Source organism: Hibiscus syriacus, unplaced genomic scaffold (assembly GCF_006381635.1).
Source record: "Hibiscus syriacus cultivar Baekdansim isolate YM2019G1 unplaced genomic scaffold, ASM638163v2 tig00001732_pilon, whole genome shotgun sequence".
Lineage (NCBI taxonomy): Eukaryota > Viridiplantae > Streptophyta > Magnoliopsida > Malvales > Malvaceae > Hibiscus > Hibiscus syriacus.
In genome coordinates, this window is record NW_024061886.1 from 505393 (window position 1) to 649571 (window position 144179).

The 144179-nt window shown below is 33.6% G+C and overlaps 7 protein-coding genes and 1 pseudogene across 7 annotated transcripts; 5 read left to right on the forward strand and 3 right to left on the reverse strand.

Moving 5' to 3' along the window:
* Positions 1-7748: 7748 nt before the first annotated feature.
* LOC120133181 (receptor-like protein kinase FERONIA) lies at positions 7749-8423 on the reverse strand. Its single transcript, XM_039149829.1, has 2 exons — positions 8278-8423; positions 7749-8196 (listed from the first exon to the last, which is right to left on the reverse strand). Exons 1-2 carry the CDS (start codon positions 8421-8423, stop codon positions 7749-7751), a joined length of 594 nt encoding a protein of 197 aa, XP_039005760.1.
* A 6845-nt stretch (positions 8424-15268) lies between these two features.
* LOC120133191 (receptor-like protein kinase ANXUR2) lies at positions 15269-16378 on the forward strand. Its single transcript, XM_039149835.1, has one exon. The coding sequence runs from the start codon at positions 15269-15271 to the stop codon at positions 16376-16378; it is 1110 nt and encodes a 369-aa protein (XP_039005766.1).
* Positions 16379-46873: 30495 nt separating this feature from the next.
* LOC120133200 lies at positions 46874-80193 on the forward strand (annotated as a pseudogene).
* A 736-nt stretch (positions 80194-80929) lies between these two features.
* On the forward strand, positions 80930-82764 carry LOC120133465 (UDP-arabinopyranose mutase 1-like). Its single transcript, XM_039150043.1, has 3 exons — positions 80930-81316; positions 81392-81811; positions 82416-82764. The coding sequence occupies exons 1-3, from the start codon at positions 80975-80977 to the stop codon at positions 82752-82754; spliced, it is 1101 nt and encodes a 366-aa protein (XP_039005974.1). The 5' UTR covers positions 80930-80974; the 3' UTR covers positions 82755-82764.
* Positions 82765-84137: 1373 nt separating this feature from the next.
* On the reverse strand, positions 84138-88606 carry LOC120133455 (probable tRNA (guanine(26)-N(2))-dimethyltransferase 2). Its single transcript, XM_039150036.1, has 12 exons — positions 88496-88606; positions 87598-87891; positions 87408-87495; positions 87086-87207; positions 86592-86731; positions 86438-86510; positions 86057-86145; positions 85868-85973; positions 85347-85559; positions 84858-85052; positions 84607-84684; positions 84138-84426 (listed from the first exon to the last, which is right to left on the reverse strand). The coding sequence occupies exons 1-12, from the start codon at positions 88589-88591 to the stop codon at positions 84178-84180; spliced, it is 1743 nt and encodes a 580-aa protein (XP_039005967.1). The 5' UTR covers positions 88592-88606; the 3' UTR covers positions 84138-84177.
* Positions 85332-92207, reverse strand: LOC120133475 (zinc finger protein WIP2-like). The gene is made up of 4 exons (XM_039150053.1): positions 91664-92207; positions 90429-90884; positions 86283-86285; positions 85332-85346 (listed from the first exon to the last, which is right to left on the reverse strand). Exons 1-2 carry the CDS (start codon positions 92162-92164, stop codon positions 90453-90455), a joined length of 933 nt encoding a protein of 310 aa, XP_039005984.1. The 5' UTR covers positions 92165-92207; the 3' UTR covers positions 85332-85346; positions 86283-86285; positions 90429-90452.
* A 29897-nt stretch (positions 92208-122104) lies between these two features.
* On the forward strand, positions 122105-124834 carry LOC120133486 (protein gamma response 1-like). Its single transcript, XM_039150062.1, has 3 exons — positions 122105-122194; positions 122558-123724; positions 124010-124834. Exons 2-3 carry the CDS (start codon positions 122560-122562, stop codon positions 124705-124707), a joined length of 1863 nt encoding a protein of 620 aa, XP_039005993.1. The 5' UTR covers positions 122105-122194; positions 122558-122559; the 3' UTR covers positions 124708-124834.
* A 494-nt stretch (positions 124835-125328) lies between these two features.
* LOC120133496 (GDSL esterase/lipase 7-like) lies at positions 125329-127092 on the forward strand. Its single transcript, XM_039150072.1, is given in 6 exon segments — positions 125329-125505; positions 125508-125588; positions 125681-125802; positions 125879-126127; positions 126496-126748; positions 126875-127092. Coding segments are annotated over 6 exon segments (1080 nt in total). The 5' UTR covers positions 125329-125345; the 3' UTR covers positions 127090-127092.
* The last annotated feature ends 17087 nt before the right edge of the window (positions 127093-144179 follow it).

A 144179-nucleotide genomic window follows, 5' to 3' on the forward strand; every position in this document is an offset into this window, starting at 1 on the left:
ATTGTTGTCTTTTCTCTCATTCGATTATGTATTTTTCCTTTGACCTTTCTAAAATTCCATATAATGTCACTCATCACGTTAACAGTAACATCCATCTCATCACTCTATATCATAAATCCATCAATTGATTTCTTTTCTCATTTTCTAATTAATTCACCACAATCCAAACTTTTACTCATTCTTTCATCCTTGTCTGTATTACGATACACATAATCTCTTCATATAACCTTACATACTTTTCTTACTTCTAATCAAACTTATAATCTGCACTTCCTTATAACCTTTTATCATATTTAATCTTTCAGTACCAGACCATACTAATTGAGTCTGTCTGACTCTCATCAGATTTGATTCTCTGGCAGAGAATACAACTAATTCATACCTTATCTGAAGTTAAAAACCAAAATCTCTACCTCTCTTTGATGGTACTGAACTTTATGAAGCACCAATTATCTTAATCATATGAGATTTTTTTTATTCTCCAAACTTTTCATTCTGAGCTCTTTCTCTTTAAAGCTTTAACACAATTAACCATTTCTTGAAACGATAACAAATTCAAAACCAATAACACTCTTTTAATTTAAGGTGCAAGTCCTAAACAAAAAATCACATGTATCATTTTCAGTCGGAATTAACTCAGCAGCAATTCTGCTTAGCTTATTAAACTTATAATCATACTCATACAAGGTGTAATTCCCTTGTTTCAAGCTCGTGTATTCCAGTTTCATCTGTCTTATAAACTGGTCATCAATGCACTTATTCTTGAGCTCTTATACAATTCTAATCACATCATTTAATCTTTTAACGTTCTTATGGTGACAATTGTCCACCATACTCTAACTTACCAAAGTAGTAACAAAACTACTCAATTCAACATCTTCACTTTGAAGAAATAAAAACCTTCTATCATATCATTCAACCAAAGGTCTATAACAATAGAACCTTCCTCAAACCCACCCTTGAACTTGGGTGCTCGCAACTTTATCAACTAATTTGATACATTCATTCTATGAGTTAAAGAAGTATAAATTGAAAACACATCAGAACATTCTTCAACATGAAGAATAATTTTCCAAATTTTATACAGGGCAGGGCAGGTGAATGCTATTACCTTCAGGTTTATTACCTTTCACTTCTTTCGAAGCTCTTATTATCATACTTCTATTATCACATAATAATCTATTTTTATTAGCAAGACAACATACTCCTTACACTATCAGATCAGAATTTTTCACTTTGATTTGGCATGTATACTTTTTAAAACACTTCTGACTTCGATTTAAGCCTAGAATCGGCTAAACCGTAGCTCTAATACCATTAAATGTAACACCCCCAACCCGTATCCGACCCGGATACGAGTCCGAAGTGTCACATTGACTTTTCAAACATTTATTCGTATAAAATATTGAGTAATTTAAAAACTTTTATAACATTCAACTTATTCAAAACGTTTACAAAACTATTCAGAGTTTATACAATATATTCTTTTGAATACATGCCAACTAGAACTTTATATATTAAAGTACATATTAATCACCTCTTTTCTGATTTGACATTGAGTAAGGAGAACTGATCTGTCTTACTCCACATCGCTCTTTACTCCTCTCCATACCTACGTGTAAATCACTTACACGCTAAGTCATAGACTTAGTGAGGCATATAAAACATATAATACTTCATATAACATAAAGCATACATAAACATATACCATCATTATCATTAAGAAACACACATAACATCATATGGTTCATGTAACACATTTTAAACCACTTACCTTTGATAACCATTTATAAACCCATCGTATACATATCACATTCAGTATGTTTGTTTGATCTCTTTATTAGCCCATGTACACTATTGAGAACTTAAGGTATGTGAGTACATTGAGGTTGTGCACTAATGCTGTCACCACAGCTCGTATCAATTCCCTCATGGGGCACCGAACCTTAGTTCAATATTCGTCCCGAAGGACCAGTCCATAGATCCCGAAGAACCTAGGTAAACATTCCATATGTTCCGAAGAACATAGGTAAACAGTCCATATGTCCCGAATAACATAGGTAAACAGTCCATATGTCCCGAAGAACATAGGTAAACCCTCGACCCTTGGCATGCCAACTATACCACTAGCTCTCTTATCACATAACATGGGCATTAACATTCATAATAGTTCAATTTACTTATTTATATCCTTTCTCTTATGAACATATATCTTTTCTTTTCAGTCACGTACCAAATGTACGTGTAATCATTGATCTTATAATCACATGTTCATTCTCTTCGGTCACATACCATATGTATGTGTAAACATATATCTAATATCATATAACACGCATCACAAATGCATGTATTCACATAAATCATTTATTATAGCTTTATTCATATCACATATTCATATAAGCTCATATCTTATTTCACATATACTTTCCATATAACTTATATATCTCATAATCACACAAATCATAACATTGATCACCAATCAAATAACATTTTAGGAGTTACTTCTTACCATAGTAACTCCATCACTGGCTCATCGCAAGCCAAATTTTATTCAATAATATAAGTAAAAATTAAATTGCACTCACCTTAGCTTTGCTTTGATTCGATTCTAATCCTTCAGTTGATTCGGAACGGGATCACGTTATATATCTACATAATCATACATAGATCTATATCAGTATCATAACTAATATACTCTGATGGTTCACTCTTCAGACCAAGAGAAAAGTCAATTTCATCTTTTAATGAAGGTATGCATCGATGCACTACTGATGCATCGGTGCATAAAATGTATTCGATGTTGTATTATTACTGGGATGCATCGATGCACTACTTATGCATCGATGCACGAATTGCATTCGATGTTTCATTATTAATGGGATGCATCGATGCACTACTTATGCATCGATGCACGAATTGTATTCGATGTTTCATTATTAATGGGATGCATCGATGCACTACTTATGCATCGATGCACGAATTGCATTCGATGTATTTATTTTAAAAGAGTGCATCGATGCACTACCAATGCATCGATACACCTTCAAACAATTTCTGGGTTTTAACCTTGATGCATCGATGCACAATGAATATGCATTGATGCACTCTACCCAGAATCCTCTTTTTGAACCCAAAAATTCATTCATTTTGAATTAAATCCTTCATGTTTTATCCTCTTTTTCAGTCTTAACTCTAGTACACATACTTAAACCAATCTATATTCATTTATTTCATCTTAAACCTTAAAATCCTATATTCCATATGTAATTCAATAATTACATAAATTTTGCAACATGTTTCTAATCCAATTATATTACTTCATATCTCTTACTTAGATTGATAACAAGTCAAATCCAACTTTCAATTCTTGTTATGAACTTTATTCCAATATTTCATTCAAGAACCTCTAATCTTTAATCTTCTCTATCTCCTTTATCTTTTGATCTTAAGATAACTTAAGCTTTCCTTAAGCTTAGTTATCATCTAATGATCAAAACCCAATCTTAAACTTAACAAATAATTAACTAAGTAGAAGACTCACCTTTGAGCTTGGAGATACGGGAGGAGAAGAAGAAGAAGGAGAAGAAGTTCTGGAGAAATATCTCCCTACATGCTTATCTCTTAATAAAGAGATAAGATAATTATCTTTTAGATAAAAATACCATTTTGCCCTTTAATTCCTTTAATAAAAAGACCAAATTTCTGAAACTTTACCATTTAGTCACTAACCCATAGTTTGGGATGTTACAGGTAAATACAAAAGTCAATTCTTAACCAAATCTTCTAAGGATAAAGGGAAGTTACGAAGTTTAATATGATCTTCAGATACTCCCTGTGGATTCATGCTCGAACAAACCATATGAAATTCGATCAAATGTTTACAAGGATTTTCACTTGACAGCCCATGTAAAGTTGGTAGAAGATGGATCAAACCCATTTTAAGCTTGAATGGTATTTCTTCATTAGAAAATGAGATGCATAATGGTTGTTGAACGACAGGTGCCACAACTAGTTCCAGATTATTCGATAATCCATCTAGATTGGTTGTTTTGGCATAAAATGTGTATCAGCATTGAAAGGTGCTTTGGGATTCATATCCAGTTGTTCCTGACATTGTGCTTCTTGTTGTTACTGTCACTATTGTCTCTTTTATCGAAGCGTTTATGCATGGATTCTACGTGCTCCTGCTTTGATCTCCGGATCACAGTCTACTAGTTTGCCCGGGTACTTTATGGTCATAAATCAAAGCAAAACAATATCATTAATTTGCCAAAGTCTTTGACAACGACTCCAATTTGACAAGCATTATATATTGTCAAATAAATAAGCCTTTTTCTTAGATAAATAAGTTAGAAATTAGTATAAAAGAAAGAGTCGATATGCAGGGACTAAGGAGCTTCTGATGTTGAAAGGTTTTAGTGTTGGTTTAGGCGAAAAAACAAAGAAAATGGTGGGATTTCAATCGAAAGAATGAATTAAAAATAAATGTGAAAATGAAAGTAATTGTGAAAAAATAAATCTAGAAAACTGATAAAAGTAAAATTTTAGAAGAAATTCAATTAAGTAAAACGACCTCAGGCCTCACTTTGCCTAAATTCTAGTTGATCATCAAAGGTGATTTTACTTCATATATATGCCGATTACAATCTACAAGGCCCAACCCTTGTAACTTACTTTTCTCTCCGGTAAACTAACAATCCAAAGTCAATCTTTGGAATTTAGTCCTTATTGGACTAACCACGACTATCGTCGCTAGCACCAATATAGTTTAAGTTTTGGAAAAGTTTGACTCGAGTTACTCAATGAGAATCGAACCTGATCTCAATTTCCCTTAGTGTACTACCGCTAATTGTGTTAAGAGGAAGTCAAATGTGCTATAAGCCGATCCTTCCTCCCAACTTTATACCGGAACAACAACCAAAACAACATCGACTTTTTGAAATAAAAGTGCTGAGATTTTAAAGGAAAGACCGATTGTCAATCCAAGTTTATAGAAAATTGAGAATTATATCAGAAGATATAAGGTGCTTTTCAATTCTCACGATTGAAATTAAGTCATTGTTTTAGCTTTTGGCTTATTGGAAAATTAGTTAAGCATGATAGAAATCATACTTAGCATTTTTAAAGAAAGTAAAATAAAAACTTTAAAGTAAAACGAAAGAGAAGAAAAGAAAAAAAACTTTATAAAAAATAAAAATAACAAAACAAAACTAAATCGAGGTATGTTTCAAGCTTTACCCTGAGAGTGTATTTATAACTTTCTAAAACCCTAAAAATAAAATGAAAATAGCCAAGGATAAATTCCTAAAAATATTTAAATAATAATCCTAAAATAAACAAGTGATGAAGTCATTCGTCCATCCTTCTAGAATGCTAACTGGATCGCTTTTTAGAAGTTGTTGTTGACTGAACTGCTAGAATCTACCACGTTAGGCATTGTCATGACCCAAGTCATGCCCTTTTTTCAAGCCTCGACTCCAGAATAAAAAACCCCCCCGCAGAACTTTGCTTATTTAATGTTGATTTTGGAAATTAAAGTCCTGCATAGAAAACGAATCAAAACACCCCAAATCAGTAATATCAAAGAGATAACAAGAGTAATTAATGGTAAAATAGTAACAAAATAAATCGCTCATCAATGGATAATGGTTGTTGAAGGGCAGGTGTCGCAGCTAGTTCTTGGATAGTTTGATAACCTATTAGAACTGGTTCTTCTGGCGTGAAATGTGTATTGACATTGGAGGGTGCTTTTGGATTCGGATCCGATTGTTCCTATTGTTGTCGCTATTGTTTTTTTTCTCGAAGTGTTTGTGCGTGGATTCTGCAAGCTCGTGCTTCGATCTCCGGATCAGAATCTACTAGTTCGCCGAGATTTCTCCTGGTAATTAAACAAAACAAATTTTAATTGTTAATTTGCCGAAGTCCCTGGCAACGACGCCAATTTGACAAGCGTTGTATATTGTCAAATAAATAAACTTTCTTCTCAAATAAACAAGCTAGAAACATAGTATAGAGAAGAAAGGGTCGATCTGCAGGGACTTTGGAGCTTCTGACGTTGAAAGGTTTTAATTTTGACTTTTTGTGAGAATAATGAGAAAATGAGGTTTTTAATTAAGAAAGTAAAGTAGAAAATAAAGGTAAAATAATAAAAGCGAAAATAAATCTGGAGAAATTAATGAAAGTAAATTTTGAGAAGAAATTTAATTAAATAAAACAACATCAGGCCTCGCTTTGCCTCAATTTCAATTGATCATCGAAGAAGATTTTACTTCTGGATACATGTCAGTTACAATCTACAAGGTTCAACTCTTGTAACTTACTTTTCTCTCCGATAAACCAACAATCCAGAGCCAATCTTTGGAATTTAGTCCGTATTTGGACTAACCACGACTATCGTTGCTAGCACCAATACAGTTTAAGCGTTGAAAAGTTCGACTCGGGTTATTTTTCTCAATGAGAATTGAACCCGATCTCAATTTCCCTTAGCGAACCGTCGCTAAGTGTGTTCATAAGAAGTCGAATGTGCTACAAGCCGATCTTTCCTCCAAACTTAAATCGAAACAACATTCAAACCAATGAGTTCTTTTTCAATTGAAAGTATAGAGATTTTTAAAGGAAATGCCGATTGTCAATCAAAGTTTGCAGAAAATTGAGAAAGATATCCGAAGATATTAAGTGTTTTTCAATTCTCAGTATCAAAATTGAATCATTGCTTAATCCTTTGGCTTATTGCAACTTGATGGCTTTGAACAGGTTTGTCCGTTTAATAACGATGTTAATAATTGGGGTGGTTGGAACTTTGTAAGTGCTAAAATCAATCTAAACTACGACCTTTCTACAACAAGAAACCAATTTATCAAATAATTGTCTCAAGATTTTTTTTTTAAATTTTGCTTTTTAATTCTTAAAATTGATCATTTATCAGTTTTTTTTTATATAAAATTACTGTAGGATAAATAGTTTCTTTCTTTTTGAGTATTTGATAAGTATGTTAGTCGTAATTCTATTGCATCTGCAATTGAAATTTAATTATGGTTATAAATGAGACAAGTCAGATTACGAGTTATTTGAGTTCGACTAGATTAAAAATTGGTCAACACTCGAATTGAATAGATTCTACTAGAGTTCTTAACGAACGCTGAAGCAAACTGTTTGATACTCGACTCGAAAATCTCACGAGTAATTCGAAAAATAATACATTAAATTTTTAGTTTTTTCAAATTAAATTATTAATAACACTAATATTTATATCTTACTTTTTTTTAAATAAAATATAAGGTTAATGTTCAATGTCGAAAGATTGAGAGTACTTTTTGAATAGATATTACCTTATACTTACCCCATATTAATAAAAAAAAGTTTAAATTTGAACTCGAGGTCGAGCTTGAGTTTGAGCTTCAATCGAACAAGTCTAAGAATGTTTAGAGTTTCGGTTTTTTCAAATTCGATTCAAACTTTAATTTTTGATTTCAAATCGAACTTTTAAATTTTAGTCTCGTGAACTATCGAGTCGAACTTTAATTATTGATTCCAAATTCAAGTCGAACTCAATAATACTCAAACTCGACTAAACTTGTTTACATCCCTAAATTAAGTCCTGATTTTGGGTTACTTTGTTTTGGTTCGCATTAGTAGGCAATGTGATATATTCATATTTCAAAAACATTTATACACCACGATTAAAAACCAGGAACACAACTGAAATCACATCTACGAAATAGTTCATGATTTTTGTGCATTTACCATCATCAAAGCAAACAGTTAGATGGTACATAAAAATGATGCTTCTTCTGCAACTCCAACGCAACCTCCAATGTCGCCTCCACCTCACCCATGGTAGGCCTTTTGCTTACCTCAAACTGGACACAACTATAAGCAATCTCCAAGAATTTCTTCAAACACTGTGAAGCTATCTTTGCCTTCAGATACGGATCAATTATACTGTAAATTGTTCCATTCTGAATGCATTTACGTGCCCATGTATATAGAAATTGCTGATCCATCCGCAATTCTGCATCAAATACGCGTCTCCAACACAGAACTTCAAACAGAACAACCCCGAATGAGAAAACATCAGATTTCTTCGATACCCTGCTAGTTATCGCTACCTCCGGAGCCAAGTATGCAATTATGTCCGAGTCTACTTCAGCAGAAACTGAATCACTTGATATGCTAAGAGGCCCCCTCTTGCAGAAACTGAAATTTCAGAGTTTCGAAGTCCATTAGTCGTCCAGAAGGATGTTCTTGCTACTGACTTCACGATGGATTAGTACAAACTTTGCTCCCGTATGAAGACAATGCAAAGCTCGAGCTACACCGATGCATATGTCCAGTCTACGCTTCCATGGGATGGGATCATAATTCTCAGAATCGAGATTATCATTAAGGCTCCCATTGTTTACATATTCATATACATGGATCATCTCTTTTTTCTCCTCGCAGAGACCAATGAGAGATAGAATATTCGGGTGGCGCCAAGTGGCAGAGAATTTCCGCCCCACATCTCAACTCCACGAGCGGTAGGTGTGAATCGCTGGTCGGCATCAAGCATTTGATAGCATAGAACCCACCATTGATCTTCCCTCCATATATAAAACCCGTATCACCTTTGGCTATAATCATGTTTCTGTTGAATTTGTTGGTAGCAGCTTTGATGTTGTCTAGTGAAATTCGATGACATAATTCATCTGGAAGTGATCTGTTACGAGTATTGGATTTTGTTCGTCTGATTTTGGATTTGATCCCCTTCAAAACTTCAGAGAAAGATGGAAAAGAGTGTGAACAATAAACCATTGGCTTGAGTTTTGTTTGTTTAACTGGAAACTTGAAGAAAGAAAGAAAATCACAGGCTCTTTGCAATGTTGTTTATGAGAACTTGATCAAATCCAATCCCGGGGAATGAGGTAATGAACAACCATCGACTTTTCTAACTTTTTTATGTTCTTGCCTTGCTCTTTCTTGCCCTCTTGCATTTTTAGTTCTTTAGTGAGAACAGCAAAGCGACGACCCTTGACTTGATTAATTGGATCTCAATTATTGGTTTCTTTTTTTCATTTATTATTATTATTCTTTTGCAAAATGAATTTCAAAGAGCAGAACTGGATTCAGTGTAGCAAGAACTGATTTCGATCAACTTCACAAGGAGTTTGCAGACCCATGGAATTACAGCAGAAAACATAAAGGAAATGATAATGAAGTTAAATTCATGAAGAAGAATGAAGCCCAGTCATGTTTATCTATGGGATGAGAGTGTTGTAAATCACTGATTATACCCGGATCAATTAATCATAACAATACTGATAATGAATGCAGGCAGTCACAGGAAACAGAACAAGATTGTGCTTCCAAGAACAAACAAGCATGGAAATGATCGACAAGACATTTTTTGAATTCATCGAACCAGGCCCTTAGTGTTTGTTTAAAATCATATAGAGACTCACGTAATCGACATACCAACTACTTTCCATTCAAATCAGTTTGTTCAGACACTAGTGGTTGTTTCATGTAGACTTCTTATATCAAATTCCCATTTAGAAATGCATTATGAACATTGATTTGTCAAAGGATCCAAATTTTAACAAAAGCGATACTTAGAAAACTGGAACCACAAATGCTTTACCTACATGATTATAGGTTTCATGGTAATCGAATCAGCTTGCTGAGAATACCTTTTTGCCACGAGACAAATCGTAATGTACATCCATCAGAATTTCTCTTGATCTTAAAAATCCATTTGTATGAAGAGAAACTAAATCCCAAATACCTTTCTGTTCCAGAACTGAAAGTTCTTTATTTACTGCTTCACGCCTCTTGTGTTCACTCATAACTTCTTGAATATTACATGGCTCGAGATCAAGAAATTTAGTAGAAAATACTTTCGGTTTTAAAAAAATCTTGATTTAGATCTTCTTATAGGGTGACTAACCATGTGACACTTTGGTTGGTAACTTGTTAATTAAGTAAACGACATTATAGAAGGCATCGATCCAGAATTTAAGTGATATGAATGCTTGAGCGATAAGTGTCAAGCCCAACTCAACTATAATCGATGTTTACGTTCTATAGTTCCATTTTGTTATCAATGGTGGGTTTTCCAGATACGGTTTTTTTCACAGCTTGTGGAGAGTTTGGATGTCGATTTTGGCTATTGCATTGCTTGGGGTTTTCGATGAGTGAACAAGTTGCAATCTTTTAGGTGAAGGGTTGTAGATTCTCCGACATTTATATGGAAAATGTGAGTGAAGAACCACTCTTTCGCGATGAAATTATCATCAACGAAAAGGTTGATTTTAGAGTTTGTTTCACGGTGGTTCTTGGATTTAAGGTAGGTAACACTGTGATACAAAGTCATGTTTACTCATCTCCGGTGAGTGTTGTTCTCAAGAAAAGCATATTCAAAAAGGAGATGAATTGAAAATTTATCCTTATTTTGGGTGTAAAAAAATCCATAATTAACATTTTATCTAAAATTCAAGGTTAAAATAAAAATTAAATCATTTTACTAACATATCACATAATCAAACTAACGACATTCAATACTCAATTAAATTTTTTTTGAATAGAAACCGTTAATTTTATTAAAAAGAGAAAATAGTCATAATTAAAATGAAGGTTTACAACGATAGATGTAAAATAAACACATGATTAATATATTTTCCTATAATTATTAACACAAAAACTAATCACTTAAGATCACACAAAAACCATAGAAAATGTTAAAAACCTAATTAAAAACTCGAATAAAAGATATATGAACAAATCTGATCGCATCGACAAACGAATCACAAAAGAGGATTAAACTATTGAAAGAGACCACCAACATTCCACAAATCAAAGTAAAGCGATGTGAAAAACCATCCACAAACACAAATAGCATATCCAAATCAAATCCGGGTGAGCAGAGAAGACCATCATGATAACATATTAGCGTCATGTTTTCCAATCGTGGCGATGTCAAATCTAACTCTATGAAAAAAGATAGGGTAAACTACACGGGTGACCACTAAACTATAACCTCTTTTCATTGTGACCATTGGCATTCCAATTCGATCAATCAGACCACCCAACTATTTAAATGGTTCAATCAAGCCACTGACCATTAATTTTTAACGGAGGTGGTGACACGACAATTAATAAAATTGGCATAATTATATATTTGGTCCTTAATCTTTACACATTCTATCAATTTAGTCACTATTTTAATTTCATTAAATAAATTTAACCCTCCAATCCGGAGGTACCACGTGTCACTATATGATTGGAGGGTGAATTTAATTAATTTTAATATTTTAATGAATTTTTTCCGACCAATCAGGTGGTGACACATGCATATATATATATATATATATGCATGTGTGAAATTACCTCAAACACAATATGTAAAAGATTGTGCAATTTAAAACCAAGTAAATAGTTTAGCCTAGTGACAAGGGCATGCCCAAGGACTAAAGAGGTCCCTAGTTTGAAGCCCCTCAAGCTCCTTTCTCATCTAATATATTTTCCCTTTACATAGGTGGTGACATGTGGCACCTTCAGATTGAAGGGTTAAATTTTTATTTAATTGAATTAAAATAGTGACTAAATTGATAGAATGTGTAAATATTAAGGGTCAACTATATAACTATGCCAATTTTATTAACTGACACATCACCACATCCGTTAAAACTTAACGGGCAATGACTTGATTAAACTATTAAATAATTGGATGATCTGATTGATCCAATCAAAATATCAGTGGTCACCCGTGTAGTTTACCCAAAAAGAAAAACTAAGACAACATCCAAATGATAAAAAACATGTCATAAAGAAAATCGTGTCATAAAAATGTTAGAAAAATAATAATTTAATTGAATAAAATTGATGTTATTTTATAATAAGTCACATCTATTTAATTATACTATTAGCTTTTTAACAAATATTTTTATCAAAAGGTCTTAATTTTTTATTGAAATGTCCTAACCTTTTAATTATTTCTCTCATGGGTAAACTATACAGTAAATCACTTAACTATTTAGTCATTTTATTTTTGTCATTAATCTTTTAATTTTGTCAATCACACCACTTAACTATTTAATTTGTTCAATTAGACTAGTAGCCGTTAATATTTGATTGATTGAAATGTTAACGTTACAGTTAGAAGAACTAGTATATTTATACATTTAGTACTTAATATTTATATATTATCTCAATTTGGTCATAATTTAAATTTAATTTAATATTTTTTCTATTCAATCAAGAGAAAAACAAGTGTCACCACCTTAATTTAATATTTTTTTTATTCAATCAAGAGAAAAACACGTGTCACCACCTTATTGATAGAAAGTAAAAGAACATGAAATTGCACCTAAGGGGAATCGAACCAATGTCCATTAGGGAAATGGTGTCTGCCCCTAACCATTGCACCAAAGGTACCAAATGGTAAATTTACAACAATTTTTTATTTATCCTTTAAAAACCTGTTAATGGTAAAATAAAGTAGAAGTAAAAAGAAATTAGAATTAGAACCCACAGAAATTATAAAATAAAAGCTTTTAAAAAACTGTTGATAATAAAAAATAATTTAAAAATTTTAAACCAAAATTATTAAAAAATAAAAGATAAATCACGATTATTTTAAATCGAGAATATAATTTTTTTATTTAAAGCTTTTAATTTTTAATAATTTTGATTTAAAGCATTGAAATTATCTTTTATAATCAACAATTTATTAAAATCTTTTATTTTATAATTTGTCTAAGTTCTAATTCTAATTTCTTTTTACTTTTACTTTCTTTTACCATAAACAAGCTTTTAAAGGATAAATAAAATTTGTTGTAAATTTAAAAAATTGGGTACCTTTGGTGTAGTGGTTGGGTCACTTTCCATTCCCTTATGGATACTAGTTCGATTACCCTTAGGTGCAATTTCATGTTATTTTATTCTCCATCCAATTGGGTGGTGACACGTGTCATCTTATGATTGGATAGAAAATATTTAATTAAATAAAATAAATAAAATAAAATCCTTCAATCATGTATTGACATGTGTCATGATCATATGCTAACACGTGTTAAATCCGGATTGAATTGTTAATTTATTAAATTAAATTTAAATTAGGACTAAATTGAGATAATATATAAATATTAAGGACTAAATGTATAAACATACTAATTCACTAAATGTATAAACATACCAATTCTTCTAACTACCACATCAACATTTTCGTCAAATATTAACGGCTAGTGATCTAATTGAACAAATTAAATAATTAGGTGGTGTGATTGACAAAATTAAAAGATCGATGACAAAAGTAAAAGAGCTAAATAGTTAAGTGGTCAACTGTATAGTTTACCTTTTCTCTCCTCTATAAATAGAATAGTTAAGACATAAATCTTAGAGACGCAAGTTATAACATGCATGTTTAGAACTTTGGAATAGAAAAACACTTAGAAAATTCTTCCAAATCCATTCTTTCCGGTGATAGAGAAAGACAAGATAGCGTTCGCTTGATCACTATGGTTGTTCTTACTATTGTGATCATTTATTGTTATATCATAGGAGACCGACGTCCAACGTTACTCAAAACACTGAGGAGATGATGAATCTATATTAAGGAAACTGTTCATGCATGCCTCAACAAAACTTCCTCTTTTGTTTATCTGACTCTGCTCAACTAATTTCATGTCAAAATACGAGTAAACATTTCCATTTCTTTACTTTAATTCTTCATTTATTATGCTTCATTCGATTCAATAATAATATATGTTTATTATTATTATTATTATTTTATCTCGAATTAAATTTTGTCTAACAAAAGGCAAGAAAAAACATGTCATAAATGATTCTTATTAAAAAAAACTAAAGAAATAAAAAAGAAAGCAAAAATTTTTCTGAGATATAGTGAGCTAGAGTTTTTTCATGTTTTGTACTCTAATGATCAAAATTTAATAAAATAATAACAAAGTTGGTGGATATATAGCCGTTAACTCCGTTAACTCTTCCTCTTCTTCTTCTGTTAATCAGGACTCTCATTACAGCCGAATATATATATATATATATATATATATACACACACAAAGTAAACCACCGTTTTGATCCATTTCCATTTTAACAAATTATCTCCATATTTCGCTCTTCTTTCTTTTACTGCTCCTAATCTTAACTTGTGCACGATATGGAAACTGCGTCGTTTGTCTCAAGAGCAAGAATCACTCTCTACTCCACAGCTGCCAAAGCCGAGAGATCTCACTGATTTGAAATCCGGTAAATTTCAAAATCTCAATATTGGTTGCAAATATCCGAATGAATTCAAAAATGAATCTCCGACGAGAGAAGGAGTCTAAGGTAAATTTTTGTTGAACTTTGAAACTGAAATGTGGCTTTCTTTATAAGCTGAAATGTAGGATTAGGCTGCTTTAGTTTCGTTATTGTTATTACCATCTGTAGAGGATTCTTGGAACTTTTTTGGCTGCTGAGAAAATGAAGTAAAGTTTAGAGGTATGTTTGACTTATTTGAGTAATAAACTCGAAGAGTTTAATTAGTTTGCTCGGAATTGAAGTGGAGAATTTGCAATTTATATGCTATTTAGTTTCCCTTCACTTTTCCAGCTACCAAACTAGGCTTCAACATTCTGCCGAGTACTTAATATGGTGAATTTTGTTGAGTTTTATTTGCACTCTTTGTTTCCCTGATAATTCATGTAAAATAATAAATTCTTCTTCGACACAAATTTACTTGTTTTAGCATGAACATCTCTGCGGCGTGAAGCAGAGTATTCATGAGTTAAAGCGTTCAAAGTGGATACCTGCAAATTTGGGGATTAGGCAAGAATGGCAGGAAAGATTTAAGAATACACGACTAGGGAGAAAAAGGAGTTGAAGATTAAAGAGAAAGTTGAAAATTCAACAACGACTGTTGCATTCTATGAAGAAGAAGAGGAAGAAGAAGAATTAACTGAGGTAACGTGTCACTTCAGCCCTAACTAACAAAAGGTAACGGCGGGAATTTTACTGAAAATGAACTAAAAGTTTAATGACTATATTGCAAGTTTTAGAAGTTACGTGGCCAAAATGCAAACACCCTAAAAGTTCAGAGACTATTTGTATACTTTACAAACGTATAAATGTCACGAGACAACCAACCATAAAACATAAAGGACCGTCACATTTGTTCTGAATTAAATTTTCGATGACTTTGAATATTCAACTCGCACTGAAAAACCAGTGGTATTGACACACATTTAACTTCACCATATATCATCTCTCAAGCATATTGGTTAAACATAATCCAATGAAGTCTCCTTTGTGTTCTCTTCTAAATTTGTTTGCTACCAAGAAAAAATCCCCTCAATTGGAATATGGTTCAGAACTTCCGGATGGGATATGCCGTCGATTTTCACTAGCAGAGCTCAAAGCCGCTACTAACAACTTCCACCCAGACTCCATCATTCATAATATTCATTCCTGGAGTGCTGTTTATAAAGGGACCATCGATGATGGAACCGTTGTTGCTATCAGATGCAGCTATAACAGTTCAAAATCAAATGAGGTAGATATGCTTTGCCAGTTGCGTCACCCACATCTCGTCTCTCTCATCGGTTTCTGCCTCCTGGAAAAGAAGATTCTTCTGGTGTTAGAATACACGAGCAGAGGGTCACTCGCTGATTTTCTCTATGGGGGCGGGAAGGATTTTGAACCACTATCTTGGAAACACAGGCTGCAGATGTGTATCGGTGCAGCACGTGGATTACATTACCTTCACGCAGGGGCCAAGCGTTCTGTAATCCACCGTGACATCAAGACCTCAAACATACTTATAGATGAGCAATGGTCTTCTAAACTTTCTGATTTTGACTTGTCCAAACTTGGTCCTCATACTCGTAGCATGTCGAAAGCCTTGATAGGAACAGATTCACGCGTGGTGGGAACTTTTGGATATATGGCTCCAGAGTATGCCATGTATGGGGAACTAACAGTAAAATCGGATGTCTTCTCGTTTGGGGTCATTTTGTTCGAAGTTCTTTTTGGCAGAGTAGCGATTGATAGCAGCTTACCGAAGAATCAAAGTTACATACTTGATTGGGCCAAGGAACGCCTAAGGGTAGGAACCATTTATCATGCCATTGATCCATACCTCAAGGGAAGGATAGCTCCGGAATGTTTGAACAAGTATTACGAAATCGCTTCTAGTTGTGTCCACCGTAGGGAAAATGAAAGGCCAATGATGGGCGAGGTGGAGGTCACACTAGAGCTTGCCTTGGAGCTTCAAGACAGAGCAGATGCCGAAATGGAGGCCATCAATCCTTCTGGTGATGGTGAATATCTATATGAAGAAGCATTGTTTTCTGCCTTTGTTAGGAAATTTTCTGGTCTTGATAGAAGTTCTAATTACTATGGCTAAATGCTATATGGGAAAGGATATCATTCCATGTAATAGAAGCATGGTCGTTTTGATGAGGTTAGCTCTTAACTAGATTAAATGCTTTCAATTCTTAATCCAAGTATCTTAGGATTCTGATTTGTTGCATGAGAATGTACTTAATACATGATGTTTAGTTGTATCTGTTAGAATATGCCCAAAGATCAATCATATGATGATTGTAATAATACATATTATTTACCGATTTTATTGAATAAATGCATTGATCTTTGGGCAAAGATGTACAATTTGTTGTACGTTTCTAAAATATATCTAGAGTTAATATATGTATATTTGATATACATATGATTTTAATTATCTCGAATATAGAAAGTAAACATTAAAAGAATGTAATTCTGATTACAACTCTTTTAATGAATATTTAATTTAAAATAATTAAATAAGAGTTTAAATAAACGTTAAATAGTGTAATTAAGATTATAAGTCTTTAATGGATATTTAATTTGAATTAATTAAATAAGAATTTAATTAATTTAAAATAACAAAAAAATCCCTAATATGTTAGGGTAACTCGAATATTTAAAGTGGTGTAAGGTCTAGCAGCCGTTTAATCTTTAGTTGTTTTCTCAAAATCATTTTTGGGAAAAGTAAATTTTGCTCTCAATCAGGTGAATTGAGTAGAGGCCGAGACTTATTTTCGTGGAGACTTACGATTCGAACCGTTCGTAATCACCAGTAGTCGTTGTTGTCTTTGTTTTTTTTCAAGGAACCCATTATAAGTATTCGCATCATTTCCAGCCGATTTCGATTTTTCGTACTTGGATCGTTGGTGAGACCGTTGAGTTTTGTTTCTGCTGCGTCATGGCGCCGACGGTCCCAATAGTGGTATCAGAGCCACTTGTACATCCGGATTCAAGTTAAAATTCTTGGTTGATACGATATATATGAGATGCGAGTTTTGGTTTTAATGTTTTCGACCATTATTTGATATTTATGTGAAATCAATGGTCGATTAAAGTTACGATTAATATGTTAATCTATTAATCTATTTTTACAATTTGTATGTTACTGCAAGGATTTTCCGAAATTTATATGTCAATCGTTGACATGATGATCACTGGGTATGCGATAGCAGATCGCGTTTTGCAGTGGAACAATGGTTGTTCCGATGTAGAAAAACCTTCGGGATTATTTTTCAAACAATGGTTTTTCTATAGACCCCGCAAGGGGCTTCGCCCATTGACCCTTCATGATCAATATAGATTGTAGGCCCATATTAGTATTTTAACAAAGGCGTAACAAACGTGTATATATATATGATGTGTTTGTTTGCACGGTGTTTGACATGCATGGTTATAGCCCTTTTCAATTTATAATGGTTGAATTTTAAAATACGGCCTGCGTGTCGTGCCTTTCTATATTTCAGTTGTATTTCTCTTCTCATCTTATTCCCTCGTATGTAAAATGAGCTTCTTTTAAATGGTAATCCTATTAAGATTCAAAAGGAGCAGAAGAACAGACTGAGTTAAAGGCGAGATGATACCTATAGAGCAGTCTTAGGTTTTAGGGTTGGCTTGGGATGGGCCACCTAAGTTATTGTTTTTGGGCTATAACCATTGCATCTTATTTATTGCTTATATATGTTATGTTTGTAATGCAACAAATGCTAAAATAAGAATGAATATTAATGAGATTAATAAGGGCCTAATATTAAAACAAACAATGATGAGATATTTACACAAATCCCTCTTTATAATCTAAGTTAACTTAACAGTCCAATATTTACCATCGTTAAGGCTTCGATCAATATTGTGTGGGCTTTTCCAAAGCATTGAAACATAAATCTATCTTGGTTAAACGCGAAGAATAAGCAAGTGATATTCACCGGTTGAGATATTGGTAATAACTTAGCTAGATTATTCTAATAGGATTAGAAACCTAGAGGTCAAGTATTTGAATAAGTTGTGAGATGATTTAAACAAGTTGTTCACCAAAAGGAGGAGTAACATAAGATGTAACTAGTAAAGTGTTACTTACCTAAATAATCATTATCCTAAAAGAAAAGCCAAAGTTGATTTCGGAAATTTATGAATTATGGATCCTCATCCACTAGAAAAAATTGCGTTGAATTTTTTCGAAATTAAAACAAAAGGTTTTTTTAATTTTGAATAAAATAGTGGGAGTAATTTGTAAATAAAGACCTATTTATAAATTTTAATTAGTTAAATTTACTTACTTTAATATTTCCATTGTTGTAGATTTAATGGCAAACAACACTTTATCACTGCGATCACTCCTTGAGAAGGAGAAGCTTAATGGCATAAACTTTCTTGACTGGTTTCGTAATTTGATAATTGTTCTCAAACAGGAAAGGAAGGAATATGTTATTGAAGAACCTGTTCCCGATGAACTGGCAGCTAATGCTTCTAGAGCAGACAAAAACAAATTTAAGAAACATATGGATGATATTTTAGACGTTGGATGTCTTATGCTTGCCACCATGACTCCTAAGCTTCAGAAGCAACATGAGGACATGGTCGCATATGAGATGATTCAAATTCTCAAGGAAATATATGAAGGGAAAGAACATCAAGAGAGGTATGAGACCTCTAAAGCTCTATTTCAATGCAAAATGGCATAGGGATCTCCTGCAGAAGCTCATATCATCAAGATGATGGGCTACATCCAAATGTTGAAAAAGTTGGGATTTCCTCTCAAAGATGAATTGGCTACCGATGTTATCCAGAAATCGTTTCCAGTTAGATTTAGTCAATTTGTCCTTAATTTCAACATGAATGAAATTAACAAGACTTTGCCACAGTTACTTGGCATGTTACGAACTGCTGAAAGTAACATGAAAAAGGTTGGACCTAAGCCCATTTTGATGGTCTACAAGGACAAAGGAAAGGGAAAGAAAAAGGTATCGGAAAAGTCTAAGGACAATGGTAGGTCTAAGCCGAAAGGAGAAGATGCATTGAAACCCAAAGAGGGAGTTAGAAAGGAAGGAAAATATTTCTATTGTTATCCCAAACACTAGAAGAGAAACTGCCCTGTTTACCTTCAAGAGGTCAAGAAGGCAAAAGCAAATGGAACATTTGTTTCAGGTATTTATGTTATTGATGTTAATTTTTCAACATATATGTAATACCTCACATTTTGACTAGTGACTAAAATGAAAATTTTGAAAGTTTAGTGGTTAAAGTATAAAGTTTGAAAAATTTAGGGACCGAAAATGTGATTTTGAAAATTTATAGATTTTAGCTCGTAAATGAACAATTTGGCTTAAAACGAGGATTTTTGTGGGAATCAGATTTTCGGTACGGGATTTGTGTTAAAACTATAAAGTGATAAAGTTCGGTATTTAAATCGGATAATTGGATCGAACCGAAATTTTACAAAAAATTGAATGATGTTAGAATATGTTTGGAAATATTATTTTCATATTTTATATCAGAGAAATTTGGCTCAGAACAATGTAATTTTTCAGATTTGACCGAATAGTGGAATTTTAGTGACTAAAATGGAATTTTTGAAAATTTCATGACTAAATTAGAAATTCAAAGCCAAGTTAATTCATCCTTGACCAAGGAATATTTTAATGGGAGATAATGTAATGGCACTTGGTAATTATCAAGTTTCATTAATGGTATTTTTGGGATTTTTGAATTTTATATTATTAAGCCAAGAGTATTAGTTGATAAATACAAGAATAATCAAGAAAATAGCCACATTTTCAGCCATCTTCAAGCTTAGGACCGAATACACCATAGCCAAAAAGGTAAATTTTGTTGTTGTTTTTTTTTAATTTTTGAAGCTATATACTTGATTTTTGGGTGAAGTTATTAGATAGAGAATTAATTTACATGAAATTCTCTATCATTTGGTATAAATATTTCATCGTGAAGATGCTTATATGTTGATATTTAAAGTTAGGGTTTATGTAGGGTTTATGGAGATTGAAGAATTATGACAAATTTTTATGTTTTTGATGTTGGAGATTAATTCTAAAGCATGTATGATGATTAATTTGATGTGTACATGTTTTGGCCTAATTAGTGTTTTTGGAAATGTTTGGATCTTGATGTAATTTTATGTTGTTATGGTTAGAATAACATGAATTTAATATAAGGAAGTTGAATTCATGCTTGAAATTGAATGAAAAAGTTCACCCTAAGTACTTAGTGATATTCGGCTAATTTTGGAAAATTAGTGAAACATATTAAAAAAATTTCCCTATGGTTTAGAATTGATATTAGAAGTGTTATAAGTGACCTGGAGATCAAATTGGATCAATTTGGAACCTTGAAAGTGAAAAAGGGCTAGTTTACAAGTTTTGAGGATTTTGGGACATTATTGTATAAATGGGAGATTTGGAGTATTCAATGATAATATTTAGTATTTAGATGCTGGAAAATTAAGTTGGAAAGTTATTTGGAACCAAATTGAAAATTTGGTAAGAGTTTGGGTTGGAATTCGAAAGGTCCTAAGAAATGGAGACTTGTTTGTAAGTTAATAAATGTAGAAGTATCATTTGGGAAAATTAGGACAATTCTGCAAATTCTGGAAGCTTGCTGAAATTTTTGTTCAATTATTAAGTTTGAATCAAAGTTACAAGTTTACAGAGATTGGAAGTTGAATTGACAAAGTTTAAGAAAGTATAGGATGAATTTGTAAGCTTTTGAATGTTTAAGTATTGATTTGAATACTTTATGGAGGTTCTGGAAATTTTATGTTATTAATGTGAAATAATCATAATGGTGAAGGATCATTATGAAGTTAATAGAAAAGTTAAGGTGAATTTTAGAAAGAATTCATAATTAGTGGTTTGATTGTGTATTTGGCAACAATTGAAGGGTTGATAGTGAAAATAAATATTTATAGGATCGAATAAGTATTTTGAGAAGTTTGAAAGTTATGATGGAAGTACGATTTAGATTTATATCGATTTAAGTATCAGATTTATTTCTATTGAATTTTTATATTTAAGTTTAGATTGTATTAGTTCGATGCTAATATATAGTTTGAATATTTTATGTTATTATATAATGTCATCAGATCAAGGTAAATTTAGTAATTCAAGTAGCTTAAAAGGGAAGGAAAAAGTGTGGGAATCGAGAAGATTATCGTGGAGAAGGATCGATAGCGAAGAAAAGGTGAGTGCATTTAATTCGTGTTTGCGTTATCGTACAAACACTGGCTTGCGATGAGCAAGTGACAGAGTTACCACAGTAAGAAGTGACTCCTAATGTTATGTGAATTGTGATTCTAGCCTAAAAGTTCATTTATTAAGCTTATAGAATAATGAAATTAAGCTAAGAATGCTAATTAAGAAAAGTTGTCTAGAAATTAGAATTAGAACAGCGAGTTTAGAAATTCACCATAAATTATAAAAAATTGATTAGAAGATGATTTCTATACCGTTAGATTCTTATATTAGTCTAGCTTCGTTTAAAATAGACGGTGACTAATTTTGAGGTGTACACAAAAATATATGAATTTTTAATCGGTGATAGGTCAGAAAATTGGGTATCAGATTATGCCGAAACAACTTCTATCAATCAACTTTGAAAATTCATTATAAATTTTACAAGTGGAAATAGATGGAGTGCCTTATATGGTTAGATTTTTATTCGAGTATAGTTTTCATTAGTGCAAACAAAATAATTTTTTAGTATATTAATTAATACATAATAATATTTGTTTGTAGGTAGTACAAACTGCCAGAATATAGAATTTTGATAAATTATATATTAAAAGTAGTGGAAGGTAAAAGATTTAAATCTAAAGCTTAGTGAGGCTTATATTTTGATTTAATAATAATAATAATTAAGTGTTAAAGTGAGTGCAATTTGTTTGTTTGATTATTATAGTCGATGACGACTTACGATAAGTCAACCTCATTTTATTTTCCAGTATGTTTTATAAATTTTAGTATGAAATATTTCTATAAAAATTTTCATCAAGTTTTATGAATAATTTTGGGTATGAACTGCCCAAGTATGATATTTATGATGATGAATTCTAAATATTTTCAGTTATCAGATGATTTACAATTATCAGATAATTACAAATATAATATATTTTACACTTATCAGATACAAATTAATAAATGATTTTATTATGATACATATAAGCCCATTGTATGTTGCACTGAGAGTCGTAGGTACATTTGACATGCCATTAAGTGATTACTTATCAGTTCAGATTTGGTACATTCGTGTATCAATGTTCAGTTATCAGTTATCAGTTCAGCTTTGGTACATTCATATATCAATGTTTAGCACCGTTGGTGCTCATTTAGGTTGTGATTGCACTGAAGTGCATCATATCTCAGTTTCAGTTATGATTCGGCACCGTGTTGTGCCTAGTGCACACCTTAAACTCACGTACCTTATATTCTCTTATATATACATTGGGTTATAACAGTAAATGTGAAAGTTATAATAATATATGAAAGTAAGGAACATAGAATTGAAAAGAAAGTTTTGATACATGTTCGAATAAAAAGAAAAAAAAGTTATTTATGATATTCGAATGTTGACTTACATGATTTTTGATAAAATCACGAGATGATGATTTTTCAGGTTTTCAGAAGGAAAAACGACTTCACTAGCGGAGTTTGAAGTTTTAATTTTTTTTATTTAAATTACAGTTTATTGCTTATATTTTATGGATTTTACGTTTTAGTTATATTTCTGCCTCACTAAGTTTTACTTAGCGTGTGATGATTTTCATGCGTATATTTGAATAAAGTAGAGATCGTGAAGTGAGAAGCTTACCAGCATCGTATACAAAATCAAACCTACTGATAGTATCAGTGAGACATTCTAACTTTGACTTATTAGTGGTATGTACATTATATCTGTTGGGTTGATTTATCAGATTTATTTTTAAAAGGGTTTGTAATAGTAATTATAATTATTTTCTTTAGTTTTGTCTAATTTTAATATTAATCGTATTTATGATTGAATAGTATAAATGTTATATTTTAAATGGTTTAAAATCAAGCGGTATTAGGCAGTTGTATTTGGATATGAACAACACTGAACTGCCTAATTACTGACTGAAATCATATTAGTTTTTAATGATCAAACAATATTTTATAAATTTATATGATTAAAGAAAAAGTTTTTAAAGTAAAAAGGAAAATTATTAAATGAAACAAAAATTTTAAGCATTTAAGTTCAGTAAAAGTCAGTTGAGTTGATGTGACATCTGTAGCTCGTATTACGAGACATATATGAGCTATGGGTGTTATAATATACTTCTTGGGTATTAGATAACGGTTGTGGTTCTCATATTTGTACTTCTGTACAGGGACTGCAAAGAGAATGAATATGGCTAAAGGAGACATAGACCTACGAGTGGGAAATTGAGCAAGAGTTGATGCATTAGCTATAGGGACATATGTTTTATCTTTGCCTAGTGGACTTGATTTAAATTTAGAGGATTGTTATTTTGCGTCTAGTTTGACTAAGAACATTATTTTTATTTCTTTTTTGGACAAGATTGGTTTTGAGATTATTATTAAGAATAATTGTTGTTTTTTTTATCTCGATAATGTTTTTTATGGTTCGACACAATTGGTTAATGGTCTCTATATTTGGGATCAAGAAAACACCATTTATAACATAAATACTAAAAGATCAAAACAAATGACTCGAATCAAACTTATCTTTGGCATTGTCGTTTAGGCCATATAAGTGAGAAACGCATATCAAAACTCCATAAAGATGGATTCTTAGATTTATTTGTTTTCGAACAATATGACGTATGCGAATCTTGCTTGTTGGGAAAAATGACTAAAGCTCCTTTTAATAGTAAAGGTGAGCAAGCAAGTGATTTATTGGGGTTAATACATAGTTATGTATATGGATCAATGAATACACAAGCCAGAGGTGGATTCTATTACTTCATTACTGTCACCGATGACTTCAGTCGGTATGGGTATATGTATCTTATTCGCCATAAATCCGAAGCCCTTGAAAAGTTTAAGGAATTTAAATGAAGTACATAATCAACTAGGAAAGAGTATTAAGGCACTTCAATCAGATCGAGCTGGAGAATACTTAAGCATAGAGTTTGATGAACTCTTAAAAGAATGTGAGATTATCTCACAACTTACACCACCTGGTACACCACAGTGGAATAGAGTTTCTGAGAGGAGGAATCGAACATTACTAGACATGGTTCGATCAATTACGAGTCATAGTGATCTTCCGACTTCTTTTTGAGAACATGCACTGGAAACATCCGCTTTCACACTAAATCGTGTTCCATCTAAATCGGTTCAATAGACACTATATGAGATATGGACTGGAAACATCCTAGTATGTCTTTTATGAAGATTTAGGGTTGTGAAGCTTATTTCAAACATCAGATGTCTACAAATCTTGAACCTAAATCTCATAAGTGTACATTTGTTGGATATCCTAAAGAAACTAAGGGATATTATTTCTTCAACCCTAACAAGAACAAAGTGTTTGTTGCTCGAACGAGAGTTTTTCTCGAAAGAGAATTTCTCTCAAAAAATGGAAGGATAGAAATAATGAACTTGGAGAAGTTCAAGAAAAACATATCAATGAACCTAAATTTGAGCATGTTTCACAAGTTGTTGAGGAACAATCAACAGATTTAGAAGCACAACCACTGCGCAGATCCAGAAAAGAACGCCATGCACCTGAGAGATTTAGATTTCTCATTACCACACATGGATATGTTCTTCTTATGAATCAAGATGATCCTAGAACTTATCAAGAGACAGTGTCTAGCTCAGAATCTGAGAAATGGCTTGAAGCCATGAGATCTGAGATGTATTCCATGTCAGTCAACCAAGTGTGGACTTTGGTTGAACCACCTGAAGGGGTCAAACCTATAGGGTGTAAATGGGTTTTCAAGAAGAAAACCGACATGGATGGTAATTTACAAACATACAAGGGGTGATTAGTTGCTAAAGGTTTTCGATAAGTTCATGGTGTAGACTATGACAAAACCTTTTTTTCATGTAGCTATGTTTAAATACATCTTAATTTTGGTCGCAATAGTTGCATTCAATGATTATGAAATATGGAAAATAGATGTCAAAATCGCTTTCCTTAATGGAAAACTCAAAGAGGATGTGTATATGACACAACCAGAAGGTTTTGTCGCTCCAGGAAATGCTGGAAAGGTTTGTAAGCTACAGAGGTCTATTTATGGACTAAAGCAAGCTTCTCAAAACTGGAATCTTCGTTCCACTGATGCAATCAAAGAATTTGGTTTTATCATAAATGAATATGATCATTGCATTTATAAAAAGGCTAATGGGAGCATTGTTTCTTTCCTAATTTTGTTTGTAGACGACATACTCATCATAGGAAATAATATACCTACTTTACAGTCTGTTAAGACTTGGTTAGGTAGTTGTTTTTCTATGAAAGATTTGGGTGAGTCATCATATATCTTAGGAGTTAAGATCTATAGAGATAGATTAAGACGACTTCTAGGTCTGAGTCAAAGCACATATATACACAAAGTGTTGAAAAGGTTTAGTATGGAAGAATCCAAGAAAGGATTTTTGCCTATGAGACATGGCATTTATCTTTAAAAGGAAATGTGTCCTTCAACTCCACAAGAAAGAGAATGGATGAATAAGATTCCATATGCTTCAGCTATTGGTTCTATCATGTATGCCATGATATGTACTCGACCAGATATAATATATGCTTTAAGCATGACGAGTCGGTATCAGACAAACCCTGGTGAAAATCACTGGGTTGCGGTTAAAAATATCCTTAAGTACTTAAGAAGAACTAAGGATACATTTATTGTCTTTGGTGGTGAGGAAGAGCGTAGTGTAAAAGGTTACACTGATGCCAGCTTCCAAACTACAAGGATGACCCATAATCTCAATCGGGTTTTGTGTTTTATCTTAATGGAGGTATTGTGAGCTGGAAAAGTTTGAAGCAAGACACAATAGTTGATTCTAAAATAGAGTCTGAATACATTGCAGCCAGTGAAGCATCAAAAGAGGTTGTTTGGATCAAGAAGTTTATATTGGAATTAGGGGTTGTTCTGAGCATGTCTGATGTTATAGAACTCCGTTGTGATAATAATGAAGCCATTACACAAGCAAATGAAGCTAGATCTCATCAATGATCCAAACATATTCTTAGACGCTTTCATCTCATTCGAGAGATCATAGATCGAGGAGATGTAGAAATATGTAGAGTACACACGGATGACAACATTGTTGATCCCTTGACGAAGCCTCTCATATAGAAGAGGCATGATCGTCACACTGAGTCACTCGATATTAGATATGTGAGTGATTGGTCTTAGTGCTAGTGGGAGATTGTTAGAGTATGCCCAAAGACCAATCATATGATGATTGTAATGATACATTTTATTTACCGATTTTATTGAAAAAAGGCATTGCACTATTAAAAGATAATAAAGTCCATATAATAACATTATTATTATTATTAAAAGATCCCTAGTCAAGTATTATTGTGGGGGTGGACAATAATAATACGCTTAAGACTAGCATGTTATTGATTGATGACAACGAGTTTTCATTGACATAGAGATGTAAGAATTGAGAATTGATACATGATTATATTGTTGCAGAACAATGTATTGGATTGACCCACCATGAGCATGTGTCTTGGATTATTATGTGACGGTTATACATAAAGATTGTTATGACTATATGTATGATCCTCAGGCTTGAGATCAATATTATCCCAACATATATTGTTGTATGTTTTGATATAGTTAAACATGCCCCGTAACTGGTTGTACTATAAAGATTGTTATTGAATATATCTCGATATATGTAGTGGGGTGTGTATGATTAAGATAAGATTTGTCCTTCTTACATAATAGGAAATATATCACATGCCACTTGATTGAGTGAGACTAGAAATACATGGCCATGCTCGAATAAGTTGATATGAGATATCACAAATTATTCGTTAATTATAGTCTACTCTAGATATCAAGAAACAATGGATGGGCTATACAAGTGTGACTATTCCAAGACTTGTGTCTATTCTAGATATAAAGGACAAAATGATGTAATACATAAAAGAGTTAATCACGAAGATGATATGTCGAAACATAATATCTTGTAACTTAGGTGATAATGATATATTGCTAGATGTCACTCATGTATGTAATATTAGAATTGTTCTAATAATTACTACTAACATCACAAGAACCTATAAGGTCACAACCTAGGATTGAAATGAGCAAAGATGTACAATTTGTTGTACTTTACTAAAATATATCTAGAGTTAATATATGTATATTTGATATAATATGATTTTAATTATCCCTAATATAGAAGGTAAACATTAAAAGAATGTAATTCAGATTACAACTCTTTTAATGGATATTTAATTTGAAATAATTAAATAAGAGTTTATATAAACATTAAAGAGTGTAATTCGGATTATAAGGCTTTAATGGATATTTAATTTGAATTAATTAAATAAGAATTTAATTAATTCAAAATAACCAAAAAATCCCTAATATGTTCCAGTAACTCGGATATTTAAAGTGGTGTATGGTCTAGCAGTTGTTTAATATTCAGCCGTTTCCTCAAAACTATTTTTGGGAAAAGTAAATTTTGCTCTCAATTGGGTGAACTGAGTAGAGGCCGAGACGTATTTTCATAGAAGCTTACGATTCGAACCGTTCGTGATCACCATTAGCCGTTGCTCTTTGTTGTTTTTCATGGAACCCACTGTAAGTATTCGCATCCTTTCCCCCCGATTTCGGTTTTTCGTACTTGGATCGCTGGTGAGACTATCGAGTTTTGTTTCCGCTGCGCCATGGGGTGCGCCAACGGTCCCAACATTATCAACCTGGCATCCATGACAATTAAGCATCTTATCCGATAGTTGATGCGACGCCGACAATCATAAATCAAGAGATGTCTTAACAATATAAGCAAACTAGATACTTTTAAACGAAGAATCATTGGAAAGAAACACCGCAAGAACTCCGCATCATCTACCGCCTTTTAGCTTTCAAAGCATCAGTGTCTATATAACAGCATTCCATGCACTCCTGATCATCCCAACACAAAATTCAGTCTAGACTAAACAATAGAATACACCACAGATTTGTTCATTCTGCTGAAAATCGTACATTTTGAAAATTTTAAATTATATTATTGGCAAAAACCATTTAAATTATATAATTGAAGATTAAACACCAAAAAAATGTTAGTTTTTGAGCTTAGAGATGCATCTAAAGTTCTCTTTAAATAAGAGAACACTTTATTTTATATGATTAATCAAAATGCCGTCATTTTTGTGTGACAACCACATCATTTATCGTTAGTCATGCCACTATGTCGTTAGCGGTTTAACGACAGAGTGACATAATTGAAGCGGAAATCAAAATTCAGTATTATAATTGATAAAATTGGAAATTCAATGGATAAACGAGTTAATGCTCAAAGTCGAATGGTATCTAGAGTAAGTTTCCCCTTTTGATATTTGTAATATCTTACCATTATAATTAATATATACTATGATAATTACTTTTTATGTAAATCTCTTTATTTAGTACTACATTAATAATAATATACATATTTCATATTTAAATACATCATATTAATTATTACAACTATAGTAATTATTTTTACTATGTATATCTTTTTTCATTACTATAGTATGACATACATACATACATACATATATATATATATATTTAAATATTAAATGTGATTTTTTTAATTATTTTTTTATAGAAAATTATATTAAATAATTTAAATCTAAGATAAACTAATGGATCATTCTTTAAAATTTTTACTCGGATTACTAATTTTTAATATTAAAGCATTTTTAATTGATTTTGTACCGATTTCAAACATTGTGGGAGTACTCATTATTCCTCACACCTAATCAACCCCAAACCCTTTCAAGTAAACCTCTCATAAAATGTAGATATGTTGAAAAGGTAATATTTAGGTATTAGACCATACCTAACTCAAATGATGAGTAACAACTTCAAAAAGGTAAATTCTTCGCTTCAAAAAGGTAGTGAAAGATGACTGATGACATGCAGTGGTTGGTTGTTGACCGCGGTAAAAAAATTATAATGCTAAAAAGTAAACTATTTAAAAAATCAATGCGTAAAAGACATCATTTTGACTTCCAATAATCGCATCAAAACAACTTTGTTTTGTCCACATCATCACACCATTTGGATTTTAGCATTTTGATGATATAATTGAAGTTAAAACTAAAATTTAATGTTATAATTAAAGAAATTAAAAGTTTAGTGGTATAGATGATATATCACCTAAAGTTTAGTGATATAAATGATATGTCATCTAAAGTTTAATGGTATCCATTATAGTTTATCCAAAACATATAAAGAGACAACCAACCATAAGAGGACTTCACATTTTCCTGTCCTAAAATAATTTGTCGATGACTTTGAAATTGTTAGAAGTATAACTATCTGAGACGATAACATAAAATGAAAATCTTATTTAAATAATTGATTCAAACAAGTTGCGATAATATTTAATTTCACAGCAAGATCTCATCGCAAAATTCATGTACATGAAACAAGAATAAAATAAAAGGATTAATAACATGGAGCATTTATTCTATTAAATAATCGAAAAGAACATAAAATAGAAATAAATACACGATTAGAGATGGAACAACTGATTAGAAACAAGTTGAGCCCTACAACTACACAGTTTTCTTAAGACATATTTTCGGCCACTCCTTGGTGCTTGAGATCTATGGTCGTCTGCCTCCCAGGATACAACAACGAGATTATCAACGCACAGCAGTACAAGTGCCGAGATCACGAACTATTTCTTGCCTTCGTCTATCACCGAAAAATTAGAGGAGATAAAACTTTTAAATAGTTTTTGAGTTTTTTTAAATTGTGTTTAACCTAGTAGGTTTACAAGGTATTTATAGGGATTTCACATTGTGAACAATTGAAAATTTTTGACCTAATGGAACATTAATGAGAATCAAGTAACCAAGCAATTTCCAAAATTATTGTTTTAATTAAAGGAACTTTTTAATATTTATCCTTTTAATTCTAAAATAAAATTTGAAAAGATATGCTCTATTTGAGGAAAAGATTTCACATTTGAGTTAAAATATTGGTAAGCCCACAAAGAGCCTAATTGGTTCGGACATTAACATTACCCACATCGTTCACGTCTGCACATGTACGAACCAACAATTGGTTCCACATTTTTCTTCAACAACGTTTGGATCAATTTCTCATTCAAAACTACAAAATTATTGAATTTTTCCAACAATCCCCCACATGAATGAAATTGATCATTTTATCAAAACCATTTTGACTCAATGTGGTGATAGACTCAACGATCGATAATTGCATAGGATAGGTAGGTTTCCTCCTTTGAACATTCCCTTATGATAGCATATTTACTTTACTAGCGACCAATATACATGATGTCCTTGAACTGTTATGTCGTTTGTGTAAACGATAATATACTTCACACAACTACCCATCTGACAAGAATTTTAGTTCTCATGGGTATGTCCTTAAAGCCATGGGCATCGCTTGTATCTACAAGAGTTTAAAAAAACCATGCCCAATAATCTCCTTGAAGCGGCCCCACTTCACTCTCACATGGGTGACTTATGTTGCTCGACTCATCGAATCACATAATGGTCATTAAAAGCTTTACTTAGCCTATACCAATTTGATCACCGTTTACATCATAGGAGTGGACTTGGGATAATAAACCCCCATATTGATCGCACACGGTTTATGCAATTAGGAAGTCCCTTTGAACCTAAATCTTGGGATCTCCAGTCAATTAGGCAGGGTTTTCCTTCATATAACACCTTTAATTTTCCATGGGCTTCGATATCATTCCTTTATATGTTTTCTCAACTTGATCTCAATTTTAACCCTTCGGTTAGTGGATCAACAACGTTATCCATTAATGTTATAAAATAAATAGAGATAACTCTCTTTGAGATCAGTTCTCTAATGGTATCGTGTTGATGGTGCATATATCTCTACTTACCATTATATATAAAGTTTTGTGCTTTACCAATATATGAATATTGTGGGACATACTTTGGCCATTCAAGAATATCCTCCTATCAATTGTAAAGTCATTTAGCTTATTCTTCAGACTTCTCTAAAGCTACAAACTCATATTCTATTGTGAATCTAGTTATATCCATTTTTTGAGGATTTCTATGACACAACTTATCCTCCCATTGTAAAACATATTCACATATGCCTTTGAGATATTCAACTAGCGTCGGAGTATCCTTATAAGGTAGCATTATCTTAGGATAATACAATCCATACTCTTAAGTATATGAGATATCACAGTTCTCTCATAATTACTTTTTAGAGGTTTGACATAATGAAAATATCTTTGTTACAACCTTTTGTTGAATATATAGACTTATATTTATTGATAGTCTTCGATCATCTTTCTTAGTTTTTTAAGGGAATATATTTTTCAAAGAATGAGATATTCTTTGATTTTGTTATCGTGTTCTTGTGAATCTCAGGGTTCTTTGTTCCATACACAAAATGTCGACATGTCTTGTTATACTCTGCATAGTCAATATAATCCACCAATTTGGGATTTCGTTCCCTTCGATAATGAGATCATTACCTCTACAAGAAAACCCCACATTTTTAAGTAATTGTAGAAAGATTTTCTACATTTACATAACTCATATGGTGTCTTGTAATTTTTTTTCCAGAGAACCTTATTTAAAAGGTAATTAACTAAAAAACCAGCTTCCTCCACGTGTTCTGCGATAACCCCAAAATTTCTTAGCATTATGTTCATCATTTCCTTTTTAAGAATTAATTCTTCCGCTTTGCTACTCCATTTAATTCAGGAGAGTATAATGGTATCACTTCATGAATAATTTATTGAACACCATTATCACCTTTTACCATCTTAATATTTTTATTAAGTTGGTTTTGAACTTCTAGTTTATAGAGAATAAATTTCTCTATAGTTTCGTTTTTGCTCTTTAGAAAATATATAGAAATACTTTTGCTATCATCAATGAAGGTAATAAAATATTTTTTTCTTATTCTTTGTGAAAGTAGATCAAATAAACACATTAAATCGGCATGAATTAAACTCCCAAAATTTAATTTATTTTCAAGACCTCATTTTACAAACATATCGAGATTTCCAAGAAATAAATTTAATGATTTCTTTCTTTCTTTCAAAATAAAATCATACTTGATTCTCAAGAAAATAATTTATTTTCTTTTTTATAGTATAATCATACTTAATTTCCAAGAAAATAAATTCAACGATTTGTTTTCTTTTACAAACCAAGAAAATAAATCCAATGATTTATTTTCATTTACAAAATAGGAAAATAAATCTAACGATTTATTCCTTTTACAACTCAGAATCATATAAGATTATCAAGAAAATAAATTCAACAAGTTATTTCCTTTTCCAAAACAGAAAAATAAATCTAGCAGATTATTTCCTTTTACAAAATAGGAAAATAAATCCAATGATTTATTTCTTTTTTACAAACCATAATAATTTAAGATTCTCATGAAAATAAATTCAACAATTTATTTTCTTTTACAAAATAGTAAAATAAATTCAATAATTTATTTCCTTTTACAAACCAGAATTATTTAAGATTCTTAGTAAAACAATTAATTTTCTTTTACAAAATAGGAAAATAAATCCAACGATTTGTTTTGATTTATTTCCTTTTACAAAATAGGAAACTAAATTTAACGATTTATTTCCTTTTATAAAATAGGAAAATAAATTCACCTATTTATTTCCTTCTACAAAATAGGAAAGAAAATCCAACGATTTATTTCCTTTTACAAAATAGGAAAATAAGTTCACCGATTTATTTCATTTTACAATCATAATCATAATCATATAAGATTCACATGAAAATAAATTTAACGGTTTATTTCCTTTTGCATAACAAGGTCCTTCAAGATTCCTAAGAAAATAAATTAACCAATTTATTTACTTTTACAAAATAAAATCATTTAAAATTCTCAAGGAAATAAATTAAATAATTTATTTTCCTTACTAAGTTAGAATCAACGTAAGATTCTAACGATGAAATAAATCCAGTGATTTATTTCCTTTATATTCTGTTAACCGACGAGATTAGTAACACTAAAACTCGAAATCAAAAGGAATTAATCTTTTAATTTTACCAACCCAATAATCACAAGGAACTAATCCTTTGATTTTAGTTTTCGTAATCTAATAATCAAAAGGAACTAATCCTTTGATTTTTATTTTGGCAACTCAATAATCAAAAGGAACTAATCCTTTGATTTTACTTTTAGCAACCTAATAATTACAAGCATTGGATTAAACTCCGAATCCGTTTGCATCTACAAAATTTCTCAAAAGAAATTATTAGTACGATAATAAAATTTATAGTATTTTCAAAACACAATCAATCAATATCAAAGATATTTTTTTTCATATCATATTTAATATTCCATATTAATAGGCCAAAAGTTATATGGAAATAATACCATAGCAATACTATATGAATAATTTCATTATTAATGCTTACATGCATTTGCCAAATCTTACCGTAATGATATTACCAAATAATATCATAATATAGAACGAATCATATTGATTCTTTAATTGCTCTACATTTATAGGCAATAACAACATATGATTTTTTCCAAAAAAATCACATTTATTCTTTTATTTGCAAAAAGGGCAAATCACCATGCGCTAGTCACCATGCACTAATCACCATGCATTTGTGTATTTGCACAAGTTGGTTCTTACGTTAGTTCAAATCAATCTCGTTTATTTTCGATTTTTATTATTGAGCAGAAACAACGTTTCAAACTTAGTAGCCAACGTTACTTTGACGACAATTTTTATTAAATAGATTTGTCCACTTTGAAATTGAGCAAACCCGTTAAAATGGCCGGATAAATCCCGAAAACGAATTTATTTGCTTATCTCAATTTTTTCCAAGATTTCCTAATCGACTCGGATTAATTTTTCCATAAAGGTAGAAGATAGAATATGTCTTAAGATTGTTAGAAGTATAACAATCTAAGACGATAAAACAAAAGGAAAATCTTATTTAAATAATTGATTCACACAAGTTGCGATAACATTTAATTCCATGGTAGGATCTCATCGCAAAATTCATGTACATGAAACAAGAATAAAATAAAAGGATTAATAACATGGAAAATTTATTCTATTAAATAGTCGAAAGAAACATAAAATAGAAATAAATACACGATTGGAGACGGAATAACCGATTAGAAACAAGTTGAACCCTACAACTACGCAGTTTCCTTAAGATTTCGACCACTCCTTGGTGCTCGAGATCTATGGTCTTCTATCTCCTAGGATACAACAACTAGATGATTAACGCACAGTAGTACAACTGTCGAGATCATGAACTATCTCTTGCCTTCGTATATCATCGAAAAATTAGAGGAGATAAAACTTTTGAATAGTTTTTGAGTTGTTTTGAATTGTGTTTAACCTAGTAGGTTTACATGATATTTATAGGGATTTCACATTGTGGACAATTAGAAATTTTTGACCTAATGAAACATCAATAAGAATAAAGTAACCAAGCAATTTCCAAAATTATTTTTTTAAGTAAAGGAACCTCTTAATTCCAAAACAAAATTTGAAAAGATAAGCTCTATTTGAGGAAAATATTTCACATTTGGGTTAAAATATCCGCAAGCCCACAAAGAGCCTAACCGGTTCGGACATTAACGTTACTCACATCGTGCACGTCTGCACTTGTACGAACCAACAATTGGTTCCACAGTTTTCTTCAACAACGTTTGGATCAATTTCTCAATCAAAGCTCCAAAATTATCGAATTTTACCAACAGAAATTTCAACTCATACTGAAAAATCAGTAGCATTCACACGCATAATCTTATCAAGTAAGTTGCAAATACATTAAACTTTACCACATGTTTCTCATATATCTTCTCTCAAGCATATTGGTTAAATGTAATCCAATGGAGTCTTCTTTATGTTCTTTTCTAAACTTGTTTGTTGCCAAGAAAAAATCCCTTAAACTTGAACAACTTCCGGATGAGATATGTCGTCGATTTTCACTAGCCGAGCTCAAAGCTGCTACTAACAACTTCCACCCAGACTCCGTTATTCATATTATTCCTTCCTTGAGAACTGTTTATAAAGGGACAATTGATGATAGAACAGTTGCTGTTATCAGACGCATCTATAGCAATTCAAAATTTAATGAGGTGAAGATGCTTTGTCAGTTGCGCAACTCACATCTCGTCTCTATAATCGGCTTCTGCCTCCATAAAAAGGAGTTGGTGGTGGTGTTAGAATACATGAGTAAAGGGTCACTCGCTGATTTCATCTATGGGGGTGGGAAGGATTTTATTCAACTAGCTTGAAAACACATACTGCACACGTGTATCGATACAACATGTGGATTACATTAGCTTTACTTCGGGGCCAAGCGTTCTGTAATCCACCGTAACATCAAGAGCTCAAACATACTTATAGATGAGCAATGGTCTTCTAAACTTTCTGAATTTGACATGTCCAAACTAGGTCTTCATAGGATGTCGAAAGCATTGATAAGAATAGATTCACGTGTGGTGGGAACTTTTGGATATTTGGATCCTGAGTATGCCATGTATGGGGAACTCATAGAAAAATATGACGTCTTCTTATTTGGGGTCATTTTTGTCGAATTTATTTTTTGCAGAGCAGCGATTGATATCAGCTTACCATAAAATTAAAGTTATATACTTGATTGCGCCAAGAAACCCCTAAGGGAATGAACCATTTATCATGCGATTGATCCTTACCTCAAGGGAAGGGTCGCTGCGGATTAACTGAACAAGTATTTGGAAATTGCTTCTAGTTGTGTCCACCATATGGGAAACGAAAGGCCAGCGATGGGCAAGGTGGAGGTCACACTAGAGCTTGCCTTGGACCTTCAAGACAGAGCGGATGCTGAAATGTAGGCCATCAATCCTTCTGGTGAATTTCTGTATGAAGAAGCATTGTTTTTTGCCTTTGTTAGGAATTTTTCTGGTCTTGATAGAGACTATGCTTCTTCCATATCAGATTTAGATAGCAATAGTTCCAATTACAAAGGGTGGCAATCTTGAATTTGTCAAAGTATCCCAAATTTTGGGCATATCACAATTCACTCCCTACTGAGAGGTTGAAGAGACTCATGCAGTCAATAAAACTAAAATAATTTTCTTTAAGTCTTTGATTTCTTTAAACCTTAAATCTAAACACAATCACCATTCTTCATATTCTTTATTTTGTTCCAGCTATCGTCTGGCCACCATGCCTGAATTCTCACATGGTATTAAAACTTGTCAATCTTACTGATATTGATATTGATGTTGTTCCTTTCATCCATTCATCGAGCTCTTCTATCACATTTTTTATTTGCAAACCATATCTTCCTCCACCGTCGAGGTACTTTCATTTGCATATTCACCATGAATCTATTTATGGCCTATCATTAAAGTTGTCTATATATGATTCAGTGTTGGTACCATTAATCTCTAATCTGAATTTATTATCGTTGTTGTTGTTTTGGTTGTCATTATCGCTGTGTAAGGTTCTGAGGTCGGCAACTGCTTAAGTGAAGCTTTGTTCACCATCATATTTGGTGGCTGCATTATCAAACTTATTGAGTTCATTAACATGTAAATCTAGTTTGTTATTTTGTTATAGATCCCACTGCATTGTTTTCCAATCTTTATTTCTAGTCACGAATTGAAACATCGATCGGGATGACAAAATATTTTTCTCCTCTGATTGCATGTTTCAATACTATATTAGACTTGAAGATTTGTTGCATACTTCAATCTTTGCAAATACTTCAAGTTGGGTGAGGTCTAAGTCTTTTTCTCATCTATCGTTAGATTTAATCCATTTTATTAAAAATAAACTGAATTACTTCTCTACATCTTCGATTTCTACAAGCCTTCAATCTAAACACAGCTGCCATTCTTCATCTTCTCTGTTCACCTCCAAACAATGTTCGACCACCATGCTTGAATTCTCACATGAAGGTCTTGGACAGGCCACCTTAGCAAAGACATACTATCATGCAGATATAGGAGATTAAGTAACATCATTCAAGCTATAACCATGTATCCATATTCCATGTCAAGCGTTTTTCAACACTAATATCATTAAACCATAATTACACAAGATATGAAGTAAAGCAATGTCGATGATAACCGAATCAAGAGGGAAAGGAAAAATCTAACGAGATTAAGTAAACACCTAGGGAACTTATATTAGGTTGTCACCGTCTTTGCAAGCTGTATGTAGAAGGAAGAACAGAGAACTTGCCTCAAGAAAAGGAATTCCCTTCATCTCACCAAGTTAACTTTATGGGGATCCACTCTTGTTTATATTGTTAAAACTTCTCTTGATTTATGTTTCAGTGTCGCATCAACTATCGGATAAGGTGCTTATTTATCATGGATGCTAGGTTGATACAATTATTCATCATGTATTAAGCATATTCTCATGCAACTAATCAGAATCCTAAGATACTTGGATTAAGAATTGAAAACATTTAATCTAGTTAAGAGCTAACTTCATCAAAACAACATGCTTCTATTACCTGGAATGACCCTTTTGACTGCATGGGTCTCTTCATCCTCTCAGTAGGGAGTGAATTGTGATCTGCTCAAAATTTGGGATTCTAATCTTTTCTGTTCTAACTGCAATGGCCTAACAAAGACAACAAGTATGCAATCTAAGATTTGAATTAAGTAAAGCAAGGACTACAAAGAGAAGGAACGATAGATTGTCATAAATCAATAATTAGTACAATCACAATATGATCAAAATTATTGTCTTCATCCTTCCAATGTTGATCCATCCTCGATGAGCCATGCTACAATGAAAGAGTGCTTGGGAATTTAATTAACAGACTATTTAACCAGATATCGTTATCCTTCCTCACAAACCATTTAACTACTACGAATTAGAACTATTGCTATCTGAATCTAATATGTAATCCAGACCAGAAAAATTCCTAACAAAGACAGAAAACAATGCTTCTTCATAAAAACATTCACCAGAAGGATTGGAGGCTTCCATTTCATCATATGATCTGCCTTGTTTCTCTAAGACAAGCTCTAGTATGATCTCCACCTCGCCCATCGCCGACCTTTCATTTTCCTTACGGTGGACACAACTAGAAGCAATTTCCAAATACTTGTTCAAACATTCCAGAGCTACCCAGTTAGTATCGAAGCTCTCAATCATATCCAATAGCCATATGCTTCCTCAAGTTCTATTCCCCTCGTCCATTCTATAAAAAATGATGATGGGTGTCGTAGCTGACCTTCGGGTGGTCCCGAAATCGAGTTCCAACTTGATTTGATGTGTTGGAGGCACCACCGATCATTTTAATTTGGTCGATTGGATACCATAACTTACCGTTATTGGATCTACGTTTTACCAAAAATTTGTCAGACTCGGGAATTGATTACATTCAGGGAATGATTAATACCCCTGTACTGCCCTATCGGTACCAATTCGATTTCTCGGTTGTCTTAGTTGCGAAAATTAAAACCTAAATTAAATTTTAAAAGTGCAACCGAATTATTTACCCTTGACAAATTTTAAAATTGTCTTTGGTTTAACGGTGATATTTCGACTCTATCATTGGCGGTCGTTCGCTTCTTCGGTGACGTACAACAAAAACTTCCTCTTCGCCCTTGGTTTTTTAGATTTATAATGGATACTTTCTCGGTTTTTTGCTTGATTTTTGTGTTGTTTCTCGATGATGCTTCGTTTATTTTTCGTGGCTTTTTGATGTTGCTTTAATCTTTGTTGTTGTTGTTTTGTGTTTTTCCTCCCTTGTCTCACTTTGATGGTTTTTAGGATTTATATAACCCCTCGATCGGTGGTTGTTTCCGACTAAAACGGGATGGTGCAGTCCCGATTTTGTCGAGATTCTCTTGCATGTTCGGTTATGGCCGATTTTTTGGCATTTTTCTCAGCTTTGGATACTTCGTCGGTGTGTGGCCGTTGTTTAGCCGGTAGGTGCCTTTCGGTTTTCTCGATCTGTCGTTGGATCATTTTGACCAGATCCAACGGTTGTTATTCCTTTACGGTGCTAGTGATAGGGTTAAAACCCTAGTTGTCTTCAATCTGGGTAGTTGATCTGATGCCTTATCTAACAGTTGTGAATCGTGTGGCGACCCTAGATTATTACAAAACCCTAGCTCACTGGATCAGGCGGCTTAGGCCTCCTTTACTGGGTTTGCTGGGTCAGGCTACCCGGTTGGGCTCTTTGTACTTATTGGACCCTTGCTGGACTTGGACCTAAATAAAAATGAAATAAAATAAGTAAATGAATAAATATAATATGAATAATAATATTATTATAATAATATATAACATCATAATATAATATATAATAATATATAATATGTAAAATATACTATCTAATTAGTAATATATATAATATATAAAACATATTATATAGTAGCGTATATTATCCCGGACGAAAATAGGTGTCTACAGCTACCCCTCTTTGCCTATTGTTGTGTACAATAGGCAAAGATTAAAAGACACTATTTTCATCATCCATGAATGGGTCTCTGAGTCTAACACCCACTATTATGGGGGTCAATTCCAATATCATCAAATATCCTCTGTCACATAGTTGAAATTCGATCTGAAAACTCAGGTTATGATCGGTTCATAGCAGTCAATTTGAGCTGAGTTACTGATGACTCATTCGTCGTGAAGTTGAGTCAATCTTTGAGACGTCTTTGAGCACAATATCCTTCGTTATGAAGTATAAATCGTGGTTAACTTGAGCATGATATCCTTCGTCGTGAAATTGAAATCTTGCTCGAAATATGAACTGGGAAGTAGCTCATCGTTGTTGAGCTAAGCTAAATCGCAATTGATTTTGGGTCTTCTTCTAGTCTAATATCCTTCTTCGTGAAGTTGAAATTGGACTTGAAGACTTTGGTTTGAAAATAGCTCCTCATTGTTGAGTTGAGTTATGTTACGGACGACTCATTCGTCATGAAATTAAGTCGATCTCGAGTATTTTGGGCACGATATCATTCGTTATGAAGTGGAAATCGTGGGTGACTCCTTCGTCGTGAAGTTGAATACAAATCGAATGTTCATCCGAGTCAGATATCCTTCACTGTGAAGTTGAAATCCAAATTGTATTGTTTTTCGAGTTCAATATCCTTCATCGCAAAGTTGAAATTGACTCTGGCTGAAATCTGCAAAATTATACCCATGTGTGCAATGCTATGAATGCAATGTTCTTATGGATGCCTAAAATGCATATGCAAAATATGTTATTTTTGGATTTTAGAGAGAAATCTCAATCTCTTGCTGCCAGTCTTGATTTTTCTGACGTTTCTTGATTCTTGCCAATTTTGATCTCTTGGTTCTGGATTCTCTGATCCTCATCAGGCTTTGATCTGATATATTATTTGGGATTTTTGTTTCAAGAGAAATCTTGATTTTCTTCTGTTGATTTTGGTATTTAATCAATGTATTATCTGTCTTTTAGTGTATTTCAAACTAGTATTTATGCCATTTCTCAAGCACTGTGCAAGAACCTCTATCAGCTTCTAAATTCCTATACTTTTCAGGAAATATTTGTGCAACAATACACAATGATTTTTTTCCAAAGCGAATAAATTATTTTTATTTAAATTCAATGTAAAATGCTAAGTAATTGAATTTTTTAGAAAAATGACCATATTTATTAATGAGTAGAAAATAAAATACATGGCAAACAATATGAAAAGAAGAAATATTTTTTAAAAAATACAAATAGGTGCCCTAGATCTTGATAATGTGGACGTCTTTGAAGTGGCACACCGTTAGATGATTTTGAGGGTAGCTTTTGTAAAGAGGATTTCGAAAATTATGAAAACGATTGGAAGAGTGCAAAGTTCCTCCCAAATTATTAAGTCTCCGAAGACTTGGATGTCGTGATGCTTTATTACCTTGATCCGGGATCTCCCCGTGCGTAAACCTCGGATTATTATCCAAGCAGCCCTTTTGGGTTTTCAACTTGGATCCTCCATTGGTTTCAATATGCCATTTGTGGGTTTTCATATTGGACCCACATTTTATTTTTGTTTTTGTTTCTTTCTCTTTTTTTCAATTAAGAGCGTCCTTTCGGGTTTTTACTCTAAACATTTTTTAATCTTGGATTTAAGGCGTCCTTTTGGGTTTTCACCCTAAGCGAAATACCTTTTGACTGCATCCAATTTAATGGGATTGGGTAGTTCTGGCCCGTCCATTTCAGACAAGATTAATGCTCCTCCGGAGAAGGCCTTCTTCACAACATATGTCCCTTCCCAATTCGGCATTTATTTTCCTCTGAAGTTTTTTTGGATTGGCCAAATGTTTTTCAGTACGAGATCTCCTTCATGAAATATTCTTGGGTTCACTTTCTTTTCGTGTACTCGAATCATTCGTTTTTGGTAAAGTCAACCATGGTGAATGGTTTTCAACCTCTTTTCTTCTTTTAAGTTCAGTTGATCATAACGAGTTTGCGCCCATTCTGCATCATCCAGCTTTACCTCTGAAAGAACCCGAAGTGATGGGATTTTTAACTTAATGGGTAACATAACCTCCATCCCATATGCTAATGAAAATGGGGTTGCCCCAGTCGAAGTTTGCACTGAAGTTTGATAAGCAAACAATGCAAGAGACAACTTCTTATGCCAGTCATTGTACGTCTCAGTCATTTTCTCCACTATTTTCTTGATGTTTTTATTTGTTGCCTCTACTATTCCATTCATCTTTGGTCGATAAGCAGTAGAGTTGTGATGTTTTATGTTGAATTGTTCACATGCAGCATCCATCATCTTGTTATTCAGGTTGGTTGCATTATTGGTAATAATCCTTTCGGGTAAACCATATTGACATATGATCTCCTTTTTTCAAGAATTTACAAATAGTGGACTGAGTGACACTAGCATATGATGTAACCTCCACTCATTTGGTAAAGTATTCGATTGCTACAAGGATAAATCGATGACCATTTGAAGCTTTTGGATGGATTTGTCCGATAACGTCCATGCCCCACATAGAAAAAGGCCAGGGAGCCATCATCACGTGAAGAGGACGGGGTGGGACATTTATTTTATCCCCATAGACTTGGCATTTGTGACATCTTCTGGCATAATTGATGTAGTCACTCTCTAATGTGGATCAAAAGTATCCGCATCTCATGACTTGTTTTGCCATCATATGTCCATTTGCATGAGTTTCACATACTCCGTCATGTATTTCTTCCAAAATCATCTTTGCCTCTTCTGTATCCACACATGTTAACAAGACTTGATCATGATTTTTCTTGTATAAGACTTCCCCATCAAAGACATATCTTGTTGCCATTCTTCTTATTGTTCTTTTGTCAGTTTCAGTGGCTTCCTTTGGCTAGCTTTAATTTTTGATGTATTACAGAATGTCGTGATACCATGGTTTTTTATCTATCACTTCTTCAATGTAATAACAATGTGTCGGGTATTTATATGACTGCATGTCGATTGGCATCATGTCAGACTTCCCACCAACCTTGAATACTGCTACCAAGGTAGCTAAAACATCTGCCATCTGATTCTCTTCTCTGGGCACATAATAGAAAGTGACTTCATTAAACTCTTTAAGTAGATCCAAAATGAGCTTTTTGTATTCCACAAGTTTGGTATCTTTTGTTTCCTATTCTCCTCAGAGTTGATAGATCACTAAGGCAGATTCTCCATACACCCTCAAAGTCTTTATTCTCTGTCCAATAGAAGCTCGAATCCCCAAAACACAGGCTTCATATTCCGCCATGTTGTTAGTATAATCAAAGTTAAATCTACTAGTGAATGTGTAATGATTTCATTTGGGAGAGACCAAAATAGCCCCAACACTATGCCCTAACGCATTTTATGCAACATCAAAATGCATTTTCCAGGAATTGCATGTGGAAGTACCTATTTTTTTCTAAAGATATGGCCATCAAATCTTCATCTAGGAAGTCGAAGTCCAACAGTTCATAATTTTTAGAAGTCTTGCATACTAAGAAGTCATATATGTCACTACCTTTAATAGCTTTCTAACTCACGTACTCAATGTTAAATTCAGATAATAGCATCTGCCATCGGGCTAACCTTCGAGAGAGAGCGAGTACACCCATCTGAATTTTAGCAGGCCCAACTTGGAAATTAGCCAAGTGGTATGATATAGAATGTATTTTCGGAGTCTTCGTGTAGCCTAGACTAAAGCATAACAAACCTTCTTAATTGGTGGATATATAACTTAACAATCAGTAAACGTTTTACTAATGTAGTAAATGGCTCTTTCTTTTCTCCCAGATTCATCATGTTGCCCTAGAACGCATCCCATTAAATTCTCAAAGATGGACAGATATAGGAACAAAGGTCTGCCCAGGATATGAGACATTAAAATGAGAGTACAAGAAAAATACTCCTTTATTTTCTCGAATGCGGGCTGGCAATCATCATCTCATGCCCTAGAATTATTATTTCGAAGAAGACGAAAACTCAGATCGCATTTATCCATAAACTGAGATATGAACAAAGCAATGTAATTTGGTCTACCTAAAAAACCTCAAACTTCTTTTTTACGTTTATGGGGGAGGTAGATTCTGGATATCTTTGACTTTGTCTAGATCAACCTCAGTGCCTTTTCTACTAACAACGAAGCCCAATATCTTCTTATATACTACTCTAAAGGTGCACTTGTTCGGATTCAACTTTAATTGAAACTTTCTCAATCTTTAGAAGAGTTTCCTCAGATTTCGATATGTTCATCTTCGGTTTGTTCTTTGAAAATCATATCGTGAACATAGACTTCCATTTACTTATGCATCATGTCATGAAACAAGGTCACTATAACTCTTTGGTATGTTGCCCCAACATTCTTTAACCCGAAGAGCATCACCTTGTAACAAATTATTCCCTATATTATGACAAATGTGGTCTTCTCTATGTCGTTTGGATGCATCTTAATCTGGTTGTATCCTTAGAATCCATCCATGAATGAGAAGAAAGCATTTTCTGCTATATTATCTACTAGAGTATCTATGTATGGCAATGTGAAGTTGTCTTTAGGACTTGCTTTGTTGAGGTCTCGATAGTTAACATACAGGCGTACTTTTCCATCATTCTTTGGCACCGACACTAAGTCAGACACCCACTCTGGATACTTGGCTACTTGAAGAAAACACACATCAAATTTCTTCTTGACTTCTTCTTTTATCTTAAGGAGCATTTATGGCCTCATTCTCCTTAGTTTTTGCTGTACATATTTACATTCTGGCTTGATTGGAAGTTTGTGAACCACCATATCAGTGTCAAGTCCAGGCATGTCTTGGTAAGACCATGAAAACACGTCATTGTACTCTTTAAGTAAGTCTATCAAGCTTTGCCTTGCTTCAGACGAGAATGTTGTGCCAATTTTAAGTTTTTTCTTTTCTTCTTCAGTGCCCAAATTCAAAATTTCAAATTTCTCTTCATGGGGCAAGATTTGTTTGTCTTCACTTTCCAACATTCTTAACAACTCGAGAGGTAAGTTGCACCCTTCTTCATTATCACATTCATCAATTTCCCCGAGAAACTTGAGCTGATCAAAATTGATCTCTGGGTCAAAATCATTATTGTCCTATCATTAATATCCAAAGACCTAAAAGGAAAATAATGGGAAAATATATATATGCGAGAGGAAAATATCCCACATAGAATATAGAAACAAATGTATTATATGGGTAGAAAAAGAAGTGACAGGAAAAAATATTTGCCAGAAAGGAAAATTGCATCTTCCTCCGTTGTTATGGAATTGACATTTAAGTCTTTCAAATCTTCCTCCGGATCAGGTAAGACCATCATTGTTTCTCCCTCAAATACATAGCCTTATTATTTGTTTATGCCTCACTAAGTCTATGACTTAGCGTGTAAGTGGTTTACACGAAGGTACGAGAAAGCCAGAGGATCAACCTTAGGATTTACAGAGCAACATATCTCCACTCATAGATCAGATCAGAAGTAAGTTCACATTATGTATTTTATTGGGTCAACAGTGTTGGCATGTAGAAAAGTGTAATTTACATATGCTCTGATTAATTTTGTAATATTTTGAACTCAATTATGTAAATATAACTTTTGTGTTAATAAAAGTTTAAATTTCATATAGTTTTTATAAATGTACATGCTTTGAAAAGTCAATGTGACACCTCGAATTCATATTCGGGTCGGATACAGGTTGGGGTGTTACATTTAATGGTATCAGAGCTATGGTTTAGTTGATTATCGACATAAACCGGAGTCTAGAGTGTCTTAAAATGTGTACATGCCAGCATGATATTAAGAACTTCTGATCTGATAAGAGTAATAAGTATGATGTTATGCTAATAGAGATATTTGGTTATATCTTATTAGATGTTCAGACAAGATAGCTCCCGAAGTGAAGCGGGAGATAAGAGGCTAGCCAAAAGTAGTAATTCACCTGCTCTGGCTAGGCATGGTGAAGGACAGACACCTTCTAGAATGCTTGTACAAGACCAATACGTCTTCTTCAGGACGTTGGACGCAATCTTGATGTGTTTCCAACCTCCTACCTCTTCAACTCAGAGGATAAATGTAGTTAAGGAGTTAAAAGGACTAGAAGCTCCTGAGTTTAAAGGCGAAGCCGAAGAAAGTCCTGTTGCTTTGGAACTTTGACTCAATGATGTAAAGATTATACTAGATGAACTCCACTGTTCTGATGTGGAGAAGTTAGACGAAGTAGCCTCCTTGCTCCGTGGGCAATCAGAATCTGGTAGACGAATGTCACCTTAAGGATGACCAGTGATCAGGTGACATGGTCTTTGTTTCTTGAAGAGTTTAAACACAAGTACATAGGAGATCAATTTATCAAACAAATGAAGAAAGAATTCCTAAACCTGAAGCATATTAACCGCACTGTGTATGAATATGAGTGCGAGTTCAACAAGTTAAGTCGTTTTACGGCAGAATTGGTGCCTACAGAGAAGGATGTGTGTGAATGGTTTATGGAGGGCTTGTGCCCAAGGCTAAAGGAGATGTTAATCGTGCTAAACTTGTCCTCGTTTTAAGAGGTAGTAAGTTATGCTAAAGTTCTAGAGAGAGCTCAAAATGAATGATTTGGGGGAGCAAAGAGCTCAATCGTCCAAAAGAACTGGAGCTTCATCAAGTTCTGCACCACCTAATAGAGACATATATTCTGTTTTTCGGTATCAAGATAGATCAGAGCCAGTGGCATCCTCTGCTAGAGGATCAGATCAGATGAGAGCTAGGTAGACTCAATCAGTAGGGTCTGGTGATGGAAGAGCATATCAGAGACACTGTCAGACTTGTGGAAGATATCATGGTGGGACATGTAGAGTTAAATCTGGAGCATGTTTTCGATGTGGGGAAATAGGACATTTCATGAGAGATTGTCTATTGGGGATAGGAGAGCCTGTACAGTCAGAGCGATCTGCTTAGATGTCTCAGAAAGGAAGAGGTAGAGGAAGAGGAAGAGGAAGAGGCAGAAGTCAGCCAGAATCCTCTACTCAACAAGAAGTTCACTCCACTGCTCGATTGTATAACCTTAAGACCAATGAAGATTGGGATGATCCAGAGATAATCGCATGTACTTTTCTATTGTATGATAAATGTGTTATTATGTTGATTGATACAGGGTATACATACTCATATATTAGTAGTTAATTTGTGAGAGAATTGGGAATGCAATTAGAAGCTACTAGTAATGATGTGATAGTGACAAATCCGTTAGGGCATAGTGCTCCAGTTAATAGAGTGTGGTGAGGGTGTCCCATACGGATTCAGGGAATTGAATTCCTTGCTAATCTGATGGAATTACCCTTTGACAAATTTGAAGTGATACTGGGAATGGACTGGTTATATCACTATAATGTGAATGTCGATTATAGACTGAAGAGGGTAACGTTAATCAGTTCAGAAGGATAGGAAATGATAGTGTTCAGTGAAAGATAAAATCCATTGGTAAATGTTATTTTGGTGATTTAAGCAAAGAAGCTATTGCTATAGGGATGTCAGAGTTCCATGGCTAATCTAATGGATATTAGAATCAAGGAGAAAGGTTTAGAAGAAATTCCTACAGTCAGAGAGTTCCCTGATGTTTTTTCAGTAGAATTACTGGGGTTACCACCGGATAGAGAAGTGGAATTCCATATTGAGATAATACCTGGAACTGCGCCCATTTCTATGGCACCATACAGAATGGATCCAAAAGAGTTGCAAGAGTTAAAGATACAGTTACAGGAGTTATTTGACAAAAGATTCATAAGACTGAATTTCTCAGCCTGGGAGCCCTAGTGTTGTTGTCAAAATAATAATGGATCAATGCTTCTTTGCATCGACTACAGGCAACTCAATAAAGTAACTATAACGAATAAGTACCTTCTCTTTAGAATTGACGATTTATTCGATCAGTTAAAAGAAGCTTCGGTTTTCTCTAAGATTGATCTGCGATCTGGATATCATCAGTTGAAGTTTCAAGAAAAATATATTCCAAAGACCGTAATTAGAACAATATATGGTCATTATGAGTTCATTGTGATGCCTTTTGGAGTTACGAATGCACCGGCTACCTTAATGGATCTAATGAATAGAATATTTCAACCTTATCTGGACCAATTCATAGTTGTTTTCATCGATGACATATTGGTGTATTCAAAAATGAATAAAGATCATAGTATACACTTGGGAATAGTTTTACAGACTCTACGGGACAAGAAGTTATATACTAAGCTATCCAAATGTGAGTTTTAGTTGAATGAAGTAACATTTCTTGGACATGTGATTTTCGTTGAAGAAATTCGAGTTGATCTTCATAAATAATAGCCATTCTCGAATGGGAGGTTCCCAAGAATGTATCTGAAGTCCGAAGTTTTCTGGGACTTGCCGATTATTATCGAAGGCTCGTTAAGAACTTTTCGATGATAGCTTTACCTTTAAATAAGCTAATGAGAAAAGGTGTGGCATTTTTTTGGAATTCTAAATGTCAAGAAAGTTTTGATATGTTGAAAAAATATTTTGACAGAAGCTCCAGTATTAGTTCAACCAGAGTCTAGCAAGAACTATGTGGTGTACAGTGGCGTATCCCATAAAGGTTTGGGATGTGTATTGATGCAAGAGGGTAAAGTGGTGGCTTATGCGTCGAGAAAATTAAAACCGCATGAAAAGAACTATTCAACCCATGATTTGGAATTGGTTGCAGTAGTGTTCGTTCTCAAGATTTGGCGTCACTAATTATATGGGGAACATTTCTATTTATATACTGATCATAAGGTTTTAAAATATCTGATGACTCAAAAAGAGTTAAATTTAAGACAAAGAATATGGGTGGAATTTCTAAAGGATTATGATGTAGTGATTGATTTTTATCCGGGAAAGGAAAATGTCGTAGCGGATGCCTTAAGCTGAAAAACGTTTGTAGCCTTACGAGGTTTTGATGCTAAGTTGTCATTGGATTGTGATGGTGCATTATGTGCGTAATTAACCCTTCAACCATCATGGCTAGATAGAGTCAATGAATTACAAACCAAAGATGAAAAGTGTTTGAAGAAGTTACAGCAAGTGAATAATGAAGAACTTTATGATTATGAGATTAAATCCGATGGGAACCTATACTACAAGGGAGACTAGTAATTCCAAATGATGATGAGTTAAAGAATAATCTAATAACGAAAGCTCACTGTAGTCCTTTGACAATGCACCCAGGTGGAAACAAGATGTGTATGGATATCAAGAGTCGATATTGGTGGCCTGGAATGAAAAGAAATATTACGGAATTTATATCTAAATGTTTGACTTGTTAGCAATTCAAAGTTGAACATCAAGTTCCATCGGGACTATTGCAACCAATGTCTATTCCTCAATGGAAATGGGAGAATGTGACGATGGATTTTGTGACGGGATTGCCATTGACCCCAAACAAAAAAAAATTCAATATGGGTAATTGTGGATAGATTGACTAAGTCAGCTCATTTCATTATGGTATAAATCGATTTCTTCATGGATAAGTATGTCGGATTGTACATCAGGGAAATTATCAGGTTGCATGGTGTATCGATTTTAATTGTTTCTGATCGAGAACCTAGATTTACATCGAGATTTTGGAAGTCTTTATATGGAACGTTGGGGACTCGATTAAACTTTAGCACATCATTTCATCCTCAGACCGATGGACAGTCCGAGTGGACTATCCAAATTTTGGAGGATATGTTGAGAGCTTGTGTAATAGAGTTCAAAGGATCATGGGAAAAATATCTGCCACTTGTCGAATTTGCCTACAATAATAGCTACTAATCAAGTATCAAAATGGGTCCTTATGAAGCTCTATATGGGAGAAAGTGTCGTACACCTTTGAACTGGTACGAGCTTAAGGATCCAGAAGTCCTTGGTCCTGAATTGATTCAGAAAGTGGAAGAGAAAGTTCATGTGATCCAGAATAATCTGAAAGTGGTCGCTGATAGACAGAAATCATATGTGGATCTGAAGAGGAAAGAAATTGAGTTTCAAGTCAGAGATAAAGTATTTTTAAGGTGTCTCCATAGAATAAAATATTAAGGTTTGGTCGGAAATGAAAACTTAGTCCTCGTTTTATTGGCCCTTGTGAGATCATTCAGAGAGTTGGACCAGTGGCATATCAATTAGCTTTGCCATCAGAAATGGAAAAGATTCATAATGTATTCCATATTTCAATGCTTCAAAGATATAGATCTGATTTCTCCCATATCGTAACACCAAAAGAGATCAAGGTTCAACCTGATTTGACTTATGAGGAAGAATCGGTTCAAATTTTTGCTCACGAGGTAAAACAACTAAAAAAATAAGACTATTCCATTGGTCAAAGTGTTGTGGAGGAATCACAAGATAAAGGAAGCCACGTGGGAGCGTGAAGAGGATATGAGAAATCACTACCCCCACCTCTTTATGCAATAAAAATTCGAGGATGAATTTTCTTAAGGGGGAGATTTGTAACATCCTCAATATTGGGTTAGTGACCAAATTATAAAATTTTAGAATTTATTAGCTAAAGTAGACAAATTGAATAGTGCAGGGACTTATAGTGTAAACTTGGTGTAGGATTAAATACAAAGGAAGGAAGAATTGAAGGGAAAAATAGTCATTTGATAGAAAGATAATTAAATTGAGAGGGATTATATATAAACGTGGGAATGAAGGAGGAAAGAAAAACTTTCTGGAGTTCTCTTTATCTTTTTCTTTCTTCCAGCCACGAATTCAAGCTTGCTAAGGTGAGTTTCCTTGTTAACTAATTATTCATTGAATTTAAGTTCGGTATATGATCCTTAGGTGATACTTACGTTTAAGGAAAGCTTAAGTTAACTTTAAATCAAAGAATAAAAGAGTTAGGAGAGATTAAAGATTAGAAGTTTTTAAATGAAATCTTGGAAAAGAGTTGATAAGTAAAATTGGAAACTAAAATTAACTTGTCAATAGTTGAATTAAGATATATAAAGTGATATAATTAAAATTTAAACATATAGAAAATTTGGTATGATTCTTGATTTCCATTTTGAAGATGAGATTTTGAAGAAAAAGAGGTATTAAATGCATAGGAATTTGTTTGGATATGTATATGTGAGTTAAGGGTATTAAAGGAGTTAAGATATGAAGGATTCAAGTTGATATGAAGTAATTTTTGGGCTTAAAAAGGAAAATATGGGTAATGGGTATCGGTACTGCTTCATCAGGTATGGATACTTTAAGAGTAAAATAGGGAACATATTCAAAGGGTGTTGATACTTGAGAAGGTAGTATTGATACCATAGCATAGGGGTATCGATACCAGGTTAAGAGTATCGATACAAGTAAACATCGAATCTAATTTTGGTACCGATACCTAGTATCGATACCTAGGAAGGGTATCAGTACCCTAGAGTAGGAGTATCGGTACTGTGCTTGTAGTACCGATACCCCTTAAGTTGGAGAAATTGATATTAGCATTTTAGTTAGTTTAAGTTAGTATGAATCATTTTAAGTATTTCAAATTCCGATATTCATTAGATTATATCCGTGTAGATACTGAGCACAAACAACTTCTGGAATAGCTACAGAGTCAGGATCGATCCAAAGAGATAGAATTATAAAAGTGAATTTGGGATTTAAGCAAGACTAAGGTGAGTGCATACTATAAGTTTAGTTCGATGGAAATAAGACTTGTGATAAGTCTATTTCCTATATTAGTTTTCATAATCTAATAATTGTGAACATGCATATGTTATGATCATCATAGACACATGCATGAGTTATAGATGTTTATATGATTTAATGTATGCTATTTGATTCATGTGAATATACTGGCAACACATGTTATATGATATGAAATTGATGATTACACACATATTTGTGATATGTGACAGAAAAGAGAAAACATGTGATCATAATAGAGTTAATATGAATATAGTGCCCATGTTATATGATATGAGAGCTATGGGTATAGTTGGCATGCCAAGCGTCGAGGGTTACCTATGTCCTTCAGGATATATGGACAGGTACCTATGTTCTTCGGAACATATGGATAGGTTATTCGGGACATAGATTTTATATGCCACTTAGTGGAATCTTATACGAGCTGTGGTGACAGCATATGTGTGCACAACCTCAAAGTACTCATATACCTCGAGTTCTCAATAATGTACATGGGCTTATAAAAGATGTAAAGAGTATGTACATGTTTGCATGTTAACATGTTATTATTGTTTATATTGTTTCATATATGGCATTGTGGATTTATGATAAGCATAATTGTGATTAGATAGTTGATTGCATGTTCATATTTATAGAAATTCCTTATTATATGTTTATGCCTCACTAAGACTATGACTTAGCGTGTAAGTGGTTTATACGTAGGTATGGGAAAGCCAGAGGATCAACCTTAGGATTTTCAGAGCAGCATATCTCTATTCAAAGATCATAGCAAAAGTAAATTCACAGTACGTATTTTGTTGGGTCAACAATGTTGGTATGTAGAAAAGTGGAATTTACATTTCCTCTGATCAATTTTGTAATGTTTTGAACTCAATTATGTAAATATAGCTTTTGTGTTAATAAAATTTTAAATTTCATATAGTTTTTATAAATGTACATGCTTTGAAAAGTCAATGTGACACCTCGAATTCGTATCCGGGTCGGATACGGGTTGGGGGTGTTACATTTGACACATGATGTTCTTGCAAACTGTTCCCTTTTTCCTTCTGAGTCTTTTCTGACCATAGTCGACTTTTGCATTCTTTACCTTTTGCATTGTAATATCCCAAAGTCAGGGTTAATGACAAAAATGGAATTTTTGAAACTTTGAAGTATGATTTCAAAAGATTGTAAAATATAGGGACTTATTTGTAAATATTTTTTAGGGATAGTTGATAATTATTAAATGAAGTAAAGGGTAAAATGGTCATTTGACAAGGAAGATTTTTATTTTCCCTTATAAGATAAGGAAACCACGTAGGAAAAGGGAAAAGGAAGTTCCAGAGTTCTCTTTATCTTTCTTCTTTCTCTCCATCGTGAACCAAGGTTGCAAAGGTAAGTCCTCTTGTTAGATAATTTCTTGTTGAATTCAAGGTTTGTTTATGATCATTAGATGATAATTAAGCTTAAAGAAAGCTTAAATCATCTTAAAAGCAAAGGATGGTGGAGTTAGGAGAGATTAAATATTAAGAGTTTTCAAATGAAATATTGGAATAGAGTTCATTACTCAAATTGGAAGATAAATTTGAATTGTCATCAACTTAATTAAGAGATATGAAGTGATAGAATTGAATTAAGAACATATTAAAAAATTGGTATGATTATTGATTTCCATATGGAGAAAGGAATTTTGAGATTTAAAGGGTGATAAAGGAGTAGAAATGAGTTTAAGTATGTATATGAGAGTTAAGAATATGGTAGAGGATGTAATATGAAGTGTTTAAGTAGAATTAGAGTGATGTTGATGCACAGGAAGTGCATCGATGCACCCATTAAAAATGGAAACATCGAATGCAATTAAAGCATCGATGCATAAGGAGTGCATCGATGCACCCCCTTAAAATGAAAACATTGAAGGTGATTGGTGTATCGATGCATGGGTAGTGCATCGATGCACATGTTAAAGAATGCATCGATGCACTGTAGAATGTATCGATGCACTTCAAGGGAAAATAGAATTATACCTTTATTTTGGTCTAAGAAATGATAGATTAGTATATATCAATTGGATACTGATATGTATCAATGTATGATTATATAGATATCGAGCACGAACAAGTTCCAGAACGATTATCAAGTTAAGATTTGATCGCAAGAGAAGAAATTATAAAAGTGGATTAGAACTTAGTGAGGCCAAGGTGAGTGCATATTTGATAGTATATGATGGTTGATGGAAAGGAGACTTGCGACAAGTCTATTTCCTATAGTAAAATGCATGAATTCATTAATATGAGCATATGTTTGATATGTTACATATGTGTTAATGATATGTGTGAATATATGTTTATATGATACAGGTTCAGTATCCATGGTATATGTATACATGATAATATGATATAAGTTAAATTATGTAATATGATACATAACTATAAGATAAGCGAATGAATATATAGATGATAGAGATTATGTATGAGATACATGAGAAGAGGTAGATATGAGTAGGTGGAAAAGAATGTAAACATATATTAAGTCATGTTATATGTGATAAATGAATGATATGAAAAGTGACATGAACTACATGAAAAGAAACTACATGATTATATGTAACTGTGAAAGAAGTTATGAGCTTATATGAATATGTGAGATGAATGTGTATATGTGATACAAGTTATGCAACATAAGCTACGTGATATGTGACAGTAAACTATAAGTTTATATGAATATGTGAAATGATATGATGCTAATGCCCATGTTATGTGACATGAGAGCTAGAGGTATAGTTGGCATGCCAAGAGTCGAGGGTCTACACGGTCCTTCGGGACATAGTGGTCCTTCGAAACATTTCATAGTAGTCATTCGACAAATTTCATAGCCCCTAGTGGGACCCCATACAAGCTGTAGTGACAATATAGTGCACAACCTCAATAGACTCACATATCTACAGTTCTCACATGTGTACATGGGCTAATAAAGAAATAACAACAAATATATTACATGTGACTTGTATGCTTTTGTGCTATGAATGGTATTATATGATTTATATGATGATATGTAGATTGTATGATTAAATGAGTCAAATGTTGGTTAAAATGCTAGGTATAAAAGGATATGTATTAAGTGATATAAACGATAATAATATTGATAATAAAATAAGGCTAATGATGGAAATGATGAGTGATGAGTATATATGTGTGTATATTTTCTTATATGTAATAATATACTGCATATGTGTTATAGGGATTTGTTACATGAATAAGGGTATGAGTGATAGTAGTAATTGTTCATGCATGATTATAAGCTATAGTTTATATTTTATGTTTATTTGCCTCACTAAGTCATAGACTTAGCGTGTGATTGTTTTACACATAGGTTACATAAGTGAGAAGAGTAAAGAGCAAAGTGGAGCAAGATAGGTCAGTTACTTTTTACTGAAGATCAGATCAGAAAAGATGTTTTAAATTAGATGTATTATGTACATTGAAAATAATTGGCATGTAATTAATTTTTTGAGTTGTATATGCTCTGATCGGTTTTTCAAAAACATTTAAGCTTTGAATAGTTCTGGAAATCTTTTGAATAAATTACATGTATAAAAATTTTAAATTACTCACTATTTTATACAAGTAAATGTTTTGAAAAGTCAATGTGACACCTCGGACTCGAATCCGGGTGGGGTACGGGTTAGGGTGTTATATTTAATGGTATCAGAGCTAAGTTTTAGCCGATTCTAGGCTTAAACTGAAGGTAAAAGAGTTTTAAAATGTGTACATGCCAACACAGAGTGAAAAATATCTGATATGATGGTGTAAGGGGTTGTTGTCTTGCTAATAGAATAAGATTAGTTTAATATAGTAGAAATCTAATCGTGATAATTTTAAAGTAAAGTGAAAGGCAATATTCCTGATTGTGATAGAAATTTATCTACCCTGGCCAGGCAGGATGAAGAGCGGACATATCAGAAAATGCCTCGTAAGATCAAAGATTGATTTCAAGAAGTTGAAATCATATTAGAATAATGATAGCAGGTTTTCACAGTTTTGAATCGGAAAAAAAATGAGGTGAAGTATTCTTATTATTTCATGGATAAGATAGAATATGGTGAACAAGTGTCACCATAAGAAAGTTAAAAGATCTAAAGATATGGTTAGAATTTATAGAAGAGTTCAAGAATAAGTGCATTAATGACAAGCATATAAGATATAGAAAGCCAGAGTTTATGACTTGAAACAAAGGAATAGTGTTGTGTATAAGTAAAAGTGTAGATATGATAAGAGGTTGCATTTTAGATGGAAAGAGTTGGAGTTGGTAATCATATTATGTGATGAAAGGTGTATTAGAGTTGAAAGATTTTAAGATATTGACAGGTTAAATTAACCAAATATAAAGTGGATCTGGATACAGTTGTATAGTTGGATCTTAGTAATGTGAGATAGTAAAGGAAGTGGGGATTTGTATATTTGAGTAAAGTTAAAGATTGATAAGAAGAGTTTAAGAATGGATACATCAATGATCATTTTATAAGACAAAAGAAGTCAGAATGTTGAGTTTGAACAGCGAAAATTACATGATATATGAGAATAGAGGTGAATTTGATAAGTTAAGCAAACTAATTTTGAAATAATTTCGATGGGAAAGGATGTATATGATTGGTTGATTAGGACATGTGCCCTAGATTGAACAGTTGTTATTGACTAGCTGTCAGAGAAAATGAGATAGATTTATAAGATTGGAAGAAAAGATAAAGTTGAGTTAATCAATTGTGATGTGGATCTGAATATAGTTGTGTATTTTGATCAGATAACTATGATGTAGATAAGGAGATAAGTATTTGTATGGAGATTTAAGGAAGGAAAATACAAGTATAAGAGATGGTAAAGAATGAGGTTTGTTTAAGTGAAATTGATTATCAAAGTTATGAAAAGGTGATAAAGATCGGTAATCAGAGATGAGTATAAGTGATAGGAAATAGTAGGTGAATGTGAAAGGAAAGATATGATTTATGTATAAGGAGATTTTTATTTTGAATTAATAAATGAATAATGGAATAAGGAAATGAAAAGGATTGAGTTTAAAGGATCAGATACGCTAAAGGTTATATGAAAGTGTAGATGATAAGTTTGATATAGAAGTAAGAGAAGTGTGTAACGAGATGTGAAAAGATTGCTTAATATTGTAAAGTGTATGTTTAATCATATTTAAAGAAGATTTAAGGTTGTGTTCTTGGTCAAATGATGATGGAAAAGAGTTTGGTTATTGTTATAAGGTAATTAGAGATGGATGTTACTATCTACGTGATGAGTGACATTATATGGAATTTTTAAAAGGCCAGAGGAAAATACAGAATCGAATGAGAGAAAATACATGAATAGATTGAGGTTACTAGTTATTGTGTATATGATAAGTGACAGTAAATAAATGTATAAAGGAAAAAAGAAGTTTAAGAATTAAAGGAATGAAAGGTTAAGTAAAGGAGGCAACATGAGAACATTAGAATGTATGTTCTTATTGGTATGTGCAATGAACATTTGAGGACGAATTTTCTTAAAAGGATGGGAGATTTGTAATATCTCAAAGTCAGGGTTAGTGACTAAAATGGAATTTTTGAAACTTTGAAGTATGATTTCAAAAGATTGTAAAATGTAGGGACTTATTTGTAAATATTTTTTAGGGATAGTTGGTAATTATTAAATGAAGTAAAGGGTAAAATGATCATTTGACAAGAAAGATTTTTATTTTCCCTTATAAGATAAGTAAACCACGTGGGAAGAGGGAAAAGGAAGTTCCAGAGTTCTCTTTATCTTTCTTCTTTCTCTCCATCGTGAACCAAGGTTGCAAAGGTAAGTCCTCTTGTCATATAATTTCTTGTTGAATTCAAGGTTTGTTTATGATCATTAGATGATAATTAAGCTTAAAGAAAGCTTAAATCATCTTAAAAGCAAATGATGGTGGAGTTAGGAGAGATTAAATATTAAGAGTTTTCAAATGAAATCTTGGAATAGAGTTCATTACTCAAATTGGAAGATAAATTTGACTTGTCATCAACTTAATTAAGAGATATGAAGTGATAGAATTGAATTAAGAACATATTGAAAAATTGGTATGATTATTGATTTCCATATGGAGAAAGGAATTTTGAGATTTAAATAGTGATAAAGGAGTATAAATGAGTTTAAGTATGTATATGAGAGTTAAGAATATGGTAGAGGATGTAATATGAAGTGTTTAAGTAGAATTGGAGTGATTTTCGGGTTTAAAAATGAATTATGGGCTATATGCATCGATGCACATTCAATGTGTATCGATGCATCAATGGTATTTCCAGAAATTGTTCAGTGTGTATCGATGCACAGGAAGTGCATCAATGCACTCATTAAAAGTGGAAACATTGAATGCAATTAGTACATCGATGCATAAGGAGTGTATCGATGCACCCCCTTAAAATGCAAGAGGGGAAATTATAAAAGTGGATTGGAACTTAGTGAGGCCAAGGTGAGTGCATATTCGATAGTACATGATGGTTGATGGAAAGGATACTTGCGACAAGTCTATTTCCTATAGTAAAATGCATGAATTCATTAATATGAGCATATGTTTAATATGTTACATATGTGTTAATGATATGTGTGAATATATGTTTATATGATACAGGTTCAGCGTCCATGGTATATGTATACATGATAATATGATATAAGTTAAATTGTGTAATATGATACATAACTACAAGATAAACGAATGAATGTATAGATGATAAAGATTATGTATGAGATACATGAGAAGAGGTAGATGTGAGTAGGTGGAAAACAATGTAAACATATATTAAGTCATGTTATATGTGATAAATGAATGATATGAAAAGTGACATGAACTACGTGAAAAGAAGCTACATGATTATATGTAACTGTGAAAGAAGTTATGAGCTTATATGAACATGTGAGATGAATGTGTGTATGTGATACAAGTTATGCAACATAAGCTACGTGATATGTGACAGTAAACTATAAGTTTATATGGATATGTGAAATGATATGATGCTAATGCCCATGTTATATGACATGAGAGCTAGAGGTATAGTTGGCATGCCAAGAGTCGAGGGTTTACGCGGTCATTCGGGATATAGTGGTCCTTCGGGACATTTAATAGTGGTTCTTCGGGACAAATTTCATAGCCCTTAGTGGGACCCCATACGAGCTGTGGTGCAGCATAGTGCACAACCTCAGTAGACTCACATATCTACAGTTCTCACATGTGTACATGGGCTAATAAAGAAATAACAACAAATGTATTACATGTGACTTGTATGCTTTTGTGCTATGAATTGTATTATATGATTTATATGATGATATGTGGATTCTATGATTAAATGAGTCAAATATTGGTTAAAATGCTAGGTATAAGAGGATATGTATTAAGTGATATAAACGATAATAATATTGATAATGAAATAAGGCTAATGATGGAAAAGATGAGTGATGAGTATATGTGTGTGTATATGTTCTTATATGTAAATGATATATTGCATATGTGATATAGGGATTTGTTACATGAATAAGGGTATGAGTGATAGTAGTAATTGCTCATGCATGATTATAAGCTATAGTTTATATTTTATGTTTATTTGCCTCACTAAGTCATAGACTTAACGTGTGATTGTTTCAAACGTAGGTTACAGAAGTGATAATAATAAAGAGCAAAGTGGAGAAAGACAGGTCAGTTACTTCTTACCGAATATCATATCAGAAAAGATGTTTTGAATTAGATGTATTTTGTACATTGAAAATAATTGGCATGTTATTAATGTTTTGAATTGTATATGCTCTGATCGGACTCGGATCCAAGTCGGGTACGGGTTGGAGGTGTTACATGCATTATAACCCCTTTGTCTATTAATGTCAACTATTCGGGTTTAAACGAACACTTTTGTAAATCAACACCTCTTTAAATGATGCATATGATAAAAGATGGAAATAAAACAAAAACGAAAGGAAATAAGTTAGTAAAATAGAAATAAAATTAATAATGAAAATAAAATAAAAATTTCTACCCCACATGCTTTTATTCCTACCCAGACATGATCCCTATCCCACATTTCTTTAACAAATTCTAACCGCATATATTTCTAATTCACATTCTTTGAACATAAAATAAAGCAGTAAATAAATCAAGACATCATAGGCTTTGAAATGGAGTTTAGGGGTGGGCTCTAATTCCTTGCAGCATCACAGTTTGGTTCTAGAAAAGGTACATGAGTTCTCCTTGTTGGTACCCCTTTGGGTCTGCAAGACCCTCAGTCCTAAGCCCATTACAAGATCATGTGGACCAATTTAAACTCGAGAGGATACATTCCCTTATGTTTGTACGGGGAATGCATTCACACGAAAACATAAGGTATATGAATCTTGAAGGTTACTTACTAGGCCTATACGGAGAAAAAATTAACATGAAGGCGTCGCTTTCACCTTCACTTAAAGAAAGGTTTGGAGCTCGGGAATAGAGCATAAGATTGAATTTTGAAAAAAAATGAAATCATTGAAAAAACATCAGTCAACTATTTATTCGAAAAATAATAATCATAGGTAAATAGCAAGGGTCGAAAGGATAAATTATAATTTATACTTATAATTTTCACTTAAGAAAACAACCAGAAATCAATTTTGGCTTGACTCACTTACTTGTCCCTACTGGAGTCGCCAAGCTGTTGTAACCGTCCTTCGGGTTGTCCCGACATCAGATTCCGACTTGATTTGATGTGTTGGAGCCGCCACCGATCATTTTAATTTGGTCGATCGAATACCATAACTTACCATTATCTGATCTACGTTCTACCATAAATTTGTCAGACTCGGGAATTCATTACAATCAAAGAAGGATTAGCACCCTTGTACTACCCTTCCGGTACCAATTCAATTTCTCGGTTGTCTTAATTGCAAATATTAAAAGTTAAATTAAAAAAGTTCGACCGAATTACTTACCCTTGACGAATTTTAAAAATTCCCTTGGTTTAACGGTGATATTTCGACTCTCTCCTTGGCGATCGTTCGCTTCCCCGGTGAGGCACAGCAAAAACTTCCTCTTCACTCTTGAATTTTTAGATTTACAGTGTAACACCCATTCCCCGTATACGTCCCTATACACGAGTCACATATGTCACGTGACTTTTAAAACATTTTAGTACTTGAAAATCATTAAAATTTTATTTCTTTAAATAAACAGTTTAATAATATAGTTTATAAAACGTTCTTCAAATAAATATATATAGATAATAATGTTTAAAATCCATCAAACAGTAGTTTAAGTTCGAATATAATATAATATAATACTATAACTAAGTACCAAGAATCTTATCAGAGCATCACAACATATTTAAGTACATGCCGACTAGTAATATCAAAATAAACATCTAGAGTTGTCATACTGTTACTGATGAGGCAAACCTTGACAGATGATATCAGTTGCACCCCTCACTCCGATCATACGCTATTACCTACGCGTAAAAAGCATCACACGCTAAGTATACACTTAGTGAGGCATAATAAAGTAAGTAAAGCATTTAGAAACATATGTATTTCAATAAAGATCAAATACGATTTGAAATAGTATAATATATTAAAACTCAAAACTGACTTGATAAGCCAAGATTCTTTCAAATAACCTGCGAAACAATATTTAGTATGCCCAGCATACTTACCAATCAGTATTTTCCAAAATAACCATTTATTTCCCAATGTATGCCAAATGAGAATGCAATGTACATAAGTTGCACATAAGTGCTAAACAAAAACATAGGTACTGTGGTGACAACAACACTATACTAATGTAACGAAATGGTAATTCACAAACTCATTATGAATACCATGGGTACACACATAGTGCCGAAATGGTAATTCACAAACTCATTATGAATACCATGGATGCACACATAGTGTCGAAAGTACACAAAGTACTGATACAAAAATGCAACATATGCATTAAACAAAATCGATCGATAACCATCATACACAAAGTATGTCGAAATGCACCTACGATTCTCAATGCTCATATAATAGGCCTTTAAATCAAATTCACATATTAAACATTCATTATGAAACATCGATAATTGTTAAAATCATCCATATATTTTAGAGTAGTTCATACTCTAAAATTATTTATAAAATCATTTTCATAAACTTTATGAAAATATTTCAAAATACGGTAAAACATGCTTTTACAAAAACCATTATTTTTGAATTCTTTTAAAATTCATCCTAACTTTTCCTTTTTATTCATAATGCTCTCTTGTCATAAATTCTTCAATTCAAGTCCAAAAAAGCCCAATAAATTTCCATCATTAAACTTGCAGCTCAATATCTCAACAATACGATAATTACCACTTAAGCCATTTTCTCATTATTCACCATTTTATACTTAAACTTTGCCAACTTTCCAAAATGGCTTAATTTCACATTCTAACTTCAATTTCAGCCCTCAAACAGTAATTTTCAGTAGTGTAAATCATTATTGAGTAATTACATAATCAACCCATAACTTTTCAAAATTACCAAATAGGTCCCCCAACTTTACAAAATTACAGATTAAGCCAAAAAAATTCTAAAGCTTGTAGAACCTTTATAATATCATTTCTAAGCCACATGAAATTTTTCACAATTTTCCCTATCATTTTCCTCAAGGTCTAATGGTTTATGTACCCAATACTAGGGTTTTCATGATTTTACTCGTTTTTTATTCGATTCAAGCATGAATTCAACCTTATACAATCTCTACAATCAAAACCCTAATCAAATTTCATCATAACATAAACTTCCTCCAAGATTAGGTTAGGCCAAAATTACCCAAAGTTTATTCATACATCTATAGTTGATTTTAATCATAAAACATGCTTGGAATTGATTCTACAACCTCAAAAACATCAAAATCTTTCATCAATTTCATAAACCTTAGCGTGAAAATAAACCCTAAAATTTAGGATCTTTGAACACAAGCAAGATTAGTATGCAATATCGGTACCAAATTATAGCATTTTTCGCGTAGAACAATTTTCTATTTCACAGCATAATCCAAAATCCAAAGGAAATTGCTCGAAAATGAAAAAAAAAAATTTATATTGCCTTGGTCATGGGGAGCACGAAATTGGAGCTGAAAAATGGCCTAAGTTTCATGAAATTTCATGTAATTTCATGTTAATTTAACCTTTATTTAAGCTTAAATGAATAAAATATTCATTTAATGGCAAATGTCCATTTTTTCATTAATGAAACTTGATAATTATCTTAATACGAAGCCTCATAACTTTATCATATTTCCAAATTCAAATATGAACAAATTATTTTACCTTTTTTCCAATTTTACCAAGCAACTTTCCAAATATTACAATCTTGTCACTTTAATCCAATGATCCAAATTTCACATGGAAATAAATCTTCAAATCCAATGATCCATATTATTTCCATCATTTTAACATCTGGAAATAATATTTTTAAGCCTAATTTATCATCCTCCAATTTTTCCCAAATTTCTATTCGGTCTGATTTACCGATTTCTTACCGGACTTTAACTCTTTCTAGTTTTAAACATAAATTTCGGATCAAGAATCTGATTTTAATAAAACCCCACTCTCAAGAGTAAACTATCTATTTATGGAATAAAAATTATTTTTGGGAAATTACCACTTAGGTACTTGAACTTTTCTCATATTTATACTTTGGCTACTAAACTTTTAAAACTTACATTTTAGTCACTAACCAAAATTTGGGGTATTACAACTCTTCCCCTTACGAAAAATTTGTCCTCAAATTTTAGTGCGTACCTAATGTGAAGAGAAGCAGATATTGTCTTTTCATGTTCTCTTCCCTTTCTCAGGTAGCTTTCTCGACTATATGATTCCTCTAAAGAACTTTGACTAAAGGAATCGTCTTCTTTCATAATTCTTAGAATCCTCTTGCTAGGATCTCAATTGGTTCCTCTTCATAAGTTAAATATGGTTGAATCTCTATTTCCTTTGTTGTGATAATGTGCGACGAATCTGATCGATACTCCCTAAGCATTGACACATGAAAAACATTATGGATCTTGTCCATTTCGGGAGGCAAGGCTAACTGATAAGCTATTGGTCCCTCTCTTTTCAAAATCTCATAAGGTCCAATAAATCTCGGACTCAACTTTCCTTTGCGTCCAAACCGCAATACTATCTTTCAAGGCGATACCTTGAAAAATACTTTATCACTCACTTGATATTCAATATCTTTTCCCTTTAGGTTTGTATAAGACTTTTGTTGTACGGAAGTTATATTGAGATTATCTTGAATGATCCCCACTTAACTTTCATTTCTTTCATCAAATCAAGACCAACTAGATCTTGATCTTTTAGCTCAAACATATTCAATGGTGTTTGACACTTTCTCCCATAAAGGGCTTTATACGGAGCCATCCTGATGCTCGAATGATAGTTGTTATTATAGGGAAATTCCGCTAAAGGAAAATATCTTTCCCATGATCCTTTGGATTCAATCACACATGCCCTTAGCATATCTTCCAAAACATGAATAGTCTGCTCTGACTGTCCATCTGTCTGCAGATGAAAAGTCGTGATGAATTCAATCGAGTACCCAAGGCCTCGTGCAAAGAATTCCAGAATCTCGAAGTTAACCTTGGATATCTGTCAGAAATATTGATATAGGCACTCCATGCATCCAAACTATCTCTTTTATGTACAACTCAACATATTTATCCATCGAGTAATATGTCTGAACTGGAATAAAGTGAGTCGTCTTGGTCAGTCTATCAACAATTACCCATATTAAGTCTTTCTTGTCGGGTGTCAAAGGTAGCCCTGTAACAAAGTCCATAGTGACTTGTTCCCACTTCCATTCAGGAATGGATATCAGTTGTAGCAATCTGAAAGGTACTTGATGTTCAGCTTTCACCTATTGGAATGTCAAACACTTTGCCACAAATTTCGTGATAGCTTTTTCCATGCTAGGCCACCAAATCGACTCTTTAAATCTTGGTACATCTTGTTTCCACCTGAATGCATAGTCAATGGAATATAATGCCTCAAAAAGAATATATTTCTTTAGTTCTTCATTGTCGAGAATACAAAGTCTCCCACGATAGTACAAACATCCGTTGGACCTAACCTCAAACTCCTTAATCTCGACATTTTCTACTTGTGCAATTCTTACCAAGCAATTTTCATCTTACCTTTGTAATTCTCTTATCCGATCTAAAAGCATCAGCTTTAGCTTTAACTCGACAATCAAAGTGTCACCTTCCTTTAAATACAAACGCGCATCCAAAGCTCTCAAGGCTGTAAAAGTCTTTTGGTTAAGTGCATCAGCCACCATATTAGCCTTTCCTGGATGAAGTCAAAGATCACATCATAATCCTTTAAAAGCTCTATACATCTTTTCTGTATCAGGTTTAGCTCTTTTTGTGTTAACAAGTACTTTAGGCTTTGTGATCCGTATAAATATAACACCGTTCACCATACAAATAATGGCGTCAAATCTTTAAAGCAAACATGACCGCACAATCTTTACCCGACTCAAGTTGTACAAGCACGGGTGCCTCTGTTGAAATCTTTTTTAACATTTCAAAACTCTCTTGGCACTTTTCCGTCCAAATATAAGTCACATATTTCCTTAAAAGCTTGGTTAGCGGTGACGTTATCATCGGAAAGTTCTTCACGAAACTTCGATAGTAACTAGCAAGTCTCATGAAACTCCAAACTTCTGAGACGTTCTTTGGGGTTTCCAATCCACTATAGTATGAATTTTCTTGGGGTCTACTCTTATGTTTTCTGTCAAGACAACATGGCCAAGGAAAGTAACCTCTACTAACCAAAATTCATACTTGGACAGTTTAGCATACAACTTTTTCTCTCTAAGAATCTGAAGAACAATCCGAAGATGAACATCATGCTCCTCTCTCGACTTTGAATACACCAAAATATCATCAATAAATACCACAACAAACTGATCCAGGTAAGGCTGGAATACTCTGTCTAATGAAACCTTGATTAAGCAACTCTTGTAATTGAGCCTTTAGTTTCCTTAACTAACTCATACCCATTTGATACTAAACCATAGAAATAGGCTCAATACCCTGATAGCCATCAACCTTGAATTCCACCTCTCAATATGGAAGTAACCCCTGTAATTCATCTGAAAAGACATCTGGAAATTCCCAAACTGTGGGAATATCATACAATGTCACTTCAGATATTTGAGTATATATCACATTAACTAGAAAAACTATACATCCTTCTGACATCCTTTTCTTCGCAATCATTGTTGATATCATATTGGGCGATGATTTCGCTTTTTCACCAATCACTATAATTTCCAAATCCTTTGTATCTTTATGAAATAATCGCTTCTTGCGATAATTAACCCAACTATAATGCGGAGACAACCAAACCATGCCCAATATGATCTTAAATTCGTCAAATGTTAATTCATTCAGATTCACCAGGAACATAGCCCCTTGAATCTTTATCGGACATTTACAACATGTCCGACTCACACTTGCACCATGATCCATAGGATTTACCGTTATCATATCACTTGAGATCAAGTCGAATAGAATACCTCTATTTTAAAATTCCTTATTTCATTCTTAAGGTAATTTGTGTAACTTTTCCGGATCCATTGAAAATATTCTAAAGCAGTTGAAACATTTTTTATCTCAACTATGAAAGTCTAAATGTCCACATCATTTAATAATAAGACTTGACAACTTTGTAGCAATAACTTCATAGCATTTAATGCTAAAATACACTAGTAAACAAATTTACTCTTTTTCATACCACTACGAACTCGAAAATTTTCAAGTTCTTAAAAATTAACCGCATTCTAAGCAATAATTCATTGTAGCATGGAAGGGGGTAGACAATCCATTCCACAAATTTACCTTCGCAAGGTAACTCTATCAAGCCCATAAAACTTAACAACTACGCTCATTCAAACTCATTTTAAAACCTTTAGAATGATAACATAATTATCATCTGAATCACTAATAACACAGCTTTCTTTAAATTTTTAGCGAACACTTACTTAGAGCTTACTTATTTTCTCTAACTCAAATCAACATTTCTTTAAGCAACTTAATTCTTAACTTAAATATTCCTCAAATTTTTTGAGCTTACCTGTAGAAACCTCAGAGTCATCAATAGATTCAATAATCTATTTTGGATCCTCATCCTATTCAACTTCTCTTGTAATCCATTTAAACTTTTTAATGGATTCATCTAATACAATAACTTCATTAAACGCTGGGCCATTTCTTTCACAAAATGGAGGAAAATCTCTTACAGTCCCAACTCTTCTAAGGCGTGATACTGAAGTCATGTCGGATATTTTTGGGTCAATTTCAATCTCGACCTTCTTTTCAACATTATCAACTTTCTTACATTTATCCTTAATTCTCGACATCTAAAACCACACATAATAACAACTTAAGTTAGTGAAGAGTGACATCAATCATATTACATTGACACCATATAAGTAACTTTGACATCCTAGTGGCATGTACACATTTTTTGCATAAATACACTCATTTTGGACCGAGAATCAGCTAAACATATAGCTCTGATACCAATAAATGTAACAATAATTTCTCGTATATGTCCCTGTACACGAGTCACAAATGTCACATGACTTTTAAAACATTTTAATCCTTGAAAACCAATAAAATTTTATTTCTTTAAATAAATAGTTTAATAATATAGTTTATAAAACGTTCTTCAAATAAATATTTATAGATAATAACATTAAAATCCATCAAACTATAGTTTAAGTTCGAATATAATATAATACTACAACTAAGTACAAAGTATCTTATTAGAGCATCACAACATATCTACGTACATGCTGATTAGTAAAATCAAAATAAACATCTAGAGATGTCATATTGTTACTGATGAGACAATCCTTGACAGATGGTATCAGCTTCACCCCTCACTTTGATCGTACATTATTACCTACAAATGAAAATCATCACATGCTAAGTATACACTTAGTGAGGCATAATAAAGTAAGTAAAGCATTTAGAAACATAGGTATATCAATAAAGATCAAATACGATTTGAAACAGTATAATATATAAAAACTCAAAACTGACTTGATAAGCCAAGTTTCTTTCAAATAACCTGCAAAACAATATTTAGTATGCCCGGCATACCTACCAATCATTATTTTCCAAAATATCCATTTATTGCCCAATGTATGCCAAATGAGAATGCAAGGTACATAAGTTGCACATAAGTGCTAAATGAAAGCATAGGTTATGTGGTGACAACAACACTATATTAATGTAACGAAATGGTAATTCACAAACTCATTATGAATACCATGGGTGCACACATAGTGCTGAAATGGTAATTCACAAACTCGTTATGAATAACATGGATACACACATAGTGCCGAAAGTACACAATACTGATACGAAAATGCAACATATGCATTAACAAAATCGATCGATAATCATCATATACAAAGTATGTCTAAATGCACCTACGATTCTCAATGCACATACAATAGTCATTTAAATCAAATTCGCGTATTAAACATTTATTCTGAAACATCGATAGATGTTAAAATAATATAAAAGTTCATCCATCTATTTTAGAGCAGTTCATACTCTAAAATTATTCGCAAAATCATTTTCATCAACTTTATGAAAATATTTCAAAATACGGTAAAACATGCTTTTATAAAAACATTCGAGGTTGACTCATCGCAAGTCGTCCTCATATCATATAAGTACATAATAAATGCACTCACCTAGTATGCCTTACTATCGAAATCCAATTATTCTTGAATTTTTTCCTTGCCTTTCGCTTTACTCGTATCACGAGTTCGATCACAATCTACACAAGCATCCATACAAAGCATATACAATTATAAAATACAATGTTAGTGTCTCCTTACTAACATTTATACAAAATAATAATACTCAAAAGTACCATTATTTTTTAATTCTTTTAAAATTCATCCTAACTTTTCCTTTTTATTCATAATGGGCCCTTGTCATAAATTCTTCAATTCAAGCCCAAATAAGCCCAATAAGTTTCCATGATTAAACTTACAGCCCAATATCTCAACAATACCATAATTACCACTTAAGCCACAAACTTTCTCAACATTCACCATTTTGTACTTAAACTTTGCCAACTTTCCAAAATGGCTTAATTTCACATTCTAATTTCAATTTCAGCCCTAAAACAATAATTTCCAATAGTGTACATCAATTATTGAGTAACAACACAATCAGCCCATAACTTTTCAAAATTTTCAAATAGGTCCCCCAACCTTTACAAAATTACACATTGGGCCAAAAATTTTCTAAGGCTTGTAAAACCTTTCTAATATCATTTCTAAGCCACATGAAATTTTTCATAATTTTTCCCCATCATTTTCCTCAAGGCCTAATAGTTTATGTACCCAAGACTAGGGTCTTCATGATTTTACTCATTTTTTTATTCGATTCAAGCATAAATTAACCTAGTGTGAACACAAACCCTAAAATTTGGGATCTTTAAACACAAGCAAGATTAGCATGCAATATTGGTACCAAATGATAGCGTTTTTCGCGTAGAACAAATTTCTATTTCACGGCATAATCCAAACTCCAAAGGAAATTGCTCAAAAATAAAAAATAAAATTTCCATTACCTTGGTCGTGGGGAGCACGAAATGGAGCTGAAAAAAGGCCAAAGTTTCATGAAATTTCATGTTAATTTAACCTTTATTTAAGCTTAAATGAATAAAATATTCATTTAATGTCAAATGTTCATTTTGCCATTAATGAAACTTGATAATTATCTTAATACCAAGCCACATAACCTTATCATCTTTCCAAAGTCAAAGATGAAAAAATTATTTTACCCTTTTTCCAATTTTACCAAGCAACTTTTAAAAAAATACAATCTTGCCACTTTAATCCAACAGTCCAAATTTAACATGAAAATAAATCTTCAAATCCAATTATCCATATTATTTTCCATCATTTTAACATGTGGAAATAATATTTTTAAGCCTAATTTATCATCCTCCAATTTTCCCCAAAATTTTTATTCGATCTGATTTACCGATTTCTTACCAAACTTTAACCCTTTCTAGTTTTAAACATAAATTCTAGATCAAGAATTTGATTTCAATAAAACCCAAATCTCAAGATTAAACTATCTATTTATGGAATAAAAAATATTTTTGGGAAAATGACCACTTAGGCCCTTGAACTTTGACCACTTTTATACTTTGACCACTAAACTTTCAAAACTTACATTTTAGTCACTAACCAAAATTTGGGGTATTACATACAGTAGATACTTTCTCGGTTTTTTTGCTTGATTTTCGTGTTGTTTCTTGATGATGCTTCGTTTGTTTTTCGTGGCTTTTTGTTGTTGTTTCAATTTTTGTTGTTGTTTTTGGGGTTTTTCATCTCTTGTCTTGCTTTGATGGTTTTCGAGATTTATATAACCCCTCGATCGGCGGTTGTTTCTGACTAAAATAGGATGGTGCAATCCCAATTTTTTTGAATTCTCTTGCATGTTGGTTATGGCCGATTTTTCGGCATTTTTCTCAGCTTTGGATGCTTCATCGGTGTATGGTCGTTGTTCGTCCAATGGGTGCCTTTCGGTTTTATCGATCTGCCGTTGGATCATTTTGACTAGATCCAACGGTTGTTATTCCCTTACGGCACTGGTTCTAGGGTTGAAACCCTAGTTGTCTTCAATATGGGTCGTTGATCTAGTGCATTATCTAACGTTTGTGAACCGTGCGGCGCCCCTAGTTTATTACAAAACCCTAGCTCGTTGGGTCAGGCGGTTTGGGCCTCCTTTGTTGGGTTCCCACCTGGTTTGCTAGGTCAGGCTACCCGGTTGGGCTCTTTAGACCCGAATTTGGACTTATTGGACCCTTGCTAGACTTGGACGTAAATAAAAATGAAATAAAATAAGTAAATACATAAATATATAATAATAATAATAATATAATATATAACATCATAATATAATATATAATATATGTAATATATACTACTATTATATATAATATACTATATAATATAATATATAATAGTATATAATATATAAAATATACTATATAATAAGTAATATATATAATATACTATAATATATATATATAATATATATAAAATATATATATATAATACTATATAATACTATATAAATAATATAGAATATAATATATATATAATATATATAATATATGATATATAATATATATAATATATAATATATAAAACATATTATATAATAAAGTATACCGGACGGAAATATGTGTCTACAATGGGAACGATTGGATTATCAACTTCATCTGGGTGCCAAGGGAAGCAAACAGACCTGGCGACTTGCTAGCCAAACTTGCTGATCATTCCCGAACTTCCACGACGTTTCTTCAGAATGCTCCTGCTGTTTTAGCTCCTCTGTTGGAAAGAGATTTATTTGGACCTCCTTATCCCAAGGCTAAATTTTAACTAGTCTGTTCACTTTTACATTAAAATATATATATATATATATATATATTAGAATTGATTTGTTAAGTCGTTCGAAGTTTGAACTAAATAGAGTGTATATATATGAAGTTTTAAAATTTAATTATCCTTAGCAATGCATCTAATTTGAAAAAGGAATAATACCAAAATTAGCCTCCAACGTTATTAAAATAGTCATTTTAGTCCCTATTTTTTTTTTTTTGAAGTATTTTGGCTACCAACGTTTCCTTTTAAGAGAAAAATGCCCCTAACATTTAATCGAATAGTCATTTTGATTATTGTTTTTTCCAAAGAATTTTGACCCTCGATGTTTCATTTTTGGATAAAAAGAATCTATATTTTAGAGCGGTAATAGTTTGTCAACTAACAATTTCTATATATAAAAGAGACTTTCGTCTCAAAATGAAACGTTGAGACCAAAATGGTCCAAAATGACCAAAACGTCTCAAATCGATATTTTGATTTCATCAATTAGACTATCCAACTATTTAAATACTTCAATCAAGCCACTAACCGCTAATTTTTAATGGAAGAAGTGATGTGGCAATTACAAAATTAGCTATAATTGTATATTTGGTCATAAATATTTATACATTATATTAATTTGATAATAATTTAATTTAATTAAAATAAATTCAATACTCCCTTTCAATTAGTTCATGATCATGAATAGAAATGCCAACAGTTCCTCACTTCTCAACAGTAAAAGGGGGAAAATGATCCTTTGGAAATCATAGATCCAGTTATTTCCATAATCAACATCCAAGTACAGAACAGTTCCCTCATGGTCCACAAAAATAGCATACAAGAAAAAGGTATACCTCTTGCTGTCTGGGCTATCCACCATCTCCAAAATACCACTTTGCATTTCATTTTTAACCTTCGAAAGTGACGAAAAAAAACTGAGTCATAAAAAGTTGTACAGACGTCATACTTGACTGAACAAAATTCTTTTACCATGAACAAAAAAATGATTCACAAAGTATTGTGTAAAGTTCCTTTCATAATACAAATGATTCTTTACAATCATGATCAGGGTCAACTAAATCCTAATCAAACCATCATGTGAAAGGCAGCATCATGCTTAATTTGCAGAATAGCTGAATGTTTCCAGTTAAATTTATATATTTTGCGACAAAATAGTTTAACATCTACCCAGAAATATTTCTTTTTCTTTGGCTTTTAGGAGATAAATTGCATAGCAACAATTTTCAGGTGTTTTCTTTAGCCAGGAAAATATGGATTTCTTTGTGGAGTTTATAAAGATCTAGGTTCTCCAACCTCAATTATCTAATTGGAGATTTAATTTATTTTAATTGAATTAAATTATGATCAAATTGATAGAATGTACAAATATTGAGGATAAAATATACAATTATACCAAGTTTCTTAACTGTCATGTCACACCTTCTCCTTTAAAAGTTAACGGCTAGAAGCTTGATTGAAACATTTAAATAGTTAGATAGTCCGATTGACGAAATCAAAACATCAATGGTCAAAATAAAAAAGGAGAATAGTTGAGTGGTCATTTGTGTAGTTTGTCCGTCACTCATTTTAAAGAAATGGAGATTTTTTTCATAGTGGGATCATTCTCATCTTATTCTGAAATAATGGTTGATGGACAAATTTTATTTTTCAAATGTCTTATGTAATATGTTTCAAACTTGAGGGGTGGCTTATGTTAGTATACATGATAAATTCTACTAGAAAAATAGGATAAACTACATATTTAGTCATTATATATTCTCACTATTTTAATTTAATCACTTGACTATTTTCTTTTTTAAAATCGTAATGTTCCGTTTTAGTTTTAGTTTCATTTTGGTCATTCATCGTTAAAAAATTAATGATAATGTTGACATTTCACCATAAGATAATATCACATTATTATTAAAAGAAATAAAAGATTGTCACATCATCGATATTTATTTTCTAATAGTGAGTGAATGGAACAAAAACATAAAATTATGTATGATTTAGAAGATATAATTGTATGACCAAAACGAAAACACAAAGATAAATAGATGACTAAATACATAGTTTACTCAAAAGAGTATATTTGGAATGTAAACTCCGACATCCTCAAAATTTACGTTTTATATATCGAAAATTTCTTTCTCCTCCGTTCACAAGAATAACGAGAAAGGATGTTGGTTTGATTCTAAAAAAAAAAAAAATATTTTTTTTACTTTTAGAAAATAATTTTCATTTTTAATTTTTTGAAAATTAAAAAACATATTTAATTAAGGTAAATAAAAACTTGATTTCAAAAATAAAATAATTGAAATATATTTGATATCTATTTTCTTAAAAATATAGATCAACAAATAGATAGGGGTGTAAATGAACCGAGCTTGAACGAACAAGTTTATGTTTGTGTTCATGTTTGTGTTCGGTTTGTGTTCATTTAAATTTTTAATATCGTGTTCATGTTTGTTTATTTATTTTTGAAGGTGTTCGTGTTTGTTTATTTATTGTTCATGAATATGTTCATTTAGTGTTTGTGAATGTGTTCATTTATATGTTCACGAATGTGTTAATTAGAGCTGGGTATACAGGCTACCCGCCCATTTAGCCCGCGGGTTTTGACGGTGCGGGCTTAAACGGAGCGGTTTAAAAAGCCCTCAATCATAAACGGTCTTGAATTCTAAGGCCCGCGGCCCATCCATTTAACCCACAGGCTAAACGGGCTTACCCGCGGCACGTTAAATAACAACAATTTTAAATTCTTTAAATGCAATAAAAAATAATGTTCTAACTCGCTACACCTTTAAAAATAATCCAACAACTAGAAAAGGAAAGTAGCAACAAAAGTTTCAATAAGTCTCAAGATAAACAAGTAAATAAATAACATCATAACACCATTAAGTCTCAATAAGTCTAAAATAAATAACACCATAACACCATTAAGTCTCAATAAGTCTAAAATAAATAACATCATAACACTAATAAGCCTCAATAAGTCTAAATAAAATCAACATCAATAATATTCAATGTTTTTTTGAATCCTTGAATGTAGTTAAATCTTCCATTTTTTTCAATCACCGGAGACTTGTCCACTTCATCTACAATATAAGAAAAATCATAATATATTAGATAGTTTAAATTTTGAAATCAAAAGTAAATTTATAAAGAAATAATTTTACTAAACATTAAGATACCTTCAATTAAGCTATAAATGTTGATAAGTATTTGTCACTGAAAATATCAAGTTTATGCATAACATGTGTTAATATTATATTTTTTATTAATATCTCATTAACCTATATAAGTTTACTTTTCGAGTTTAATGTATTTACAAGTTTTTAATACTCGTAGATTAGTCGAAATTGTATTTAAGGTATTGCAACTTGCAAGTCACTTTTGGAGCATTCGATGTAAATGTTATTGTCTAAACTCCTAGATAGTGATATATATTTTTGTTGCGTAAATATTTTGTAGTTAATCAACTTTTTCTCTTTTCTAACTTTACTGCTTGGATGCATTAGGATATATTTTATAATTAAATTTAAATAAATATTAATTTTGAATCCATTAAATAATCTCAATGGTAAAAATGAATGTTATTCTCTTTAGAAGATTTGGATTCGAATAGCTACATTTATAAGATATATGTGCGTTATATTAGAAAAAATATGAATAACTACTACCTTATAATCATCTCACACTATTTAAATAAAATAAATAAATATTACTTTTATTATTTAGATTTTAATTTAAATTGGGTCAAATTAACTCAAATTTTAACATTTTTATCAAGTCCTGCCCTAGTCAGGTCTTTACCTGATGTGCCCTTGGTGGATTTACTTCCTCCCATGTTTGCATAGAATAATAGGTATTAATTTGAAAACACCCAATTTCATAGTGGCCGGATAATATATATCCATAATAGCCTAGCCTACATCATTCTCCTATGTCGTTTCACTGATTTATTAATTAATAATATTTTACTTTAATATTATAAAAATAAATTAAAAAAATAATTAAATTAAGCGGGCTATTTGCGGGTTTAACGGTCCAGGCTAAAAAGTCCGCAATTTAAATGAACTTTAGTTTTTTAGGCCTGAAGCCCGCACGGGCCGCGGGTTAAACGGATAGCTCGCGGGCCTTAGCCCATATTCCCAGCTCTAGTGTTAATGAACATGTTCGTTTAATGTTCTGAACGTATTCGTTTATACGTTCACGAACTTGTTCTAGAATATGTTCATTTATCATTGTTTTAGTGTTTGTTTATCGTTCGTTTATATATTCAATTTTTAATTTCATTTTGCAAGCTAAAGAAAAATTATAAAACTATCTCACTGGTGCTTAAACTCCTTAAAATTCATAGTTTAAAATGCAACTTTTATCATGTGTTCTATTAAATCCTTATCTTCACCAATATTTAAAATGTCAAAAATATAAAAGAAAAATGAAATCGGGCAAACGAGTTTGTTCATGAACATAAATGAACGAGTTGATAAACAAACTCATAAACGAGCTTGTTCGTGAACATAAACGAACTGAACACACTTCATTTCGTGTTCGTTCATTTAGCTTAACAAATGAACATAAATTTTTTTGTTCATGTTCCTTTATTTAGCTTAACAAACGAACATAAACGAATGTTATACAAATGATTCACAAACAGTTCACCGAACGTTATGTTCATTTACACCCCCTACAAATAGTTATCAAATAATTATACACAAACAGTTCACCGAACGTTCTGTTCATTTACACCCCCTACAAATAGTTATCAAATAATTATATTAAAACATATTTTTTACATAAATTTAATATGTGAATTATGTAAATATAAAATAATAAAGTTGATAAGAAATTTTATAACACAAATTATTTTATTTTATAATAAGAGTATAACGTTAATGCATATTCACATCAATTAAATTAAAAAATACATAAAAAAATTATTATTGTAAACAAGAGAAGAAAGAGTGTTATTAAAATTTAAAAAATATGTTTAGTGGTATTTAAGGCCCTCAAACTTTTGGGGGAAAACTAATATAGCCCTTAAATTTTTTTTACACTCAATATAACCCTTAAATTGAGGGGGGAAATCAATCTAACCCTTTGACTAACTGAATCAAACATTAACTATCACAATACTTACATGACATTTCACAAAGCTTACATGACAATACACAATTTTGATGTGATGGTTCACGATCTTGTTGTGATAGTACATGATGCATGATGACGTGGACATATGGTAGATGAGTTTAATTGACTTTTTGGCTAAGTTTGAGAACCTAATTGATTCTTTTATTATGTTTAAAGACTTAACTAATTTTTTTGAAAAATTAAAAATTATTTAAGTTCAAATTATAAAATATAAACAATTATTAAGATATTTAATAAATTAATTATAAAAATAAAAAATAATTTATTAAAAATATTAGTTTAAGGACCAAATTGAGTGTAAAAAAAATTTAGGGATCATATTATTTTTTACAAAAATTTGAGGGTTTTAGATACTATGAAGTCAAAAAAAATATTGTTAAAATAATTTAAATCATTGCAAGTTAAGTTAAAAATTTAGATATTGTGTTTTTCTATTTTTCAAAATTTCAAAACAACTTTAATTAAAAATACTGAAAACATTTTTTATATTTTTTATATTTTTGTTTTTTTTATTTTCCAGAAATTATTTTCTAATTTTACAACCAAACATGTTTTCTTCAATATTTCTATTTTTTAAGAAAATAAAAAATGAAAATAGTTTATATTTTCTAGAACCAAACAGATTCAATTTTGGGATTTTGGGAGAATGAGAAAATGAATTATTTTTTTAGTTGTTTTCTTGGTTCCTAAGGCTTCTCTTTGATTTATCCGGATCAATCTGGTCTCACACCTGATTTTGATGGGTAAAGTATTCTTACGGTGATTTTTTTACATATACTAAAAACTTACTTAAACGATGTCAAGCTGCGTACCACTTGAACCAACCCTCATTTGCGAGAAAATGAATTCTTTAAATCATTTTATTAAAATTATTTAATTTTTAGTATTTACAGACTGATTTTTTTTATAAAAAAAGCTAAGACTGATTTTTTTTATAAAAAAAAGCTAAAAGTGTTAGAGATTTGTTGAAAAATAAAGTTAGCCAATATAAAAATAAATTATACATAAAAAATAAAATTAATGTGATTGAGGTTTACCTACAAAGAAAAAAAAGCATTATAAACCTACAAATAAAAGAAGTTTCAAATGTATGAAAAATTTTCGCAATCTAAAAATTCAAAATATTTTATAAATTCGATGTATCATCAAAATTCTTCCAACTTTCTTACAAGATGTATATTTCAAAAATTAATTCTAAAAGGATTATATATCTCAAATTGATTTTCTCCTCATAATTATAAATATTAAGACCAATTATACGTGTATAGAATTGAATAATTTATTATAAAAAAAATTATTTTATAAAAAATTGTCTAAATAAACCTAATTACCAAATAATCTTTAATTTTTAAAACTATTTAAAAATTAATTTTAATTATTCATTAGAATTTGACTTAAAAAATGGTGTGGTATGGGATGAAAAATAAATAAATTGAGATGTAGAAATAAAAGTTCCCGCGGTGGGGTGTTTAACTTCTTAATTAGTTAATTAATATCATTGTCTTTAAGTGGATAGCCAACCCTCAATAAATGTCCAGTTTTCTTGTTTGTTTTTTTTATATTCAACTATGTATCTCGTTAAAATTTTCCATAATTTTCTCAGCCAAAAGGCAGAAGAAAAACCCTAATTTAGTTCACAATAAAACCCACTTTGTCTACTAGGAACTAGGATTGCACCTTACAGTCCTTCAGAACACCAACAAAATGAATCTTTTTCAGAATTTGGTTTTGGTCACTTCTATTTCTGTGTTTCTCAGTATTGCTTCAGCTTGCTCTAATGGACAGTGCAAGGTAGGGTTTTCAAATGCATACATATATCTTTTTCTTCCTCAATTTCATATGATTTTATTTGTGGAATTCTTGATGAATGTTCTTCGGACGGAGATTGCGAGGCTGGGCTGTGTTGTTTCGCTTGTTCCAGATGTGTGAGATCAACCATTACAACCCAATTCCAGCTTCTGGTAAGTGAACAAATTCATAAGCTTTTTTCTTCTTCTTCTTTGTTTGAACCTTTCGCTTTCAATTGAGAGTTGGGATTGCTAGAGCTAGACCAGACGTTTATGTCAAGCTTCTAAGAAAGTGGGCCTAAATTCATTCTCACCGGAAAAACTCGAACATCATTATAATTAAGGATAAATACACATATTTGTATTTGACTTAAACATTTAATTAGATGCCTAAATTTTTTTATCTAAGTATGTATTAGGATAAATTTTTATTCGGATGAAAATTGTTAATGGATAAATGGTTAACGTAAGTTGTTAACGTGATATTTTTACATGCGTTTAATTGATGATTTGACACATGTTATATTAATAATTTGAGAGATGTGGCACATAACATATCATTCTAGATGATGTGATATATGTCATGTCATCAATTTGAATAACGTGACACATGTCATGTTATCACTTTGAAAATGTGATATGTGACATATTATTAATTAGCACATATAAAAATATCACATCAACAATAGATATTGATTGTTAGTCAATTAATAATTTTCATCTAATATGGATCTTTTTGACAAAAAATTAAAACGTTAGAAGCTAAAATACTCCAAAAATGACTATTTAGACAAACATTAAATGCGAATGTTATCATTATGCCTTGTTTTTTTATAATTTCAATTATTTTCACCATTGATATTTTATATAATTGAGTTATTCATCTCTAATAATTTAATCCAAGATAAAAAAAATTATGTGAATATAATTCAGTTTATAACTTGTTAATACATACACATATTCTTCTATAAATAAAAAGATCATAAACTATTTTAAAAATTTGGAAAAGAAATTTTATAACTCACAATTACAGTAGTTATTAAGATTACAAAATATGTGTTGATTTCATAATTCAAATTTACATATTTAAAAGTTAAATGATCTATTTGCTTTGATACATTTGATTCAAATTATTATTTATTATATTCATATAATTTGCATGTTCATTCTGTGAGTTTTTACTTTGGTGAATAGAATAATTCTCTTCCTTTCAACAAATACGCATTCTTGACAACCCACAATGCATATGCCATCGATGTGTACCCTTTGCATACCCAATTCCTCGAGTTACCTATACCAATCATGAAGACATGATCACTGCTCAGCTCAACGTATGTTTCTAAACTCACATTTTACAATCTTTAATATCTCTACTTTGAGTTGCAGTTTGGAGCCAGAGGATTGATGCTCGACACTTAGGATTTCGATGGAGATGTGTGGATGTGCCATTCATTTGGAGGACAATGTCATGACATTACTGCATTTGTATGTCCAACTTTCCCTTCTTAATGACTCATGAATATTGTCCCTTTCACATCTTCTTCTTCTTTGGATGGGCCTACCAGGGACCAGCTATAGATTATTTGAAGGAAATCGAAGCATTCTTATCTGCGAACCCGGGGAAATCATCACGTTAATCTTGGAAGATTATGTCGGTCCAAATGGGTTAACCAAGCGTTTACGGATGCCGGGTTGATGAAATACCGGTTTTCGGTGTCGAAATTGCCCCGAAACGGTGGAGACTGGCCTCTGGTAAGTGACATGGTGGCTAATAACCAAAGACTACTCATTTTCACCTCGGTCGAGTCCAAAGAAGCAAGTGAAGGAATTGCTTACCAGTGGAACTACATGGTCGAGAATCAATGTAAATAGTTCCCTTTTTTAAGCTATTCCGAAACCGTGCAACATGTGATTATTGAATGTGGAATTGACAGATGGGGATGGTGGAATGAAAGCTGGAAGTTGTCCAAACAGGGGAGAGTCTTCAAGTCTAGATGACAAGACCAAGTCTTTGGTGTTGGTAAATTACTTTCCTTCGGAGTCAAACAAGGGGGAGGCATGTGAGGACAACTCGGGGGATCTGATTAACATGCTCCATACTTGCTATGCTGCTGCTGGTAACCGATGGGCTAACTTTGTAGCTGTTGATTATTACAATGTCCTTTTTATTAACCCTCTAAATTGCTACTTCTTTCTGGTTGATTAACTTCATTTACTTTGAAACCTGAAAATATTGTAATATGTTGTTTTGATTCGGTTCGATTCGGTTTAGATAGAGGAGTGAAGGAGGAGGATCATTCCAAGCTGTGGACACTTTGAATGGAAAGTTGTTATGTGGATGTGATGATATCCATGCATGTGTGGTATGTGTCTTATTAACATAAATTTATTTCGAGTTTAATATTTTATCCGAATCCTCTCTCAAATATCTGTAGACCTTCAAAATTGGTAAGAAAATGTGAGTTTGTTTTGTGATTGCAGCCTGGATCAACATCTGGGGCATGCACACCGTAAGATTAATTACAGGCAGAGGATGTGGTGAAGACTTGGACTACATTTATGATTCAATGAATTCCCTCTTGTTGTAAGAACATTGGTTGTATACAAATATAAGCATATGATACCATAATATATATATATTCAAATAAAAAATATAAATATATGCTTAGTTTCATATACTTAATAAAATATCTATTTAGTAAAATGATTCTTAATTTTAGCCATATAAATATTGATATTTTAGGTTTGACAAAAAAGTTCGAAGTTTTAAGGCTAAATCACAGGCACTGAAAAAGTCGTGATTACCTCCAAGTTTCTTACACGTGCTCTGGTCTCTCTTCCTTCACTCATGGCGCCTGACTCGTTTCTCACATCTCTCCCTCCATATATACTCCCATACAAACCTCTCCCTTTCATCCACATCTCTCTCAAACACAACAAAAAACAAATATCTCCCTTGTTTTGCTTCTTCTTGATTTCAATCAATAATGGTTGAGCCAGCAACAGCAACCCAGACGGCAGCTCCGGTAATGCCTCAGCTGAAAGACGAGCTAGACATTGTTATACCCACTATAAGAAACTTGGACTTTCTCGAGATGTGGAGGCCATTTTTCCAGCCCTACCATCTCATCATCGTTCAAGATGGTGATCCTTCAAAGACCATCAAGGTCCCTCCTGGCTTCGACTATGAGCTTTATAACAGGAACGATATCAACAAGATTCTTGGTCCCAAGGCTTCCTGCATTTCCTTCAAGGACTCGGCTTGTCGTTGCTTTGGTTACATGGTTTCTAAGAAGAAGTACATTTTTACCATCGATGATGACTGCTTTGTAAGCTTCTTTTCTTGTTTTAATCTTGTTTTGAGATGTTTTGAAATCTGGGTTTTAGTCAATTTCTGTGATTAGGTTGCCAAGGACCCATCGGGGAAAGCGGTGAATGCACTTGAGCAGCACATCAAGAACATTCTATCTCCATCCACTCCCTTCTTTTTCAACACCTTGTATGATCCCTTCCGAGACGGTGCGGATTTCGTCCGTGGATATCCTTTCAGTCTCCGTGAGGGTGTCCCGACCGCTGTTTCTCATGGGCTGTGGCTGAACATTCCGGACTACGATGCACCAACCCAACTGGTGAAGCCTCTCGAGAGGAACAATAGGTTTGTCGACGCGGTTCTCACCATCCCCAAGGGCACATTGTTCCCCATGTGCGGTATGAATCTGGCGTTCGACCGTGACTTGATCGGCCCTGCCATGTACTTTGGACTCATGGGTGATGGTCAGCCAATCGGTCGCTATGACGACATGTGGGCTGGCTGGTGCATCAAGGTACATCGCCGTTGGGGTTTGCTTCTTCTTCTTATGCTTTATGTTCATTTTTGGTCGATGACTAGGGTTAAACTAATCGAGAGTTTGATTATTGCTTAGCTCGTCTCAATTCAAAAAGTTTAAAGTTGAGTTTGACTCGACTTGAAAGCTTACAAATGATTGTTAAATTCGACTCGGAAGCTCGTGAACTTAAAATTGTCAAACTCAACTGAAACTCGAAATAACTTGAACTCAAAACATTGTCAAACACAGTCCAATTGAAACACAAGCTCGATTCAAACTCGAACTCAAACATGAATTTTAAATACATGAAAATCTTATACTGTTTTTCGAGTACCCATGAGATTTTCAAGTCAAGTATTAAGTAGTTCACTTCAGCTAGTGAACCATGTTTATTCTTCTCCAACTATGGAGCTTGTCTAGATTCTTCAATGGGACGTTAGGGGCCTGGATATGATGGGGAAAAAGTTCAGTTAAGTTTGAGCTAAAATTGAATTTATTTAAATTAAATATTAATCGAACTTTGACTAAATCTAAGTTGAATAATTTACTATCTATCTTGTCCAATTTAGATAACTATCGATGATTAATTGATTATGTTTAGGTGATATGTGACCATTTGGGATTGGGGGTGAAAACGGGTCTACCCTACATCTACCACAGCAAAGCCAGCAACCCATTTGTGAACCTAAGGAAGGAATACAAGGGAATTTTCTGGCAGGAAGAGATCATCCCCTTCTTCCAACAGGTTGTTCTTCCAAAAGACTGCACCACTGTTCAAAAGTGCTACATTGAACTGGCTAAGCAGGTGAAAGAGAAGCTTAGCAAAGTTGATCCTTACTTTGACAAGCTGGCTGATGCAATGGTCACTTGGATTAAAGCCTGGGATGAGCTCAACCCACCCACTGCAGGATCTTCTGTTCCCAATGGCAAAGCAGCTTAGAAAATCACATTTGTTATTTATATTCTATTTCACATGCTTTTAACAGTCAGCTGCACCATTATTTCCCTACAGTTTTGAATCAAGTTTAATAATTTTTTGTTTGGTCACTAGATTTTGGTATGTAAACGAGAATAAATGTGTTAGTTGATTTAACAATGCTTTCATTTTACTTTCCAATAAGAGAATTTAAATTTAAAGATAGTCTTATTCAAAGAAATACTTACAAATTTTAAATAAATCTCAAGTTTATCTTTATTGATTTGCAATGCGAGTAGATTTTTTTCTTTCGATAATGACTAAAGAGCTAAGTGAAGGAAATATTATTGTTCATTCATAAAAAAACATGTTATTTTTTTAATCATAGATTTAAATCTATTATTAGAATAACGATCCTTGAATTGTCTGTCCAGTCCAGTTGGTAGAACGCAAGAATTTTAATCTTGTGGTCGTGGGATCGAGTCTCACAGTGGGCAATTCATAATTGTTGGAGATCTTCCACGGAAGTTGCTCTCAACCTAACGTTGGGGGCCAGCCTATTACCCTACCTCCCCCTTATCCCATTATATATGGGAATATGGTCAGCTAATTAGAATAACAATCCTTATATAGTTATAACAGTGTAGTTTGAAATTATTATCATATGATCACACGATATTCACAATGACCACAATAACATCTATTATATCTACAATCACAACAAAACACGACTGCAACTTAAATCCCAGCTTTAAAAAACCTATTTTGTCTTGGTAATTTAATTTTTTTTTCCAGTTTTACACATTTCTATGAAAATAAATAACTAAACTATTTCTTTATTTTATTTCAATAAATATCTTCGTATTTCCTACTATTAATTCCATGCATTCAACTATCCTAAAAAATCTAAAAAGTTAATCAATTTTGATAGCAAATCCTGCCTTTTATAGAGAGAGGGGGTTTAGGATATATATATAATTGCATAACTTTGAACATTAACTTACATTTCTCTGGGTTTGTTTTTATGAAGTAAGATAGGAGACGACTATATATCCTATTTTGTTTCTTCACGTAAAAATGGAGTATTTCTTTCCTTTTTCCCATTCTTCAACCAATCTCCCATCCAAGCACAGGGTGCGTGCTTGGTTTCTTTTGAATGAGAATAAACCGTGTTAACGGATGGAATGTCCTTCCTACTTCCAGTTCCATGACAGATTACAATTCCAAAAAGTAAGCAGAGCATCAAACTTTCCCTCTGGTTTCCAAAACCACAACTTCAATAAATTGCTTCAAAATTTTAATTAGTTGTCAAACAGAAACTACATTTTACAAAAGGGATTATAGTCACAGAACAATGAATTTTAACCAACTAAACCATGACAAATTTTAGGCGATGAGACGGTAACGATTGGGTTTCTACCACCTTGGCTAGGCTACCCTCCTAGATCTATGGTTCTGCAATAGCATCATCATCATCGGACTTCTCGGTCTTTTGACGTTTGGCATCACGCTCACTGTCTTGATCATTGAGGCATCCGTTTACTGCATCCTCACCCAAAAGAGATATGTGCTTGCTGGTGATTTGGCGACCAGCCCTAAGCTTTGGCCCCCAGTGCCTTTCGGGATTTGGCAGGAAGCGAGCAACCTTTTTAGCTTGCGCCTTGCTAAGGGATGCAACAGCTCGAGCAAAATTTGCCTGCCAAATAGATGCACAGGTTGCAGGAAGTTTAAACTTAAAACAGCATTTCCCACTTCTAATCTCATGTTGTACATGTTTATGTTAGAGAACCTACGCGTTTACACATGGAACATGAAACAAGGACAGAGAGTATAGGGGAAGAGCATGCAACTAAAGAAAGTGGCATGGAAGACATACTTGAAGAATCGGTTCTTTGGCAAGTATCACACTTCCAGGCTGATCAGCCGGTTGAGTTTTCACCGGATGATTTTTTACCTATAGAGAAGACAAAAAACTCATGAAAACCATTTCATCACGTCTCGATTAAATTAGTAGAGCTTAGGATGTTTGACAAGTTTGAAATTCCAATAATTTAACAAAGATTCCTTTAGTGTGCACACCCACACAAAAATGCAGAAGATAAAGGAACAACAGGAAGAAGCCCTTACCCAGCAGCGCATTACGTCCCAAATGACATCCATGGGAGCATCTGATTTTAGTCCCAACGGATTTACATGAGTTCCAGAAATTCGATATCCCGCATTGATCACAGCCGAGCGGAAAATAACTGCAGAAGGGGAAGTGCATTTTACTGTGCCACAGAGGTTGTGCAGACTCAAAAAGAGAGGGACATCAGGCAATTCCTGCAAAGAAATAGCAAATCAGCTAATGAACATAAAAATTTCCCTGAAAAGAAAACAGATTTGTTCGTTTAATAGTATTGATCATATATATTTCATGAAGTTTAAACATCCGATAGCTAACACTTTCAAAATAGAAATATTTGTCTAAAAACTAAATAATCATATTGTGCCATAGTTTTCATAGTTTAGCATAGAAAATGAGATGGCTCGCAGTTACTGAAATCCCTAACAGGAACTAATGTTCTAAGGTTGCAAAAGGGTCGCCCAAGAGGTGTCAAGGAAAAAAATACATACCTCTGAAATTGTAGTCAAAACAGCCGAAATGCGTTCGTAGGCAGGATAACAATCCTTCATTGATTTTACATCAGCTAGGATGTTAGTTACCCAATCTTGATCATGGATGGGAGCAGACCATATAGGTCCACCCATGTTAAATTTCTTCCCACAATCACTACACTCTTGAGGGACAATAGGTGCAAAGCCTGGGAGATACCTCACACTGGTATTCTAGAAATAGAAAGGTGGTAAGATCAAACTATTGTGTAATTAAAAAAATTAAGCTGCATCAAGAATGATAGTCACTCATGTAAAAACCACAAATATGTCAATTTGGACTCATTCTAGAAAACCTCCTAGTGGGATGAACATGTCACTAGCAACACTAAGCAATTGAATGCTCAGAGATTCGCATGTTCTCGGAATGAGTTCAGATGTGCACACACATTTAACTCCACTAAGTAGAAGCGCGAATGATGTAAGACACGTGTTAAAAAGAAACAAGAAGCACCATTGGCATGGTAAATCAGGAAGCACACCTTAGAAACAGTTCTCCCAAGAGGCTGTAGATGAAAGGAATCACAACCAGTGCATTGATAGACATATGAGAGCTTAAGGGGAGTATTCTTCATCGCACTTGCGGAACTGCATTGAATTAATTGGCCTTCCATCATCATGTGAGAGCAACATTACTTAATAAAACCGAATTAAAAGAACAGGACACCTACGAGTATACACGAACAAAAACACGGACATAAAAGTCCATCTGGACAGATAGAACAAGAACAATATAACGTTTGTAGCGGTTCGCGTGACTCTGCACTCAATAAAGAAGAAATACCAATTATGGCAAAGAAGATTGTTATTGGTATTTAATTCTAAAAGAAAGGTTTCAGCTATATTGTTTATTCTCTTAAACTTCGAAGACAAGGTGATATAGTTACAACTATGAACTATCTTTTCTAATGTCCATCAATTAGTAGTTGTGCAAGTGAAACAATAAAGAAGTCTTAGTAGCCACATTTCTTGAGTAACAGATCAAGATGTGTTTACTATGTCATGTGTTTCCAAAGCTAAAAGAACTTGCCATCTGAAGGATGTTAAATTACCTCAATGCAGGCTAGGAGGATCCTCAAAGCCATTTCGTGGCAATATTTCCCTTTCAGGGGATATGATCCATATCTGTTTGAATTTGCAGTAATAAGATGAGCCGAAATATTCAAAGCCATAGTTCAAATGAAGGTAAAGGTACAACAATCTTACTTGGAATAGCAAACCTCCCCAGTACCCCCACAAAGGACTGCCATATCAGTTGCAGTGCACATCAGCATGCCCCCATCGACAACAGATTGAACTGCAGAGTCCAGGAACACAGAAGGTGAACCATAAGGATCGAGATCAACCTGATAAACATATTTAGCAATAAAGGGCATAAGCACAGCTCCCCTTCAATTGTGCGACCCACAAACAGCAAAAGTCGCCCGTTAATCATGAAATGTGGAAAATAATTAGCAGCAATAGCCTACAAATTTCTAATACAGTAGCATGCTTCTCTTTTACCAAGTTTAAAGTGGTATATACAAAATGAATGCATAATAAGAACTATTTGTACAGGAAATGGAAATATTCTACAAAACATGATTTAAAGCATTAACTAGATACATATATTACCAAATACTTTTGCAGCAGTTGAACATACATGCAGATTTAATTTGCCTATACAGTTGCTATAAAATATAAAATAACATATCTCGTACCACATCGAATTCTTTTGGGTGGGTAAGCATGTATACTCGAGCATCAGAAAGATGTGATTCCACTTTTGAACATGCTACAGAGCCATTGAACTTTATGTTTCTCCGGCAAGCTTCAACTGCCCCTGCAAGTAGACACACGGTATTGGGAAATATAAGCAGCAAGTAAACCATATAGATATTAGATAAAATCTGTTTGCATAGGTTAGGTAATATAGCATGAAATATGTAGGGGAACCAAAAAGGCAGAAACTAACGTACCTCCTAGGTCCAAAGCAAACCTTCAATATCATAACATCCAGAACATTTGTATACTCTATAATACCTTTATCATTATCTAAGGCAACAACATGGCCAATCCCTTTTACTTCACGAGCATATCTCAGAGCCCTTAATCCAGATGCAGACAAGGCCTACATAATCAACAAGAAAAAGGGCATGCAGAAAATGACATGTAGCAGTGGGAGTAAAAGCATATATATTTACATTGGAAAAAAAGAAGATTGAGGAACAACCTCTAGAACTCTTGGAGGTTTGAGCTCCCCTCGAACTTTTCCCTCTATCTTTACCGGATCTTCTGATGTAGTACATGGGTCATCATTGAATTTCTCTTCAATCCCTTGTTCATTCGATTTTTCAATATTCATATCAGAATCAGCAAGTTTATCTTCTATGTCAGATAAAGGAACTTTCTTATCAAGCGCCGTAGGTGCTGATTTGTTTCTTTTAGACAACAATGCCTCATATTCCTGCTTCCTTCTTGATATAAATGTCCTGAGGACCGCTATGGACATGTCTCTGTTATTAACCTAATTATTATAGTAAACAATTAAAATCCCTACTAGTGAATAAGAACCAAGCATTAAACAACTAACGCCACAATTACACAGAAGCGTAAACAAAATCCCACTCAAAGCATCTAGAAATAGAGTACACATGTTTTCAGCGAAAGCAGTACTTAGAGAATAATTCACAATTCCTTTCTCTTCCCGCCCTTTCTCAACAGCCAATCACGGCGACATTAGTTCACACTACTGACCAAAGAGCTTACAATTTTCATAAGCAACTTAGCTTAGAACACCTGAGTCTTTCTAACAATAAATCATCATTAATATAGAACTCTTTATTCGAATCAAGCTTCCCATTAAATAAAACTAAAACATGAAAGAAAGAAAAATCTAACAAAAACAAAACAATGAAATTCAATCATATTTTCCCCGCCCATCAGTTCATCCGATTAAGCAGAAGTTACAATTTTTTTAATTTAAAAATCCATAATTAGTTCCTCTTAAAACAGAAAATACATCGCAATGAAGAGAATCTTCTAACAAAAAATGCTAACCATCGACTAAAGCCCATGAAAATTCTAATAATGGATTCAATTGAAACCAAAATAAAAATAAAATCTGAAACCTGGGTTTTGTTGAAAAAGACTTCATTTTTAGCATGCATAAGAATCTCCGCTTCTCCTTCCCTGATGATAGTGTAATCATCGAGATCAGTCGACATTGTTTCCCTTTTTACATGCAATAACAAAACGAATCGGGTTCTTTTCCTTTTACTTTTACCCTTTCCTTTTTGTAGCTTATTATACCTTCTTTCAATGGATTTGTAGACAAAATTTAAGTAGCAAATACAATTGTTATTTTTGGCTTCGCAATTGAATTTGACGCTTGAAAGTTTGCGAAAGCATCAAAGTCACGAGGAGGAGGAGTCTTTGTTTAAACGCGTGATTTGAAGTTTGAATACCGGAAGTGGAACTGGGAACCCTATTTTATTCAAGGGTAAACTACATTTCAGGACACTCAATTATTAAGTGAGTTACAAACAGGTCATATTTTTACTAAAACTTATAATTTAATCACTCATTTAAAATATTATTAGAAGCAGGTCAACCCTATTTGAAGTGAAATTTTGCATGGTACCATTTGAAGTGATTTCTAATACCTTGGTTCAGTTAATTTTTTGTTTTGGCATGATTTTATGAAAGCATGTTATAAAATAATAATAATAAACCGCCCCATGATTAATATAATTACTTGCTTAATTTAGTTTTAAAGTATGATTTAAGTTGTTTGTCGACTTTGATGTATGTTTTTATTTTATAATGCTTTCGTTGACGTCTTAATGATAATTTATGTAACAAATAGAGATTTATGATTTTAGGTATAATTTATTCATATCATTTCGATTTCGATAATTAATGTGACATCTGATATTTGAATTAAGTTATCCTGATTAAGTATTAAATGTTACCAAAGTTCAATTAAATTAGACCATAAGCACATTAATATACTTGCCGCATTGATCAAGTCCTACTTAACACAATTAATATCTACTTCCAGTGACCACCCCATTCACGATTTTATACAACTTAATACATCATTAAGACGCATCAACAATACATTAATAGATAATTTTAAAATGGTTAAACTGATTGTTTTTGGAAAAAAATAATTTTCTATTCATTATTTTTGGAAGATTATTTTCGGAATTAGTGTAAAATAAACAAAAAAGTTGATCATATTACAATGACTTCTTGAAGAAGATTGGACAATCCAACGACTTCTGGATATCACAGTTTCTAATTCTTAGAATTTCTACTATTGGAATGTGTGCATTATGGGAAGATATTGTGTCTTCTATGCATCTTCTAAAAAACGTCATGTATTCCGTACGTTTTTCCAAAGACAACATATGATTTGCACAACTTCCTATTAATATTGTAACATTCGCACTGTCTCATTTCCTCTTTATCTCATATGGGTCAATTTTTCTCAAATAATTATCCAACAAAATTGTCATTTTAAATGTTATTAAAATTATATAACTTTAAAAAAGCAACGCATTAACTATAAATCCATACCAAAAAAAAAATTAACATTTTCATGCTATTACATGAACAAGAAAACCATTTATTTACTTATATATAATGAGATGGTAGCAAATACAAGGTAAACTAGTACTTTTAATTGAAAAAAAAATTCCCACACCAAACATAGAAAACAAATATATAGCTTTGCATCATTAATATTGTTCAAAGTGGAAGGATTTACATAACCGAGACAGAACAAAAGAAGAGAAATAAACACACCTGCACAAGAAAGCTATACGTGAATAAGAAAATCATATATATTTTATTTTTATTAGATTAAATGAATATAAGATAGTATTTATTCTAAAATTTCTTAAAAATTTGATAATAAATATACATTTATTTACTGTAGATATCGTGCTTGAACCTCATATCTTAAAAGGTAATAATAATCCCTTAATTGCTGAGCCATTTGGTTTGTGTATAAAGTGATATATTTAAACAACTTAATCATACGGAAAAGAGAAGCACATGATAATAGACTGCTTGCTAATTTCACATTGTCATTGAAGACTCAAATTCTGAACCGGGTCCATCATCTTCGTCGAAAGGAGCGATGCCAACCGCACCATGACCAGGGCCAAAAGCCTTGATATGATCTTTCAAAGACCTTTTGTGCTTGAAGTCCGAGCCACAAATGCAATACCAAATCTTCCCGCAGTTCTTCTCATGGGTTCTCCAGTCTCCTTTGACAGCAAAAGCCTTGTCACACTTCCTGCACATGAAGGGTTTGATTCCATGTTTCCTTTTGTAGTGAGTTTGGAGAGTTCTGAAATCTTTGAGGGCTCTGGCTCTTGGGTGATCGATGTTGTGCCTACAACCCGGTGCACAGCAGTAACATGGAAGCCTTAGCATGCCCGTTGGCTGGGTTCCTCTTAGAGACTCGGGTCCCTTTCTGTACTGAGATCCATGCCCCCACATATGCATCTGCACTTTCATATTATATGGAGTTCAAAAAATTCCATGAGTGAAACATCAACATGAACCTGCCTCCACGTTCTTAATCTCTTAATTAAGATGGCTAGCTAGAAATAATGTCTAAAGGATGGTTCAGATCTAGATGAATAAAAGACCGGTTGTTAGAATTTGATCCGAATTTAATATGACACATTAATTAAGAGATAATTGGAAAAAATAATTTTTTCTTTCTTTTATATAAAAAACCTATTTTAACTTGAGTAGATTTATTCTTTAGAAGTTTTCTTTGAAATCAAACAACTATCTTTATAAATAAATACCAGGCATTATAGTTAGATGTTAGATTATACATAGAGATTCCTCTTGTATTTTTCTTTGTACAATAGTAGTGAATTTTTTCCTCATCTACCTATAGTTTTTCTAAAAGAATTTCTCATGTAAAATATTGACTTTTCTTTTATGGGCAATCATTATACTTGCCGTTATATTTTAACAAATTAATATCAGAATATAAAATTCTGATGTTGGATCACAACATTAGATTCATATTATGGAAGGTGGAGGTATAAATATATTAATTCTCTTATTCTGATGAAATGAGAGAAATATTATCGAGTTTTACATTCTACGGAGTTTAACAATTATAAAAGATTAAGTTATTACTTTTTCTTTCGTGATAAAAGAAGATTTTATATTGAACAAAACAATAGTAGACAAACAGAAATGAGAATGGGGAGAGAAAAAAAGAGAAGTAAAGAAGGAAAAGTTTAGGGATCATGCATGGATACCTGTAGGTTGTTGTATCTGTTGAAGGTCTTGCAACAGACATGACATGAAAACTGTGTAGGACCGACGAGAATCTGAGTAGGGGTAGGGATCCAATACTGTCCATTGCTGCTGTTCAAAGGATACCCAGGAGCTGAAGCACTACCACTGTTCTCTCCCATTTTGTCAGTTGAATCTGAGGATGGGGAGATTCTGTAATCCGAACTAGGGCTAGGTAGGCCTATGTGTAGGGCTACAGTTCGAGCTTCATCATCAACACTGCTCAACTTATCGTCTTCCTCCATGGAACGCCTTGTGGGTTCGTTCAACCCTTGTTGCCTTGTGGAACTTAGATAATTTATGAGAGGCGGAGGCGCCTCTTTGCTAGAAGAAGAAGCATGATGAACACTACTTTCACAGTTGATTGGTTGATTTGGAGCAGTGGGAGTGAAAGAACAATAGTGGTGATGGAGAGGCATGAAGTTGAAGCCTCCAGTGAAAAGATTGGAGAAAGGGTCTGTCATGGTTGAACGATTGGGAACCTTGATAAGACTAGAAAGTGGGATTGCTTGTAGTTGGTAACTAGAAATGAAAAGACACTTGCATTCACACATACAATATTTATATAGATAGATACATACGTACGTACATATATACATATGCATACACGTATGCATGCATAACTGCAGCTCATAGGGTTAAGAGAAAGAAAGGGGTGGATGTATTGCAGAGGAAACATTCTGTTGTTTTCAACGTCCCTTATCTTTAACGTGAACCCCAACACGTTTTGGTTTGAGGCTAGCTAGCTAAGGACCGCTCAAAGTAGCGCAGAAGATAAATCTGTTCTCACATACTTTTATCTTTGAATTAATTCAATAAACACTATCATATTGCATTAATTGGGATTTCAAAATTCAAATCAACATTAAGTTTGAGTATACTTGTAAGGATAATTTTTTATCGTATAGAATAGTTATAAGATAATATTATCATTGAAAAGCAATTATTTAAAAAAAATTACTTCGAATCATTTAAAAGATTTACATCTATTTTTGTTCGATTTCAAATCTACAATAAAAGAAATCTTTGAAACTATTTAAATTTTATATTCCTATTCTCTACCAACATGTCGTCGGCCGAATTGCATATGTATCTATATAAATAAAAACTTAAAACACCTGTTTAGAGCCAATCCCAAGCATTTAGAGACTGTTGGTATTTAAAGTGGATACAGAGAAGAAGAGATAAGGCCAAATCCATGATTGAAACACACTATTCACATTAGCAAATGACGTAATAAAATGAAATAGCTGGAGGTGGCAAAAAGAGAGAAGTCGGTGTGTGGTGGAAAGCGAGGTTGCATGTATTGGGGTTGTATGGGCACTCAACTGTCAACGTCATCAGGTTCAAGTTTGCGAGGTGTTAGGGAACATCAAATTAATCCCCCTAACCTATATTGTCCTATTTGGACAAAAATAGCCACCTCTACGTGGATTATAGCGATTTTTCTCTACCTGCACTGAGTTTCAAGATAAATTTAGCCAATTTGAATAATTTATTGAGATTACTTAAGTAACATTTTAAGTTCGAATTTTTATATATGAAAAAAGAGTCTTATTAAAAGATTCATCTATCAAAGTTAAATGTAGAATGCAGATCGATCTAGATTAATCAGGATGAAACCCTAAAATCGAGAGGACAAAAAAAAATACTTATTCAATAGTCTCAACCATAAAAGAAAATAGGGCAAAGTATATAAATGGTCATTCCATGATGATGTTATTTTGTTGAGTCTTTCAATTATTAAAAATTATAAAATGGTTTACGCTTATAGGACGTTGTTTTATTAAGTTCATCGACTATTAAAAATTACAAAATGTTCATTTGACTATTTATATATTCCAAACTCGTCATTTTATGTTAAAAAACTGATGGTCGTTTAAGTTGCACGTTGATGCAGGGGGATCCGAGACAGATGATGCTGAGCTGTCAGATTGCACCTGGATGGCGCTGAGATACCATGAATTGGCAGATCAGCGCAAAGGCGGGAATTGATTGTGACATGTTCCTCATTGGGGTCGTTTTGAATATGTTTCAGTCTTTTGGCCATAACTTTAGCTACAGGTGTCAGAATCGCGCATAAAACCACAATCCGGAAAGCTCTTTTCGACGCGCACGCTGGCCTTTTTTTCAACCTCAAATTCTGTCGTTTTTCCCTCCGAATCACTAGATTTAGACATTTTTTACTATTTATGGTAATATTTCGTTTGTCAATTAGGAAGTCAATTTAAATCCGATTTAGGCCAGATTTTTTGGAGATTGCTTATTTTATTTCGAATTTCAATTTAGAGTGATTTTTGAGATTTTTCTATTTTTGGCAAAATTCGAATAAAGACGATTTTTGGCTATAACAGTCCGGCTTGTGGACTGATTTTGGATGGTTTTGATTTTATAATATTTTATTAAACCCTAGAGACTTTTTTTATCTGGTTTTTTTGGGCGAATTTTCTCTTGTGAATCATCTGTTGGAGCGCCTGCAGGATAATCATTATTCTGTCCGGCGTCACACGTTAGTCTACTCATTAAGATATGATAAAATTGTATTTTAACGATGTTTTATTGGCACCTTTGTTGCTTTCAAGCAATGGTTCGACGACATAATGTAAAAGAGACTCGACCCACAAAATACAATTTAAACGATTATGAAATCAACCGTTGATTTTTAACAAAAAAAAACGTTGAGTTTGAAACATACGAATAATCAAATGATCATTTTGCAACTTTTAATAGTCGTGGGAGTCAACTAAGCAAGATCATATAATTGAGGGATCCTTTTATGACTTTTAATAGTTGAGAGTCTTAACAAAACAATACCGTATAGTTTGGGTACCGTTTGTATACTTTATGCAAGAAAATATTATCTTACTTAGAAGATTCGAGTTAGAGCAATTACGCTTGCATGATATATATACATTGTTAATAACTCAGAAAGATTATGAACAAATATTATTCTTGTAACAATTCCTATTATTTTAGAAATGAAAAGAAAATATAATTTGATATTAATATTCAACCGTCAGAATTTTCATCATTCTACACAGAGAGCTTAATTATGATATTGTGATCAGCAACAACCTTCATTATATGCAATGTCGTCCCATAAAATTCACCTATCTATGCTTCTTCATCAATATAGAAAAATGAAAAGAGTGACTAAACTTGAAGAGTGACTAAACTTGAAGAGGGGCTCCCCTGCCCGCACATCACGTCACTCATTTGTCTCTTTCCCCAATCCTTCCTCGCCAATGGGGCCTTCATTAAGCCATGGGAATTGACTCAATGAATAGCCCTAACCACATCTCCAACCGTCCAAGGATGCCTCCATTCCTAATTTGCCAACCCCAGCATGTCATTTTTTTGGACCCTACAATTTCTGTCTTCCTCCTTAAAATCAAGGGCAAGGCCTCCAATATTGTATTATTAACCCCTTCATTAATATTATATCTCTGTGACCAGTCTTACGAGTTCCCTACATGGAAAGAAACCTGAATAATTACAAACCAAGGTGTAGTTTAAGTGAACTTGCCATCATTTTAACTTTTACCTATTGGTGTAAATAAACAAAGCGTTCGACGAACTATTCGTGAATCGTTTGTTTATTAAGTTAAATAAGCGAGTATAGACGAAATTTTTATGTTCGTTCAATAAACGAATGAACACAAAGAAACTTGTTTGTTGGCTCATTTATAAGCTCATTTATCGACTCATACTCGGTTCTCCACTTCCTTTTATTTTTTTTATATTTTAAATATTGGTGAACATAAAAACCAAATTGAACATAATATAACTTTAGAGTTCAAACTGTGAAGTCTAAAGAAGTTAAGGATTTTAGTGGCGTAATTGCACCATTTTTCGTTGGCTCGCAAATAAAAGGATTAAAGGTGTTCGCGAACGTTAAATGAACATGTTCGCAAACATTAAACGCACATGTTCGCAAACATCAAGCGAATATGATCGCGAACGCTATCCGAACAAACATAAATACCTTTAAAAATAAATAAATAAACACAAACACGATACATCAAATTTAAAGAAGCACGAACTTAATACAGAAAAATTAAATAAACAAAAATCAAACATGAATACTTCTAAAAACAAACAAACACAAACATAATTTCATTCATTAAACATCGAATCATTTTCGTTACTTTTAACCAACATAAGTGATGGAAGCCAAAATAATTTTACCTGGGCAAAAGACTCCAACAAATGGGACAGTAACTTCAGTCATAAACTAAGCAGACAACAACCGTATTCGAAGGGTTAGCAGGCAATCCGCAAAAGGATAATGTGGCAGAACACAGACCTATTAATGCGGACCAATGAAAAAAGATGAAAGATACAGCTAGCCTCTACCACCTCCAAAAGCTATTTATTATAGCACTTTGTCATCAACCTCAAGCCCATCAAAGGCTTGAAACCCTTTGCTATATCAGCTACATCCAGAAAAGAAACCAATTTGAATAATTAGCAAAAGGAAAAGGAGGTGTTTTGACCTTTACCTAGGCCATTTCAGCTAATTGGCTGGCAGAACTAAGTCGTTGAGCTAATAGGACCATCTTTAAAAGCTCCCAAGCGAGCCAATTTAAAATGTAGGGTAAGTTACACCCATGTCTTTGTATTATAAGAAGTTTACAATTGGGTCATCGTATTTTAAAAAAGTTACAACCAGATTATTTTACTTATAGATTATAACAATCATGCCATTTTTCATTGAATGTGCATGTATTAGATGTTAACATTTTTTGTTACATTCCAGTGATACAATTTTTACATAAAAATAGAGTGATCTAATTATTATAATTAAAGAATAAAATGATTTGATTGTAACTGAAATAATAATGTTCGTTACACGCTTAACAAGAAAGTGATATGATTGTTACAAACGATAAGTAAAATGATCCAATTACGACTTTTTGAAATATAATGACCCAATTATAAACTTTCTCATAATACGACGAGTCGTCATTTAATTTTCCCTAAGTGTAAAACAAAAGCCATAGGTAATGCCTAGGATTAATTTGAATCGATCTGAATTATTTTACTAATCATGATTAAGGTTGTTTGGATGAGATGTTTTTGGGTTTGAGGATAGATTCTTGAGACGGAAATGCAAGGAAAGGAAGGATTTAAGATGAAACACAGAGGGTCAGCATAGAAAAGGAGATCCCGCGAATCAAGGATCCAACACTTGGAAACACGGAGCATGTGATGCGTGAGATAATTAATCAAATGTTGTTGGTACCCCCTAGATTTTTTTATCTAAATGATTTATGAGGCTATCGTATTTTTCTTTAAAAATTAATATTACTTCTGAATTATTTTTCATCCCTAATGTAGCTTTAAGCTTACAACAACAATGTTATTTTTTAAGCAATTAAATTATTGTTAATTATTATAATGTTGATGTGATCAAGATTCATGATATTAATATAGAGGTTCACGTGATTGGTTCAAGTGGTAAGCAACTTGATTTCGTTTAAGCAAAGTCTCATATTCGAGTCTTTGTGTATGCAGAAAATCTCCTTTGGAGGACTCACCCACCAAAACCAGATGTGCGACTCGAGTCAATCTAGATTAATCAATGTTAAACCTTAGAATGAGGACAACCAATATATATAGAGAGGGAGAGGGGGTTCACATGTAAATGATGGTATAATAAAGGAGTTTAATTAATTTCTTAAGAAAAATCAAAGAATTAATTAATTTTTAAATTTTTTAAGTATTTATTTAATATTTAAAAAAATTATGAAATTATTTAAATTTCAAATATTATAAACATAGAAAATCTTCCTTTTAATAAAAAATAAAAAATAAAAGTAGTATTAATTTTTTTAAAATAAATATTATAAAATTTAAAATATACAAGTTATAGAATGGTAAATTATAGATTATTTAAAGAGAAAATAACCTCAGTGACCAAAAATCTCATATAATATACGATTTTAACCAACTTTTTTCGGATTTGCCAAAATGACCAACAAAATCGCAATGCGATCGCTAATTCGCAACGCGATCTCCATTATCGCAAATTCGCGTTGTATTTTCGCAATGCGATAGTTGAAAATCGCGTTGCGATGGTCTACAGTATCATTGCGATTTTCCCAATTCGCAATGCGAATAAGTAAATCGCAACGCGAATTGGGAAAATCGCAATGCGAATAAGTAAATCGCAACGCGAATTGGGAAAATCGCAATGCGATACTTACTATCGCAATGCGATAATACAAAATCGCAACGAGATACTTACTTTCGCAACGCGATACTGACTTTCGCAACGCGATTTACATAATCGCAATGCGATTTTCAAAGCGCCATTAGTATCCTGGCCAAGTATTTTATTTTTAAATTCCAAACATGAATATTAATATATTGGAACACTGAACTGTCCACAGTATATCCCGTAATCGCAACTCATAACCTAAAACCTAAAATCACAACTCAGTCCCATCTCCATCTCTCACTCTCTCACCCATCTCCGACGAAATCCGTCCCCATCTCCGGCGAAATCCGTCTATCTAAATCTCTCAGAGCCACCCTCACAATCAGAAATGGAAAATCAACCAAATCAACCAACGAGGGTTAGTTTTTTTAATTATTTTCTTTTTGAAATTTTTGCATTATTATTAGGTTTTTCATATTGAAATTGATGATAAGTTTACTAGTAATTTCAATAATAGATTAACCATTTCACTTAGATTGCTTATTAAATCAACCAAGAATCGCAACGCGAAATGCAAATCGCAACGCGATTTTAGTTTCGCGTTGCGATTCTCTCGTTGCGATAGTCATTTTCGTGTTGCGATTTTCATTTTCAGAAACTATTCTTCTTCTGCAAATTGAAACTTGAATGAATTACATTACTTCAACCAAAAAACAAAGACAAATACGAAATTCACAGTGTTGCATATTTAAGTTTGAAGAATAAACTACTACTATTTATGTTTATTATTGTTTTTGGTATATCTTCACAGTGTAGTTTTTGGTATATCTAATTTAGTATGTTTATTGTTTTTGTAGAACTTTTATTCGGCTCAATTGACCTTGAGAAATAAAGTCAGCCTGGCCAAAACAATTGCGTCGAAGCTTTCACCTGCACAAAGAAAAATGTTTGAGGATACATGCTTCGGGCCATGGCTGAAAGTACAACATCCCGGTGGAGATGCGATGTTGACACACCTGTTTCTTCAAACCATGACTAGAGATCTACCAGAGACTATACAACGTCGTGATGAAGAGATATGGTTTGATTTTCCACCGGCGTATACGTGTTTTGGGCGGGAGGAGTTTTGCTTAATCACCGGTCTACGCTTCGGACACGATGATGTAGGTCGGTACACTAGACACATTACCCGCCCATCATGGCTATCCCGGGTTTTTCCTGAGCTGGAGAGGCCGAGTCTACACGTAGAAGACCTGACAAGATTTTTAAATAATAAAGATGGTTTTACTCGGATGGATGACATCGACGTTGTCCGAGTATGCCTTCTAATTCTTTTGCATGCCGGCTTTTTAGGCAGAGAGGCCAGACAACCTATTCCAAATGATCTAATCAAATTGGTAGAAGACCTAAATGCGTGGAACCTGTTTCCGTGGGGCTCATATTTATGGAAAGCTACATGGAATAAGTTATCGTCTGCCTTGGATGATCGAAAAAGTTTGCATGGCGATGGTTCCAAATACACTTTAACAGGCTTTATTTGGGCCTTTAAGGTAAGAATTTTTATATAATGTTTCCAAAATTATAAGTAATTATTTAACAATTACTAATGTTTGTTATTATATTGTTTGTAGATTTGGATATTTGAGGCCTTTCCCGCCATGAAGACATATGCAATAAAAACTTCAAATAATATTCCCAGGGCTATTTCCTGGAAGAGGAAACGAACCTTGCAATGGGAAGATTTACTACGGTATACGACAATAAATAATGTAAGTTAACATAAATACTACCATATGTTTATAAACAAGTTATTACTAGTACACATTTAACTTTGTTTGAGCTTTTATATTGTTAGGAGGCCAACACTCCTCTACAGAGGCTGACACCCACGGAAGCTGAGCTTGCCACTGATTGGTGGCAAGCTAGTAAGCGTTTTTTTGATGGAACGGTTGATGAGCAGCCTCCACTTCGGGAGCCATCACCTCGCCCAGAGCTATCACCCCACCCAGAGCCATCATCTGATCGACCCGGCTATACACCTCCACAACGACAGCCATCACATATTCTGTCACATCATCGAGCCTCTTCTCCACCATCACCGCAAGATAGGCGACCGTCAAAGATGCCACGACGTTTATCTCCCTGTTCTCCACCTCAACGGGATGAGTTAGGGGAGTTACGTGATGAGGTCAATGCCTTGCGTGAGGAGGTCGGTACTTTACGCAAAGACGATGGTGCATGACGTGTTGAGGTGTCTACATTACGCGGTGAGGTAGCCGCTCTACGTGAGATGGTAGCATCGTTGCAGAATGAGGTTCATACTCTACGCAACGAGGTAAGTTTAAGATTTTTCATACTCGTAATTCATTCGGTTGCTGCCAATCTGTTTTTGTTAGTATTTGTTTTTGGTTTTGTTTTTGTCTTTTGGTTGAAGTAATGCAATCCATTCAAGTTTCAATTTGCAGAAGAAGAATAGTTTACTTTCACAACACGAAATGACTATCGTAACGCGGAAATGGCTATCGCAATGCGAAATGAAAATCGCAACGACAAAATCGCAACGCGAAATGAAATCGCAACGACAAAATCGCAACGCGAAATTAAAATCGCAATACGATTTGTGTTTCGCGTTGCGATTTTGTCGTTGCGATTTCATTTCGCGTTGCGATTTTGTCGTTGCGATTTTCATTTCGCATTGCGATAGCCATTTCCGCGTTGCGATAGTTATTTCGCGTTGCGATTTTAAGTTTCGTGTTGCGAAAGTAAACTATTCTTCTTCTGGAATGTTTATATATGCTGTCCTTTTAAATGTTTATATAAGTGCTTACTTCTGGAATGTTATCTGAGCATTTTGTGAACTATGATAGAATAATGATTTGGGTGAATACAATGCTAGTTTGAAACATATTTGTCTTTGTTTAATATCATGTCTGTTTATTTACTGATTTATGTATTAATTTTTTTTAGCGGCCCGATAAGGTGGATGCTTTACGTCGGGTTTTCCTTGCACGACGGAGTTCACGCATCAGACGGCGTGGACGTGCTATTACGTCTCCGTTCACCCCAATGGTGCGAAGACTCCGCAAGAAGAAGCTCGACTCACCGGTCATCCCTCAAGAGTCCCCTCCAATCGTTCAAGAGGCCCCTATTCTCACTCAAGATTCCCCCCCCACCGTTCAAGAGGCCACTGTCATCGTTGAAGAGGTCCCTCCCACCATTCCAGAGCCCGATTCACATGGGGTAATATATCGAAGTATTGAGAAACCCCCACCGGTTCCGGACATGATGGATGAGAGTTGGCTCTCGTATGAGTTACCGGCTAGTACCCTTCCGGTATCTGAAGTGGAGAGGAGACAACTACCGGAAACAATTGTGGATAATACCCTTTGGGCTAAGACCGCAGTTGATTTTTATCTACATGAGCGGAGCCAAGGGTGTTACACTGACATCAGCAAACTCAACGATGAAATGTTTTTGTTGCTTGATCGGTCTTAGTGGGGTGTGCTATTAGGGGTTGAAGACAGTGGCTATTTGGATGGGGAGGTAAGACTATATTTGTCTTATATATGATTTTGATTAATTTGTTTAAAAATTAATGTAATTCACTAATATATGTATTTTTTTGTAAAACAGCATATCGATGCGTGGGTGTCACGTCTACTAATAATAAGGAAGCTTAGGAAAAATAAAAAAAATTCGCTATATACAATAATGCCGACGGCTTTTCACGCAGTTCACTTGAAGAATCAACGAGATGAATCATTTTTGTTGGGCAATGGACAAGCTAAACTTTATCCTGCATGGTGGAAGGTCGATAAGGTTAGTGTTTATTTTTTAAATTTTTTAAAGGTGTTAATAAATAAGTGCGCAAATAAATGAATTATTACTTATGATCGCAGGTGTTTATCCCTGTTTTGGAACGTCGTCACTGGCTTCTCGTCCAACTTCAGCTCCCATCCCTGAAGATAATAGTGTATGACAGCATGATCAATTACATATCACTGTCTGATTTGAGAGATATTTTCAAGGGATGGAGCTCTCATTTGGCTAAATTCTTGGATGGGATTAAGTATTGGAGTCATTCTGGACACAAGAAGCCAAAGAAGTTCAATGTCACAGTTGTCAGAGACGAGACCGCGCCACAGCAATCGCCGGGAGCCAGAGGGGATTGTGGTCCTCTCGTATGCCTTTGCTTGGCGCGTTTGACGACGGGAAGCACAGAGTTTTTACCTCCCACCGATAGAGATAAAGCTGCAGTAGGCTTGTGGTTTCGGCATTATATGGCTAGAGCAATATATTCGAGACGCTGCCTACCTGCATCCGCATTATGAAAGTGTCCATTGTTAATTGGTAAGTCAAATGCAAGTTTTGTTAACATATATACTCCTTTTGGTTTGAAAATGTTTGGTTAAGTACCTAGAATTCAATAATTTGCTGTTTGTAGGTTTTAGATGTGTAGGAAGTCTTGTTTGAGCAAATGTTTGGTTTCTGCAGGTTAATCCTTAAGTGAGCTGCGTGAAATGGATGTACGGGGTCACAAAGTTGTTGATTCATTGATTCAATAATTGATGAAGAAATAAGAATAATTATTATTTTTTGATTGTTTAATTGATTTGTAAAAGATGATTTGTAAATCTTGATTTGTTTAATTGATGTGTACATAATTTGTGTTGAAATGTAATAGTTGATTTGTTGATTTTCAATCTGCTTTATGTTGAAGGCAAAACAGACTATCGCAACGCGAAATGGAAATCGCAATGCGAAATGAAAATCGCAATGCGAAATGAAAATCGCAACGAGAAAATCGCAATGCGAAATGAAAATCGCAACGAGAAAATCGCAATGCGATTTTCATTTCGCATTGCGATTTTCTCGTTGCGATAACCATTTTCGCGTTGCGATAGCCATTTTCGCATTGCGATAGTCAAATAAATGTCTAATAAGTGATGACAACTGAACAGATCATAGCAATGTTCAAACTCATGTTACTAATACATGCCTAACTGAAAATGTTAAAAGTGCACACATAATGCAAGTTTTGTTAACATATATACTCCTTTTGGTTTGAAAATGTTTGGTTAAGTACCTAGAATTCAATAATAATTGTTAAAAGTTTATGCATGTTAATCCTCGTTGCCTTTTTCATTTCGCATTGCGATTCTATCGTTGCGATTTGCATTTCGCATTGCGATGGTCAAATGATTGCCTTTCGCAACGCGATTCTGACTTTCGCAACGAGATAATACAGAATCGCAATGCGAGTTTCAAAGTTCGCAACAGGTTTTAGTTTCGCAAGCCAAATTTTGAGTGTATATATATACGCAGCAGCAACAACTCATAACCTAAATCCCTAAATCGCAACTCATTCCATCTCCATCTATCACTCTCTCCGGCGACATTCGTTCAAATATCCAACGACATCCTTCCCCATCCGGCAACAGGTCTTAGTTTCGCATCTCGTTTGTTTAGTTACAACCATGAAATCATCTAATGTTGATCATGTTTGGATAGATTTGTGTTTTGGAGGGTCATGGGAGAATGTCCATGGTGTTTTACAATATATGCCTTTACCCATGAATCTTCAACTAAAACTGTCATTAAAGAAGTTAACTTATGAAACCCTAATGTTACGTGTTTCAAAGAAATTGAATTTAGAGCCCCTAAGTGAATTTAGGCTATCTTATCAGAGAAATGGTAAAGTTTATTTGTTAACCGACAATGAAGATGTTGAACGATTCATTGCTTATATTAATGTTTCAAGTGATGATGTTACATTGTATGTTGTTGAACCTAGAAGTAGTATTGTTGGGTCAGTAGCGGGTAGTAATCAACTAAGTGGGTCAAAAAACCCACAGCCTTTCTCTATTCTAAATCCAAATCAACTTTCAGCACCAAATTCTGGTTTTCGTATTGACCAATTAGACGATGATGAGCCAAGAGAAAAAATTGTGAGTACTAGTCAGTATTCGAAATTTGATCTTGGTCAATACCCGGACTTTGATATTGGTCAATACACGGATTTTGATGATGTTTCAGAAGAAGAAACAGACCCTGCGTGTAATGATTTTGATATTGGTCAATACCCGAATTTTGATGATGAAACACCCGTTGCCGAGGAAGATGTTGTTGATGATAATGAGGAGGAAGTTACGACTGTGAATGAACATGTTGAACATCCATTCTGTAATTCATATAATCCTGAAGAAGAAAAAGTCCCCGAAGAAAAGAAAATGCCACGGGAGTATAACTGGAATATGCCAGAATTACTTCAGTTACCGGAAGAAGAGTTGGCAAAGAAAGCAGTTGATTGTTACACAAAAGTTATTCGTATCAAGAAAGATGATTGTTTTGATACAAAGGAAGACTTGAAGATAGCTTTGTATACGAAATGTGTGGAAGATGGCTATCAACTAAAAGTTAACAAATCAAGCAAAGATCGTTTCGAAACAAGGTGTACGATTGTGTACAAGTTAGGACTTTTATTGATAAACATACATGTTCAAGAACCCAAGTTTTTCCTCACCATAGACAGGCAAACAAAAAGGTGTTGGGTGGTTTTTTGGCTGAGTTAATGTTTTTGAATGGCAGGGTATATCGGGGACATGAAATTATGACTGACATGAATGCTCGGTTCAAGATTAGTATATCATATTCTCAAGCTTGGAGAGCCAAATGTTATGCCTTGGAATTGTTGAGGGGGTCGCCAGAAGCATCGTTTGCCCAACTGCCGGCTTATTGTCACAATTTAAAGCTGAAAAATCCTGGGTCGGTAACTCATATCAAAATAGATAGAGATGGACGCTTTGAGTTGTTGTTTATCGCCATTGGTGCTGCGGTTAGTAAATCAATATAATTCTGTTGACTCATTTCTGTTAGTTACATGCATTTCACATTTAAATGATTATATTTCTTGTGTATATTATTTTGTAGATTCGTTCGTTTATTACTTGCATGCGCCCAGTTATTATAGTTGACGGAGCACATTTGAAAGGTCGATACCTTGGAGTAAACTTATTAGCAATAGCCATGGATGCTAACAATGGGATATTGCCAATAGCTTACGGGGTTGGCAAATCTGAAACCTCTGATTCATGGACATGGTTTATGGGGCATCTTAGGGATTGCATAGGTCCTATTAGCAATCTGACAATCATATCCGATAGGGCAAACTCAATTGACAACGCTGTTAGAAGGTGTTTCCCAGATGCTTTTCATGGACTTTGTGGTGTTCATTTGTATAGAAATCTAAAATCAAGGTCTGCTGGTATAAAAAAGCACAAATGGACATACTGGAAGGCTGTAAAGGCTTATCGGGAAGTGGATTTCAATAAGCATATAAACTGTTTAAGACGTGTTTTGCCTCAGTGTGCTCAAACACTAGAAGATGTCGGGTTTGAAATATGGTCAAGAGTACATCAACTTGGAGCAAGATATGGTTTCATGACGTCTAATAGTGCAGAATCAATTAACACTCTAAGTCGTCATTCCCGGAAATGGAGTTTTTTCGAGCCTCTATTCAACAGTGGTACTACAAGAAAAGAAACCATGCATGTATTATTTCTTTGAATTCGTAACTTATCATATATTTTACTAAGTATTATTTATTTAAATTTACAGGAACATTGGAACATCGTGTTACACCATGGACTGAAAAAAAGATAACGAAACGTGTTGTGAAGTCAACGTCATGGAGAGTTGAACCATGTTCAAACACTTTGTTTGAAGTACTGGATAATAACTTAAATGGGCTTGTCGATCTAAATGCAAGGACGTGTAGTTGTATGAAATGGCAAACATCTGGTTATCCATGTGGCCATGTTATAAAAGTTGCTCTTCATCTAAACCAAGATGATTCAAGCACATACGCTATGGATTGCTACACTACAGAAGTATATCGACAGACTTATGCCGAGATTGTCTACCCTATTTCACATCCTTCTGAGTGGGACATACCAGATGACTTACAAACAGTTTTGCCACCAGCCATGGACAGAAGGCTACCTGGCCGACCAAAAAGTCACGATCATATACCGTCTAAGGGTGAAGAGAAGAAGAGATCGACATGTAGTCGGTGCAAGGAAAGTGGTCATACAAGGTTGACATGTAGATCACCAGTGCCATCACAATCATCTTTTCCTCTACCAAAATATGGATCATCATCAAAATCCAAAGCTCATATGGTGTCAAGAAAAAGGCAATCAAAATCACAATCATCTTTAAAATCCCAATCACAACTGGCTTCACCTTTTGGGACTGTTAACTTAGGTGATTTTTAAATGCAAACGTTGTATTATGTAGATTTTATGTGTGAACTTTTAACATTTTCAGTTAGGCATGTATTAGTAACTTGAGTTTGAAAATTGCTATGATCTGTTCCTTGTTATCACTTAATAGGCAATCATCTTAATGTCCATCGCAACGCGGAAATTACTTTCGCAATGCGAAATGAAAATCGCAACGAGAGAATCGCAATGCGAAATGAAAATCGCAACGCTAATTTCGCAATGCGAAATGAAAATCGCAACGAGGGAATCGCAATGCGAAATGAAAATCGCAACGCGAATTTAATTTCGCGTTGCGATTTTCATTTTCGCGTTGCGATTCTCTCGTTGCGATTTTCATTTCGCATTGCGATAGTACTTTTTGCCTTCAACATAATGCAGATTGAAATCAACAAAATCAACCATTACATTTCAATCAATTAAACAAGCACAAATAAGAATTATGTTAACATCAATTAAACAAATCAACTTTTACAAATCACCTTTTACAAATCAATTAAACAATAAAAAAATAAGCAATAATTATTAGAGAAAATAACACTTATACTATTGAATCAACTTTTGCAGCCATACATCATTTTCACGCAGCTCACTTCTGAGATTAACCTGCATAAACCAAACATTTGCTCAAACAACACTTCTACACATCTAAAACCTACAAACAGCAAATTATTGAATTCTAGGTACTTAACCAAACATTTTCAAACCACAAGCCTATAAACATACCAATTGTTTATGGACATTTTTATAACGCGGATGCAGGTAGGCAACGTCTCGTATATATCGATCTAGCCATATAATGTCGAAACCACAAGCCTACTGCAGCTCTATCTATATCGGTGGGAGGTAGATACTTTATACTTCCTGTGATCAAACAGTCCAACGCCAAGCATACGAGAGGACCACAATCCCCTCTGGGTCCTTTCGTTTGTTGTGGTGCGGTCTCGTCTCTGCTAACTGTAATATTGAGCTTCTTTGGCTTCTTGTTTCCAGAACGAGTCCAATAATTTATCGCATCCAAGTATTTAGCCAAATAAGAGCTCCATCCCTTAATAATATCTCTTAAATCAGCCAATGATATGTAATTTATCATGCTGTCATATACTATTGCCTTAAGGGATGGGATCTGAAGCTCGACGAGAAGCCAATGGTTACGTTCCAAAACAGGGATAAACACCTGCAATCATAAGTAATAATTCATTCATTTGCGCACTTATTTATGAATACCTTTAAACTCAATCTAAAATAAACACTAACCTTATCGACCTCCCACCATGCAGGATAAAGTTTAGCTTGTCCATTGCCCAACGCAAATGATCCATCTCGTTGATTCTTCAAGTGAACTGCGTTAAAAGCCGTCGACATTATTGTATACCGTGTATTTCTTTTATTTTCCTTAAGTTTCCTAATTATTAGTAGACGTGACACCCACGCATCGATATGCTGTTTTACAAAAAAATACATATATTAGTGAATTACATTAATTTTTAAACAAATTAATCAAATGAAAATATAAGAAAAATATAAGACTTACCCCTCCATCGAAATAGCCATTGTCTTCGACCCCTAATAATACGCCCCACCAAGACCGATCAAGCAACAAATAGATATCATCATTGAGCTTGCATATGTCAGTGAAACACCCCTGGCTTCGTTCATGTAGATAAAAATCAACTGCGGTCTTAGCCCAAAGGGTGTTATCCAGAATTGTGTCCGGTAGTTGTTTCCTCTCCTCTTCAGATACCGGTATGGTACTGGCCGGTAACTCATACGAGAGCCAACTTGAATCTATCATGTACGGCACGTCAGAGGGTTTCTCAAGAATCCTATATATGACGCCATGTGAATCGGGCTCTTGAATGGTGGGAGGGACCTCTTCAACGATGACAGTGGCCTCTTGAACGGTGGGAGGGGACTCTCGAGGAATGATAGGGGCCTCTTCAATGATAGGAGTGGACTCTTGAGGGATGATAGGCGAGTCAGGCTTCTTCTTGCGGTGTCTTCGCACTATTGGGGTATACGGAGACTTAATAGCACGTGCACGCCGTCTGATGCGTGAACTCTGTCGTGCAAGAAAAGCCTGACGTAAAGCATCCACCTTATCGGTCCGCTAAATAAAAATACAAATATCAGTAAATAAACAGACATGATATTTAAACAGTGAAAAAAAAGATAAATATATTTCAAACTTTCAACCAAAAGACAAAACAAAGACAAATACTAACTTCACAGTGTTAAAGTAAAAAGTTTAGCAGTTTTGGCAGCAACCGAATAAATTTACTAAGCAATCTAAGTGAAATGGTCAATTTAAGTGAAAATACGAGTAAATTTATCATCAAGTTAAATATGGAAAATCTTAAACTTACCTCGTTGCGTAGAGTATGAACCTCATTCTGCAACGATACTACCATCTCACGTAGAGCGGCAACCTCACCACGTAAAGTAGACACCTCCACACGCCATGCACCATCGTTATCGCGTAGAGTACCGATCTCCTCACGCAAGGCATTGACCTCATCACGTAACTCCCTTGACTCATCCCATGGAGGTGGAGAACAGGGAGATAGAAGTCGTGGCATCTTTGTCGGTCGCCTATCATGAGGTGATGGTGGAGAAGAGACTCGATGATGTGGCGGGATAGGTGATGGCTCTCGTTGTAGAGGTGTATAGTCGGGTCGATCAGGTGATGGCTCTGGTTGAGGTGATGGCTCTCGAAGTGGAGGAAGTGGAGGCTGCTCATCATTCGTGCCATCAAAAAAACGCTGACTAGCTTGCCACCAATCAGTGGCAAGCTCAGCCTCCGTGGGTGTCAGTCTCATTAATGGAGTGTTGGCCTCCTAAAAATATAAAAACTAAACAAAGTTAAACGTCTACTATTAATAACTTGTTTATATGATAGTATTTGTGTTAACTTACATTATTTATTGTCGCATATGGTATTAAGTCTTCCCAATCCAACATACGTTTCCTCTTCCAGGAAATAGCCCTAGGAATATCATCTGAGGATTTTAATGCATATGTCCGCATGCTGGGGAAAGCCTCGAATATCCAAATCTACAAACAATATAATAACAAACATTAGTAATTGTTAAATAATTAATTATAATTTTGAAAACATTATATAGAAATTCTTACCTTAAAGGCCCAAACAAAGCCTGACAAAGTGTATTTCGACCCATCGCCCCGCAAACTTTTGCGGTCATCAAAGGCAGACGACAACTTAGTCCAGGTAGCTTTCCATATATACGAACCCCACGGAAACAAATTCCATGCATTTAGGTCCTCTACCAATAATATTAGCTCCTGAGGAATAGGTTGTCTGGCCTCTCTGCCTAGAAAGCCGGCATACAAAAGTAGTAGAAGGCATACTCGGACAACATCGACGTCATTCATCCGAGTAAAACCATCTTTCTTATTAAACAATTTCTTCATGTCGTCGACGTGTAAGTTCGGCTTCTCTATTGACTCATCAGGAAAAACCCTGGATAACCATGATGGGCGGGTGATATGACGAGTGTACCGGCCTACATTATCGTGTCCGAATCGTAGACTAGTGATTAAGCAGAACTCCTTCCGCCCAAAACAAGTATACGCCGGTGGAAAATGAAACCATATCTCTTCCTCACCACGTTGTATACTGTCGGGTAGATCGCTAGTCATGGTCTGAAGCCACAAATGGGTCAAACTAGCATCTCCACCCGGATGCTGTACTCTCAGCCATGGCCCGAAGCAGGTTTCTTCAAACAATTTTCTTTGTGCAGGTGAAAGCTTCGAAGCAATTGTAGTGGATAGGCTAACTTTATTCCTTAATGTCAATGAAGCCGAAAAAAATTTCTACAAAAAAACAATAAACATACCAAGTTAGATATACCAAAAATTACACTGTCAAGATATACCAAAAACAAAACAATAAACATAAATAGTAGTTTATTCTTGAAACTAAAATTTGCAACACTGTTTTTGTCTTTTGGTTGAAATGAAAATCGCAACGAGATAATGAGAATCGCAACGCGGAAATGACTATCGCAACGAGAGAATCGCAACGCAAAATGACTATCGCGACCAGACAATCGCAACGCGAAATGAAAATCACAACCGCGAAATAAAAATCGCAATGCGATTTTGGTTTCGCGTTGCAATTTTTATTTCGCGTTGCGATTATCTCGTTGCGATAGTTATTTCCGCGTTGCGATTTTCATTCTCGAAACTATTCTTCTTCTGCATTACTTCAACCAAAAGACAAAGCAAAGACAAATACTAACTTCACAGGCTAAACAGTTTAGCAGTATTGGCAGCAATCGAATGAATTTAATAAGAAATCTAAGTGAAATGGTTAATCTATTATTGAAATTACCAGTAAACTTATCATCAATCTCAATATGAAAAACCTAAAATAATGCAAAAATTTCAAAATAAAAATAAAAAAAACTAACCCTCGGAGGTTGATTTTCCATTTCTGAATGATTGTGAGGGATTTTTGACTGTGAATGGTTGTGAGGGATTTCGCCGGCGATGGGGATGGAAATCTTCGGAGATGGGTACGGATTTCGCCGTAGAGAGTGAGAGATGGAGATGGGACTGAGTGTTGTGTTTTTGGGTTTGAGGTTATGAGTTGCGATTACTGTGGACGGTTCATTTTCCGATTTATTAAGAAAAAATACGTGTTTGGAATTTGAAAAAAAAAATACGCGTTAATACGAATGGCGCTATGTAAATCGCGTTGCGAAAGTCAGTATCGAGTTGCGAAAGTAAGTATCTCGTTGCGATTTTTTATTATCGCATTGCGATAGTAAGTATCGCATTGCGATTTTCCCAATTCGCGTTGCGATTTACTTATTCGCATTGCGATTTTCCCAATTCGCGTTGCGATTTACTTATTCGCATTGCGAATTGGGAAAATCGCAACGATACTGTAGACCATCGCAACGCGATTTTCAACTATCGCATTGCGAAAATGCAACACGAATTTGCGATAATGGAGATCGCGTTGCGAATTAGCGATCGCATTGCGATTTTGTTGGTCATTTTGGCAAATCCGGAAAAAATTAATTAAAATCGTATATTATATGGGATTTTTGGTCACTGAGGTTATTTTCTCTTATTTAAAACACAAATTTATAAAAAAAGACACAAAAGTAACTGTATAATATAATTATAACTGAAATACATTATTTTAATACAATTTTGATTCTGCTGAAAAATATGGACAATAAATCTCAAGTTGAAGATAGATAGTTGAAAACTTTTTTGATAAAAAATATCCAATCTTTTATAATTCTTTATAAACATATGTTAATTTTAATTTTTTTTCATTTTAATAGTATTTTTTTAGTTTTAATATTTTAAAATTTAAATAATTTTTAAATTTTTTATTTAAAGATCACATAAACAACCTAATTTTTTAAAAATAATTAATTAAGTCTTAGAAAGTTGAAAGTGGGAGGGACCATTATTTTTATCTTCGTAAATTGGGGTTAAAGATCATTAATCAAAATCAAGTAACAGGGAAGTGGGAGGAAACTGAGTGGCCAAATTGAAATTAGACGGTGGTGTGGGGGCGAACGGTGAATCCGTGGCATTTTTCTATAATTGCAGAGAATGCAAAGAGATGAGCTGGGGACGCTCATTTTAATCATGTGATGTAAACTGCAGGTAATGCCTTCTCTACCTCTAGCTTTCAATTTCTTAACATCTTCCGAGGATCCAACGTACTGCCAAGAAAACAAAATGCTAATAGGGTACCATTCTATAACAAATTTCAATTATGTGATGTAAAATGTCGACCATGCATTTTCACGTTATTATTTTAAAGGGTAAATCACATCGTATAACACTAAACTTTAGATTTTATATCGTTTATACAATTGAACTTTCAATTTCGTCAATTATAACATTGAGTTTTGATTTCATTTCAGTTATACCACTGAATCGTTAATAGCACTGTGATGTAGCTAACGACGCCAACGTGGCTGATGGCTACTGATGTAGAAACCTCACCAACATGACGTCGTTTTGATCTTACTATTAATGATTTAATGGTCCAATAATATAATTGAAACAAAAATCAAAGTTTCGTATTATAATTGGTAAAATTAAAGCTTAGTAATATAAACGATACAACGCTTAAAGTTACAGTAATATATGATGTAATTTACCCTATTTTAAAATACAAACTATTTACAAGTAACTTTTTAAACTTTTCATTCCATGATATAAAATAATATTTCATTTTATTTTCTATAAATTCATCATTCGTACATGAATTTTTTTTAAATAGAGAAAATAACCTCAGTGACCGAAAATTCCTTATAATATACGATTTTGACCAACTTTTTTTCGATTTGCCAAAATGACCAACAAAATCGCAATGCGATCTCTAAATCGCAACGCGATCTCCAGTATCGCAAATCAGTTTCCAGATTCACAACGCGATTTTGACTATCGCAATGCGAATATGTAAATCGCAACGCGATTATGACTATCGCGTTGCGATAATACAAAATCGCAATGCGATTTTCAAAGCGTCATTAGTATCGCAACGCGTATTTTATTTTCAAATTCCAAACACGAATATTAATATATCCCGTAATCGTAACTCTTAACCTAAAACCCTAAATCACAACTCAATCCCATCTCCATCTCTCACTCTCTACGGCGACATCCGTCCCAATCTCCGACGAAATCTGTCCCTATCTCCGGCGAAATCCATCTATCTCCATCTCTCAGAGCCACCCTCACAATCATTCACGATCAGAAATGGAAAATTAACCAAATCAACCACCGAGGGTTAGTTTTTTTAATTATTTTTTTTTGAAATTTTTGCATTATTATTAGGTGTTTTATATTGAAATTGATGATAAGTTTACTGGTAATTTCAATAATAGATTAACCATTTCACTTAGATTGCTTATTAAATTCATTCGATTGCTGCCAATACTGCTTAGTCTTTAACCCTGTGAAGTTAATATTTGTCTTTGTTTTGTCTTTTGGTTGAAGTAATACAATTCATTTAAGTTTCAATTTTATATAATGACTATTTGAAACCGAGGATCGCAACGCGAAATGAAAATCGCAACGACAAAATCGCAACGCTATTTTAGTTTCGCGTTGCGATAGTCAAATTCGCGTTGCGATAGTCATTTTCGTGTTGCGATTTTCATTTTCGTGTTGCGATTTTAAGTTTCAGAAACTATTCTTCTTCTGCAAATTGAAACTTGAATGAATTGCATTACTTCAACCAAAAAACAAAGACAAATACGAAATTCACAGTATTGCAAATTTAAGTTTGAAGAATAAACTACTACTACTCTTTATGTTTATTATTATTTTTGGTATATCTTCACAGTGTAGTTTTTGGTATATCTAACTTGGTATGTTTATTGTTTTTGTAGAACTTTTTTTCAGGCTCAATTGACCTTAAGGAATAAAATAAGCATACTCACTACAATTGCGTCGAAGCTTTCACATGTACAAATAAAATTGTTTGAGGATACTTGCTTCGGGCCATGGCTGAAAGTACAACATCCAGGTGGAGATGCTATGTTGACCTATTTTTGGCTTCAGACCATGACTAGCGATCTACCCGAGAGTATAAAACGTGGTAATGAAGATATATTGTTTCATTTTCCACCGGCGTATATGTGTTTTAGGCGGGAGGAGTTTTACTTAATCACTGGTCTACGCTTCGGACACGATGATGTAGGTCGATACACTAGTCATATTACCCGCCCATCATGGTTATCCCGGGTTTTTCCTGAGCTGCCAATGGAGAAGCCGAATTTATACATCGACGACTTGACGAGATTATTTAATAACAAAGATGGTTTTACTCGGATGGATGACGTCGATGTTGTCCGAGTATGCCTTTTAGTACTTTTGCATGCTGACTTTTTAGGCAGAGAGGCCAGATAACCTATTTCTAAGGACCTAATATTATTGGTAGAGGACCTAAAAGCATGGAACCTGTTTCCGTGGGGTTCGTATCTATGGAAAACTACCTGGAATAAGTTATCGTCTGCCTTTGATGACCGCAAAAGTTTGCGTGGCGATGATTTCAAATACACTTTGTCAGGCTTTATTTGGGCCTTTAAGGTAAGAATTTCTATATAATGTTTCCAAAATTATAATTAATTATTTAACAATTACTAATGTTTGTGTATTATATTGTTTGTAGATTTGGATATTTGAGGCTTTTCCCGACATGCAGACATATGCATTAAAAATTTCAAATGATATTCCTATGGCTATTTCTTGGAAGAGGAAACGGCGGTTGTTGATTTGGGAAGAGTTACTACGGTATACGATAATAAATGATGTAAGTTAACACAAATATTGCCATATATAAACAAGTTATTACTAGTACACATTTAATTTTGTTTGAGCTTTTATATTGTTAGGAGGCCAACACTACATTACAGAGGCTGACACCCATGGAGGTTGAGCTTGCCATTGATTGGTGGCAAGCTAGTAAGCGTTTTTTTGATGGCACAGATGATGAGCAGCCTCCACTTCGAGAGCCATCACCTCACCCAGAGCCATCACCTGATCGACCAAACTATACACCTCTACAACGAGAGCCATCACTTATTCTGTCACATCATCGAGCCTCTTCTCCACCATCACCTCATGATAGGCGTCCGACAAAGATGCCACGATATTTATCTCCCTGTTCTCCACCTCCACGGGATGAGTTAGGGGAGTTACGTTATGAGGTCAATGCCTTGCGTGAGGAGGTCGGTACTTTACGCGATGACAATGGTGTATGGCGTGATGAGGTATCCACTTTACGTGATGAGGTAGCGGCTCTACGTGAGATGGTAGCATCGTTGCAGAATGAGGTTCATACTCTACGCAACGAGGTAAGTTTAAGATTTTTCATATTTAACTTGATTTACTCGTAATTTCACTTAGATTAACCATATCACTTAGATTGCTTAGTAAATTCATTCAGTTGCTGCCAATACTGCTAAATAGTTCTAAAATAACCCTGTGAAGTTAGTATTTGTCTTTGTTTTGTCTTTTGGTTGAAGTAATGCAATCCATTGAAGTTTCAATTTGCAGAAGAAGAATAGTCGCAACACGAAACTTAAAATCGCAACGCGAAAATGACTATCGCAACGCGGAAATGACTATCGCAACGCGAATTTGACTATCGCAACGGGATAATCGTAATGCGAAATAAAAATCGCAACGTGAAAATTGCAATGCGAAAATGAAAATCACAACACAAATTTAGTTTCGCGTTGTGATTTTTATTTCGCATTATGATTATCTTGTTGCGATAGTCATTTCCGCGTCGCGATAGTCATTTTCGCGTTGCGATTTTAAGTTTAGTGTTGCGATTTTAAGTTTCAGAAACTATTTTTCTTCTGCAAATTGAAACTTGAATGGATTGCATTACTTTAACCAAAAGACAAAGACAAATACTAACTTCACAGTGTTGCAAATTTAAGTTTCAAGAATAAACTACTACTCTTTATGTTGTCCTTGAACATGCACTAAACATATATGTTGTCCTTTTAAATGTTTATATAAGTGCTTACTTCTGGAATGTTATCTGATGCATTTTGTGAACTATGATAAAATAATGACTTGGGTGAATACCGTGCAAGTTTGAAACATATTTGTCTTTGTTTTCACTGTTTAATATCATGTCTGTTTATTTACTGATTTATGTATTAATTTATTTTTAGCGGCCCGATAAGGTGGATGCTTTACGTCAGGCTTTTCTTGTACTACAGGGTTCACGCATCAGACAGCGTGCTCGTGTCATTACGTCTCCGTTCACCCCAATAGTGCGAAGACTCCGTAAGAAAAAGTCCGACTCACTTGTCATCGTTCAAGAGGCCCCTATCATCCCTCAAGAGTCCCCTCCCACCGTTCAAGAGGCCCCTATCATCGTTGAAGAGGTCCCTCCCACCATTCAAGAGCCTGATTCACACGGCGTAATATGTCAAATTATTGAGAAACCCTCTCACGTGCCGAACATGATGGATGATTGTTGGATTTCGTATGAGTTACCGGCCAGTACCATTTCGGCAGATGAAGTGGAGAGGAGAAAACTACCGGAAACAATTCTGGATAATACTCTTTGGGCTAAGACCGCAGTTGATTTTTATCTACATGAGCAGAGTCAGGGGTGTTACGTTGACATATACAAACTCAACGATGATATACATTTGTTGATTGATCGGTCTTGGTGGGGTGTGTTATTAGGGGATGAAGACAAATGCTATTTCGATGGGGGTAAGTCTTATATTTCATTTTGATTAACTTTTTTTAAATTTATGTAATTCACTAATATATGTCTTTTTTTTGTAAAACAGCATATTGATGCATGGGTGTCACGTCTTCTAATGATAAAGAAAATGAGGAAAAAAATACGCGATATACAATTATGCCGATGTCTTTTCACGTAGTTCACTTGAAGAATCAACGACAAGAATCATATGTGTTGACTAATGGATAAGCTAAACTTTATCCTGCATAGTGGGAAGTCGATAAGATTAGTATTTATTTTTTAAATATTTTAAAGGTGTTCATAAATAAGTGTGCAATTGAATTATTACTTATGATTGCAGGTGTTTATCCATGTTTTGGAACGTACTCATTGGCTTCTCGTCGAGCTTCAGCTCCTATCCCTGAAGACAATAGTATATGACAACATTATAAATTACATATCATTGTCTGATTTGAGAGATATTATTAAGGGATGGAGCTCTCATTTGGCTAAATTCTTGGATGCGATTAATTATTGGACTTATTCTGGAAACAAGAAGCCAAAGAAGTTCAATGTTACAGTTATCAGAGACGAGACCGCGCCACAACAAACGCAGGAAGCCAGAGGGGATTGTGGTCCTCTCGTACGCATGTGCTTGGAGTGTTTGACGACATGAAATACACAGTTTGTGTTGCGATTTAAGGATTTAGGTTATGAGTTGCTGCTGCTGCGTAGTTATATACCAAAACATTTGTGTTGCGAAACTAAAACCTGTTTCGAATTTGAAATTCAGTGTTGCGATAGTCAGAATCGCGTTGCGATTTACATATTCGCATTGCGAATTTCTAAAATCGCTACGCGAATTTGAAAAATCGCAATGCAATAGTTAAATTCACGTTGCGAATCTGGAAACTAATTTGCGATACTGGAGATCGCATTGCGATTTAGAGATCGCATTGCGATTTTGTTGGTCATTTTGGCAAATCGAAAAAAAGTTGATCAAAATCGTATATTATAAGAAATTTTTGGTCACTGAGGTTATTTTCTCTTTTAAATATTGTTGGATTAATTTTTTATGTACTATAGGATAAACCCATGATTCTAACACTAGACATTGACGTAAGAGTCCATTAAAGAGGTTAAATATAAAATATCGAGCTTGTCAAGACCATCAAACTTGGCCCATCACTTGAAGAATGCTGAAAAGCTCGTTCACATTGGTTGTGCATATAACACCCTGGTCACAGAGAAATACTCGAGTACCTGAGAGTACATTAGATTCCAATCTTGTCGGACAGAACGAAAACCATAATTCATGTTTACTATGCAAAAACATTCAAAATAGAAATCATACATTAAACATTACATGACAAAGAATATCAACGAATAATTTAAAGTCTCGAAACAATCCGAACAATGTAAGAAGGGGTAAATCAACCATTTGCAAAACCAAACAATCACAAAGTGAAACACCAAATTAAGGTTGTCAATATTCATTATTAATCTTTAGTTAGTGACATGTAAATTTTTAGAATAATCGGACATCAAACAGGGACTCAATTGAACATACAATTCTAGGGACTAAAACATAAATAATTCAAAAGTCACATACAAGGAACAAACATGCAATTAACACATTCATTATGTAATTAAATATATTTAAGAGTGACAACTCAAGTTTCATCAAATTTCGAGTTAAGGTCTACTATTAATTAGCAAATTATATTTTGGACCATTTTAAACTTATATAAACATCTTGGGAACAAACTAAGAGTTAGGAATACTTATGGCCTTTAATGAATGCAATTTTACCATTTTCATCGAGCACACAACAAAGGGAACGATCATTTTTCACGAGGGATCAATCATTTGCAAAAGAGTGAGTTTGGGATCGATCCTTCTGCCAAGGGATCAATCCTTTTTTAAAAGAGATCGATTATTTCCTCTAAGGATGCGTTTGGTTCACGGAATGTAAGATTATCAGTGGGAATAAAAGATTACCAGGAAATAGGATTACTGAGAATGTTGTATTTTGTGTTTGGTTGGTTTAGCAAGAATGTAAGAATACTGTGTTTGGTTAAAGGAATAAAAGATTATTGAAATGCATATTTAACCAAATTGTCCTTATTATATATTTGTTTTTTTAACAAGTTGTATTCTACTATAATATTACTATAATTAATTTATATATATTTTTTTAAAAATTTAAATTCATAAAATTTATATATTTTTTTTTACAAAATTGAAAAGATAAATAGATTTAATGAAAGGGTAAAATTTTATTTTAACCTCTGAATTTCATATAAAATTTTAATTATAGACTTTTTTTTTGTAAATCTAAAATAGTATAAGGATAAAGTTGTAATTTAACTTTCGTAGAATTTTTATTATTCAACAACAGAATAATGATATTTTTGGAAAAAAAATTAAGGGCATTTTAGTCCAAAAAAACCGGTAATCCAACAATACCTAAGGGAAGGGATGTAATCACATTCCCGGTAATATACTCAAAAAATCCACTGTTGGTAATACAACATTCCTTGAACCAAACGGGGCCCAAGGAAATGATCCTTTTTCTGGAAAAGTATAGAATTCTTAAAAACATGCATAAACGAGTTACCAAACTTTCACATATTCAATCCTAGAGACTAGATACATGCTTGGACACTTTTACATCACATCATATATGTCAAAATACACTTGTAACATGCTTTATAACACAAGTCACCTCATCATACAAGAATCTTACATCAAAAGTTAAATATTGCATAAAAGTTCATTTTTAATACAAATCACCTAGTCCAACTATGCATTTAATGTTATTTCATGCATCCTATAAGTCTAGCACATTTAGTTCACTTAGTGTCACTTGTCTAAACACACCAAACACTTCTTTGAGGCACAAATAAACATTTGGCTAATTTGATGTTTAATCCAACCAACAACATGACTTCATTATTACAAATCAACAAATCAATTCAATTAGAAAATTCCATCACAAAACCAATGGTCAGTACACCATACCACACTTATTACAACTCCACATATTAACAATAGTATAGGCCCCAAAATGAGTCCCACATTGCCACTATAAGGATTTAAACCACATACGATTTATTTAGTAATATCTTGTTTCAACACTCGACTACTAATACTCTGAATCGACTACCAATCCTCTGAAAAGTGTTAAACATCGAGTGTGAGCTGAAAAGCCTAGTGAACAACTAACATTCTAAGAAATGCAGATTCCAAAGCTAAAGGAAAGTCCCATATGCAATCACTCCTCAGTTATTTTTACCTCAACATTCATGCTATCATGTCATGCTTTTATGTTCACATATTGCATCCTAAATACACACAAAATCCAGAATATAAACTTACCATTCAACATCATATGTCCAGCCGCAAACACATACATTGATGCACAATTACTTCTTGGCAAGTCACACACAATACACATGGTGTTTCAATTAAAGATCAATGAATTTTTATTCGAAACACTACTCACTTATTAGATAAACGGACTACATACAACTCTCTTTAATTTGTGCACTCACTAACTCAAAAACCCACGACTTTCGGAGTAAACTCAGCCCTTTGTTCGTGAATAACTCCAACGGAATTTGACTAAGATGAATTCAAATTGGTAATGAATCTATGTTGAACTTTAGATTTTGAATATTTGGTTCCTATTTTCAAACAATCGCTGAAAAATTATGAAAGTATCATGGCCCCTGATCTAAAATTCAATCTCTAATGGCCAACGTACCAAAATGAACAAAAAAACTCAAATCCCCAACTAACATAGCCTCAATTCCACTCTTGTTCCCCCACATCGAAACAACTAATTATTTAAATACAGTGAAACCTAATAGCTTACCTAAAAATTGCACCACCAAGGAACGCTGCCAAACCCGTACGCCCTCATCAAAGACATTCGAAGGCCGCACAACGCAAACACCGCCATCCATCGACTGTGGTGGAAAGAATTGAAGAGAATGCTCCTCGTTGGCTGCAAAAAGGCCTCTCCAATCCATCCCAAAACTAAAAATCAATCAAGAACTAAAAATACTAACTAATAACTAATGAATCTCGCAAAACGAATCAACGAATCAATAAATATGGAGAACAGAATCAAAGAATCAATGAAAAGAGCAAAGGAATCGACGAGAATAATCCAGCTATCTTGCGCCTAGAGTATCCCCTAATCGTGCGCCTTTCATTATCCCTCCTTCCACTTATAAAAATGATGACATTTTTTATATTATTAATATAATAAAAAAATTAAAATTAAAAGTTAAAGTGATTAAAATAAGAGCGATTTAAAAGTTAAATAATTAAATTAAAAAAAATTAAATTTTAATAACTAAAATAAGAGTAAAAAAATCCTGATTTTTTTTTGGAAGCGGGATGGTAAGAAAATAGGGTGCCAATTAGTGTGATCAATTCCGTTTTAGTAAAGGATGGTACCTTCAATTTATGTTGTAATCCGAAATTATAAGTTCAATTTAAGTTACAGTCTGAAATTATAATTTTTCTTAAATAAATTCAGTTAATAGAGAATTAATTAATGTTTTTGAATGTGGATTAATACAATTTATAATAATATATTTATGTCATCTTCAAAATTTTCTTACGTCGCATTTATATTTATTTTTTACAATCTATAATAATAATAATGTAAAATTTGAATTATCACATATTATGTGAACTTTTTATCAAAAAATTAATTAGCTACTGTATTTAAAATTTTAATCCTAACCAGGGTTACATTCTAGCAAAACATAAAAAATATGGAAGTTGGCCTTAAGAATAATGAAGGCCCAAAAATTTATTTTAGCAATATGGGCCATTCATGTAACCCAAAGTATTTTTTTTGAATTAATTACCGGTATCTGATCTATTGACCGACTAATCCAGATCGGATACTGGAGAGGCGAGGGCGATCCTCCCAACCCAGTTTCGTTCATTCACAAACGATAGAATTTGAACCTCTGACCTTACTTTAGGGATCTAATGTCTCTTCCCACTAGAATAACTGGTTGTTGGTAACTCAAAGTTATTTTCCAACTTGTAGAAAGAATTGTTGAAGCAAAGGGTTAAATACATTTAGAGTCACTCAATTATGTGTTTGATAAAAATGGGTCATTTATTCTAAACTTTACAATTTAGTTATTTAATTAAAAATATGAAAAAGGTATTGATCATTTAATATTAGATGAAGTATTGATTTGACTTGGTATAATAACAATTTTAATCTTCAAGCTTAATATATTATAGCAATTTAATCAAAATTCAATAAATTTAATCATTCATATTTATAACTTCTATCGATTCAATCTTTTTTATTCTCATAGAAATTTTGTAATATTTTCTTGGTATAATAGAAATTTAAGAGTAATTTTATTGCTACTTTATGGCATAACACATTTATCTAATTGTTACTTTGATAGAAATTTTAAATATGAAAGGCTAAATTTACTGATTTATTTTGAATTAAGATTAAATTGATAGAATGTATAAATTTTGAAGACTATATATGTTATTATACCTAGTTCACATTAAAGGTTAGTTTTTAATTTTAACGGCCAATGATATTTTAATTGAGTGACTAAATTTCAACTTTAATAAAAAAGTGACTTATTTGTTATCAAACACATAATTGAGTGACCTGAAGTGTATTCTACTCAAAAGAATTAAAAAGCCAAATCTTCCCCGCCACGCCACTGCAATCGCCAATCGCCATTCGCTCTCCCTTTCTCTGCTTCCAACCAGAAGGCAACTTATTCCTAGCTTGTTTCCTCCTTTCCTTGCTGGATTCAAGCACCAAGTAAGTGTTGTTATCATGCTTTTCATTTTCCCTAATTTCCTGCTCTTTTGCTGAGTTTCGTTACTGCTCTTCTCTGCGCGTTTAAGATTTTTTTTCGTTGCTAGTTTGTCTATAAAGAGGCTCCTGCTTGTTTAAAAAGTTTGAATTCATGTCCTTTTTCTGTAGGTTCTTTCACGCTTTAGAGATTCAATGGAAAAACTCTGAAAATTGAGATCAAACGAGGCTCTTTTTTCTTAGGTCTTTTACCAATCCAATTAAAATGGATATCCCATTTCCCAATGTTACTTTGCTAAATTCAGAATTAGCTGCCATGTTTTGTCTTCACATTTTAACTTGGTTGTTTTTGCAAAATGTTAATTCCAGGAATGGAACAATCTCCGAAATTAGGGCTTTCAATTGACACCATTGATGTCAAATATATCTCGGGGTTAAGCACCATACTAGTTGCTTCTATTCAGGACGCAAAGGACAAAATTTCTCAGATCGAGTACATCTTTTGCAGCCAACTGTACCCGAATTTCCAGACAAATGGCTTGGAGAAAATATATGCAGAGGCCAAGAAAGGTGCTGAAGATGCATGGAAGAAGAAGGAAAACGAGTTCAATCTCCGACTGGAGAAATTTGAACTCGAAAAGAAACAGGTTGTTGAAGAGAACAGTTTTTTAGTGCTTGAGAAGGAAAAGCTACAAAAGGAGCAGGAAGAGAAAATGGGACAACTTGTTGGGAAAATTGAGCAGCTAAAAGGGGAGCTTATGTGGAAGTCTAAGGAAACGGATGACAGAATGGAGTTGAATAACAATTTAGTGCAGCTAGTTCAAGCAAAAACCTCCGTGATAGCTAATAAGGATAAAGAACTAAAAGAGCATGAAGAGAAAACAAATGTACTTCTCAGTGATCTAAACAACCTGCGTAAAAAAGTTGAATTACTTGAGCAGGAGCTCAGAGAAAAGACTCAGGAAGTTGCTGATGGGAAGAAGTTGGCCGAAAATTTATTTAAAAAAGTCGAGTCCCAATCCTTTGATATTATGCATAATGAAGAGCAGCTGATCAATTGTAACAAGGAGAAGAAGCTACTTGAGGCCAACTTTCAGAAATTGAAAGTGAACTACGAAAAACTCCATGTGGCACTTGGGAAGAAAAAAGATGAAGTTGAGCAAGGAAGAAAAATGCAGCTCTTGGAGGAGCATGAAGAAACAAAAGAACTACTTCTGGCCAAACTAAAAGGCTTGGAACAGGAAGTCAATGAACTGCGGGCCGCCAAACTTAACAAAAGTGGTGATGATGCAGACCATGTGAACGAAGAAAGGGAATCATATGAATTACTAAAACAGATTGAATCAAAAGCTGCTGAGTTGATGGCTGAGAAGAAGAAAAAAAGGGATCTCCTTGATGCTTACAAAAGGCTAAAATCTCAGTACAACTATCTCTGCAGAAAGAGTGGCCTTACCACGGAGAATATGTCTTTTCCCAATAAACTGGAAGATGAAAGTGACTCAGCAAGGCATCATCACAGTCCCAAACCTTCTCTTGGTAAGTTTTTCTGCTTATGTTTAGTTTATATATATTGGCTTCTATTTAGAATGCTTACTGCTTCGAGTCATCCTAGTTTTTTGGATGATAATTGCTACATTTGCTCAAGGGTCTCTCAAGTTATTGAGGTCTCGTTTTAGCTGAGTTGATTATTTGAGACTGTCCAAAATACCCTATAGTTTGAGGCAGCTTGCTGCTGAAAATTACTGCCACTGCCCTATATCTGTTGTTTTCCTTTGGGTTGGTCATAGATTTCTAAACTACATATGTTGTCCTTCATCACAGATGCTGAAAACAGAAATTTGAATACTACAATGGTTGTCTTTGACACAAAAAGCTTGAAGGATGTAACTGGTGTAAATGGTGACTTAGGGGATGAGAACGGAGCCAAATCAGTTGAAGGCCCTAGTTCACGCTTACCCACTTCCAGTTTATCCAGTCGTAAATGCCCCTCTAGCGTGAAATCTAATCCTATGGTTGGTACAAAGCGACCAGGTTCCGGTTGGAGAGACACTAGGTCCCACCAGGGCCAAGCTAGGCACGATCCCCATGATGATTTTCTCGACACTCCCCTGGAGAATATCAGGGGAAACCTGGAGAAATCCATGAAGAAAGAAGCTTGTAATCCTCCAGTTCCCGAAGACATGAATGTTGATAGCTCAGATGATGAGACGCATGATGTTAGTGTTGACAAGAGGCTTCGGAAACAAGAGATACCACTTCAAATGGCTGACAAGGGAAGTTTCAAGTACGTGGAACCCGTAAGAAAGAAAGCAGAGAGGGAAAAGTTGAAAGGATTTGAATGCAATCAATGTAAGAAATTCTACGATGCTGTTATCGACAAGGGAGATCAAGGGAATGAAGATCCCAAAAAGAATTTCCGCTGTGAGCATCATGATGGTGTGTCTAGGCATCGATACAAGTATGTTCCACCTTTGACCCCTGAGGGATTTTGGAACATTGGGTTTGAATCTGAAATGTGATTGTACCTCAAGATTGACTATGCACTTTTCATTTAAATTGAATTATCAGCATTCAAGGCGTATATATTTCATCCTTTTTTAGTCTGTAACTGTTGGGAAACCCAAATGGAAAAGCTTGAAAGTTTAAAATGAATATTTATGTGTGTTTGAAACAAATCACAAATGCAAATAAAATAATTCATGATTCTGATGATTATAGTAAAAAAATAGATGAAATTAACAATTCAAATTAGTAATTAAATCTCACAACAAAATACAAAAAAAAAAATCATGTAATATTCATGAAATTATGTTTTCTGTTAAGACTTAAGAGCAGAGTTTCAAATCGCGGTTCGTGATTTTGCGGTAGTGCTGCCTTTCGATATACCTGCTACACCCGCAATAGCACCAATAGCGTCCGCTATGGCTGCAATCACGGTAAACTCGAAATGACCGAAAACCCGAATGCGACCGCTATTTGAAACCCTGCTTGAGAGTACTTTTCATTTCGGTTGTATCATATTATTGGCATACTTGATGCTGAAGTCACTAAAAGGCTCCTTAAAACAAAAACAAAAACAAAATAGGAAAGAGGGAAGAGAAATATTTTTGTTTAATTTCTCTTCTTCCATAGATAATATTGATTCTCATCCGAAAAGATGAGCATCAGTAACTTGATTTCGTCCAACATACTGTTATTCAGTTTCCATCCATTCTTGTTGTTAATTCACAGCAAACCTCTCGTACAGGCTCTCTACGTGTTCGGAGATTTGTTGCTCGACAGCGGCAACAACAGCCTCCTGCCAACCATAGCCAAGGCAATTTCCCGCCTTAGGGCCAGAATTTCGACCAACTCTTCACCGGCGGGTTCACTAATGGAAGAACTCTCCCTGACTTCATAGGTATGTTGGATGCATAAAGCTCATTTTCCAATCATTTACACTGTTGACTCTCACTCCATATACATTTTGTAATATTTTTGGTTAATTTGAAGCTGAATTTCTTGAGCTGCCATACCCTCCACCATATCTGGGTGTACATGGATCTATACCATTAACAGGCTTGAATTATGCATCGTCAGCTTGTGGAATTCTCCCTCAAACTGGAACTATATCTGTAAGTAAATAACATCATCTTTATGCATTACTCCAATTAAAATAAATTGTTTTATAGAACCCCCCTTGAATTGCAGGGGAAATGCTTGAGTTTTGGTGAACAAATTGATTTGTTTAAATGGACAATTGAATCAAAGCTGCCTATCCACTTTAAGAGCTCCGAGGAGCTTTATAAGCACATGGCGAACTCTATATTTATATTAACAATAGGCAGCAACGACTACATTCAAAACTATCTAGAACCAACATTATTTAACACAAGCAATGGATATGGTCCTCAAGCTTTTGCTCAGCTTCTTATATCAGTTCTCTCCAATCATTTTCAGGTACTCCTTTTGAACCAATTTTTTTAGGTATAACGATAAAATTAGCTCCCAACATTTGTACATATGTCACATCATCAATTAAACACATGTGAAAATGTCAGTTAGTAATATGTGTTGATCATTATTCAACTAACGGTTACATCCAAAAAATGACTATTTTGATCAAAAATTGAAATGATAGGACTAAAATGCTAAAAAGAGAATAGGAGATAAAATGACTATCTGTGCAAATGTTAGGGTAATTTTATCATTGTCTTTTTTTTTTAGTAGTATGAAATGATTACCAGGTAACATCTGTTCAATTCTGAACGGTTCCTTTTTATATTTCTATATATTTATCCATATTCATCATGATATTGGAATTGCAGAGACTATATAAATTAGGAGCAAGGATGATAATAATGCACGAAATCGGACCCCTTGGATGCATCCCACATTACACCAGGAAATATGAACTCATTGGAAAATGTCATGAAGAAACTAACCAGATTGTCTCACATTTTAATCATACGCTTCATGAATTGCTCAAGTCTTTAACATCCACCCTTCAAGGCTCCATATTTGTACTTGATCGAATCAATTCATTAAGTTATGATGTCATTACTAATCCTTCTAAATACGGTGAGTTTTTTTATTCAAGCATTACTCCAGTCCGAAAATGATTACTCTCGGACGATAAAGTGGATAGGATACCGATGAATATACTAATAAAAAATTACGGAGTTTTTTTTTATTGGAGTTTTGCAGGATATGGTGATGGTAGAAATCCATGTTGCACAACTTGGGGAAATGGGAGTGCTGCATGCATTCCATGGCTGATAGCATGCCCTAACCCGAATCAACATTTCTTCTGGGACGGTTACCATAATACAGAAACAGGGAATTCGGTGGCAGCATCCCTTTGTTTCAACAATGCTCAATTTTGTACTCCTTTTAGCATTAGGGACCTCATTCAAATGTGAAAGTCATGTTTAAGTCAAGGCTAAATTGCATATTTGGCCCCTGAATTTTATACATTTACTAAACTTGGTATCTAAAGTTAGAACTCTTTAATTACAAGTGCATTCGGCAAAACTACTTCTAAGAGAACTCTCCGTTGCTTTCTAAAGTAAGAAAAACCAGAAACAGAAGTGACCACTCGTGTAGTTTGCCCTTTTTATTTAAGATCTTAAAGTACATTTGCAACTCTAAGAAAAGCTACACAAGGCTTAGATCTTCATGGACCAAAGAAGAATTATCTTGATCTTCATTGGTCAAGATCTCAAACCTATTTTTAGAGATACTAAATTCAGTCCTTCCTTTATCCTCTCCTATGAGAATTTTCCCGGGGGGCATTTGGATGGGGAATGTGAGATTCTCCCGGGAATAGAATCCACATTCCCCCGTTTAGTTTGGCCGGGAATGTCATTCCCGGTAATGTTTTATTACCGATAGTGAATTTTTTGTGTATATTATCGGGAATATCATTACCTCCATTCCCTTAGGTATTGTAACATTACCGGCATTTTGGACTAAAATGCCCTTAAATTTTTATTTTTTTTTCAAAAATATAATTCTTATGTCATTGAATAATAAAAATTATACGAATGTTAAATTACAAATTTATCCTTAAATTATTTTAGATTTACAAAAAAAGTCTATAATTAAAATTTTATATGAAGTTCAGGGGTTAAAATAAAATTTTACCCTTTCATTAAACCTTTTTTATATTTTTAATTTTGTAAAAAAATTATATAAATATTATGAATTTAATTTTTTAAAGAAAATATATAAATATTTTACAACTTGTAATATTATACAAATATATAATAAAGACAATTTTGTCAAATATACATTCCAATAATCTTTTATTTCTTTAACCAAACACGGTAATCTTACATTCCTGCTAAACCAACCAAACACAAAATACAACATTCCCAGTAATCCTATTCCCTGGTAATCTTTTATTATCACTAGTAATTTTACCTTCCGTGAACCAAACACACCCTTATTATTTTGGGAAGAGGAACGTGAAGAGGGAAATTCCTTATTGTTTGACTCAACAAGAGCTCTAAACATTTCATCAATAACATCAGTAACATCTCTAAACAACACTAAATACCCATTAAATTTTGGATCATTATGAATTTAGGTATAATTTTAGAGATTAATTTATAAATCTTAATATTGTATAAGATATATGTTGTCAGGCGGATCTAGCCGGGTACGTCTCCAGTTGGATAGTGGGTTTGGGGATGAATTTGAAAATGTACTCATGTGGACAGATGTGGATTTAAAAAATTTTACCCATCATAAGTGGTGGGCGGGTAGTAGATTTAAAAATATTAGGTGGATATGAGAATGAGAGAGGGGTATCCGCACCCGACCCGCCATTTTGTCATCCTACTCTATACAAAATTTAGCATAATGTACAAAACTTGAGTTTCTATATAACTTAAAATACTTGTATAAACCAACTACTTTTTCTTCTTCCTATGCACGCCTTTATGGCCAACTAAAACAAAAAGGAGAAACACACGACAAACTGAACTTATAACTAAGGGACTTATGAACCTATATCAAGCCAGGGTTACAAAAAAAAAATCTCAATGCCTTGGTACATGATTGTTGATCGGAGGCTTGCGACGAGGCCTGTCGGAGCCTCTGTAATCCTTCTGCATCAAGTTTACTACATCTTTAGCTTCTTCCAGTAGCATTTTTTGTTCAACTTTGTTACCAGTGACAGCCTCTTCCTTCTAGGAGTTCCCAATTCACCAAAACCATTAGTTTTTGCACCCAACCTGTTCGCGCCACTCACCTGGTAATGGAACATAAAATAAATAATATTCATAGGTCATGGTAAAGAAATACTTGGTTTTGTTGTATGTGTGTTCAGGGATTTAAATAACGATCCGCTGCTATACTCGTAATGACCGCTATAGCATCTATTATATCTGTAATTACAATAAAAGTAATTGCAACCACAATTTAAATCTGTGTGTTTGAGAAAGAGAGAAAGAAAGACCTGGTTATTTGCTTGATCTTGTGACTGAGCAATGGACATAATGTCAGCGTCATTGTTCTCGCCTGCACTCAAAGGACAATATCTAGTATGAATAAACTACAGATTAAGTTTGATCAGATTTAATCATGGAAAAAAACATATGCAATCTAATCAAACGAAACCCTTTATTTTCATATAAACCAGAAGCACTTGAAAGTACCACAAAACTTATGTAAGCTAAATAGAATTTCCATTTTTTATAAACAACAAAACTTTTCCATTACATACAAGTTATGATATTCACTGCCTAAAACATCAGACAGAAGAGATCTAAAAGGGTGGTTGTTTTTGAATCAGTTATGCTTTGGAGGGTGACGTTTAGGCCCTCCATAATCAGCACTTAAAGCTACAAAACCAGGTGTTTCAACCTTTGGAAGATGACTGCTATTTTCATTCCAATATTTCACATTTAAAGCTCCCTTGCCTTCAAATTCACATTTTCCATCAGACCGGTTTGCACCTGAATTCTTTTGAAGCCACAACTTGCAGGTGTCTTGTAATTTTCCTTCCATGAAATTCCTGCAAAACCAAAACAAGTATTTGCATGAGCTTTCAAAACTTCAAATATATGAACAGTTTCTACTTGCAAATGTATCCAAAACCAACCTTTTGAAAAACAGTCACTTCACCAGCTATTTCGCCACCTGCGGAGACAATTGAAACAACAGATAATCTCATATTAGAGTAACTTGAAGGTTTTTTTTCAAGTAAATTAAATGTGAAAAATTAGTTTACTATGAGTACTATACCTTGATGAGCATGAACTGAGCATCTGTTAAGGGCATTCAAAACAAAGAAAAGAACCATTACCAAGCCTGCATAAAACCTTAAAATATGCAGCATTTTTTGTGATTCTTCCTTTCACTTGAGTATGTTTTCTTGATTGAAAGAGAGAAAATCTGGAAAAAAGAAAGGAATGGTTTTTATAGAGAGTTCAAAGTCCAAGTCAAAGCTAGGGTTCCAACACCTGCATAAATAAACTATTTATCTTGCAGAGCTTGGGAAACACGCTAATAAAAGAATTAACTGCAATCACAAAAAAGTTTGAATGTGGTTTTATGCATAGATTTTGCCAAGGCTAGGGACTCGAAATGTGATTAGAGATATCATAAATTATTCGAATTTAATTTAATTAAAATTCATTCAACATTAAATTAAAATAAACTACTTAATATATGAATCAAGCTTGAACTAAGTTCTAAAGCGGGCCTTTGTATTTGGATTGGAATTAAATGTTGATTTTGTCCCTCTTTGCCTTAGTGCATGCAACGAGGAAGCCTTTGATTTGCCGAATCATTTGAAGGACCACTTTGGCTTACAAAAGAAAGACGATGCTCAATTGATTCATGAGTGGCATGCTAGAACAAGTCAGAATTCTGTAGTGATGGAGAATTTTTCTGACATTTGTAATCAATTCTGATCAAAACTTCAAAGCTTTACACAGTCTTTCTAATATAAAATCAGTATTAAATTTGGCATTTTTCACTTTTTTTTAAACGAATTCGGATCCCTGCAGATTGAAGTATGGTAAAATGAGTGTGTCAGAATCTGACTTACAGATTCGGTCTTCTACATGATTGAATAGTTCATCCAGAGGAAGAATGGGATAAAAACAACTCCCTTCCATAGGATACCGACCCTATGGTATCTATACTTGGTTAGCCACATTTTCTTTAACAATTTTTTTTTATATAATCATTAATATTCCACATGTAGGTTAATATATGCTTAATTTAGATCGAATAACATATTATAGAAACTTGATATAATAATACATTTTTGATTTAATTCGTTTTATTTAAAACATTAAAATTATAAGGATGATTCTTTCAATTTAAATCTCTTTATTTAAAATATTATAATTCAAATAACACACTTTATTTAAAGATATTTAAAATATTTTTTCAAGGCATTTATATTTTCTATTTACATGATAAATTAATATATATATGTGTGTGTTAAAATTGTATTAAGATATTTGTGCTCAACTCATCTTGAGAATAAGGATGGGTACGGGTCGGGTTTTTGGTCCACCCGACCCGACCTGTAACATATCAAACTACGGGTTAGTGACTAAATTGTAAAACTTCAGGATGTGGTGATTAAAGTAGGATATTTGAATAGTTCAATGATTTATTCGGAAGTATTTCCTGAAATTTTTAGTAATTATCAAAGGAATTAAAGGGTAAAATGGTCATTTGACAGGAAAGATTTTTATTTCCTTATAATATAAGGAAACCACGTGTAAGGGATGGAAACAAAGCCAAAGTTATCTTCTTCTCCATTGTTCTTCCATACGAGAGAGCCACAACAAAGGTGAGTTTTCTATTTTGTTGATTATTTGTTGAATTAAAGGTTGAGTTTTGATCATTAGATGATAACTAAGCTTAAGGAAAGCTTAAGTTATCTTATAATCAAAAGATGACGAAGTTATAAGAGATTAAAGAAAATGAGTTTTTATATGAAATTATGGAAAAGAGTTGATAAGTTGAATTTGAAGTTAAATTTGACTTGTCATCAACCTAATTAAAGAATATGAAGTATTAGTATTTGATTTAGAACATATTGAAATTTGAGTATGATTTTTGAATTCTAAGAAGAGAAGTGGATTTTGAAGTTAATGATGTATCGAATGAGTATTAATGAGTTCAAGTATGAGTAAATGAGTTAAGTATATGTAAATGAATGAAATAAGAAGTGTTTGAGCAAAAATGAGGTGATTTTCGTGCTCAAAATATAATTTTTGGTCATAGGGTATCGATATCATATGAAGGGGTATCGATACCTCCTTTTGAACGAAAAATTACAGAATGTCAGTATGGTATCGATACCCTATAGGGGGTATCGATACCCCCATGAAGATGAAAATTTTCAGAATGTTATCAGGGTATCTATACTATAGGCAGGGTATCTATACCATAGACAAGGTATCTATACCTCAGTTAGGGATGTATCGATACGTACTTTATACAAGAAATGAAATTGGTCTTTCCTTTAGTGTAAGAATTGGAAGATTAAAATATACAATTAGATTATTGATATGTATAAATGTATTACTATGTAGATATAGAACGTAATTTCGTTCCGGAACAAACGAAGGAATAGGATCGAGTCAAAACAAGGAAGGCTAAGGTGAGTGCATTTTATGGTTAAAGTGTATAGAGATAAGACTTGTGATAAGTCTATCTATGATAGTTGCATTCATGATTTTATACTCATGTACATGCATACATGTATTATTGTTATAGTGATATCATGCATAATTTATTATGTTTTAATATGATATTATGTGAACGAATGCCATTACAAGAGAAACAATCCATGTATGTGGAATAATGGAAATGATTATATGTGTTTATATGAAAAGTGATGAAAGAGATATGAAATGAGAAATGTATTCATATTTAAGCCCATGTTATATGATATGAGAGCTGTAGGTATAGTTGGCATGCCAAGAGTCGAAGGTTACAGTGGTCCTTCGGGATATATCCAATGGTCCTTCGGGACATATCCAGTGGTTATTTGGGATAAATATTCAGTTCCCCTTGAGGGAATTATACGAGCTGTGGTGATAGCATAGTGCACAACCTCTATGTAATCACATACCTCTGTTCTCAATAATGTACATGGGAAATTGAAAGATAAATTACAGTGAAAGTGATACAAGAAGGTAAGTTTCATATGTGCATGACATGATTATATTTGTTATAGTGAAATATATACATGCATATTGAAATGTCATGATCAAATGGTAAGAATGTATATTCATGAATCTATTGTTACATGTTCATTTATTGCCTCACTAAGTCTATGACTTAGCGTGTAAGTGATTTACACGTAGGTACCAAGAAACAAGAAGAGCAGTAATAGGATTGGCAAGGACAACATCATTACTAAAAGATCAGACCAGAAGAAATTGACAAAGTATGTATTTTTGGTTGTGTATAGAGTGTTGGCATGTAATAAGTTGTTAATTACGAATGCTCTGATCAATTTTTTATTTCGTGGTCTCTTTTATGTAAATTAATGTATTTTGTTTTAATGAAAGTTTAAAATTTCTCTGTTTTCTTTAAGTGTCAAAATTTGAAAAGTCAATGTGACACCTCAGACTCATATTCGAGTCGGATACGGGTTAGGGGTGTTACATTTAATGGTATCAAAGCTAAGGTTTTAGTCGATTCTCGGCATAAACTGAAGTCTAGAGTGTTGTATAATGTATACATGCCGACAAAATAATGAAAACTTCTGATCTGATAGAATAGTAAGTATGTTGTTTTGCTAATATAGCTATATGGTTGTATTTTGTTAGATGTCCGGACATGATAGCTTTAGAAGTGAAGCGGGAGATGATAGGCCCGCTGAAAGTAGTAATTCACCTGCCCTGGCCAGGCAGAGTGAAGAACATGCACCCTCGGGAGTGCCTGTAGCTGATCAAGATGTGTTATTTAGAACGTTAGATGCAGTATTGACGTGTTTCCAACCTTCTGTTACTTCAACTCCAAAAGTGAATGTTGCAAAGGAGTTGAAGGGCTTAGGAGCACCAGAATTTAAAGGTGAAGCAGAAGAAGATCCTGTTTCTGCGGACTTTTGGCTTAATGACGTGAAAATCATGCTTGAGGGACTTCATTGTTCCGATGCTAACAAGCTGGATGGAGTCGTCTCCTTGTTGAGAGGGCAAGCAAGGATTTGGTAGACCAATGTTACATTGAGGATGTCTAGCAATCAACTAACTTGGTCATTGTTTTTAGAAGAATTCAAGCATAAGTACATCGGAGATCAATTTGTTCGATAGATGAAACAAGAGTTTATGAATTTGAAGCAATAAAATCACATTGTATATGAGTACGAGTGTGAATTTAATAAGTTGAGCCGCTTTGTTGCCGAGCTTGTTCTTACAGAGAAAGATGCTTGTGAGTGGTTCATAGAGGGATTACGTCATCGGTTGAAGGAAATGTTGATTGTATTGAATCTATCCTCGTTTCAAGAAGTAGTAAATCGTGCTAAAGCTTTGAAAAGAGCTTTGAAAGAGAGATTTGAAAATTCAAGAGCTCAGACAGTCAAAAGAATGGGTGCTTCTTCGAGTTCTGCACCATCAAAAAGGGGCAGAGATGTCGGTTCTCGACCCCAAGCTAGATCAGAGTCAGTGACATCCTCTGCTAGAGGATCGAATCAGATGAAGGGTAGACAAACTCAGTCAGTGGGATCTGGAGCTGGGAGATCTAACCAAAGCCAAGTCTGATAATGCCCACATTGTGGAAAGAATCATTTCGGGATATGTAGAATGATTTCTGGAGCTTGCTTTAGATGTGGGGATACTGGACATTTTGTTTGGGATTATCCCAGGGTAGCCGACGAATCTGCACAGCCAGATAGGTCTATTTCTACAGGCCAAATGGGAAGAGGTAGAGGCAGAGAAAGAAGTCAGTCAGAGTCCTCTGCTCAACAAGAGATACGTTCCACTTCTCAAGTGTATAATCTCAGGACCAATGAGGATCGGGATGATCCGGAGATTATAACAGGTACCTTTCTGTTATTTGATAAACATGTTATGGTATTGATTGATACGGGGTCTACATATTCATACATTACTAGTAAGTTAGTGAGAGAATTGAACATTCAGTTAGAAACTACTAGCAATGAAGTGATAGTGACGAATCCGTTAGGGTACAATGCTCGTGTAAATATGGTGAGTCGAGGGTGTCCCATACGGATTCAAGGAATTGAATTCCCTGCTAATCTGATGGAATTACCTTTTAACGAATTCGAGGTGATATTGAGGATGGACTGGTTATACCGTTATTATGCTAATATTGACTGTAGACTGAAAAAAGTAATGCTGAGAAGTCCAGAAGGGGTAGAAGTTGTGGTATTTAGTGAAGGATAGAATCTATTGGCAAATGTAATTTCAGTAATGTCGGCAAAGAAGTTACTGCTACAGGGATGTCAAGGGTTCATTGCTAATGTACTGGATGTTAGAACCAAGGAGAAAGGGATTGAAGAAATTCCTATAGTCAGAGAGTTTCCCGATGTATTTCCTGCAGAGTTGTCGGGTTTACCTCCAGACAGAGAAGTGGAATTCCAGATTGAAATAATGTCTGGAACTGCATCTATTGCCATGACACCATACAGAATGGCTCCAAAAGAGTTACAAGAATTAAAGATTCAATTACAAGAATTGTTGGATAAGGGTTTTATTAGACCAAGTATATCGCCTTGGGGAGCTCCAGTTTTGTTTGTTAAAAAGAATAATGGTTCAATGCGTCTCTGCATTGACTACAGGCAGCTAAATAGAGTGACTATCAAGAATAAGTATCCACTTCCTCGAATCGATGATTTATTTGATCAATTAAAGGGAGCTTCGATGTTCTCAAAAATTGATTTACGTTCGGGTTATCACCAAGTGAAGGTTCAAGAGAAAGATATTCCAAAGACGACGTTTAGAACGAGTTATGGTCACTATGAGTTTATCATGATGTCGTTTGGAGTTACGAATACACCAGCTGCTTTCATGGATCTAATGAACATAATATTCCAATCCTATTTGGATCAGTTTGTGGTGGTGTTTATTGATGATATTTTAGTGTATTCAAAGTCAGAAGAAGAGCATAGTTCGCACTTGAAGATCGTTTTACAGATTTTACGAGATAAGAAGTTGTATGCTAAATTATCAAAAATGTGAATTCTGGTTGAATGAAGTGGCATTCCTTGGACATGTAATTTCTGCAGAAGGAATTCGAGTGGATCCTCAAAAGATTAAAGCTATTCTGGAGTGGGAAGTTCCAAATAATGTATCAAAAGTTCGAAGTTTTCTGGGGTTAGCTGGTTATTATTGAAGGTTTGTTAAAAACTTTTCGAGAATAGATTTACCTCTAACTAAGTTATTGAGAAAAGAAGTAAAATTTGCTTGGACTCAGGAATTCCAAGAGAGTTTAGAAAAGTTAAAGAAGATTTTGACAGAAGCTCCAATGTTAGTCCAACCTAAGTCTGGCAAGGACTTTGTAGTGTGTAGTGATGCGTCTCATAATAGTTTGGGATGTGTGCTAATGCAAGAATGCAAAGTAGTGGCCCATGCTTCGAGGTAACTAAAACTACATGAGAAGAATTATCCAACACATGATCTGGAGATGGCTGTTGTAGTGTTCCCTCTTAAGATCTGGCATCACTACTTGTATGGTGAACGATGCTACTTGTATACGGATCATAAGAGTTTGATATATTTGATGACTCAGAAGGAGTTAAATCTAAGACAGTTAAGATGGGTAGAATTCTTAAAGAATTATAATGTAGTGATCGATTTCCATATGGGGAAAGCGAATGTGGTAGTGGATGCCTTAAGCCGAAAGACATTTACAGCCTTACGAGCTTTGGATGCCAGACTATCGTTAAGAGGTAACGGTGCCATATGTGCGGAATTGACTCTCAAGCCATCATGGCTAGATCGAATTAAAGAATTACAAGCTAGAGATGAAAAATGTTTAAAGAAGTTACAGCAGATAAGGAATGGAGAGCTTACGGATTATGAAATGAAAGCTGATGGGAATCTATATTATCAAGGGAGGCTAATAATTCTAGCTGATGATGAATTAAAGAATGATCTATTAACGGAAGCTCACTGTAGTCCATTAACGTTGCACCCGAGAGGAAAAAAAATGTATATGGATCTCAATAGTCGATATTGGTGGCCTGGAATGAAGAAAGACATTACAGAATTCATATCTAAGTGTTTGACTTGTCAGCAAGTCAAGGCTGAGCATCAGATTCCGTCAGGATTATTGCAACCAATGTCGATTCCTCAGTGGAAATGGGAGAACATATCAATGGATTTTGTAACAGGGCTACCTTTAACTCCGAATAAAAGAGATTCAATCTGGGTGATCGTAGATAGATTGACTAAGTCAACCCATTTTATTCCTGTACGAGTTGACTTTTCCATGGATAAGTATGCCGAATTGTATATCAGGGAGATTATACATCTACATGGAGTACCTGTTTCTATTGTTTTGGATTGAGATCCTAGATTTACTTCACGGTTTTGGAAATCATTACATAAAGCTTTGGGAACTCGGTTGAACTTTAGTACAACATTTCATCCTCAAACCGATGGGCAATCCGAGAGAACAATCCAAATTTTGGAGGATATGTTGAGAGCTTGTGTTATCGAGTTCAAAGGATCATGGGAGAGGTACTTTCCACTTGCTGAATTCGCGTACAACAATAGTTATCAATCAAGTATCAGAATGGCACCCTATGAAGCTCTTTACGGGAGGAAGTGTCATACGCCTTTGAATTGGTTCGAGCTTAAAGATAGAGAAATCCTTGGTCCTGAGTTGATTCAGGAAGTAGAAGAAAAGGTCCAAATAATTCAAAGTAATCTCAAAGCAGCAGCTGATAGACATAAATCATATGCATACCTAAAAAGAAAATAAATTGAGTTCCAAGTTGGAGATAAAGTGTTTTTAAAAGTGTCTCTATGGAAGAAAGTTTTGAGGTTTGGCCGAAAAGGAAAGTTGAGTCCTCGGTTCATTGGACCCTATGAGATCATAAAAAGAGTGGGAACAATGGCATATCAACTAGCTTTACCACCTGAGATGGAAAGGATACATGATGTCTTTCACGTTTCAATGCTTCGAAGATATAGATCTGATCCTACTCATATTGTGACACCAGAAAAGATTGAGATTCAACATGACCTGACTTATGAGGAAGAACATGTTCAGATATTAACTTACGAAGTGAAACAACTAAGGAATAAGACTATTCCTTTGGTCAAAGTGCTATGGAGAAATCACAAGGCAGAAGAAGAGACGTGGGAACGTGAAGAGGACATGAAGATTCAGTACCCCCGTCTATTTGTACAATAAAAATTCGAGGATGAATTTTCTTAAGGGGGAGAGATTTGTAACATCCCAAACTACGGGTTAGTGACTAAATTATAAAACTTCAGAATGTGGTGATTAAAGTAGGATATTTGAATAGTTCAATGATTTATTCGGAAGTATTTCCTGAAATTTTTTAGTAATTCTCAAAGGAATTAAAAGGTAAAATAGTTATTTGAAATGAAAGATTTTTATTTCCTTATAATATAAGGAAACCACGTGTAAGGGATGGAAACAAAGCCATGGTTATCTTCTTCTCCTTTGTTCTTCCAAACGAGAGAGCCACATCAAAGGTGAGTTTTCTATTTTGTTGATTATTTGTTGAATTAAAGGTTGGGTTTTGATCATTAGATTATAACTAAGCTTAAGTTATCTTATAATCAAAAGATGAAGAAGTTATAAGAGATTAAAGAAAATGGGTTTTTATATGAAATTATGGAAAAGAGTTGATAAGTTGAATTTGAAGTTAAATTTGACTTATCATCAATCTAATTAAAGAATATGAAGTATTAGAATTTGATTTAGAACATATTGAAATTTGAGTATGATTTTTGAATTCTAAGAAGAGAAGTGGATTTTGAAGTTAAGGATGTATTGAATGAGTATTAATGAGTTCAAGTATGAGTAGATGAGTTAAGTATATGTAAAAGAATGAAATAGGAAGTGTTTGAGCAGAAATGAGATGATTTTCGTGCTCAAAATATAATTTTTGGTCATAGGGTATCGATATCATATGAAGGGGTATCGATACCTCCTTTTGAATGAAAAATTACAGAATGTCAGTATGGTATCGATACCCTATAGGGGGTATCGATACCCCCCTGAAGATGAAAATTTTCAGAATGTTATCAGGGTATCTATACCATAGACAAGGTATCTATACCATAGACAAGGTATTTATACCTCAGTTAGGGATGTATCGATACGTACTTTATACAAGAAATGAAATTGGTCTTTCCTTTAGTGTAAGAATTGGAAGATTAAAATATACAATTGGATTATTGATATGTATAAATGTATTACTATGTAGATATAGAACGTAATTTCATTCCGGAATAAACAAAGGATTAGGATCGAGTCAAAACAAGCAAGGCTAAGGTGAGTGCATTTTATGGTTAAAGTGTATAGAGATAAGACTTGTGATAAGTCTATCTCTGATAGTTGCATTCATGATTTTATACTCATGTACATACATACATATATTATTGTTATAGTGATATCATACATAATTTATTATGTTTTAATATGATATTATGTTTTAATATGATATTATGTGAACGAATGCCATTACAAGAGAAACAATCCATGTATGTGGAATAATGAAAATGATTATATGTGTTTATATGAAAAGTGATGAAAGAGATATGAAATGAGAAATGTATTCATATTTAAGCCCATGTTATATGATATGAGAGCTGTAGGTATAGTTGGCATGCCAAGAGTCGAGGGTTACAGTGGTCCTTCGGGACATATCCAATGGTCCTTGAGGACATATCCAATGGTCATTCGGGAAAAATATTCAGTTCCCCTTAAGGGAATTATACGAGCTGTGGTGACAGCATAGTTCACAACCTCTATGTACTCACATACCTATGTTCTCAATAATATACATGGGCAATTGAAAGATAAATTACAGTGAAAGTGATACAAGAAGGTAAGTTTCATATGTGCATGACATGATTATATATGTTATAGTGAAATCTATACATGCATATTGAAATGTCATGATCAAATGGTAAGAATGCATATTCATGAATCTATTGTTAAATGTTCATTTATTGCCTCACTAAATCTATGACTTAGCATGTAAGTGATTTACACGTAGGCACCAAGAAACAAGAAGAGCAGTAATAGGAGTGGCAAGGACAACATCATTACTAAAAGATCAGATCAGAATTAATTGACAAAGTAGGTATTTTGGTTGTGTATAGAGTGTTGGCATGTAATAAGTTGTTAATTACGAATGCTCTGATCGATTTTGTATTTCGTGGTCTCTTTTATGTAAATTAATGTATTTTGTTTTAATGAAAATTTAAAATTTCTCTGTTTTCTTTAAGTGTCAAAATTTGAAAAGTCAATGTGACACCTCGGACTCATATTCGGGTCAGATACGGGTTAGGGGTGTTACACGACCCGAGAACAAGGAGTCCTCCACTCGAGACCCGACCCGACCAAAACAAGATTTTTACCCGACCCAAACCGACCTGATATATAACTTAAAAACCCGACTCAACCCGACTCGAACTAATAATAAAATATTATTTTTATTCAATAAAAACAATGACTTAATTAAAAAATATATATAGAGGGGTATTATTGTAATTATTCCTAAAAATAAAGTAAAATTATAATTTTTTGGATCGGGTCGAGTATTTTTTACCTTAAACCCGAACCTGACCCGAATCTTTTTTTTAAAAATTCGACCCAATCGAATTAGATCATATCGGAACCCGTCGAATTCGAGTCTCATGCCCATCCTACTTGAGAACAATGTGTGCTCTCCTCAATGGTTAATTAATTATCCATTTTAATCAAAATTAACCGACACCCATGAAATAAAATTGTAAAATAAAAAATCGAGATTTATGAAAACCTATGCTTTCAATACTATTACCGACTGCTGTTATAATAACTAATATTGCCGCTTTATTATTGTAATATACTATCATTTTTCATTATTATAACAACTGAAGAGCTATTCTAATTTATAAAAACAATATTTTTTATTTTGTTAAAACTGTTTTTTTCTTTTTAAAAAACTGTATTTTACGTGATATATTTTGTCAAGAAATAAGACACACGTTTTTTGGATTTGTATTATTTTTTTATTGTCCTTTTAATTTTCAAGGTTTTGTTTTGACTAATTCGGATCAATTCGGGTCATATTTACAAGAACTTAAAATCGAGAAATATGTTTAAGTGGAATCAAACTGTTTATCGCTTTAATCAACCCGTTGATTATTATTTTTTATTTTTAATTTAGGTTATCGGTTTTGGGTTGGTTGGTTTTAAGGATTTTAAGCTAATTACATTTTTTTTTGTTTTTTTAAGTTAAGGGTTGGTTTTTATATTTATATTATTTTTTATTTTTTGGATAAATTCTTCGTATCAAATATTTTTGAAAATATTAAGAAATTATTAAATCAGATATTGAATTGATCTTTAAAAAAAGATGATAGTAAACCATACAATTATCATTTAAGATGGTGGTTAATTAATAACATAATAATATTTTATTATTTATCATATGGTGTCAACACACATTTTTCGTCATACTAGGATTCAAACTCCTAAAAATAAGATAGAATTTTAGGATTCAAACTCCTAAAGATATGATAGAATTTTGCTAGGATTCAAAAAAATAGGATAGAATTTTATGATTTAAACTCCTAAAGATAGGATCCACAAGCACTATAAATAGCCATTGTAACTCACCATTGTAAGACACGATTTACACACAAAACACATAGGAAAGCACGGAAAATACAAAGGCAAAGTTGTTGTAAACGATTCGAAAAGGAAATAAAAGGTAGCATCTTTTTTTACATTGGTTCGTTCATTTCTCGCATGTGCACGTTATTTTTCTTGAGATTTGGTTCGAATAACCCAAAACGTGGGTTGCGCCGATGATTAAAAAAGGGTGGGATTTCGAAGTTTCGAACCTAGATCCACCCCCGAGGCGTGTTCATTTTTTTAAAATATTTAATTCTCCCCCTAAATCATTTTTTCCTACTTTATTATTCTTGTTATATATGCATATTACTTTCTATTAATTTTATTATATATGTATATATGTTTTTTTATTAGTGTTATTATATATATTTCCTATTCTGCATGTATATATTACTTTTGATTTTTTTTTTATTATTATTATTTTACTTATATATATATGCTTTTACTTTTTTATATTTTACTCATTTATTTATCTATTTTTATATTTATCCTATATTTTATGTTTTTATATTCTTTTACTTGTTTTATTTATTTATTTGCATTATCATTTTTTTTATTTAGTTGTTTGTTGTGCATATATTAGTGTTATTGTTTTTTATTTATATATTCTATTCATTTTATATTTACTTTATTTCTTACTTAATCTCCTTATTTTATTTGTTTTACTTTATTTATCATTTATTCACTCTTCTAACCCATATTTTGACTTTTAAGGGTATATTTGTAAATCCGTCAAAGGTAAGTAATTTTGGATCATTATTTTATCTTTTAATTTAACTTGTTATTTTTCTTAATTAAGACAACTGGAAATTACGTAGTATCGAAAGGGCGGTTCAAGGGTGTTAATCCTTCCTTGACCGTAACCGACTCCCGAGCTCGACATATTTCTGGTAAGACGCAGATCAGATAAGAAATAGGGTATCCGATCAACCCATTTATATTTAAATAAATGATCGGTGGCGACTCCAATCCACATTTTTCAAGTCGAAGCCCAATTCCGGGGCCCAACCGAAAGACGGTTGCGACAGCTTGGCGACTCCGCTGGGGACACAGGTAAGTGAGTCAGGCTAAGGTAATTTCCAGTTGTCTTTTTAACGAAAAAGGTAAGTTTAAATTTTAAGGTAACATTTCGATCCTTATTGCTTACTTTTGATTATATTTTCGAAGTAAATAGTTGTACTGACCGTTTTTTAATGATTTCAGCCCTTAAAGATTTTTCATCTAAAGGCTCTATACCCGAGCTCCGAACCCTATTTAAGTGGGGGTGAAAGCGACGCCTTCGTGTGAATTTATTCTCCGTATGGGCCTAGCAAGTAACCTTCGGGATTCATATACCTTATGCCTTCGTGTGAATTTATTCTCCGTATGGGCATAAGGGAATGTTTCCTCTCGAGTTTAACTTAGTCCACATAAGCCTGTGATGGGTTTAGGACTAAGGGTCTGGCAAGCCCAAGGGGGCACCAGCAAGGAGAACTCGGGTACCATTTTTTAGCACCTAAACCGAGAGACCATGGAGAATTAGAGCCCACCCCAAAATCTCATTCCAAACCCTAGGCTGCTTTGTTTCCTGCTTTAGTTTTTGTTCAAAGCATGCGAACTAGACAAATATGCGGTTAGGATTTGTTTGAAAGTAGCATGCGGGATAGAGATCATGTCTGGTAGGAATAATAAGCATGTGGGTAGATATCATGTGGGGTAGGACTTTCATTTTTATGATCGTTTTTATTTTTTTTTCACCTCACTAACTCTTTTCATCTTTATTTTATTTTATTTTCATCACTTGCATCATAAAAGAGGTCATTGATCCACTAAAACGTGTTTGTTAAAACTCGAATAATCTGAATCCATGGACAAAGGTGTTGTAATACAAGAGATTAAAAACCCCGAGGTACGACTATGGTCCGAGAAGACTCAGAAGGAAAAGGAGACAGTCTTCAAGGAAGCTATGTGTCAGTGCTGGTTAGCTACGCCTCTATCAACCTAAAACAGAATAATGTGCAAGAACTTCGAGACATCTGAGATAGTTGGAAGAATGATCGGAAATAGAAGTTCAGTCAGCGGTATGGTGACATTGCATTTTTGCTTCATGTTAAGACCGATGAGCCCTTAATCAGAGTCTTGGTTCAATTTTGAACCTGGGATACAGTTGCTTCACTTTTAACCAGGAGGACATGGTACCTACCATCGAGGAGTATACTACACTATTGCACTGTGAAAGCATTAAACTGGAGCGAGCCTACATCAAACACATCAAGAGTCAGCCTTTCAAGAACGGACTGGCTAAGATTGCAGGAGTTGATGAAAAATGGGTGACTGACCGACTCCGAAACAAAGGTAACGGGCAAGGAATTGAGTGGATCTACATAAGGGAACTAATGAAGGACCACCGTGATGAATGGAAGACTATAGACCTTTTTGCACTAGGTCTGGATGGCTTGATCATCTTTCCAAAGGTTTTGGGATGCATTGACGCAGCCGTGGTGGAACTGTTTGAGCAACTTCCGAAACGAGTCAACCCAACACCGACCATCTCAGCCGAGACCTTTTGGTCTCTCAACCATTACCGAAGAGCTGGTGGAGGTAGATTCATTGGATGTGTTCAGTTCCTTCAAGTCTGGATTCACATCCACTTCTGGATTCACATCCACTTCTGAAAGACTAATGGGGTTGCCTACTGTAG

Coding starts and splice junctions, on each gene's coding strand:
- LOC120133191 (XM_039149835.1), top strand. CDS start 15,269: ATGAAGTCTCCTTTGTGTTCTCTTCTAAATTTGTTTGCTACCAAGAAA.
- LOC120133475 (XM_039150053.1), bottom strand. CDS start 92,164: ATGACAGACCCTTTCTCCAATCTTTTCACTGGAGGCTTCAACTTCATG. Junction 90,885..91,663: donor ACAGATACAACAACCTACAG/GTATCCATGCAT, acceptor ATGAAAGTGCAG/ATGCATATGTGGGGGCATGG.
- LOC120133181 (XM_039149829.1), bottom strand. CDS start 8,423: ATGATCCATGTATATGAATATGTAAACAATGGGAGCCTTAATGATAAT. Junction 8,197..8,277: donor TGTCTTCATACGGGAGCAAA/GTTTGTACTAAT, acceptor CTGAAATTTCAG/TTTCTGCAAGAGGGGGCCTC.
- LOC120133465 (XM_039150043.1), top strand. CDS start 80,975: ATGGTTGAGCCAGCAACAGCAACCCAGACGGCAGCTCCGGTAATGCCT. Junction 81,317..81,391: donor CCATCGATGATGACTGCTTT/GTAAGCTTCTTT, acceptor TTCTGTGATTAG/GTTGCCAAGGACCCATCGGG. Junction 81,812..82,415: donor GGGCTGGCTGGTGCATCAAG/GTACATCGCCGT, acceptor GATTATGTTTAG/GTGATATGTGACCATTTGGG.
- LOC120133486 (XM_039150062.1), top strand. CDS start 122,560: ATGGAACAATCTCCGAAATTAGGGCTTTCAATTGACACCATTGATGTC. Junction 123,725..124,009: donor CAGTCCCAAACCTTCTCTTG/GTAAGTTTTTCT, acceptor CCTTCATCACAG/ATGCTGAAAACAGAAATTTG.
- LOC120133455 (XM_039150036.1), bottom strand. CDS start 88,591: ATGTCGACTGATCTCGATGATTACACTATCATCAGGGAAGGAGAAGCG. Junction 85,053..85,346: donor TTTTGACTACAATTTCAGAG/GTATGTATTTTT, acceptor ATTTCTTTGCAG/GAATTGCCTGATGTCCCTCT. Junction 84,685..84,857: donor GGGACGTAATGCGCTGCTGG/GTAAGGGCTTCT, acceptor TCTTCTCTATAG/GTAAAAAATCATCCGGTGAA.